The sequence below is a fragment of the Pleurodeles waltl genome, chromosome 3_1 (assembly GCF_031143425.1).
Source record: "Pleurodeles waltl isolate 20211129_DDA chromosome 3_1, aPleWal1.hap1.20221129, whole genome shotgun sequence".
Lineage (NCBI taxonomy): Eukaryota > Metazoa > Chordata > Amphibia > Caudata > Salamandridae > Pleurodeles > Pleurodeles waltl.
This window is the reverse complement of record NC_090440.1, coordinates 438,178,284-438,322,462: the sequence shown is the minus strand read 5'-3', so window position 1 is coordinate 438,322,462 and position 144,179 is coordinate 438,178,284. Positions and strand designations below refer to the sequence as shown.

The window sequence follows — 144,179 nt, the reverse complement described above, 5'->3', positions numbered from 1 at the left end:
ACCCGCGTCCAAAAGAAGCTGTAAGTAGACTCAGCCAAGGGTGAGAAGGGTTCCCAGCAGAAGAAGGGGGGACAAAGATAAAATTAAGAAGTTCTCAAAAGGGCCCCAAACTAGTTCCCAGGGTAATGATTTCGATCCCACTGTTGAGAAGAGTTGGTTCCTTTCATGAAAGCCTGCAGAGAAGGGACCACTAAAGTGTTTTACCTGTAATCAGGAAGGGCGTTTCAGGGTGAGTCCCAAGTGTCTCAGGCAGGCACAGCCCCCAACGGTAGGCAGACAATAGGGGTGGCCAGTGTAGTTCTCGTGGAGGAGTTGGCCCCAGTTAGTGGTGGGGAGCCAGCTGAATTAACCCTAGTCTCTCTGGGTGACGGAGAGGTAGTCCAGAGAACCCTTATGCCTGACAACACTAAGAAGTACTCGCAGTAGGTGGCCATCAATGGGAAGCGGGTGGAGGCTCTGAGAGAAATAGGCACTAATATGACAACTGTCCACTGTCATCTGGTGTCTGAGGAGCAGGTAATCCCTAATATGGCCCACCAGGTTGTAGCAGTAGACAACAGTTAGCGTCAATGTTTGGTAGCTCAAGTTCACTTTGAATGGGGGGTCTCAGGTTTCTTGAGGGTAGCTGTAAGTCCACCCAAGCTTGTTGATGGTCTGCTAGAGAATGACCTGGAGCATACTGCCTGGAAGGGGTGGAGCTCAGGTCGCACTTGGAGATGTTGGGGTTGCCTGAGTGGGTCTGTATGACCACACGGTCCATTGCTGCCACAGAGGGTGATCAGAAGGACCTGGAGCCTGAAACAGTGGACTAAGTACCTGCCAGGAAGAGAAGGGGATAGAGGTGTAGGAAACCCGCTCCTGAGATTCCCATAGTTCAGGGGGAGGTTAATCATGAGTGGGACGCCCCAGAACCTACAGGGGAGGAAGTGGCCAAACTGGGAGACCTACCTGAGCTGACCCATTGGCAGCGTGATGGAAGCCCCACCAGGGAGGAGTTCTACACAGTGTAGAAAGAGTGCCACACTCTTGAGGGTCTTTGGAAACAGGCTGAGGCCCAGGCAGCTTGTGACACCTCTGGATCTCACCTGGTCTATAGGGAAAATGATCTCCTCTATAGCAAGCCTAATGTTGCTGAGCCTAGGACAGCCTGTGTGCTGTGGGACCCCAGTGTTTCAGGACCTTCCAACAGGGTCTGGCTCATGATGTACCACTGGCAGGGCAGGACAAGATGTTTGACAGGATTGTCACCCACTTTTATTGGCCCCAGATGAGGAAGACCTCAGATGCATTCTGCAGGTGCTGTCAAACCTGCTAGGTGAGTAGCACATCTGGGAAGAGGTTTAGGCTCCTCTCCAACCATTTCCCTTCATGAGCACCCTTTTGAGCAGGTGGGCATTGACATTATGGGGCTTCTGGATCCCAGGACAGCCATAGGCAACAGGGTTATCCTGGTCTTGATTGACCATGCCACCCTGTATCTGGAAGCTATCCCTCTGAGGACAGTGATTGAGCCTACTATGGCCAGGGCATGTATGAGTATCTTTACCTGTGTGGGATTCCCCAAGGAGGTAGTATATGACCGGGCTACCAATTTCATGTTGTTGTACATGAAAGTCATGTGGAAGGCTTGTGGTGTTACATACAAGTTCACCACGCCTTACCTCCCCCAAAGCAATGGGTTGGTTGAAAGATTCTCCTGTACCCTGAAGGTTATGAGCATGAGTCTCTCAGAACCCATGAGGTTTAAGTGGGATGTCCTGTTACCATGCCTGTTGTTTGTCTACAGGGAGGTACAGCAGAAGGGAGTTGGATTTAGCCCCTTTCAGCTTCTGTATGGGCACCTCAGAGAGGGCTTCACAGTTTGGTGAAGGAGGGCCAGGAGCAAGCTCCTAAGATACCACCCCAGGATGTATTCAGTTACTTGCTGACCATCGGGAAGAAGACAGCCCGCTTCTGGAGACTCACTAAGGAGAACCTGGAAGCTAGCCAGGAGGATATGAAACGCTGGGATGACCAAAATACCACTTTCGTGGAGTTTCAGCCTGACCTGAAAGTGCCGGTGTTGGCCCCGGTAAAGCCGCTGGTCTGAGCTTATTGAGGTGAAGGAGCACAAGAATAATGTCACCTACCTGGTGGATATGCAGAATCATAGGGCCCCTTTGAGGGTCCTGCACGTGAGACACCTCAAGATGTCTGAGTTGACCATGCTCTTGGTTACAGATGATGGGGTGGAAGAGGAGAGTAAACCTCTCCCTAACCTCCTGTCTTTCAAAAAGCAGGATGGATCAGTGGAGGGTGTGAACACCTCCCCTACTCTGACCATAGAACAGCATATGTCTGACACTAGTTATTGGGGTAGTTTGCCCCCATCTTCTCGCTCATCCCTGGAGTCACCCAATGGTGTACCCACAACACTGACACTGGGGACAGCTTACCTGTTAAGCACAAGTCTTACAGGTTGACTGAGGAACAGCATCAAAGAGGAAGTTTCTAACATTCTGGAGTTAGGGGTGATTGAGCACTCCAACATTCCTTGGTACAGCCCAGTGGTTGTGGTACCCAAGGCTGCTTCACCCAGCGTCACTTGAACTGAGGTTCTGTGTTGACTACCGTGGGCTCAATACCATCACCAAGGCTGATGCGCACCCCATTGCCCAATGCTGATGAACTCATTGACCGGTTGGGAGCTACAAAGCTCCTCAGCATGTTTAATCTAACATCTGGATACCTGGCAGATTGCCTTGACAGATAGTGCAAAAGAGGTCGGCGTTATGAACGCCAGAGGGGCATTATCAGTTCCACGTTATGCCCTTTGGGTTGAAGAACACCCCTGCCCCATTTCAGAGGCTGGTCAACCAGGTCTTGGCTGGATTGGAGAACTTCAGTGCAGACTACCTAGATGACATTGCTGTCTTCAGCTCTAGCTGGGAGGACCACTTGCACCACGTCCATGACGTGTTGAGGGCCCTGCACAGTAAAGGCCTCACTATCAAGGCCAGTAAGTGCCAAATAGGACAGGGTCTGTGGTGTACTTGGGATACCAGGTAAGGAGCAGCCAGGTGGTGCCCTTACAAGCCAAGATTGACACCATTCTGGGCTGGGCACCCCCAAGACCCAGACATAGGTCAGAACCTTTTTAGATCTCACCAGGTACTACAGGAGATTCGTCAAGGAGTATAGCACCATTGCTACCCCTTTTACAAAGCGGAGTTGCAAGAAGCAGCCATGTCAGGTGATCTGGACTGAGGTGTGCCAGACTGCTTTTGACACCCTAAAGTAGGCCATGAACACAGCACCAGTGTTCCAGGCTTCTGACTTTTCCAAGGAATGTGTGGTGCAGACAGATGTCTCAGAGCATGGTGAGGGAGCCATGCTTTCACAACTAAACAAAGAGGGCCTAGATCAACATGTATCCTATATTAGTAGGAGGTTACTCCCCAGGGAACAGAGGAGGAGTGCAATAGAAAGGGAAGTTTTGCTGTGGTCTGGGTGCTGAAGAACTAAGACCCTACTTGTTTGGGACTCACTTCTGGGTTCAGACAGACCACAGGCCCCTTAGATGTTTGATGTAGGTAAGGGGTGAGAATCCTAAACTGTTGTGGTGCTCCATCTGCGTACAGGGAATGGACTTTATGGTGGTCCTGAAACAGAATACCGCCCTGGAACAGAACACCGCAATGCTGATGGCCTTTCCAGGTTCTTCTGTCTTAGTGATGAGAACTCCCAAGAGGTTAGGTAGTTCTCCCCACTTTTAGCTGTGGTGGAGAGCTCGTGTTAGACCTGTCAGCTCTTGGCATGGTTTCCCCAGTCTTTTTTGTTTCTGACCTCCTGTTTTTGATCCTGTGCTGAATTTCATTTTTGCTAGAAAGATATGAGGTTGGGGTCCCTGAACTCACAATTAAAAAATACATCTTTTGGTAAAGTTATTTTTTTGAATTGTAGGTATGAAAATGCCACTTTAAGAAAGTGAATAATAATACAAAACTACAATGGTCTATCCAGAGATTATTTCCCGTCAATAATGTACAATTAATGATTGATACAAGATAAAAAATATATTTTAACCATGCAGCATAATATAACAAAAACAATTTGAAAAAACGTAAATTACTCCATATACGAATATATACACTTTTAATTATCCTTTATATAATTCTAAAATTCCCACCACATCAAGACAGAAAAGAGGACAGAAAAAATGTGCAAAAGTAAGGTGCTTTTGACTAGAGAATGTAGGATTAAACAACCAATCCACAATATATCTACAAATATTTCAATTTACAAGGCCTGTTGGTTGACCATTTATACAGTTAAGTCAAACTCGTTTCTTCTGGGTGATGTTCCCATAATCTCTATTGTCCTCAACTTGACTTAATAAACCAATCCAGGCTAAAACATTATCGTCGACCTTCTCACTCTCATTAAAATATCAGCGGCGACAATTAACATTTTTTAGCAAATGCTCGTAAGAAAGTAAAATTATGTAATAATTCAATTCAGTTTTCATTTTTTTTTAAATGAAAGATAAAATTCAATACTGTCAAAAAACTGACTAAAGTGCAATATTCTGTTAAAAACAAATTCACTATTGTAATATAGAAAATGTCCAGCCTAGCTCAAAGGTTTGTAAAGACTCATTCAGGTTTAATCCATTTCATGTATGATAATGAATAAAGCATATAATATAAAATAATAACCTCCGGGTGCTTTGCTAACCCGGAGTCTCCTTTCTACATATAAGTCCCATCCTCGTCAGGAATTCTAAACAAAACTTGTTAAGGATTGTGAGGATGATCTAATTAAATCAGCCAGGTGAAAAATGTCTATAAATACATTGATCATAGTAAAACAGACTAGAAGAACATTCAGCAAGTTCAAATTGCAATCTTATTTAAGTTCTTTCTAACGGTGATTACAGAAGTTAAAAAGTTTGCTAAAGTGCACCATATTTCAATGGACAGAAGTGTCTGAAGATAAAGAAACGCAGGACGGCATTGGCGTATGTAAGAGGATCTTAAGAGGGGGATTATATATTGTTTTTCTGCGTGTCATACAGTTTGCAAAATAGCACAACATGCATTGTGCTTTGTGATGAAACGGAGTCGCAGAGACAGGTCTTTAATGTTGCGCTCCAGTCATTCATGATAGGAAAAGTTACCAGGCGATGAAACTTGTCTAATTGTAAACGAGTGAGAACAAATGGGTGCCTGGTTTTCATTACATACATTAGATAGGGCTGCATGTCGTCTACAGTCAACATAAGTTGGTTACTCATAACACTGTATTTTTGCACTACCACTGACCACCTCAAGTGCACAAACTCCTCTGATCTTTTCTGCTTACTGCAGCCAATAATTCTGGATTTTTTTAGTATTCTGAGTGTCACACATCTTTAAAGAAGTCCTTGATGTGCTTCAACCATGGCATTCTTAAAGAAAATCTAGAGGCCAAGCAATCCCGCAGAACAGCCCGGTTTAAGCCCACATGTTCTGAAATCCATATTTTCTGTTATAATAATATGGGCTGTATCATTATTAAATCAGTTAAGGATACCCCCAGTTCTGCATGATAGACCAATGAGGAAGTACCCTTTGGTACTGATAAAAGGAACCTCAGGAAGTCATTTTCCACGGTCTGAAGCATATTACATTTAGTGTGCCCCCAAACACCTGCCCCATATGTAACAGTAGGAATACATTTCGCTCTATAGACTTTTAGCATAATCTGTGGGGTAATCATCCCTAACCGTTTTGAAAGATTCTTCAGAGCCACGTTAGTCTAAATAAACTAGTTTTCTAGCATTTACACACCTTGACCATGTGCCTTCTTAACAAACAAGATTCCCAGATATAAGAATGTTGTTGTGGTGTCACTTTTTCCAACTTGTATGATAATATAGTGGCTCTTGAGTATCTTTCTACCACATTTCAGAATATAGGTTTTGGAACGATTAACTTTGAGGCCCAATTTGAACATATAGCTAACCCATGTTGTTAAGAGTCACTGGAGGGCTAATGGAGTCCATGCCATAAGGATGGCATCATCTGCATAAAGTAGGGTCAGAATTGGACGGTGTACAATTTGGGGGAGATCATTACACTTATTTACTAGTTCTAGCTCCAGCTTGTTTATATATAGCAAAAATTTGTAAAAGTGCTAATAGGCAACCTTGACCTGCTCCTCTGTGTATACCAAATGGTTTAGAACATTCTTCTCTTGCCCCGTATCTCACCTTAGCTCTACTTCCTGTGTACAGCTCCCTTATGAAATGAATAATTGTCTGATCTACCCCTAGGTCATTCAAAATGCTCCATAATGTATCTTGGACTACACAATCGAATGCTGAGGACAAATCTATAAAGGCCAAGTGTAAATTACCTTCCTTAATCTTAGTGTATTTCCCAACTATCACACTTAGATTCAGTCCCTGTTCCACCGTTAAAATCCCTGGACGGAATACATATTGTAATTCTGACAAGATATTATTTGTTTCCGCCCATTCTTGTAGTCTATTTAGAATAATTCAACCAGTTATTTTGGCCAATGAGTTGAGGAATGAAATTGGTCTATAGCATGCTGGATTAAGGCGGTGACCCTTTTTAAATATAGTGACAATAATGGACTCTGCCCAGGATGGTGTGAACCCTGAGATACAACAGGCCCTCAGAACCTGAGTCAACAGGGGGCCCCATAGCTGAATATTAGCCTTATACAGATCCACTGGCCCACCGTCAGGGCCTGGAGCTTTCACGGCTTTACTTGCATTGATGGTCCCTAGGACTTCCTCTAAGCTACACGGAGGTATTATGATCAAGCGGGCATCTTTTTGGGTTGTATCACCAGTCGAAGACTCATACGGGTCTGTCTCAAATACAGAGCTGTATGTCTCGGAAAAGTAACCAATCCAATCTCCCTCCATTATAGCAATCCCCATTCAGGATCCTCTCTTACCCCGGCGTTGGAGAATTTATTATCTTCCAGAACAGGATATCATCGTTTTTGAGACTTGCGTTTTGGAGTGATTCCCAAGTTTCTTCTTTTAGGCAATCTTTCCTTTTCTTAATTGCGGCCTTGTATTCGTGCCTAAGCATGCAAACTTCATTCAGACATCTGGTTGGAGTGCTTAAGGCCTTCTTTAAACTTTTATGTGCCTTAGTACAAACAGAATCGAACCAACCATTATTTTCCTGCTGCCCCGACTTCCCCGTATTATTGGTGAAAGCTCTTTTCACAACTCGAGTATCGAGGTAAAGGTGCTAATATATTTTGGTGGAGCTACGTCATCACTGAGGCATGCCCCGAAATCTGTGGTGTGATCACTAATTAGTTGTTTCAAGAGGCCTTGTGGTTCTATTTGGGTCCAGCGTAATGAATACCCATTACGTGAGGCTAGTTCAATATCATTAACCAAGTCAACATTATCCTTTTGACATTGTTTATCTAGTATTAAAGAGATCTGTTGGTTCTGTGGCTAGTGGTCACTGATTGTTATGTAATGAATTAAACAGTTAGACAGACTATGAGCCAAATCACTGGACATTAGTACGAAATCCATCACTCTATCAGGTCCTCTGCCATTAAAGGTGGGTTTAAATTGCAGCTCATTACAGTAAATCTCGTTTATAAAGGACAAATCAAATTTATACACCAATTCATTCATGATATCTCCTTGATGATTATATATAAAGTGTACTCGCAGCCCAATACCTTCTTCATTTAAGCAACATACCTTTTCTGAGGATTCCTTGCAAAGATGGATATTGAAGTCACCACCTCATAATATAAGCCTTTCTCTCCTTGGGTTTGCACAAGCTTTCTCTAAATCATCTCCCAACTCACCTAAGACAGTAAAAACCTCACAGATGGGGGCATTGTTATGAAAGTTAACAACCACTAGGTGGATCGACCTACCTAAATCACACACAATCATTTGATGGTATGGGTTAGAAAATAACATTCAGGTTTGTCAATGGGTGCTTATTTGAAAAGTAGTGCATAGACCCCCTTTAGGCCTTCCGTGTTTTGAGGGGACGGCTGGTGTATGATGTATTCTATATCCGTTAATATGGATAAGATCCAGAAGCCAAGTCTCCTGCAAGCATAAGAAGGGGAAGTATTCAATGAGATTCACCCATTTTGCAATGTTAAGCTTGCTACGTAGACCTGTCACGTTCCAAAATTGAAAGCCTATTTCGCTTATTGATAATCTCTGTTCCTGCAGATTAGAAATTGTTGTCCTTATGCTCCTACAAGCAGTGGCGGTTTATATCCTACGTGACTCATCATTCCTTTTCTGCCCCTCATGAGTATTTATCACAGGTGTCTCCTTATAGTACATCTCTATATTCTCATTACTCAGTCAATCTAAGTCTTCAAGGGCTGACAGGGCTTGAAATCTGTTATGAGTAGGGATGGAGTAAGGCTTAATTTTTTACCCTGAGTGACGTGTCCGGGATCTAAGGGAATTTTGCCCAGCATTAGTTTGATAAAAGTTACTCAATGGAAGTAGTGCAATAGCATGAGGGGTAACTTGCCCTGCGCCAAGCTTGCGAAATCCTGACGGTTTAAAAGAGAGAACCACACAGTTTCCCAGAAGTGATTTTCGGCTACTGCCTATCCATTTAACTCTCCTCACCATCTTTATATCGTCAAAAAAAAGAGTCCAGCCATACTAGCTTCCATTCCAGTTCTGATCCAGTTCAAGGACTTATTCCTCAGTGCGGTCTATTATTTCTGGTTTTGATTAGCCAGGACAGGGACATTGGCCAAAATCACTACATACGGTGTCCAGGGGGGAGATCCAAGAAATCACTTGGAAGGGAATGTGATTCCAATATTGGTTGTATTTTATGCTCCCACCCAGGGGGTTTTATGGTGGAACTAGGCACCCTGCCTGGGGAATCCTCTTTATTGAGAATTTCCGCCTGTAATTGCCTTATTAGAGCAGGTGGTGAAGATGGCTGTGTTCTATTTGTAGAAATTATGTTTAAATGAGACGTCAGTCACTTGTTCAGAGACGTTTGATCCCCCTGGCTGAAGAGACTTTATAAGGTCTAAACTGGTCTTGAGGTTATTCTCAACCTTTCTCAAGCAGTCCAAATGGGAATCCAATGATGACTTAACTAAAAGCTTCAGGGAATTAATTGTTTCATGGATGTTTGCAAGGAGTTTTAAGGTAGTTTCAGCTGTTTTTTTAAAGATTTTATTTGAACTTGCTTTCTTTAGTGTCTGCCTTCCTATTAGCTAAGCTGGATCGTTCTTCTCTTCAGACAGAGGTTTCCCATCATTAAAGACTTTGTCCTCCCTGTGTTCCAAAGGCTTTCTTGGGTGCTTGGGTGGAAGCAACGAGTCATTGGAGACTGATACTGTGCCTCTGTTGAATTGAACGCAACCGTTTTTTATCATTACAGTTACTCTGACTCTCAGTTACTACCATGTCACAGGTGCCTGGATCCATATTGGTGTGACCAATCTGTGTTGCAGGGACCACTAAAGGGTCCATTATGGTATCCCCGCATGACAGCAGTTTTTTTTTTTAACACATGAGATTTGCTTATCAGTCATTCCCATTGTGCCTGAGATTTATTTTAATATGGAAGTGTGGTCTTTTAAGGTGGGTGACAAGTTTGAAATTGCGTGATTTCTCTTGCCCATATTTCCAGGGGCTGAGTATATCCTTTTTGATGAGAGATGTTATGTATTCGATGATGTGCCTTCGCGCTTGTGCTAGTAGAGTGCGAGCAGGGTGATTTACGGGCTAGAGGATCTGGACAAGCTGCCCGTCCCAGGGATTCTTCCTAATTACTCTCATGATGAATTATCAATATGAAAAAATATACAGATAATGTAGAAAAAAAGTGTACCTTTAGTGACCCAAGGATTGTAGGTCCACTAAAGCTGTAAGAGACGGTCAGTCTTACCTGGGAGGGTTCTATGTGTGGAAGAGGAGCACACCCTCATTGAAGTGGCTCATAAGCCACACTTTGCTGGTCCTTTGTTCTATCTGCTGAGCTTAAAAAGGTGTCCCAGCCCAGCCTCCTCCAGGCTCCCGACGGGCGTGGAGAGGCCTGCCCTTGGCCCGGGCTTTGTCCGTGTGTGTCCCGCGCTGAGGTGGTCTTTAGTGCGCTTTATGGCACCCAGTGTTTTGCTCCTCCCCCTGCTGACTGCAGGGGCTTCTGGGTATTGTAGTCCCTTAGCTGGCCCACTCTCGATGTGTGCCTCCCACCCTGCAGTGTTCTTTAGTGCACTTCATGGCGCCCAGTGTTTGGCTCCTCCCCCTGCCGACTGCAGAGCCTTCTGGGTATTGTAGCCCCTTAGCTGACCCACTCTCAACGTGTGCATCTTGCGCTGCGATCGTCTTTAGTGCGCTTTATGGCGCCCAGTGTTTGGCTCCTCCCCCTGCCACCAACAGGGGCTTCTGGGTATTGTAGTCCCTTAGCTGGCGCACTCTCAATGTACGTGTCCTGCACTGCGGTGGTCTTTAGTGCGCTTTATGGTGCCCGGTGTTTGGCTCCTCCTCCTGCCAACTGCAGGGGCTTCTGGGTATTGTAATCCCTTAGCTTGCCCCACTCTCGATGTGCGCGTCCCGCATTGCAGTGGTCTTTAGTGCGCTTTATGACGACCAGTGTTTGGCTCCTCCCCCTGCCACCTACAGGGGCTTCTTGGTATTGTAGTCCCTTAGCTGTCCCAGTCTCAATGTGCGCGTCCCTGATGTAGAGTAATTTTGCAGTGTTTTCACTTTGTGTGTACAAGTACTCTACACACTGCCTCCGAGATAAGCCAGACTGCTTGTGCCAATCTACCAAGGGGGTGAGCAGGGGTTATCTTAGCTGTGTGACTCCCTTGCCCCGACTAAAGTAAGGGCCCCTACTAGGGTGCAAATCAATGCCAACTAGAGACCCCATTTAGAACACTCTGCTATTGCCGTTGCCTTCTTGGGGACTGGGTATGCACGTGCTGTTCTTGAATTCAGGGTTGCCACTCCTGAACACCTTCGCTTGCTCCGGGTGTGGTGATGTTTTATCATGGTTTATGGTGAACCCCAGGCATTATAGCTCGTTGATGATGGCTTGCATGCCTTTGTGACATTTTTGTTTCATGTTTGTCATTACAAGCCAATGAGCCACGTATTGGTAGGTGTGATACCCTGCCTTCTCTCTTGCCCTGCCATTGCCTCTAGGCATATCGTAGACACCCAAGTGTTGAGTTTGTATGAACTTGTTTAGATATCTGAAGTTTAGGATCAGTCTCTGCCAAATCTTATTTTGGTACTGTGGGAAAACAGGGCTGATTGCAGAGGCCCCCTAACTTTTTGCCCCCATTTTCCACTTTATGCTGGTGTTTTCCTGACTCTGATGGTGCCCTGGGTACTGCTAACCAGTCCCAGGGCCTGTGCTCTGTGTAAAATGGATATGCAAATTAGGCTAATTATAATTGGCTAAGTTAACCTACCTATAAGTCCCTAGTATATGGTAGGGCATGTAGGTTTAGGGACCACAGCATAGGTGGTGCACACCTAGGTGCATTGCCGAGGTGCCCAGTGTCATTTTAAAAGCAAGCCTGCCTTGCTGGCTGCTTTTAAATTAAAGTTATATGCAAATTCGACTTTGGAATTAAAGGTACTTCCAAAGTCTTAAACTACCTTATTTTTACATATAAGTCACCCCTAAGATGTGCCCTATGTGCCCCTAGGGCTGGGTGCCATGTAACTATAAGCAGGGACTTTATAAAAATAGATTTATAAGCCCTGGTGAGGTAAAAACAGCCAAATTCGTTTTTCCCTCATGGAAGTAAATGGCCTTCATAGGCTAGAATGGGCAGACTTTATTTTAAATTTTAAAGTCTCCTTAAATGTTACATACCAAGAATTTGGTATCAAATTGATTGTTGTAATAAATCCCACAACTTCCAGTTGTTGGATTTAATATAACTTGTCCAGGTAAAAAGTTTAGACTTTACCTAAAAAGTTGCCAATTTCAGCTCTGCATTGTTTTTGCTGCTGTGCTCTGATTGGCCAGCCTGCAGCTACTTCTGCCAGGCTGCCTTGATGAGGTGTGAAGTGGCCAGGCTTCACACAAAGGAATGTGCTTGGGGGAGAGAATCTCCCCTCAGCAGATGGTGAGGCAGGAAGGGGGAGGGCGGCCAAACTGGTCTTCAAAGGCAGAGAAGGACATTTGGAGCACCCAACAACACCCCCACATCCTGCAACCCCTGACAACTAGGTGCCCCCTTGATTAGATTAGGAGAGGGCAGGAGAGGGGTGTGTTTATGATTTTTAGCCACACCAGTGGGTGGGCTCAGCCAGATGTAACCTCCAAAAATCAGATTCAGCCATGTTGGATTTTTGGAGACTGTTGCCTTTTGGGATGGATTTTTGCCACACTTCCCAGGAAGTGGTCATCACAGGGGGACGACCCTGTACCTGATTGGAGGATCAGGACCCCCCTGCTTTTCACCCAGGAGCAAGGATAAAACTGGCAGACCTGACCCCACACCTCAGATCCCCTCCAGAATTCAACAAGAAAGGAACTAAAGAAGAAGAAGGACTGCCCTGCTGGACCCCTGGCCTGCACCTGGACCCTGCACTCAGAAGGACTGCACCAGCTGCACACTTGGGCTTCACCACAAGAAGGACTTTGCCTGGCTTCAACTGGTTCAAGGAGGGACTCCCTGTTTGCTACAGGTGAGAAATTGCTAAACCAGAGTCCCCTGCACCAACTCCTGAAGAAAGCGACCAGCTGACCACTGTCCAGTGGCCAAAAAGGAGTTTGTGCCAGGTGCATTCTGGGAGTTGAAGTCCGCACCCCCCAAGGACCATCACAGAACTTCTGGACCCTTGGGGTGAGCTGTGGACCCCAAAAGAACCTTAAAAGAACATCTGGGTGAAGCCCCAGAAGTTTGGAAAAGATTTGAGAATTTTTGGAAAAAAGCTCCAGAGAGGGACCGACCCGCCGCGGAAATTCTAGCTGGCTTGCCTCAACCGCGACCCGGCCTGACTTCGTGGTTCGTCCCGGTAAAAAAAAACATCCAAAAAAGAGACTAAGTCCGAACGTAAAAAGTTGACCGGGACCTCCCAGCCATCGTATCCGAGAAGGGCTCCATGGACGTCGGATCAAGATCCAGGTTTACCCCGGTCGAAGGATTTTCATCTCGAAAAAACGACTAAGTCCGAAGGTAAAAGTCTCCACCGAGGAAACCCACATCGCGTATCCGGACAAGGGCTCCAGGAGGTCGGATTCAACTGGCAGGTTCGTCCCGGTGAAGAAAAACTTCAAAATAAAGACTAAGTCAGAAGGTAACTTTTTAACCGCGGCCTCCCGCGACCTGTAGCCGAGCAGGGCTCCATCGCGGTCGGCCTGAAAGTTTGACTTTGCCCCGGTCGAGGTGCAACCAGATGACCCGATTGGCGCTTTTTGTTTCTAAGCGCTAGAAAAGTAATAATTCTTTAAAAATTCATATCTCCGGTTCCCCTGAACCGATTTTAATCGTTTTTGTGTCATTTTAAAGATAAAAATATAAACTATTTTTATAAATTGGTTTTGGATTTTTAAACTGTTTCCTGTGTTTTATTTAATTACTGTTTTGTGATATTTGAATGCTTTACACTTTGTCTCCTAAGTTAAGCCTTGACGCTCGTTGCCAAGCTACCAAGGGTTGAGCTGGGATTAATTTACTGAGACCTAACTGTACCTATGTGGAGGTTAGTGGCTTGTTGCTAGGTGTAGGTACCTACCTGCCCTACCAATAACCCATTTTCCAACAGGTACTATGGAGTACATTGAGTTGATGCCACAGATTGCTTCACTTGGAGGGATCCTCTCTATAGCTTGTTTTTTTAATAAGTACCTCGACCTCTTCTTACAACTGTGTGAGTTTCTGTTCTCTTTAGGTTTTTACTCTTCCAGGAACATGTGGCTGTGGTCTGGTGAGTTCTATGTAGTAATTGTATCTTACTATGTTTAACCCTTTGCGTGTGTCGGACGGGCAGGAGTCGTCTGACGCCACAGTGCGCATCAGTGTCTGAAGGCTCACGGCCATTCACACACATGAAATCCCCCTGGTGCGGGCACCAGAGGGATTCTATTTCAATATTTTTAGCCTTGGTTGCTGGGGAAGTGCTTCCCCAGCAACCAAGGCTAAAAATAAACGCTCCCTGTAATATTGATCGACACACCAACGTCATTACAAGCGAAAATGAAAGTAAACTGAGCCAATCTGCTCATTTGCTTTCACTTTCTTTGGTGCTCAAGGGACTATTTTAGCCCCCCGAGCACCGATTTCAACAGGGGAGGTATTTTTTGAAAGGGGAGATTCTTCCCTTTCCAAAGATACCTTTCTCTAGTGGATCCCTGCTTGGAGATCACCTCAGGAGGGTAATCACTCCACTAGGTCACCAGGTAAAGGGGAGCTAGCCCCGTGGGCAAGGGCTTTTGCTCCCCCTTCATTTTGTTTTTTTTATTCTGCCCCCCCCCCCCCCCTCGGGTGGCAATAGCCACTAATCTGTTCCACCAGACAGGGTAGATAGCCCACTAGCCACCAGGAACTTTTTTTTATTTAGTGAAGTGTGGGAGTTGCCCAGAATGGGCAAGGCAATGCTCCCACCCTTCCCCAAAAATAGGAACAGTCTTTCTGCCCCCTTGAAAGGTAAGAAAGGGGTTATTGCCCTCAATCGGCCGTCTGGGGGCAGAAAGCCCACTAGGCACTAGGGATTATTATTTTAGAGAGGTCTAGGAGTGGGGCTTCCCAGAACAGGCATGGCAATGCCCTGACCCCACTACAAATAGGCACAGTCACTCTGCACCCCTGGGGGGACAGACTAGGGGTTATTCCTCCATTCAGGGCAGAAAGTCCACTAGACCCCAGGGATTTATTTTTTTAAATAAAAGAGGGGTGGTGGCTGCCCACCATGGGCATGCCCCCCCCACACCATATAAATGTGTATCAAAGTAATTCTGCCCCCCTCAGGTACAGATAGGATAATTATACACTGATCTGCCACCTTGGCGGGGGGATGGAAGCCCACTATATGCCATGGATTGTTTTGTTTTTTAACTAAAAAGGGGTGGGACTGCCACCATGGACATGGCCATTGCTCCACCCCCAAATAAATGGGAACACATTCTTTAGATGAAGGCAATTACCCCCAATCAGCCCCCGGGTAAGCACACTAGATGCCAGGAAATAGAAAAAAAAAGAGGGGTGGGCAACAAAACTGAAGGGGGCAACAGTCTTTCTGTACCTCCCTCCCACCCGGCAGACTAAAGCATCTCCTCCCAATGGCACGCAAGAGAATGTTTGACTCTATTGAGTGTTGATTTTACAAATGGGCCAGGACAGCTTGGCTAACTCCCAATATTGCCCCACTTGCAATGGTGAGTAAAAAAACTGTAAACTTCACACTTGTATAGCGCACTACTCACCCGTTAGGGTCTCAAGGCGCTGTGTGCATACCGCTGTGGAACCCCTCCTAGCTTTTCCCTGTGAGACGCCCACTCCTGGACAGCCCCAGGGTAAGCCAGGCATCCAAGCGCTGTGAGGGCCTTTGTGGAAATTAAGCAAGCTATTGCCCAGAGTTACAGAGTGGGACCCATTAATTAGATTAGGCACCGAGGAAAGAATTATCTGGTCCAAGGGAATTGAGCCCAAGACCCAATGAGGTGGGAATTTAACCCTGGTCCCAGGCCAGATCTCTGCATCAGGGTCTTCCGCTCTAACCATTGTGCCACACCTCCACACTGCACTGAGTGGCTGCACTTTGTGGAATTGAGTATGTGCCACCTAAAAAAACCTACAAGACTCAGACATTTTTGGAAACTAAACATCTGGGCAGTCCAGGATGGTGTGCTTCACATGCATCCCACACTATTTTCTTACCCACAATGCCCTGCAATCCTCCAACATTTCCTGATATTGTGCATTTTCTCTACATTTCTGGAAAATCCAGGAAATTGTAGGAATCCACAAACTTCCTACCACCAAGCATTACCCCATCTGTACTAATAAAAGATAAAAATAAAAACTATTCCCCATCTGTGTGGATTCCCAAAGCAGAGTCAGCCTAAAAACACATGAAAAAAGAAACTGGCCTTTTGGACCTGCTTTGCTTCCTCCCCCCCCTCAATTTCTACATGTTTTTGGCCCTTCCCTGTCACAGGCGCTTGGCCCACAAGTGAGGTATTATTTCTATTGGGAGACCAAGGGGAATGCTGGATGGTAGGACATTTGTGGCTCCCCTCAGATTCCAGAACTTTCCATCACAGAAATATGAGGAAAATGTGTTTTTGACAAATTGTGAGGTTTGCAAGGGATTCTGAGTAACATAACCTGGTGAGAGCCACACACATCACCCCATCCTGAATGACCCTGGGTGTCTAATTTCCAAATATATACCCACAAATTCAGAGATGTGCAAATAACCACTGTTTCTAAATTCCATATATTGTGCCCATTTTGGAAATACATAGGTTTCCTTGATAGCTATTTTACACTCTTTATATTTTACCAAATGAACTGCTGTATACCCGGTACACAGTGAAATAAAAACACTGCAAGGTGCAGCTTGTTTATTGGCTTTGAGTAGCTTGGGTTCTTCATGAACCTATAAGCCCTATATATTTCCATAACCAGGAGGGTCAAGCGGACCTAGTGGTATATTGCGTTCGAACATCTCTCACAGTCAGAAAAAGTTAAGGATGAAAACGTAGATAGAAGTGGCTGTTTATTTCACCTCAATTTCAGCTGTTACTTTCTGTAGGAAAACCTTGAAGGATCTACACAAATGACCCCTTGCTGAATTCAGAATTGTGTATACTTTTCAGAAATATATAGCTTTATGGGATCAACCATTGGTTTCATACCCATTTGTGTCACTAACTGGAAGGAGGTTGGAAACACAAGAAATAGGAAAAATGGGGTTTGTCCCAGTAAAATGCTAGAAGTGTGCTGAAAAATCAGTTTTTCTGATTCTAGTCAGCTTGTTCCTAAAAGCTGGGAAGATGGTGATTTTAGCAGCCAAACCCTTCTTTGATTCTTTCTTCTGCAGCACTTTTTCCCATTTTAAACCCAAAAACCTGCATTTTAGCTGTATTTTGGCCAATTTCTAAGTCCCCACCTTTAGAATCCCAAGGCTGTGGGGGAAAAAAGGATTAAAATTTGGTGTGGATAGCTTAGGTGGACAAAACGTTATGGGGGGCCTAACTGTGAACTACCCCAAATAGCCAAAAACAAGGTTTAGCACAGGGGGAAGACTTAGCAGCGAAGGGGTTAAGGTCCAACTGTCTGAGGTGACTGGCCAACACTCCTGAAGGAAAGCTCCAATTATACCCACATTAGTGTTCTGTGGTGGGGCTGTGAGGCAAGGGAGTCATTTGTTTGTTGACCCCTCCACCCCCTCTTGGGGACTGCCCTCTCCGTCTTGTACTCTATCGAAAGGGCTGCCTTACTGGGTGTTGCCATTGCTGGTGTGTTGCTTGTTGTGTCACATGTTGGCTGAAGCTCTGTTGTTGTTGCTGGGAGACCTGGATGGCTGGTGAATAGATATTCCTGGTAGCTGTCCCTCCGCTTCTTAATGATCATCTGAGCTGCGGAGCCCCCAATTGTGTTAGCAGTATCATTATCTTTTTTGATTTGTTGCAGTGTTTCATACAGCGCCTGTCTGAAAAGGGCCTCGCCCTTCAGAAGCATATTGATGACTGATGCCTATACCTATGGTTTGAAGACTGAGACCCTCAGTCAGGCATGCCTCCTGCATGTGGTGTCTGTGCACATTTGTCTGCTGGGTGTGTCTTTTGTGTCCAATGCTGACTTAAGACAGGAGTTGGTGATGTTTCTTCCCTCCTGGACCACCACTTTGGCTCCTTTTGAGCTCCTCTGGGAGGTGTTGTAGCAGCCTCTCAATCTCATCCCACTGTTGTGGCCATAGTGGTTGATGAGGGCACTGGAGCTGGCAGTGTTCCATTGTGTGGCCCCTTCTCTCTCTATGTTCCTGACCACAGATCTAAGCTCTTACTCTCATTCTCTAGTGGTGGTCCATTAATATGGGGGTGTTGTTCCTCTTTATTGAGGTCACCACATTGATGGAGTCCGCAGGGATGTTACCTTTAATGTATGGGGGGCCTGTGTGGATTTTTTATATGTTTTCTTCACACTAGGTGTTATTGCCCTTGCTGTGGCTGGCTCTATGAAGGTTTCCCAGATAGTTACCATGCCCTCATTGTGGGACTGAACATTGTGATCGTGCCACGTGTTCTCAAAATGCCCATGTTTCTCACACGCTGCCAATTCACCATACTTGAACGCAAAGAACTCCTGTTCTTCCTGGCGTGGTTTCGAGTAGGAGGGCACCTCGATGTCCATCTGCTCAGCCTCTGTCTTGTCAATCCTGAAGGCCTTTCTGGGATGTGAAAATCCTTCAAGCGGTCAACCTCCTTTACTCTCTGAAGGAGGGCTCTTTGGTGTTAAATGTGGGAGGTGTCTGTTTTTGGCATCCATTCCATCCATCACTTTTATGTATATTTAATGTGTTACCCTAAGTGGGGCTGCTATGCCCAGACATGATTTTGGTACACACAGTCACTCGAACTAAGAGGTACCCAGTTGATGAGCCCATATTTAAGATTAAACCAGTCCTGGGTTTCTTGGGTTCAGGTTGAGGAAGGACCTGGTGTGGCAATTCAGGCCGGACTGTTCCCACTGGTGCAGGGTCAAGGTGGATTTGCATATAACTAGGTCCAAACTGAGATGGTAATTACTAGTGGCAGAGATAAATTCAAGCATTCCATCCACCACTTTTTTGTATACTTTGATATGTCTCCCCAAGTGAGATGCGTATGCCCAGACGTGGGTCCGACATTGGAACCAAGCTGTACCCAACTCTTAATTAGGGTAAAATCAGTCCTAGGCTGCTTATGTTCCAGTTCTGGGAGGACCTGGCTTGGCAGTTCAGGCGGCTGGACTGCTCCCATTGAGGCAGGGTCAAGGCAGATTTCCAAATCTGAAGAGGCATGGTGTGCAAAATAACAACAGATTGGGATGCAGACCTAAATAATTTCCAGTGGCTGAGAATAATTCTAGCATTTCATCTATCACTTTTGTGTATACATTGATGTCTTGCTCTAAGTGGGACTGGGATGCCCCGACGTTGGTCCCGTGCACACGGTCACTGAAAAGAAGCTGTACCCTACTGATGAGCCCATAATTAAGGCAAAACTGGTCCTCTGTTCCTTTTGCTGCGGTTCAGTGTGGACCTGACTTTGAAGTTTCCGCTGGACTGTTTCTAGTGAAGCAAGGTCAAGAGTGATTTGCATTTAGTTAGATACAAACTGAGGTGGCATAGTGTGCAAAATAACAATGGATTGTGATGAGCCCGAGTTTTTACTAGGGGCTGGGATTAATTTAAGCATTCGGTATTTCACTTTTTGGCCTCAGCAGTTCTTTCGCCTTCGGCTCCTTATCTTTTTTTTGGTCCCTCTTGAGCACCTACTTGCTTCACCTGTTTGCTTGAAGATTTTCTCCCATTGCTGTCCATTGGTCGGAACCCATGTAGCTCCTTATGCTTGGGCTGGCCTTGTCATTGGGTTCTTCGACGCAGAGTCAGCTTTCAAAGACTTAGATTCCGAGGACTTAAAGCCTGAGCCTTTCAGTGCCTCCTTTGTTACATTGTGCCTTCCAGATGACATCTATGCTATCTATGCTGCATGTCACCCTGCTGTAGAACTAAGCCTTCGTGTCCTCACGGAGTCTGACCTAGAGACCTCATTCCAAGGTAACAAGGGTTGGGGAGAGCTTCTTATGGACATGCTACTGGCAGATTAGGTTTATCATACCAAGCTCTCATTAGGTGAGGGATTAGGTTCTCTATGCTAGGGTATTTACATCTCGTTATTGCAAGATGGTGGGGGTCTTTGCATTCACGACTGTCATCCTCACAATTATGCTTCTTTTATTGTTCATTATCATAATCATTGCAGCTCTTACATTTTACCATAGTTTGCAGTCTTAACTAAACCTATTGAAAGCTCTCCTGCAGCTCCTTCATTGCATGTGTGTGACAGACTTATTACTAACGTGAGAAAAGGCTAACTTCCATTCCAACACGACTCCCCTGAGATTTCGTGCTCTAGAGGCCATGCGTAAGGCTGCCAGAAATCACCTTTTACTGCTTAAGTTTTGGGTGAGGTACTGCTTGTGAACCGGGAGGGGTGGGCCAACAGTTGTGACTTGATGTAGGAATGGCTTAAGTTGTCTACAAACGAAAATGCTGTCATCCCTAAACCAGCAGTCTCACCTAGGAGTGAGTCCAAATACGACATTGTACCACCAACAATGGCGCTTTAGGACTAATTTACAGATATCCTGATTATCTCTGTCTCACACATAACAGGTAGCCTAAGCACCATTATACGGAGACATCAGTGGTAGTGGTGATAATCCTCCTTGGCTGAAAAGGGAGCACCTAACTAGGCTGTCAGTTGTTCAAGCTTAAACTCTTAAAAGGACTTTCTCCCCATTTGATGTTCCTTCTCTGCACCTGTTACTCAACATGGCTAATGCCATAGACATTTCAGAAAATGTCAGACACGCATTAACATCTAGAAACCCATGGCTTAACAGATAAAGGGGGGATGTCACATTTATTGTTGACGCTCAGGATGCTTACCAAACAATGATTCTACTCTTGGATCACCTTTTCTGAAAAAAAGATGACAGACCACATACATTTCACACACATAAAATAGCAACTATACCGCAAGGGTACCAAGCTTATCGGTGATTAGAAATACTGCTTTCTATCAAGAACATTAAAATTAGGTCAATGGTACTCTACCACATGTAATACAATGTGTGAGATTAGGTCCCTTAAGCAATGACAGACCAACGTGGCCCATGTTTGCCACATACACATACTGGCGTACAGTTACTACAAATAGCTAATGCATGCGCACTTTCTAATGAGCTAGCATAACTATGCAGACGATTAGTACAATCGTCATGTGGACCTTGAACACGGCCTGCACAAGTGGTCACCAATTGGCCGTTACTGGGATTAACCCAAAAACAATATATTCTATCATGGACAAAGCTCATACGGAACATGAAAAGATTCTGTTCTGGATAGCACAAAAAACTAACCAGCTGGAAGCAGTGTTTTCCCATACCACAGCCCAAGATAAACATAGGATTCTCACAATGTGTTTGCCATTCGGAATGGTTCCTTCAGTGGACGACCACACCACATGGGGCTCAGTCTTCACTGCAATACACACTACCACACATGGCACCCGACACTTGCTAATTTACCGGAAGTGTTAAAACAATTACGAAATGAGCACGGACTGCTCCAGCACCTAGATATAGGGATGAAACTGATGGACAACATTAACACAGTCTCCTCAATAATACTAAGTAACATTAAAGGGGAAGTAATAGCATTGGCTATGCGCTAGCAGCTCTGGGAGATTCCACAACTGGAACAGTAGTGTCAACTACCGAAAATAATTTCCGTAGATAGTACGGGACGGGATAGTATAGGAAGGGATAGTTTGGGAGTCAGGCTGAAAAAGCCTGAAACACACAGAGTACCACCCCTAAGGAAGGTACTAAGCAACCGCAAGAGGATTCTAAAAAACACTGGGATAAACAAAAACTAAATAATGACAGAAAAAGTCAGAGAGCTGACTCTCCACACTGGGAGAGCTCTGAAAGGAGATATAATCTCAGGAGAAGAGAAGCTTTAAATGCTTCTGATAGATATACTGATTCAACTTCCTCTCGTTTCTTTCAGGACACACCAGAAAGACGCAGTGAGAGAGTGGGCCGGTCAGAGCAACGTCCTGACTATGAGAAACAAAAGAAAGATTTACAGTGGTATTCAGACAAGAAAGAAGAAAAATCCCCAAAATGACAGCCACAATTCAAAAAGAAAAAGTCGGCAGCAATTTCAATTACACATGCCAGCAAACTTAAGAACATTGCTGAAGAACAAGACGTGGGTAGTGACCCTGCTGGACAGCACGGCAGAAGTCACAATATGTCGCCACACTCTGAAAGATCATCTGGATACCACAGCTGCTAACAACTTTCTTACAGTCCAAACTGCGGACAGGTGCGTTCTCCCACCCAACAGGGTTCATGATTTAAATATCCAGATTGAGGGAGACATAGAGCACACCATTATTGTAATTTTCTGGGATGAACGTATGTGTGATAGCTTTTTGGCAGCAAGAGACAGGCCACCCCACATGGGGAAGATGTCATTTTGCCTTCTTTCCCAGATCTTGTTCCGGAAGCGGTAAAAGAAGCCTATGCTGTTGACTGGGCTTTGGCGCAGGCACCTGCGCTATACTGCAACCACGCAGGGTGGGATAGAAATTCCCCTTACCATGTAATACCTATTATGTCTGCACCCCAGCCTCACCCTTGTTGGACAGACAAAGGTTCATCAGGGATTCCTGTTTCTTTTGGGTGCTAGCCATGGCTTGGTGTACTAGTCTTTGTCAGATCCTTGCTTTGATAGTCTCTGGCCTCACACTCTTTGTCATTATGTTCCTTCAGACAGGCACAGAATGCAGACCTCGTGTGAATCCAACTGCACACACTTGTGGCAGTTAGGGCAGAACTTAAAGGGGGGGAGGGTTCATGATCCTTTGCTCTTCATTCTCTGGTGAAGTGGTTCTCCCCAGCAGGGGCTGCCATCCAGCAGAGAAAGCTCCTCTTCTCTATTCTACAGTTCTTCCTATGGACTCCAGTTTTCTTCTCTGATTTCCTGAGGACCACTGTTTTTCCTCAAGTTTTTCTCAAGATTCTTCAGAACTCCTCTGGGTGCCTGCAGACCCAATGGCAGACAAAGAAACTGAAGATGGTGTCCACCACACAGCAACATTCATAGTATTGTCTGAAATCACAGAGGGGGATGGATTTACCACCAAATGGCGGTCGACAATGCCCCAAAAAAAGAAAACAAAAAAAAAAGTAGGACAAAGCATGATTCCTGACCTAACGACTAAATGGCAGATTAGATGCACAAAATGACAGCATGTGACTCCAGAAAATAATTCATGTTGCAAAATTTACGATTTTTCTACATTAGTACTGTAGTGAATCCACATTAGCTTTTACTGGGACTCAGGAGGTTAGCTTAGCCTTTTGGCTTGAAGGCCTGTGCCTCCATCTCCAACTGATTCTTAATCTACTTAGCTTGCTCTGTATTAGCCCATTTATTTTATTATTTATTTTAAGATGGCTGCTATTGTTTATAGTTAGAGAAAAGTTTTGAGTTGCTTTATCAGTGCCACTCTGTGAAGGCGTCACTATCATCGTCATAATCAAGTGATGTACGTAAGTATTCACATCATGTCCCTTTCTCACTTACGTATGACAGGAACATAGTGTACACCTGATGGGGATTGTTTACTGTAGGAGGCTGGCCCTCTATGTAGTGTGCAAAGCTAGGCATACTGTGCAGGGGGTCCAGACAACCACACATTGATTTACCGAGGTAAAAACTAGATCACCCAATGCTCTAATTTTTAAGGTAGCTTGATCGAGCAGTTAGGCCAGGCTTGTTGAAGTGCAAAGCATTTGTTGTACTCACAGCATCAATCTTGCAACTCACACCCTCAAAGGAATAACTCAAGACCAATTAATAAAAATACTTCAATTTTTTTGTAATTTCTAAGACCAAGATTAATTAAAATTGGTTAAGTACTTTTCTTAGATATAAATTTTTGAAGTTTAATAAAAATAGTCTTTTTGGGCATAAATACGCACCATAGGAATCAATGGAGGATCACCTTTAAAATTACATATAAAAAACGCACAGTTGGTTTACTGAGTTCTTCTCTTGCAGGTTGGTCGAGGCCATCAGTGGGCGCACTGGGCCAGCTGGAGACGTTTGGACGGCTCCCGGTTCCGGTGGGAGCATTGTTGGAAGGTCTCTGGAGCTGGTGCAGGGCCACTGCGGGGGACCACTTGGAAAAGCACTGCACAGGTAAATTTAAAGATGGATCCTTGGGGTCCCCCTTAGAGTGTCAAGGTTCCAAGGGGTTGGGGGTCCCTTGGGGCACATCAGGTTCTTTGTTGCAGGGCACAGTCAGCCTGGGGCAGAGCAAATCTGTGAGCCAAGAGCTGTACGCAAGGATGTCCTCTGGAGCAGAAGGTAAGTTGGGTTGTTTGCAGGACAACAGGGGCACTCTGGCAGGATGTCCAGGATTTTCCTGAAGTTTCTTGACTGGGGCTTTGTCCTGGTCCTTTTTTTAGCCCCAGGCAGGCTGGTTTTCTTGGTGTCCGACATTAGCTGCCCAATACCTAGGTTAATGGTACAGTTTGATCATTGGAGGGCACAGTGCCGCCAAATTTGGCACACTTGCAGAGTTTGTCCTTGTGGTCATTGGTGTGTCGACTGGTCTAGCTGCGGCTTCCGGTTCGGGAGTTAGTTGCTGGTCAGTGAAGTGACCTTCACTGGCTTGCTGGTTACCTGCTGTTGTAGAGTGATACCTCCTCTCTGGAGTGAGTTCGTTGGTGATTTTCAAAGCCTGGAGGTTCTCTTGGGTTCTTTAGAGTTTTTCCAGTTGTCCAGCAGCTCCTCAACAGCGATTGTCGGGTCCCGGGTGCAGTAGGCAGGGTCTGGTTCATTTTCTTTGTGCAGCAGGTCCAGAGTTCTCGTGCCTTGGATCTTTTTGGTGCTGGTCTTCGTTGGTCCATCAAATCTGATTTCCTGGTCTAGGGGTGCCACTGTATTCAGTGGGAATTTTAGGGGTGAACCTGGTTGTGAACAATGGGCCATCTGCCTGAGGGTGGCTACATCCACTAAAGTGACCACTTTCTGTGGGAAGGGTCACTTCTCTATCCCTGATGGGCTATTTTCCTTCACTTTAAGATGAAGAAAAATGAAATGCAGAGCCCACCTCTCAGGCAACACCTTAGGGGTGGTGCATGCAGGGTGCGGCCACTCCTCCAACTTTTTTTTTTTTTAGTTTTCCCCACAAAAAGTGGGGGATTGCATGGGGGTTATCATCTGTGGCTAGCAGCAGGCCTGGGGGCTGAGTTTCGAAGGCAGTTAGTCCTTTGAAGGCCTCCGCCAGGGCAGTGCACGTTCCTGAGGGAGGGGGTGTTGACACCTCCACCCAAGAAGGGCTTTGTTCTACAAACCAGAGAGACAGATCTCTTCCCAAAAGTTAATAGATTGGGTGTCTGGAGGTGGCAGGCTGGATAGGACCAGTCAGCAACCATGCCGAGGTAGTTAGTTTTTGCACGGGACTCTTCTAAGGTGACATCTGGGTACTTTCAGGGATAAATCCAATACTGGTACCAGTTTGGATTTATCATTCTGAGTTGTTTGATACCAAACAATCCAGGGTTCAGAGTGCCCACCATGTGGGTGGGAAACTTATATTGACCAGCGTCCAGCACCTGTATTAAAATGGCTGCTCCATTCACTCACTATGCCCCTGTTTTGGTAAGTACACAGTGGGGGCATATTGCTCATGTAGCTATGCCCTCACATATAATATGGTGCACCCTGCCTTAGGCCTGGAAGGCCTGCCAGAGGGGTGTCTCATCCATAGTGTATGGGGCTCAGGCCACACAGGCAGTGAGCCATGTAGAGTTTGTAGTTAGGCTTGCACACCAGGACACCCAGTCTGCAATGGCAGTACTGGGTGCATCTGAATGCATGGCCCTAGAGGGTGGCACAATCAGTACTGCTGCCCTCAAGGTCCTACCCTTCCTTCCACATGCCCTTTGTGCCCAAGTACCCTTAACTAGGGACTCATAGTACTTATAGTGGTAGCTAAAGGTGTATCCAATTGTGCCAATGCATCAAACAGTTTTAGGGAAAGGGCTCTGGCTTCCTCGTTAGCAGGGGCAATTGGCACTACACTTTCTAGGCAACACTATACATCAGGCAAAAAGTGAAGGCTAACCATGTCAAAAAGAGGCCTTTTATCATAATAAAAGGCCACAAGTCTGCCTCCTTGTCTATTGTTTGGGAACATACATGCGTCAGGGGTCCTACAAGATCTGTATAAGTACATCTCACACAGACCAGGTTATCAGAGGGATTCCTTCCAGATGACATCTATGCTATTTATGTTGCATGTCACCCTTCTGCAGAACTCAGCCTTTGTGTCCCCACGGAGTCTGACCAAAAGACCTCATTCCAAGGTAACGAAGGTTGAGGTGGGGGGGCGTTTCTCATTGACATGGTACTGGAAGATTAGGTTTATCATACCACTCTCATTAGGTTAGGGATTAGGTTCTCTATGCTAGGGTTTTTACATCTCACGTAATTGCAAGATGGTGGGGGTCTTTGAATGCACAACTCTCATCCTCACAATTATGCTTTTTTATTGTTTGTTATCCTAATCATTGAAGCTCATAAATTTCACTGTAGATTGTAGTCTTTTCAATAAACCTATTGATAACTATACTGCATTTCCTTCATTGCCTGTGTGTGACTGAGACTTATAACTAATGTGAGAAAAGGGTAACTTCCGTTCCAGCACAACTCCCCTGCAATGTCTCACTCCAGAGTCTATGCGTAAGGCTGCTGGAAAACACATTTTACTGTTTGGGTTTTTAGTGAGGTACTGCTTGTGAGCCTGGAGGGTTGGGTCGACAGTTGCAACTTGTAGTAGGAATAGCTTAGTTGTCTACAAACTAAAGTACTGTCATCCCTAAACCAGCCCTCTCGCCTAGGAGCGAGTGTCCAACTATGACAGTATCCCAACCCCTCTATTCCCCTAGGTAACTAAAAAAGATCTATATATAACATTTGTAACTTATTTGAGTGATGAAAATGCATCTATTGCTGTAGAGGATGCTAGTGGAGTTCCTATCAAAGACAGGAAATTACAGGCCTGCCAAGTGGCTGCAAGCCACGTGTCACACTCTGATAGAACTCTGCCATCATTTGGTGTCTGACAAATATAATAAATCTGCGCTAATTAGATTCTAGAATCGTAAAAATATACGAATTACCTCCAGTTTATTGCCGATAGTAACACCATTCATATTAATGTGTATAAAATCTCAAACTATATATTTATAAGTAATTTTAGTGACAAAATAATGTATTCATAGAACCGGTACATGTTCAAGGAGTGGTAACTTAATTGCCAGGTTGTTTAAACACAGAAAGAACAGGCCACTGTAAGCACAACAATAATGTCATAAGATTTGGTTATACATTCGAGCCTACATTTTATATATGTCGTACAATTGGCTATACGATAAACCACTACTAGAGTCACACAATTGGTAATGGTAGAATTGTTACTTGGAACTGCATTTCAGGGTTCTGGGTTATAACCACTATAGGTCAAGCGGACATGTTGCTCCCACTGTAACATCTAAAACACCAGCTTATCTTTAACATTGGAAGAAAAACAGTAAGTGCCAACCTCCAGGAGTGGCTATTAATACTGCAGCAGGTGCAGTGTCCACAGGGTCCATTTTCTTCTGTTAACTCTGGTTTTCAAAACCGATTTTGGCCGAGACAGCACCGGACTGTTCAGGTTTTGTTAAAAGTACTGAACTGCTTTCATCCTTTTTCAATGACATAAAATGTGCATTCAGAAGACTTTAAGTAAACAAAAACTGTAGCGAGAGCTCATATGCCAGCCATTTTGCTAACGGTATAAGATATAGCATTTCCAATCTGTACGCTTTAAAAGAGGTTGCTCTACAGAGCTCAGCTATTAACAGAGTCGTCATGGATGCGTGGTAGTCAGTGGGTCCAGCTTTTTTAGGTCGGACGTTAGCAAATCCTATCGATTTTACTTACATTATACTTACAATATCCTTACCTTGGGGCTTTCAGTTAAATTTCGTCATGCATTGGCCTGTTACTGTGTCAGTCATATTATTCTCCCACCCACTACAGCATATAATACGGTGGGGCGGGTTAGTCCACTTCAGCCATTGGTAACTTCACTGTGAGTGACAGCTTTTTGCCCTTTTAAAAGGAACTCATTTACACACAGTATTTTTCTTTTGTGAAAGGTGTTACCATTTCAATGATTTTTACACCCCAAACCATTTAGGTTGGTTTCCTTATGGTTCGATTGCTGTGCAGTGAGTGAGCCATTTTCTCCTGTGTTCTCATCCTGTGTAGTCAGGGCAGCTTTGTAGGAAAGTACCTTCTTTCTTAGCATGGTTACCTCCTTTTTCTGCCTGATGTCAGTGTGCTTGACTGTGTTCACTAGAATCCTGCTAACCATGACCCCAGTGATTATGCTCTCTCTCCCAGTACTCTGTATTTCAGCCACAATTTGCACACTGGTTCCCCATTATAAGCCCCTAATATATGGTATATGGGTACCCACGCCACTGGGGTTCCAGGGGATCCCTATGGTCTGCAGCATATATTTGCCACCCATAGGGAGCCCAGGAAAAGGCTTCTGCAGGACTGCCATTGCAGCCTGCGTGAAAAGGTGCAAGCATCCCTGCCACTGCCATTTTTCACTACACCAGGTCACTTATAAGTCACCCCTATGGTAGGACCTCTAGCCCATTTTCCTGGTCACTACCTATGTCCAGCTACATAATGGTAACTCCAAACATAGGCATGTTTGGTATCAAACATGTTGGACCCATACCCCAAGGCTTTTGCAAGCATTAGTTGTTTGATTCCATGCATCCTCAGGTCTCCTTAGAGGACCCTAAGTATTGCCATTTCAACCTTCTGAGTGTTTCCAGGCAGCCCAAGCTGCTGCCACCTCCCAGACAGGTTTCTGCCCTCCTCTTGCTTGAGAAGCTCAAGCCCAATGTTGGAAAATGGCCCTTTTGCAAGTACCTCCAACTTTTTGCCTGATATTGGTGCTGACTTGCCTGTGTGTGTGTGCTTGGACCCTGCTAACCAGGCTCCAGCACCAGTGTTCTTTCACAAAAAAACGTACCATTGTTTCCACAATTGGCACACAGATAAGTCCCTTGTAAAAGGTACCATTGGTACCAAGGGCCCTGTGACCAGGGAAGGTCCCTAAGGGCTGCAGCATGTGTTGTGCCACCCTAAGGGACCCCTCACCTAACAAACCACACTGCCATTGTAGGTTGTGTTTGTTGTGGGGAGAAAAAGGCAAAGTCAACATGGCATCCCCCTCAAGATGCCATACACACAAAACACTGTCTGTGGCATAGGTAGTCACCCCTCTAGCAGGCCTTAAAGCCCTTAGGCAGGGCGCACTATACCACAGGTGAGGGCATAGCTGCATGAGCAATATGCCCCTACAGATTCTAAGTCTATTCTTGGACATTGTAAGTACAGTGTGGCCATATTAAGTATATAGTCTGGGAGTTTGTCAAAAGGAACTCTACAGTTCCATATTGGCTACACTAAATACTGGGAAGTTTGGTATCAAACGTCTCATAATAATAAACCCACACTGATGCCAGTTTTGGATTTATTAAAGAATGCACACAGAGGGCATCTTACAGATGCCCCCCGTATTTTACCCAATCCTTCACTGCAGGACTGACTGGTCTGTGCCAGCCTGCCACTGAGAGATGAATTGCTGACCCCATGGGGTGAGAGCCTTTGTGCTCTCTGGGGCCAGAAACAAAGCCTGCACTGGGTGGAGGTGCTTCACACACCCACCCTGCAGGAACTGTAACACCTAGCAATGAGCCTCAAAGGCTCTGGCTTCATGTTACAATGCGCCAGGGCACTCCAGCTAGTGAAGATGCAGAGCCTCTGGACAAAGCCCCACTTTGGCAGCAAGTCCAGAGGGATGATTAGGAAAAACAAGGAGGGGTCACCACCTCAACCAGGACCACTCCTAAGGTGTCCAGAGCTGAAGTGACCCCCCCTCCTTGCAGAATACTCTGTCTTGGTTTGGAGGGCAGGGACCAATAGGGTTAGGAATGTGCCCCCTCCCCAAATGGAATGAGCACATGAAGGGTGTAGCCACCCTCAGGGACAGTAGTCATTGGCTACTGCCCTTGGACCCCTAAAAACGTCCCTAAATCTTGTATTTAAGGGCTCCCTGAACCAAGCTAGTCAGATTCCTGATGACGTCACAAGAAGAAGAACTGCTTAGCTGAAACCCCAGCAGAGAAGAAAAGGAAACAACAACTGACTTGGCCCCAGCCCTACCGGCCTGTCTCCTGCTTCAAAGAACCAGCAGAAGAAAGGCAACGCGTCCTGCAGGTCCATCGACCTCTGAAAAGCCTCCATAGGACTGCCTCCATCATAGATGATCATGAACTCCTGTGGACAGTGGCACTGTCAAAAGAAGAACAGAAGAAGAAACCACCTCTGAAGGACTCCCACCCCAGAAGTGTGAGTCCTAACCACTCTGCACCCGATGAGTCCATGCGGCCCAACCGACCAGAGGACCCCCAGGTGTCAGCGACCAAGTGCCCACCCTGGGTTGACCTCTCCACCCCTGCACGACAACGCCTGCAGAGGGAATACCGAGGACCCCCCTGACAGAGATAACCAACGCCAAAGGACCCACTCCATCCGCAGCCCCCAGGTCTTGGAGAAATCGACACCCGGTGCAGCAACGATCAACGAGACACAGCCCCGGACCTCACCTACAGCACCTGAGTGACACCTGGATTCCCCTCGGAGTTTCATTAGAAACCTGATGCCCGGTTTGCACCCTGCACCTGGCCACCCTCTGAGGGTGTGGGATTGGTGCCTACTTGGGGCCCATCCAGTGCTCCTCTAATCCCCCCTGGTCTGCCCTCCAAGCACACAGGTAGTTACCTGCTGGCAGACCAAATTCAGAGTATCCCCTGTCTCCATAGAAGCCCAAGTTAAAATTGCTCAACTTTGACCTCTGCACCCCGTGTTGCTGGTGGTGGGTGTTTGGGGACTTGAATCCCCCAATGGTGGACTACCTATAACTTGGAGACTGGTACTGTAAGTTGTGTACTTACCTCCAAAACAGTACTTTATTTTCTTCCCCCAGGAACTATTCTGAAGATATACCGTGTCCACTTTTGCAATAGATATTCTCTGTTTACTTAAAAAAAAAATATTTGGCTAAAGTGAAACAAAGTTACACTGGTGTCTATGCTAAGTACTTACCTGTAACAGTATTTACTTCTGAACTGAGTCTTGCGGTGATAGTAATAAAATAACAAAAATATATTTTTCAAGATCAAATCCAATTGGTCTGGAGTTAAGTCATTGAGTGTGTGTTTCTTCTATTGCTTGTGTATATACAACAAGTGCTTAACACTACCCTCTGATAATCCTAACTGCTCGATCACACTACCACAAATAGAGCAGTAGTATTATTTATTATTGCTTCTGTCAAGCCTCTTGGGGAACCCCTGGACTCTGTGCACACTACATCTCATTTTGATATAGTATATGCAGAGCCACCTTCCTACACCCACAAAGGCAGAACAAAGGATTTCCTTTGGGAGAGGGGTGTTACACTGGCACTGCCACTGGGAATGCTTTGAAGGGCACATTTGGTGCCCACCTTTCATAAACCAGTCTTCACGTACTCAAGGACCCACAGTCCATGCTCTGGCGCGAAACTGAACAAAGGAAAGGGGTGCTCAGAGCTCCTCCTCCTCCAGAGGGTCCCTGGATTTTGCCATCTTAAATTCCAGGTTGGCAGGGAACTCTGGGAGCATCTGAGTGGCCAGTACCAGCAATTGACGTCAAAGCCCCCTCTTGATAGGGCTTTTCAGGGTCTCTCCTTTTGGTGGTTCATCAGATTTGGATTGTAAGATTCCAGCAGGAATCCCCTGCACCCTCCACTTTGACCTCTGACCAAGGAAACTGCATCTGGACTCTTCAGGACTCAACAAGCTGCAACAAAGAAGTAAGATGCCTCTGCAACATTGTATCTTCAGCTCCTTCCAGCAACTGCAACATTTTCCCCATTGTGACAGCCCGTCTTCAGTCTGCATCAGAAGAAAGAAGGACTCTCCCTTGGAGTGAAGGAGTCACTCCCCTGCTTCTGCAGGCACCAACTTAGATGACGACCAGCTGTCCTGACTGTCCCCTCTTCCAGCTGCCCACCTTTGGTGGAGGTAAGACCTTGCATCCCCAGGCTAAACAGTACCCCCGTGCACTGCATCATTTGAAGCTGCCAAGACTTGTTGCCATCCTTCCTCCAAGATCTTCATGCATCTTGAAGCTCCATCCCTCACCACTCTATCCTGCGATGCACAGCTCCTTGAGTGGTTCTCTGGTGGAATGGGAGTCTTTCTCATAGTGCTGAGTGGGCCTCTTCTGCAACTTTCGTGTCCCCGTCCTGTTAGACTCCTGTGTGCGCTGCCTGGTCTTCTCTGGGCTCTGTGTCGCTGAGGTCCATCTCTGTTTCCCACTCATGGGTCCAGTCCACCTGGTCCTTCCTGGTCCCTGGCAGCAGCATTTTCCGCTAACCGCAAGCTTTGCGTGTACCAAAGCTTGTTGGCGGACTCATGACGCAAACCCGACTGCAATCCTCCATCCAGTGTGGGACATCACCTGCACCCTCCAGGAACCCAACTTCGTCTTCCTAGGTGCAGTGCTGACTCTTCTTCCTCACCAGTAGTTCACTTCTTGCACCTTCATCCTGGTAGGTTGGGGCTCCTCTCCTTCCTGGACTCTTCTGTGCTTCTCGGACTTGGTCCCCTCTTTCCACAGGTCCTCTGGTCCAGGAATCCACTGTTGGTGTCTTGCAGTCTCTTCTGGGTTTTGCAATATTCTTCAGTTCTTCTTAGTGGGTGTTCTAGGAAACTTCCTGTGATTTACTTCTGCTTTCCTAGTCGCTGGGGTGGGTTGTGGTATTTACCTTTAGGCTTTCTAAGTACTCCCAGCTCCCCTCTACACACTACACTTGCCTAGGTGGGGGACAGACTTTCGCATTCCACTTTCTTAGTATACGGTTTGTGCTCCCCCTTTCTAACTGTTGTGATTTTCACTAATTGTGCTGTTTTCTGTTTTATGCCTATTTCTGCATACTAGTGTATGTAATTTGTGTATTACTTACCTCCAAATGGAGTATAGCCTCTATGGTAGTTTTGGTATTTGTGTCACCAAAATAAAGTACCTTCATTATTATAACACTGAGTGTTTTCTTTCATGTGTGTAAGTACTACATTTGACTACAGTGATATTGCATGACCTTTGTATGTCTCCTAGATAAGCCTTGACTGCTCATCCGCAGCTACCGGTAGAGAGCCTGGCGTCTAGACACTGCCTACACTTCACTAATAAGGGATAACTGGACCTGGTATAAGGTGTAAGTACCATAGGTGCCCACCACACACCAGGTCTGCCTCCTACAAGCTTTTACTAACTCCACCTTGCCATATTACACACACAGGTGAGATGAGGAAGATTTTTGAGTGGCTTAAGTTAAGGTAGCACTATAGAAATTTCTTAGCAGGTTTTGTAATGTCTCTCTCTCTCTTTATACTTTGATTTCAAAACAGACTATGTTCAACTTAGTGCCAAACAGCAACTTCCACCGGAGTTACTGCTTTGCCTCATTTTATATCCTCAATTCTGGTCGAGATCCCTTACTTGCAAAAAAGAGGGTGTATCTTTTCACCTCCACATGCGTATTTTCAAAAGTTTAAACAAGGACTCCAGCGCTCCTAATGATATGCACTGAATGGTGGTGCTTTCTCTAATGATTGTACTAGGGTTGACAATATGAGATATGATATTTGATTACTGGGCTTCGTAGGGGATTGCCCTGAAAACTTGGGTAACCATAGTTAGGTGGAGTTGAGAAACGTTTCATGGTGGATCTTGAACCCTGACATAGCATTGACATAGCTTGTTCTAAGCAAACTATGAGTTGTTATTCTAAGAAATACAGCAATATATAGAGCTTGGTCTTCACTATGTAAGTAACCAAAATATAATAATACAATGGAGTAAATTATAAAAGTGTGTGGTAACAATTTTGAAGCTAAATAATCATCACAAAATAATTACAGCATACCTGTTGAACACTAGAAGTTACAATCTAGGGAGTACAATGCGTGTTGCGGAATGTTTCACCAGTTAGATATGCATGGATCTCAAAGTAATTTTGGCCCCTTGAAGGCATGTTCATAACAGACCATACCCCAGTGGTTTTGTGCCATGTAGGCATTAGATTCTACAAATGTGGCTCTCAATTCAGTTCTTCCCTCTAAAATGATTGGGTTAAAGGAGAGATAGCTATAGCAACCACATCTCTATCATAAATCAGATAAGGTTAAGAATTTCCTACACCAGTAATTTGATTTCCTTAGAGCAGTAAAAGAATATATGCTGCTACTGAAATTACAGATTCGTACCCCTGCTATCCCATTTGAAGCATTCTGGTTTTACAAAAAACTATGCAGGATACACTACTTTGCTGGTTGCACCACTAGCACCCGACTATAGAATGGCAGCACCTCCGTTCAATGGTATAGTATTCACCATATTGCTTTGCAGATATCTGTGGCCTTGGAGAATTTTACAGTGGTGAATAAGTTTCTCATCTCCATTATTATTCAAATCTATATGAACAAATCTGCGCCTTTGTGTGGCCTAGGCAGAGTTAGCACTCAGCAGAGTGGCCAAAGATTCTGCTGCGCTGCACAGATTTATGCAAGTGGGTGGAGTTTCCCAACATGCCAGTTGATCTTGGCATTCAAAATAGCACGTGAACGACACCACGTGGTTCGCATGGGTGTGGCCATCTTGTTTTCTTACTCTGTTCATACTGCTGGGCCTGTTTTTGAAAACCTTCTTCATCATTTCAATCCTACACTCTCCTAATTAATCTACCCCTTATTTTTATTTATTGTACTAGTGTGTGTTTTTGTGTCTGTGCATTTTATGTTTTTTTCATGTTTGTTTTCAGACTTTTTATATTTTTGTTTATTTTTCCCTTTACTTTCTCATTTATTTCTTCCTTCTCTTGATTATTTTCTTTAACCATCGAGCGCCATGGTAGAACAGAGCAACCAGAGGAGTGGCGGCGCTAGGTCACTCTGAACAGACAGCAGCAGCAGCTGCTGCCCATTGTGCAGAAAGTGGTGCTGCCAAGAGGTGCCGCCCCAGGCAATATTTTGTGAGAGGGAGATGGCAGAACTGTTTTTTTTTTTGTGCAGCACCACCTCCCCTCCATGCTGGCAGCAGTGGATACCCCCTGCAGGTGCGTCAGCTGCATTGGGGGAGTGTGCAGATATCCTACACCGGAAGCAGGACCTGCTAGGAGTCTAGATTTCAGGGCTTGGTGAGCATTCATTTTTGTTGGTTTTTTTTTTCGAATAGCACACTACTCAAACTCAGAGGTAGGTATGTTTAGTTTACGTCAAGAATATTATGTGATCCAGTTTGAGCTAGGCAGGTGCTCGGTTTCTACATAATGGTACTCATTGCCGCTCGCTTTGGCTTATTATTTAGGAAGCTATTGCAGACTGCTCTGTCCTCAGGTCACCATCAGTGAGTTAGTGTTCTCTGTGACTTCCTTTATGTAGCTCGTACAGTCCCAAGCAACAATTTCACAGTGATGTGAAGTACTAGTCTGTAGCTATGCATTGCAGAAAAGGGAGACCGAGTTGGTCCATCAAGGGGGTTGAGAGATAGGATCAAAGATCATTTATTGCAATGCATTGATTCCAAACATAGTTTTTGCTAATGAAATTTGGAATATAGATTTTAGGATTAGTATAGCCAACTCGACAATAGTCGGACTAGTACCATAGGCGATCTGATTTAGATAGGTACAATGATACTGCATTTTGCTATTTAAATCTTTTTGTGGAGATTAACTGCACAACTAATCTGTTTTATCTTCTTTATTTTTTTACATCCGCACTCAACAGCAAGCAGACAGGTCTGACAGGAGCTGGGGAGGCATTGGCCACCAGCGCCACTGTTGAAGGCTCTGCTCATCCCAGTAAGTCTTATCAGTTATTTCCCTAACTTTTACCTCTGCCCACTACTACATTACTTTTAATTTTGCCTTGTTTATTTTTAATACTGTCACTTTTTTCCAACTCTCTTATCTAATGTTTGTTTAATTCCCATTATCCCTGCATTATCTTTTGTTTTTCCTGATTTCATGTTTTTTTTGGTCTGCACTAGTTTGTAGATTCTTCTACTTTGTTGCTAATCTTTCCCTCTCCCCTATATATCTTGTGGTACTGTAAGACTGAGAACAGGTTTTTGGTGCTCTGTGGTCTACTGTGAAGATTGCAGGCCCAAGTAAGCTAGTATTATAAATAATACTCACCATGCAAGTTTGTTGAGAAGGCTTTCTTTTTCTTGCTCATGATCTAACAGTTAACAAGAGAGTGGCCTGGTCATGTACCCCCCCCCAAACACAATGCTGTGCAATTAATTTATACAATATACCAGCAGTTCTCATGGCAGTGCAACATGGCTGGAAAATGAGGTCCCATTACATTTGCCAACCAACACCATATGTCTTTTATTGACCATTATTATGCCAAACCCTTCATTGCTCTTCAATGATTCAGATTCATCATCATCATAGGCTTTATCTTGGTTCCTCCATTGCAACCTTTTTTGGTTGGCTTTACTACCTGGCTTTTCTAACATGGTGAACCAACAAAATGGCCAGAGTGATATTTTTGAAAGAAGATACTGCAGTGCTAACCGAACTGTAGTGATGTATTGCACTTGTATTATTTTGATTACAAAAAAATAAAGGGGAGGCATATCTGTCAACTAAGAAAATAATATTTTTTTCTCGCCACACTGACCAACTCCAGCGCCACTGCAAGAGGTGAGTCAGTTGAAGGAGAAGGGGCAGCAGGGCAGATGCCGGTAAGTTACATTGCTTGCTTATTGACAATTACTATTATACTCACTAGCTACAATGGCGGCGGCGTGACTTGTGATCGTGAACCCACCGCTTTACCAGCTACAGCGGTGGTTGAGTTATGGTCTCTTCTATCTGCAACTCAGCAAAAGTTGACATAATGTACAGTAAAAAAGATGGCTTGATGGAAACGGGAAAGAACGGAAGGTTAAAAGAAACGATGGGTGAAATGAGTGAAAGGAAAGGATGTTTGGGTAGAAGTGTGTGTGGGTGAGTATTGGGTAAATGGATGGATGGGTGAGAGAATGACTGAAAGAAAGGGTGGCTACTGAATGGATGGATAATGGAATGGAAATGTTGGTGAAACACTGGATGAGAGAAAGTAAAGCTTAAATCATGGTGGCTATGGGTGAAATTAGAAGAAACAATTAAAGGATGACAGAGGTGGCCTCTGTTTGCATGCTTAGCCCCTACTGTTTGCCTGACGTTGATGTGTTCTACAAGTTGGTAGTGCCCAGGACCCCTGCTAAACTGGTTCCCTGGGCCAGCGCTTTTTCCCTAAACATGTTGTGATAATTGGTACAATTGGATACACTCTTAAATACCCCTGTAGGTCCCTAGTAAATTGGTACCCCAGTACCCAGGGCAAGAGATATTAAGAGTAGGCCCCTGGGGCCAGCAGCACTGACTGTGCCATTCCCAAGGGCCCTGCAGTCAGATGCACCCAGCACAGCCATTGCAGGCTGAGTGTTCTAGGGCAACCCTAAAAGGACAAACTCGACATGGCACACCCTATGTGTGCCCTGTCCCCCATACAATGCATATGTTATCGGTAAGTCACCCCTCTAGCAAGCCTTCCAGCCCTAAGGCAGGGTGCACCATCCTATATGTGAGGGCATAGCTGCATGAGCAATATGCCCCCCACTCTGTCTTTGCTAAACCTAGGACATAGTGAGTGAAGAGAGCTGCCATTTTAATGTATGTACTGGAAGCTGGTCAAACACGAGTTCCCCAGCTACATAATGGCCACTCTGCATCCTGGGTTGTTTGGTATCAAACAACTCACAATATTAAATACAAACTGATACCAGTATTGGATTTAACCCTAAATGTGCCTAGGGGCCACCTTAGAGGTGCCCCCTGGCAACCATTAACCCTAACTGGTTCCATCCAGCTGCCGCTCCAGACTGCCAACATACAAACCTGGGGGAGAGCCCTGGCTCTCTGGTTTGTAAGACAATGCCCTTCCTGGGTGGAGGAGTTAAGAACACCCCCCCTCAGGAATGTGCGACACCCTGGCAGTGAGCTTCAAAGGGCTACAGCCCCTGAAACTCGAGCCTCCTGGTCTGCTGCTAGCAGCAGAGGGCTTCCCCCCTTGCAAGCCCCCAATTTTGGCGGGAGCAAAGGCAGGAAACCAGACAAAGGGTAGGGGGAGTGGCCTCACCTAGCCTGCACCACCCCTAAGGGCTTGCATGCAAAGTAGACTCTCTGATTTGGTTTTCTCCATGTTGGAATGGAGGAAAACAGCCAATGAGGTTTAGGGAAGTGACCCTTCTCACAGGAAGTGGTCACTATAATGGATGTAGCCACCCAAGGGTAAAGTGTCCCATTGGACACTACCAGGTTCCCCTTAAACTGCCCACTAAATTCAGTATTTAGTGGACTCCCCTAGACCAAGATTTTAGATTTTGAAAAGGACCCCAAGATGAACAGAAGACCAGCACCAAAGGAATCACCAGGATGAGAACTGAGGACCTGTTGCAGCAGAAGAGGCGCCAAGACCCCTGCTTGCTGCACCAGAGTCCAGACAGTCGCGACAGCTGAGGAGCTGAAAACTGGACCGACCCCAAGAAACCCAGGGGACCTCCAGGCTTCAAGGATCACCCCAGATCTCCCTCCTGAGTGGAGGCACTACTCAAGAAAAGTAAGAAAACTGCAAAGGACAGAGAAGCCAGTGAAGGTTACTTCACTGAATCGCTGATACCACCGTGACCGAAAGTCACAGCCAGACCCAGCAACCTCCTGGAAGTGTCCCCCAACTGTACCAAGTTTGGTGGTGCCGAGAGAGAGGCCGAGAGAGAGGAATACCCTGGGTCCTGGTCTGCTGACATCGGACTAGGAGAAAACCAGCTCCCCACTGAGCTGAAAAAGGATCAGGAGGAAGCCCTAGTCGAGGGACTTCAGGAACACCCCAGACCTCCAACCGGAGTGCCCCCGTTGTTCTGTAAGCAGCCCTCAAAGATACTCACCTCCAGCTCTAATGGACTTCGTTGTGCACAGCATCCAAGACCCCCAAAACGCCCTGCACCTGGCCGCCCTAGGCCTTGCATCGCAGGATTTGCCTTAAAAAAAATTGAAAAGTCAATTTTTGGAATGTGCTACTTATGGATGGCCACGTGAGGTGATTCCAAAATATATTTCATGGTTTCCCATAATAGATTTATTTTTCGCCTGTTCAGACTTTTCCGTGTATGTTTTTGTCTATTACAGTGACTAGATAAGCCAAAGTTAGGTACATGAGCAATCAATGATCAGTGATACCCTTCTTTTCTATAGGAAAAGCTCCACCTAATCTCTCTACCTTATCCTGCAGTAGAGGGCCAAGTTTCCTTTCCTTACTGCCCAGCGAATGAATTTGTTGTAAATAATTTGAGGTGATGGGCGAGGACAGTGAGTAAAGGCGGACAAAGTGCCTGGTTTGATTTTAAGATTAGCATAAGGGCTACTCTGTGATAAATGTACCAAATACAATCTATATAGCCTGTTCCTTTCCCTGTAGTGCAGTGCATTGTTTTCCCCACCGTCTACTTACGGCAAACAGGATGATAATATCCACATTTTACATGTGATGTGTGTGATGCAGTATCTTATTTATTATTCATTTGCCTCTTTTATAGACAGGGTACAAAGTAAAAGGCATTTATAGAAGAGCGGGACCCTTGGAATTAAAGATAGATAATTGTCAACTACAGCTGCCCCAGCTACAGACAGTAGCGAAGTACCCAAAGCACTGGCTAGCATGTCTCCATTAATTTAGCACAACTTGTACTTCATAGTGCATAATGCCTTGCTCATAAATGAGTTTTATTTTTTTGTTCCCCACTCAAAGTGCCTGTTTAGTTACTAGAAAAACATCACAGTTCTTTTATTCTGGTGTTATTCTGCCTTAATTCTTTACTGCCAGTCAATGCTTTTTATGTGAAGTATGTGTGGGTAAAACATAAAATTGGCCCGTGACTCTCCTAATCATAATCACATCAAATTCAAATGCCACTCATTATGTCATTTTAAACAAGTGTTTTCACAGAGCATAGTTTACAATTTGTCTTTTTTCTTTTCGTTTTTCTCAATATATAGCTACTCCTGCTGGTCCACCAGCACAACCCATTAGGCAGGAGATTGTGGCCCGTCAGAAGTGGCAAAGGCTGGAGACCATCAAGGCTGAATACCAGTGGCTGGTGGCCCTGAAGGATGAAAAGGCAGAAATAGCTGCCTCTGACCCAAACCCCAGTTCAGCATGCCAGGCCCCAGCCTCTACATCGCCAGTGCACCACAGGATGTAAGGTGCCCAGACTAGACCCAAATCAACAATGCGCTTTTTAAATTTGTTTTGGGTAGGAGGGACTTGTTGGCGATGGAGAGGGCAGAAAGGGAGTTAGGACTGAGATTTTTTGCACTTTGGACCTCCGTTTCTTTTGTTGTGAACTTTCGATGGACTTTTGAGGATGGGCCATTTGTTTGGGAAGTGTGGTGGGCCTGTTGTGGGTGGGTTTTCCATTTGTAAAAAAATAAATAAAAAGGGATAATCTATTTTACTTCATTAATGCCTCAAATATTTATTTTTGTGTTTTAGTTTGCAGTGCTGTCTTTTAGTGTGTTCTGTTTTTTTAAACCCTGCTTAAAAAAGAAAGTGTATGTCATTTACTTACACCCTTGCTCTACTGCCCTCTGTAACTATACTGACAACTAGGAGATGATTGCCCAATTTGCCTACAGTAACCTTGATTCACACAAACACTTTCAGTAGAAGTTAATTACTAACTAAACAAGATTACTTCAATCCATAGTTTTCCTCTTACCTGAATAGATGAAGCGTGGGGGGATACCTCATTCTTCTTACTGCAAGGTTTTCCCAAGGTGCATCTTATTTAACAGGGTGTCAGAAGTAGTAGTAGGCTAGCGCACTAACAGGGACGATACGTGCCACTCCCAACTGCAGGATTAATCAAAAGGTTATCCATCACTGTCGACTACATTGGAAGAAAACACAGGGTTAGTGGGTCATATATTATAACATTAGGAAGACTTGTGACCAGACTACCACAATGACATTATTTGACACGCAACAAAGAAGACCTGATACAACAAGAAAAACTAGCAATATCAACTTCTTCTAAACAATGGGGAGCTAGTATTTAATGAAAACTAAACTTAAGAAATTAAATCCTTGATTCAGGAGAAGTGAGTTCAGAGTCTGGAGAGACTGGACAAGGTTAAGCATTAATGCAACACACAATGCAATGCCTTAATGATGATACTGCTGGTGTCACTTTCACTACATCTGCCTCAACAAGTGTGTGATCCATTTATGATGTTAAATTAAGTCACACCTCAATACATCACACAGCCCGGGGGAAGAGGGTTAGGGGCTCGATGAATGTATGGCAAAGGGGGTGTGGGGAAAGGTTTGACACAGAAACGCTACACAAAAAACCACAACGATATTCATTAGGGCGCTGAGCAGGACACCATCATCAATCTGTTGCAGAAGGAAACGATGAAGGGCCAGCTATGATGGTTCAGTTAACTGCACTGCAAACAGTCCTTCTACCCCAGAGAGACACAAGATAGTATCTTTCTAAATGTTATGGCTTCCAGGTTTGAGAAATACAAATTATGGAGGATTGAAGTTGACTCATCCAGTTATAAAAATTAGGATTGTTAAAAGGAAAATTATAATGTATTGCCAAATTGGGTGGTGCATCTCCATTCTTCTTGGAATGTTCATCACGCTTGAGTGCCTGGCTGAAACTGTCCGGTAGGTAAGCTGGAGGTTTGTGCCAGAGACGACGTGGAGAAGGCCTGCATATTAAAAAACAGTAACTATAGTATAGAGTAAAAGAGAGGGACAGAAGCTTCATGAAGAGCCAGGGGTGTACCAAGAAGCCTCACAGGCAGAGAAAGAACATAAAGAGGCGTTTCAAGTTTGAGCCAGTAATACAGAAAACACACATTCAGCAGCATTTCCCAAATCAACGCACCTCTCTCCAGTTTACAGAGCTGAGTATTAGGCCTCAGAGTCTTTGCCATCATCATGGTTTCTCTTTGAAGTCAATAACTTTCTCCTTCTAGCTGTTGAGGTAGCCCAAGACTGAGTTCTTTTCATCCTCCTCCTCCTCCTGATTCTGAGTAACTCCATCCCAGTCTCAACCCGAGCGAGATAGACCTGTGTAGCGCACTGCTGGTGAAGAACAAATAGAGAAACAGAATTGGAGTATTTTGTGTAAATTTGTTTTGGTAACTAAAGTGACTAGTCTGGTCTCCGAAGAAGTGGACCATGCAGGTCAACTTTGCTAAATTTGAAAGGCCAATCACTTTCAGTAAAAAAATATAACCCATCACATCCAAACATTGCAAATCATTAAAATCAAGTTTACAAATTCGTTAAACTCCCTCTCTATCAGCCACCACATACATCATCAATCATCACTCACAATCACTTACTATATCACCAATTATTGGTGCATTAGTAAGTAGCTATCTCTCTGAATTAAAGCACAGTGGCTGATGTAAAATATTATCTCCTCTTTGATGGCAGCAACACATTGGAATTTGGCATTGGCAGTCTTTTAATCAGTGATCTTCTGCGGTAGCCCTGTGATGTAAAGAAAAGAATAGGAATGGCATGTGAGGTTAGAAGGCATTGTCTTCAATTTCCTGAAGGGAATGTGGGACCAACTCCAATCCAGGCATATGTGTGACAACAAAAGGGTGGGGCAGCATAAATCGGACACAAACACGATGTTCCACTAACTACTCTTTTTTTTCTAATACAAAAAAATAAAAATAAAAGAATTTCAAGAAGAAATAATAAAATGTTCTATGGTGACACTGGCATACTCAGTCCGGGAAGTAGAGTTTGTCCTCAAACCCCAGACGTTGGTCCGCAAACACATTTGAATCCGACCAATCATCCTCTTCCTTCTCCTGTGGTTTTTCTGGAACAGTGTAATTAGGTGGTATAAAATGCTGGTTCTTTTCGATCACGGTTAATCCCTCAACATTTTAAGGCAAGAGACTGGTCCTTATCACTGGGAGCAACAGTACCAGCTGCACTGGACACACGTTCAACAGACACACTGGCTACAAAACAAGCAACATATTTTATTAGCAGCCTGCTGAGCTGTGGCCATTGGTGCACCTTCCCATACCAGTACACCAATGGGTTTTGATCCACAAACACCTTTTGGATCATTCAGATACTCCTGGAACATCCTCTTAAGTGTCTGTTTTGCTTCACTAATGACCAAACTGAAACACTCATACACTGACAAAAATCTCTGGAACACGCTTCTTAGTCCAAAGAAGACATTTATTATTTCACTACACAAGGTTCCTAAAAGGAGATTAGCATGCTGAAAGCACACGGTTAAAAAGAGTCCCAGCAATGAAATGAAAACATGTACAAATGATTCGCCACTGCACTATGCACGGCAAATATATGTATCTATATTATAATGCAAAGCAAATAATGAATTAAAAAATATGCATCACCATGAGGCAAGGGCAAAACTGCTTCATCTCCCTCCTATTCAGCATCAGATTGCCAGATCCCAGAATTGATCAAGGAGAGAGAGATAAATTATCCTCACGGGAAGGATGACACACTCCATCGTCCTGGATATGCCCGAGATCTGCAAACACTCTCTGTCCCCGGTCCATCTGGTCTTGGCCTCTTATACTTTGAACAAACAAGAGGAAAGATTTAGAACCTCCCTCTCCATGCAGAGGTGTATTTATTCAAATAAAATGCTGATTGCTTTAGGCCAGCTTTGAAAATAACATGTTGGGACTTGGCCACAATCCTAAGGTGCCAATTCAAAACAAGACCGTTCCTTGCCGTCTGAGTACATTCTTATCAGCCTAAGCCCTTGATGGGCAGAAACACGAAGAATAAATACATGTGCACATTGTACAATGTGGAAAACTACTTGCAGCTTTTAACGTGGTAGTGGCTAGTGCTAAAATTTAGTCAATAGTCAAAATTAAGCTGGTGGTCACTAATGTGACGGTGTGCTGCTAGGCTAAGTGCAACATGGAGTCAGAAAGCTCACAAGGCTCTCCACGACGCCAGACCTGCCTACCTCAACGAGCGTCTCAACTTCCACATCCCGACACGCCAGCTCCGCTCCGCCAACCTCGCCCTCGCCACCGTCCCCCGCTTCCACCGTACCACAACAGGCGGCAGATCCTTCTCCCACCTTGCCGCCAAATCCTGGAACTCCCTCCCCATCAACCTACGTATAACCCAGGACCTCGTGACTTTCAGGAAGCATCTCAAGACCTGGCTCTTCGAGCAGTAGCACCCCTTCCCCCAGCACCTTGAGAGCCCATCAGGTGAGTAGCGCGCTTAACAAATTACTGATTGATTGATTGAGTCAGAGGTCAAAACTCACATATAATTACAGTGTCATTGGTGCTGCCACTTGCCCAACCTCTTTTGCCTTCACCTCTGCACTGGACTGAATACCTGACACTTGAAACTAAGCCAATGCAGAGGTTGGGTCAGATACTTCTGATGCTGTTGTTGCAGGTGTTCTTGTTGCTGGTTTTGGCAGTTGTGAGACAAGACTGCCCTCTCTTGAAGGCGGCACCCCAGAACTGTAAGACCCGCGTTTCTAGGTTTTTGTTTACACCTCTGAGTGCTAACCTTTCAGACACCTTCTTGAGCATCTCCTTTACAGATGCAAGAATGTGATAGCTTGGCGTATCATACTGTCCTCCTTGCTAAATACCTGCATAAAAACTTAGAGAGAAGCAACTGTGTCAGGTACTTGACTAGGCTCCATTTGTCTGCATCCATGGTCATAGCTTTCCCAATTGCATCCCCTCGTCTTTGAATGACAGTCATTGATCTGTCTGTAAAGCTCAAACAGACTTTGCAACATATAACAGGTTGACTTCCAACGTGTTGGCACCTCCTTTATCAGGGCTTTAACTGGTACTCTATTAGCATGCTGAATAATCAGCAAATGCTTCCAGGCTTTAAAAGAATGGCTAAAATGAGTTCAGATTTGTCTGCAGGTGGTCAGTATGTTGCTATGTCTTATTTTTTGAGAAAGTCTTGCACAACCAGGTTGATGCAGTGCACCAAACAAAGGACCCTGAAATAGCCATCGTCTGGCATGGCCTTGACTATGTTACTGCCATTGTTCATGGCAACAAATCCAATTCGAAGACCTCTAGGTTGCAGCCATTCAGACACATTGCTATTAAATTCGTCCAAGATGTATGCAGCTGTATGTATTGATATGAACATGGCTACTGTTGCATGTTGCCTAAATTTCTTAAATATTTCTTCTGGGCCAAGACCTGTAGATAGCTTTTGCTTTACCCCCGGCAAGAGAGATCCACATGTAATCAGTAGCCTGACAACTGGTCCACATGCCTGTCATCAAGTGACTATTGTGGCCAACACTTTGCTGCAAAGCCAAGTGCAGCACATTTTAATGCAGCGCTGGAAGAACAACTCAGGCAAAATAGGTCTGACTTGGAACCTTTCATTTCAGACAGGTGGCTGCCACAAATTCTAAGAATTGCACTCCTTCCGCAACAGAAAAAGGGAGGAGGTCCAGCGCTAACATTTTTGCCAGCTTCCCATTGTACAAACATGCCATTCGGTGGCTGCAGTCGTAGGCCCCATCTTGCCTAAACATTTCTGTGATAGTAGCTTGGATTTTAATCTTTTCTTGGGCCACTGGAACAGGCAACTTTTAAGAAGAAGGTAGTGGTAGACTCAATGTGCACCGTGGTGAGGTCACCATATGCTGTGGTGTCTCCAACTAACCCAGTCTTCCTGTGCCACTGTGAGGTCGTTGAGGTGGGTAATTCTGGCACACTGCAGGGGGACAGGGCTGCTTTGCGTGAGGATGTTGCCATCTTCTTCCTCACCTTCCACCATGATTGGACCAGTTGTAGCAGATGTTTCCTGGTTCTCCTCATCTTCACCACTGCAACCACGATCAGCATTTTTTTTAAGGTGCTCCTCTAATCAGATTTAGATTTTTTTTTTTTTTTATAAAGGCCGTCTGGTCTCCAGCACCATAATGTAAACAAGGATTACCTTGACAAACACTTGCGTGGTAAATGGAGCATATTGCAATGTTCTACTGTATGCGATCATAAACAAGTCCCAAACTGTGGAAAAGTACTTTCTTACTGGGCCACTGCCAATGCCTGAAGAACTACATGTAGGTTGGTGTGCTGATTGCCTCTGCAGTGCATACGTCTACTGAAGCAGGGGTTGGTGGAGGTCTCTGCTGGGGCCTTACAAATATAGTGGTGGTGCTACCTGTGCCACATCCCTCAGAGCAGGTTGGATAGTAATGTTGGACTCGTCTGTGCCAGCTTTCACAATGACTGGCTTGTCATCATCATCCTCCTCACCATCATCCCCTTCCATGAGTCTTTCTGGAACTTTTCCTTTTCCCTTGCATCTCCTGGATTCCTCCAGGGTCCACTTCATGTCCCTATCATCATCAGAAGTGGTGTTTGGAGAAGGTGGTGGAGTAGTACCCTTCCTTTTTCTTGCTGGAGATCTGGGAGCCATTGGTTCTAAAAGATGAGAGTGTTGGTAGGTAGGAAGTTCGCCTTCCTGCTTTGCTCCAACTTCGGAAAGAGCTACTGTTGCTGGCTGCAACTGCTGTCCACTTTTCTCTTTTTTTCCTTAAAAGACAGGGTACTACTTAGCAAAAGGGACAGTTAAATTCAGCGTCACTGCTCGTTGGTGTCGCCATGATTGCAGTGGCTGACTCACTGATGGACAATGGTCTTAAGTTAGGGTAGTGCTGTAGATGTGGGAGTGCTGCTCCCAGGTTCCTCTCCAGAGACATGTGTGGCAGGCACATGTCTCCTGAAAAAGGTTGAGGTGGGCACACCACTGGTGGAAAGCTGCTTCTTCTCAGTGGCCAATATCTTCGCAAAACTTTTTTTGGGGCAGTCTTAAAGCTCTCAGTTGGCAGTGGCACTAAGCTGCACACACGGAAGAGACTGGAGGTCTGAAATAACCGCACAGGCCTTCTCTTTGGCAGTACTGCAGGTGATGTGACGTCTCTTCTCTTGCACACATAAAAGCAAGAAAAACATGTAGTTAGTGAAACGTGGCATTGTTGGAGGTTGAAATAGTACAGACAAATGAAATATTAGTATGGTTCCTTACTTATGTAATAAATACCGATTTAATCAAACATTGTTAAGTCAAACCACACAACTGTTAGACCTGGCACACTTGTCATGGTTTCCCATCTTTTTGCCTCTTCTTCCTGTATTTTGACTGCATGCTGGACTTTGTTTTTGCTGTTTTTGGTACTCTGGGAGCTTTACCATTGCTAAAGTGCAAGTGTTACCGGTGTTAATTGTGATTATGACTGGTTATCACTGATTGACATATTTGATTTACAAGCAAGTCCCTAGTAAAGTGCACTAGAGGTGCCCAGGGCCTGTAAATCAAAATGCTATTAGTGGGCCTGCAACACTGACTGTGCCACCCACATGAGTAGCCCTGTAAACAAGCAAATGCAGTATCTGTGTGTGCAGTTTTGCATGGCAAATTCGACCTGGCAAGTGTGCCAACTTGCCAGGCCCGAACTGCTCTTTTTTCTATATGCAAGTCACCCCTAAGTTAGGCCCTCAGTAGCCCCATGGGTAGATCACATGTCCCCATATTGAATTACTGCCAAATTTGTTTTCTACTATTGCAAGGCCTACCTTTGCCATAGGTTAACAGAGAGATTGCCTTTAAATACCTTTTAAGTGCAGTGTTCCATTGGGAATAGATCGAGATATGGAGCTTGTGGTCGCTGAACTCACAATTTAAAAATACATCTTTTGGTAAAGTTGTTTTTTTAGATTGTCTGTTTAAAAAATGCCACTTTTAGAAAGTTGGCATTTTCTCGTGCCTCTGCCTGCCTGTGGAATCCACGTCTGAGTCACACTGAAAGTTGGGCAGTTTGTGAATTCACTCTAGACAGTGACACAAAGGAAACTGAGGTGTGTCCTGCATATCCTGATGGGTTTTCCTGGGCTTGAGTGGGAGGGAGGAGCTGACACCTGCACCTTAAAGTGCGGTGTCTGTCTTCACACAATGCAGTCTCCAAGCCCCTGGAGTGTGTCTGGAGCCAGGCCTGGGCAGGCAGGATCTTGTGAACAACAGAGACTTTCCTTTTAAAGTTTTACTACTTTAAAGGCAGAAATGAGTGTAAGTATTGGACTGTTGACCCCACAATTTAAGAACACTTCTGGATCAAGAGAAACCTCTGCCAACGAGAAGAGCTGGGGGAGGCGTACTGCCCCTTTGCTGTGTGTGCTTTGGTGGCTTGGCCTGCAGTTGCTGCTTCTGCCTTAAAATGGACAAAGACTGGACTTTGGTATGTATCTGGCTTGTGAAGTTTCTCCAAGGACTTGGACTGAGCTTGCCTCCTGGTAAGAAGTCTCAGGGACATCAAAGACTTCACCTACCAGCCTTTGGGTTTGTTTGCTGTGGACCCTAACTCACTAGGTGGTGCCTATTCCAGTTTCTGGACCCTTGGAAGTGAAAGCTAGCCTAAAAACAAGAACCAGGTGCAACTACTCAAGATGACTCCAGGACCGATGCTGCTGCCCAACTCCGCAACTCTACCTGCACCCGAAGTTTTGGTACCCACTGGAGTGCAATGACCATGACTGATGCTGCAGGCCCGACGCCGCCGCAGTCCTGCTGAAGTCCTGTGGCACCGGGAGTCTCAAGTGCTCTGTGACTTATGTCCGTGACACCCGACTCCATCACAGCGCTTGTAGCCTTTGGCGTGACCCCAAGAAGTCACCAGTCGTGTCTTGACCAGCCAGATTCACTGACCCTGCCGGATCCTCAGAAACCAACGTCTTGCACCAACACCACATTACCTCCCCTGCTCTGCAGTAAGGAACCAATGCCGCACCGGATCCAATGACGGCTCACCTCCCCGACTCCATGCATAGGTTTGGTTCCTTGTTACCAAAGGTATTGCACCTGGGGGTCCATATGACTTTGTGACTGGCGCCACCCTCCTCGACGCTGTGATAGCGCAAGTTGGAGCTATTATGTTCCTAAGCGCTCTATTGAAGTTTAATCTTTGAAAATTGGTTCTTTGCTTGTGTATGTTGGATTTTCGTCTTTCTGTGTTCAGTGTTTTTGTTGTGTTTTCACTTTGTTACTGTGTGTGTTGGTACAAATTATTTTACACACTGCCTCTGAGATAAGCCGGACTGCTTGTGCCAAGCTTTCTGGGGGGGATCAGGGGTTATCTGAGCTGTGCATCTCCTCTACCCTGGCAAGAGTGGGGGTCCCTAGTTAGACAGGTGCACACTGACTACCAACTAGAGACCCAATTTCTAACACACACCATAAAATTGAATTTCAAATCAGACAACACAACATGCAGATAGAGCTCTTTGCTTTATCTCCATCTGTTTTAAAGGGGACATCTTTGGTAATAAGAGAGGTGCATGGGTAAATGGAATAATCCTTAAAAAAGTATGGGGGCAAGGTGGTCCAGGGGAAATTGAATAATCATTAAAAAGTGAATTATGCTGCTGATGTGTCTGCAGTACACCACAGCCATGGTGTCGAGGAGGAAATGGAATTAATTATACACCTAAGGGAAGCCAATGCTGTAGTCAGGCTGTGTTCTTTTGATGGGAGGGATGGATCAAGGAAAAATGCAGAATTGAATAAACTGAAATAATAAGAAATTTAAAAAACAAACAATTTCAAAAACGTAACATATAAAAACAAAAATGTAAATAAAAAAAATAAAATATAAACTTAAATTAACCAAATGATCAATAATAGCCGGTGTTTGTATGCAAGCCTACGGTAAATGCACAAAATGGCCGCCAGCCACACGGTCAAACACCAGAAAGGAGGCATTGGGAACAAAGAACACATGCAAGCCTATGGCAAAGACACATTGCTGGGTCCACAAAATGGCTGCCAGTTGCTCAACAACAAGGAGCAAGGACAACAAAGACGACATGTAGGCCTATGGCAAAGACACTGGCTGGATGTACGAAATGGCTGCCAGACACATGGTCAAACAGCAAGACGAAAAAACACATGAAATCCCATAGCAAAGACACCATGGCTGGATGCACAAAATAACTGCCAGCCACACGGTCAAACAACAACTGCAAACAAGGAGGCATGGAGAACAAAGAACACATGCAAGCCTATGGACACAGACTACGCAAAATGGTCCCTGGCCACACAGCAAGTACAACAAAGACAAATGGTAGACGATGAGATAGACAGACAGACAGACACACACACACACAATATGGGGGCATGGTGAGAACATTGAAGAAAACACCAGCATTAATTCAGCAATACTAAAAGCAAAAATAAACTGTGCTATAAAAATTTCACAACACATATTCTCCTATGCCATCAAATATGACCCCACAACATATATACGTTTGGCCAAAAGAAATGAAATGCAAACTATAGCCAACATTTAATAATCCAATGGTATCCCTGTCCAAAATTAAGTGTTAAAAACATATACCACTGAAAAATGTATTTTTTGCATTGACTACTACTAGTACTGGGCCTACTGGATAGACGGCCCTAAGGAAATCTAGGCCACATAGTAAAATATTATTTCAAATGTTACAAACATGTAGAAAAGGTACTGGGCTGTGCAACAATTTTCCCTCACAAAAGATGAAAAATCAATGAAATGCAAAATAAATAACTAAACGCATAACTAAACTCCAGGCCACCCACCACTATAACATTTTAAAATCAAATGAAGGTACAAAGAAACAATGGTGCATGCTCAAGCACACCAATAACACTCTTATATAATCGTTTTTCTTTTTAAACTTATTTTTGTGATATTTCAAAACCAAAGTCCTTAAACATAAACGTATAAGCAGGAGACAAAGAGTGATGTTTCCTACTTGAAATCCAAGTGAAAAGTGATTAGGAGATGTAAACTGGGAGAGGCTTATGTACACAAACAGAAACTTATTCTGCATAGCACAAGGGTCCCGAAGTCCGTAAACTCCACCAGCAGAGTGGAGTTTACCCCCAGGCCTACTTTTCATATGGAGGGCAGTCAGGTGGCCACTAGTTTGTTTGTTTCCACGAACACAATGGAAAAACGTTTCCTTTACATTTGGTACCTGTCACCAGTGCACCTGTTCAGATGTTGAGTATTCCTGTCTGGTGCTGTCTCACAAGATCTCTTTCTGTTCATATTTCTTCAATTAGAAAGAGGACAAAGTTGAAAGACCTTTAATGGTATAGGTGCCAAATACAGAGAGACAGTGGCCACCCAGCCCTGATTCTAACTTCTGCATCATACAGATGGTGTTCAACCACTTATTTAATTACCTATTTTTAAGTCTGTCTTTTGAGATCAATTTGACTATTGTTTTCTCCAAACAATATATACATGGAATACATACATAGAGAAGCTTTTTGACTGAAAGCTTCAACCCTTGGTTAAATTGTCATTCACATTTTGCTTTTACCCACCAGAGATTCTCATATATGGCACTTTATCCACCAGCTCCTCTCACTTGGTGCAGCTGCACAAAGCCTACAAGCATTGCTTATATCCACCAAAAAGTTATTTTCTTCTGTGACAAAGTTTGAATAAAGTATGCTGTTACTTATTTTACCTGCATTTTGGGTGCCCATTGTCCAGCTAAATGATTCATTTCTATGTCCATTTTATAAGGTTTATAAAGAACACTGTTGCAGCCTGCAATTTGAGTGCATGCTTATGTGAGGATTTAATATCGCCTTCACAAATAATGCTGAAGCTAATGATAGCGATAATAACATTAAAGATACTGATAACAACAACAATAATAAAAACGTGCTACAACTCAATGGCTTCTTATTTACAAACATTGTTAGTATACCAGCCACAGTAGTTTTTTTCCTAGATTTAAACATTTTAATATAGGCACATGGTGGCTATGTCTGGGAGGCCACATTTGTCTACTTCTGTAGTATATGCTTGCAATAAAAAAAAAAGACCCATTGTAAAGGCTGCCAAGGCCAGATCCATTGGCTTTGCCATTGATTTGTCATCTCTGAAGAAGTGCTGGGACTGGGAGTTCACAGATGGAGACCAAGGAAGTCCAGCTTGCCAGCAGAGAGAATACATCGTGAGTGCACATTTCTGAGAGGACCCATTCCAGCTATGTATGTCCTCAAGGGTACAAGAGGATCTTGAACTTGCCAAGCCTCTGATTCGACCCAGGCTTGAGATTTCATCGGCCTGTCCACCTCCGGTTTTCAAATATTTAATTTTTGCCATTAATTGAGCAAAATCAGTGTCTGGTCAGGGAATAACTGGGACTTGGTCACAAATAGCAAAGTCCAAATTTGTGAATGAAAGGATATAAACCTCAAACGTCAGTGAATACATTATAAAAAGAGAAAATAAGGGTGTCTATGCACTACACACAAGCTTCCTTTACCTGGGACGAGTATCAGCCCATTTATGGGCTGGTGGCTTCGCGCCAGACCATGGACATATGTACTAGGAAAGGATGCAGCCATCTAAATCAAGCTGATGACAAATATGAACTGGCACCCTGAAATTTTTCAGATACGTAGAACCTAGAAAATTGAAAATGTTACTTACTGGTAAAAAACGGTTTTCAGTATAGAGTGCTTTATTCATAATCTTTCCACTCTTTTGCAATATAGTGTTGGTTCGGATTCTTACAAGCTGTTTCCTTTGAAGGGGAGGTTGAGGTTTCGCTGGGACTTGTGACGCCTCCCGCCTAAAGGATCAAAACACCAGGACACAGCCTGTATCTTAGATTATTTTTGTTTCTCTATCTGGTTCAGACATGTCCTTGATAGCTCCATTCAGCTGTGCACCACTGAAACAGACAACATTTCGTATTGGTGGACCAGGAAATATTAACCTCAGAAATGCTCCATGGCAGTATGCAGATCTTAAGAGGGAGGTTCAGGACAACACACCTGTAGAATAGGGGAAAGCGAGCAGAGTATGTACCTAAAGAAGGAAAAACTTTGGCCAAGTTAGGTGGACGGCATGGATTCCCTTGCGGATCTGAACTTGCAATTTGAATTGGTAAATCCCAGAGAGGAATCAAGACCTTCTGGCTTTACGTTAGTACATGTATAAGATATATGGGACTCAAATTATTCTGCTGAATTTTAGTGAGGCCACTGACTATTCGTATCTGAATCGAGGTAATCTAACAGCTATATGATGATGGCCCAGGAATCTGGTGTTTTGAATACTCACTAAAGATTGTCTGCATATGACCACTGATAGCCCAGTCCCTGTACACCACAAGATAATACTATTAGGAATCAGGGCGATATACTAACATCCAGTGGGATTATGGCTTGATTGTAGCACGGAGAGAAATACCTTACCGTACCATACAGTTATATATGAAACAAAACAGATTGTTTAAAAAAAAAAAAAACTTGTGAATGGACAGCCAATCAACGATTTCACAGCATATGAATCTGTACAAAGTTTCTGATAACTTACCAAACTTCTCAAAAACTTGGGCTGAATTGCAAGATCAAATGCAAGAACACTGCAAAGACGATACCATTCTTAGGGTTCACTCACTTCAAAATTATGGGGTTAGGAATGACAGTGGGGTCAACTGACAGTGGTTTTTCACCAAGTACATGCTGATGTCGACTACACTTAATCCTGCAACATGAAAGAATCCATTCATAGGCACTATAACACAGAGGACAAATCAAATTAAAAACAAAGATGGACCTAACAGCATATCATAAAAACAAATAATTAATCACACCTTTTGGAAATTACAATTTAATTTTATGTGCAGGGATTGAAAGTAATTGACTTAGAGGAATACTATCTAACAAACAGAAAAGACAAAGAAAGTGGTGTGTTTGTTAAAACTAATTTCCTAAGACAAAATCTCTCATTATCAGGATTCCGTTTTCAACCCTTAATGAAATGAAGTAATTGAGACTTCACCAAAACATACCGATGCACTTATTTCCTGGTTTTTAGATTGATCTATGAAGTGGTAAAAATTGAAGATAAATATGATGAATACTATTTTTTACTGCTCATAACTTTCTGCAGATTACAATAAAGGGTTGAAAAAATGAAAAATGCAATCTGAAAGCATGTGACTTATACCCCACTGGCTAGGAAAATTTATAACGCATAAATATTTTAGCTGTTTAGGCAACATGTGAATCTGGTAAGAAAGTAGAATTAGTCTAAATAATGAAAACAACCTATCTGCTCATTAAATAAGTAGCTCTTTAGAGTTGGGACACAGAGAAAACGAGTCATCTTATCCCTTGTCAACACCAGAGCAGTATGCGCTCTATTGGCGACAAAAATGCAAAAACCCAGCACTCTCAAAAAACAAAGTAATTTATGCATTGTGCATTGTGGTTTAACCTTTTGCATTGCAGAGTTCAATCCTGAAAACGTATTTTTAATATGGTTACAAATACTGTTCCTTTGCAATGTATTGCTGCAGGTTTTCAGAGTGTTAGGGTCCGGCCCCTTTCCAGGGCCTTCGAGACTTTCCCTGCAACATGCCTGGGCGTGGTTCTGGGCTGGGCCAAGACTCTATAAGAGAGCCAGCCCAACTCCCAGTGCTCACTATTCAGAGGTCCCGGTGCAGAACAGCAGCTTCTTCCTGAGCTCCTGTCCCGGCGGCCTATTTGGATCTTCCAGTCTTCTGCCCTTCATCCTTCATTGGTGATCATTGTTCCAGGTGGTAGGACGGTGGTTGGACGTTCCCGACACCGTTATTGAGAATTTTCATATTCTTGGTTTAATTCTTAAATGAGTAACAGATTACTTGCGTGCTACCATTTCTTGACATTTATATGGTAGTTTACAAATAGGCAAGACGTGCGATTTGTTTAATAAATGTTTGACTTTGTTATTCATTGCGTGCTACCATTTCTTGACATTGGCATGGTGGCTTAAGAATAGGCAAGACGCGCTATTCGTTTTATGGTGTTTAAACATTGTTGTCCATTGTGCGCTACTATTTCTTGACATTTACATGATGTTTTACGAATTGGTAAAATGCGCAACTCGTTTCATGAGGATTTAACTTTGTTGTTCATTGCGTGCTACCATTTCTTGACATTTACATGGTGGCTTAAGAATCGGCAAAAGAAGCGCGATTCGTTTCATTGTACTTTGATCTTGTTATTTATTGTGAGCGGTTATTTCTTGACATTTACATCGTGTTTTACGAATCGGCAAGACGCGTGATTCGATTAATGATGATTTGACTTTGATATTCATTGCGTGCTACCATTTCTTGGTATTTTACATGGTAACACTCGAATCGGCAAGACGCACGATTCTCTCCTCGAGTTTATTTCATGTTGTTTATTGTATGCCACTATTCAAAGATATTTATTATGTAATATTCGAGTTGACAAGTTATGTGATTTGTTTCCTGAATCCATATTGTGTTATTCATGGTGAACAATCCTTTTATGGTTTTTACTATATATATATATATATATCTATATATATATATATCTATATATATATATATATATCTGCAATATGCGCAATTTGTGTTGAAACATTTTAAGAGTACACAGAAGGCCAGAGTTTCTAGATGCAATATTGTATGGTCCTAGTATACATTCTCAAAACAGGATTTATATGACTGGTTTAAAATTTAGTCAGAATATTTTTCTGATTCTCATGTAAAGGAAAGTACTTGAATAAGAAAGTTTTCATTTAATTCATCTTGATTCCCCTACAGGTATACGGCCAACTTAAAACTCAGTAATTTTAAACTTAACTCTTAGATTGTTCATGTTTTCAGATTGACTAGGCTTAGAATCATAGTCTAGTATTGATTTCAGGAGATATAATTTTCATATTGTGTGTTCTAACCTTTTTCTTACTACAGGTCTCCTTCCCAGCTGTTCCCTTCCTAATCCTCTCTTCCCCTCTTGAACTCTCTCAGTCTCTGTGATTTGTCTATCAGAGTCTTGGAGCTGTTCAGTGGTGGACGTGTTGGGAACATGCACAGACCCCGAGGATCTGGTGACTCTGACATCCCTATGGTTTCCCATATGCTTTCAGACGTCTACTTGGTTGGACCTCTGAAAGAAAATAGGTAAATCCTTACTGTTCATCAGCTGGACTGCAAACTCTAACTTCCTCATAGCCCAACTTTTCCCAATAATTTTTTCAGATGCAATTGGGGAAATAATTTTTCAGATGTGAATAAAAGTGAATTAAATAAATCTTTGTGAATATTACCAGTTACTCCAGGTATAATTTTAACATTTGTATTTCTCTCAAATGTTGAGCATGGCATCTAGAATGGCAAAGTGGTATTGCTACAGAACATACATGATAATCAAAATGTGTTTAGTTTGTTGATTGGTACCAGCACTTTCCGTAGCAATAGCCTGATGTAACGTTTATTTAATTCTTCATTTTTGTTTTCCATTTCTTTTTCAACGTATCAGGGACCTCTAGACAGGTTTTGTGACCACCCCCTATTGAGGCAGGAACTCACTGGCAGAGAAGTACTCATCAACCCCTACCCTTATCATTCCTGCTAAAATCTATAACTGAAAGGGATAATACGCTGATTAAAGACCAAACAGCTAATTTAACAAGCACAATTTATTTTACAAATTTCAGAGTATATTTTGTAGAAGAGCAATACCAAGGACTTCAATAATTTACCTATATTTATTTTTACATAGGAGCAAGTGTATACTTTCTTAATACTGACTGAGGTAACTGCCCACTGAAGACCTTACTTTCAGAAAGGAGAAAACAAATGAAGGTTGGAACTAAAGGTATGAGAGTATTAGCAATTGTGGCATGCTAACCTTGTGCAGTGTCATGATTTTTTTTTTCACAACTAGATATTGTCTGTTCGATAAAATTAAAATAACATGCAAAAAATTAAACCGTATGGCAACAATCTGGTAAGAAGTGGGATACCAATCTGTTTTAAGTATAAAGATTTATTATATAGCCATTTATACAGATATAGTATATAAATAAATCCTTTGCATTTACAGGCTTTGCTCAAAATTGCTTTAGAAATGTAGAGCTAAGTGTCGTGTGCAGTTTGGATTTTAACAATGCTCTTAAATAAAGGCAATAGTGAAACAAATGTACACAATTAGCAGCACTTTTTACACCTGGCACCAACTTAGAGATAATGCACATAACAATGAAAGAATTAACATCTTTAATTGCCCAGTTCTGAAACTTATTTGAAATTCAAAATAATATATTCAATGTTTTTACCATGTAAACATTGTACAGCATCATACTGAAAATACATTTGATAGGGTAGGCTGGACTACAATAGCATGCATGGTGTACAATGTAAGCTATGTACGCACAACGCAAAATGAAACTGAAGGCCTTAACAACAACATTCCATAAAAAAAAATTAACTGGAGTTAGTTTGGTTAGCCACATTTAACTGAGTATTTGTAAAGACTCACCCACATTGAAATAGAGATAACAATGCAGGCCACATGAGTTTAAGTTCTAAGTAAATTTATCTTCTTCTGTGGCCAACACATTTTCAATATGGGTACAACAAATTAAACTGTAGTGAGACAGTATCCCAGTAGATGTTTGGCACTCTAGAACATAGTAAAAAAGTTGAAACATTTTTGCACTTTTTCCCGTATAGTTTTTCTGTATCTTTCCGATTTGAAATTTAAGATATTTTCTAGAAATAGGGTAGTCATCTAATAAAAATCACGTTATTGGCCGAATTTTGAAATTGACGGATATTGGATTTTATGGTCTGTTTGTAGTCCATAAATGGGGTTTGTGAAATACGTTCAGAATGGAAGTTCCTTACGCAGAAACATCACAATGAGTAAACATTAAGTAAACATGCAGCATGCCACTAAAAACAGCTTTGTATACTACCATTGAGATTGAGCGGAATTGCTATATTGCGAGCAGGCACATTACACTGCTAACACAGTCAACCATATTTTTTTTTTCAGAATTAAAAATAATGCCATATTTCCTTTTGTGTGTTGTTAAAGTGGGGAAACAACCATTTTAGACTTTTTGCCAAACAGACTGGCATTTAAAAATTTGACTTTCTAATTTAATACTAGCACCCTTTTACAGAAGCGATTTTGAGGATAATGTTAAAGCAATAGTGACAATCATCCATACATAGTTGGAACCACATCCCTGTCACACAATATTAATGGGTGTCGAGGTTAAGAATATAAATGCCATTAGTTACTATTGTAAATGAAAGAGTTGAGGGAACATTTCAAATAAATATATTAAATATAAGAGCTGTTACATAAAGCCGTTCAAAAAAAAAAAAGCTGTTCAAAACAAAAAACAACAGATGCAAACCACACGATGTGTCAAGTAGAATTATGTATGACTAACGTATCAAATAAAATGTATCAATAATATTCCTGCAAGTAAATAGTATGATCTAGCGATTGGTTGTGAAAGGGCTGGTTTAAGATTCATAAATCCCACCCACCACACAGTGATCTAGCTTGTGCTGTGCTACAGTGTGCCTTTAATGAACGAAGAATGGTTGGCAATGTCTTTATGTATTACACAAGCAGCATTCATAAAAAGAAAGGTAAAGCAAGGTAAAGCTGTTCCCAGCAATGAAGCATTGGCTTTACATATGAAGCATACTAATATATAAGGTGTTTAGTAAATAGATTGTGCTAACAAATGTTTAAAATGTAAACAAAACATCAAAGCAGTATGTAAAACGCTTCATGACAACAGCATCCTACAATATGCTATCAACCAGTGGCACATTACATTTTTTGTTATGTATAGCTGATATTGCTGTGTCTTCTCTTTTTGATGATAAGGTAGACTCCCTCAGAAAACATTATTTTTGAAGAAGTACTCCAATAATGGGGAAAATGTGAGAAATATTATTAAACATGCCTTTCCTTCTTTAATTGAATATTATATCCGACTGTGTAAAGCACCCTCTACAGACTTTTTTCTGAATGACAGTTGGTGTACTTATTAAAAATGTAATGATCAGTTAGACTGGTATGCTATGCATGGAAGTGCAAGTGAGTGGGTTTGATTTTGTACACAAGCAGCTGCCAATTTCACGGTCTAATGTAAGGTGGCCGATGACCACCACTCATTCTAGAGTTCTATACATTTTCACACATATCTATTTACCCTTATATTTAAAAAGTGCAAGGGAACGGGGCATACTCTTTTTTTATATAAATGAAGAGTGATGCAAGAGGACTCACACCAGCTGGCCTGTAAAGAAAAGATGGTATTTCATGTTGAGCAGTAAAAAAGCAACATTACCTGTTTTTGGAATTCCCTACCACAAACAGTGTCTTACAATGTGTTTTCAAAGACCACTTTACATAGCTCCTCCGTGCTTTAAATTTTAACTAACTCTATGTTAGAAGACCATTTACAAAAAGGCATAAAGCAGAATACCAAATTTCTTTTGGTGGTGTTATGGTTTTCAGAGTTCTCAATTTGTTTACCAAAGACCACTTGTTATTTAAGTTTTTTTTTCTTATTTCCTTAAGTTGTTGGACACCTTGTTTTAGAGATTTTTGTGATTCGTTCACTAGTCTTCAACACGCCATTACACTTCTATTATAATCTGGAATGAAAATGCTAATTTGTATTTTCTGATAAATTACAGCAGTTCATCCGTGACCAAAAAATTACAAAAGCAAGAGATTGTTGAATATCAAATTATACTTCAGAAAGTTACGGGCATATAGGGAACAACATGCAGTACGTATTTGCTTCCTTACAAATCTGAAAGCAATGCTCTCGCAAATTACAAATATATGCAAGAGAGGAATCAAGTTAAATACAAAGATGTAATATCAATGCCCATACCATACAAAAACACAATGACCTTCGTGTGTAATGTGATTCATGAAACTTATTGACATAAGATTGCTTATAATGTTGCAAAATTTGTGAACTTGTACTTATCGATCTGCAGACACAAGGCAAGCGCGTTAAGTAGTAACCCATTTAACAAAGTGATATTCTCTAGTAAAAGTAGCAGCATTTTTTGGGGTTAGTGGTTACAGAATCAGTTTTTTTTTCTTTGTAAGAACTCAATAACACAAAAACTGGTTTGTGTCCACATTTCAAATAACCTGAACATTGCAACGAAGATCTTCCAACTTTGCGTGCAATAATCTCTAGGTGCAGTTTTCACTGAACTCTTCTGGCCAGTACTTGTCGTCCATGAACTGTTCATTATCCGAGGCATTTCCTGTTGTCTGGAAAGGTGGATTGGGACACAGACTAGTACTGAGCTCTTGCTCCCACTCATCTTGCACAAGCCGGTATAGCTCCATCGCAGTGAAAGCATCTTCTACTGAGGAATGCCCCTCTACACCAAGCTGAGAGCAAAAACATAGTTTTATTTACGTACATGCAATGCATACTATTACAGTTTTAATCACTTTTCACGCACACAAGATTTTCACTTCCCAGTATCTTACCTGCTGTTTTAGGCGTAGAATGTATAAAGAAAAAAAGACAGAATGAGAGAAAGACGAGGAGAAAAAGGTCAGAGAGAGTAACAAAAGTCCCTCTCAAAACATCCACCCAGAAAACAGATTTTGGACACAGCAATATGCTCATGATCAGAGGCGTTCGCTTGCACATGATCTCAGAATTAGTTTTGCATGGAGGCTAATTTTCAGCAATGCTAAAAATTATCTGCGGCCAGACGGCAAGACTGAAAAACTGACTCCTTCAGAAAGTCAGAAGAAACATAGCAAAGAGCAGGAGAATTTGCTAGTCTCCAGCATGAGACTGCCAGGAAGTGATTAGTCAGAGGGACGATAGAGGGCATCAACTCTGGAAAAGGAGCTGATATTATGGGGCAGAATATGCGGATATTGATGAGAGTCTGTGCCCTAACTGTTCTTGGTCACTCTATTATTGCAGGCCTACAAAAATAATCTGTGGGTGTTTTAGAATCTGGGAGGGGGGTTACGACAAGAAATGGCTTTTTATGATCTAGGTATAAATATGGAGGTTCAACTATATACACTTGGCAGGGGAGTATAAAGGCAAGTTTAGAGAAGCTGTTACACTAGTTTATCTGGCCTCTTAAAGACTCATACGCTAAAAAGGAATAAATGCTGCAGAGAAGGGATTTAGGGTGGGAAATGCTATGCCATTTTAACAGTTCAGGCTGGAAGTGGAGGACAGTTCTTTACAATTTGGCAACTCCTCAGGCCTTTGTAATCTGTTATTAACTGAATAATACTAATCGTCATTTTCTCCTATCTTATATCCAGAAAGCCACATGTTCTGTGGAGACACCTCAGTCCATGGAGTTGTATACTACTATCATAGTTTTATGTGCCAGAGTCCAAATTATATGGCAAGAGAAAACAAAGGGATACATATAAGATGGATTCCACAGAATCATTCAGAAATTAAATGTCTTCTTGCCTTACACTTTGGATAGGTCTCAAGATTAATTCCCTGGCCACATTGTTTAAGGCTGCAAAAGAAAATATAGATTGAGATTCATACAATCCTAAGTGTGATATTCTGAGAGGGCACAGTGTAGTGTCCCATTTTCTGCACGCTAATGTAAAGCAAAGTTGACCTGAGTTACTGGAATATCAAGTTGGTGGCCTCATATTTTAATTCAGCAAAAAGCTAAGCATGGGGTGATCATCCTTTATTTTAACAGTTGAACTCGGAAGCAGTGACCCTGAATGAGTAATACGTTTAGATTTAGCTAAGAGGACGAATTGGGTATCTAGTATTTTATAGCCATTTATCGGTTTAGTAAAAAGCATCTAGTGCACATCCATCTGGCCAGAACACACAGCTGGATTCACCAACTTAAGCATCAACTTCACTAGTAGAGTCATTGGCACTTTGAATTCCCAAAGCTACTCTCCAATTAAAGCCAGTTTTTCTAGATTAACACGGTTACACAACAGAACTTGTGGCTGTACAAAATACATTTCCTTTATTGAATTTTATCCTTGATGTAAGTAAAGTCATCTGGAAAAGAAAATCTGTATTGACTAGTGTTTAAGTGAAATGAAATTTTCCCAATGAGTCAGAAAGCCACAGTGTACAGACTTTAAACAATTTCATATGAAGTCCCTTAATTTGCTTTCTTGCCACTTGGAACGAAACTATTGTAGGTTTAAAATACACAGTCCCTCATGAAAGGACATCTAATGAATGTTTGTCTTAGTGGTGGAGGACACATCTTTACTAATTAATTCAAGGACTGGCAGGCAATACTATAAGGGCTAGCATTGCATTGGATGCGTATCTTCTTTTACCTGGGAACTGGAATATTGTGCTAATAAATGGAGAGATTAAATAGGTGACAAATGAACAGATTGAAGAAGCCACAGAGCTCCCAACAATGTACTTGTGTTGGCACTTAAGATACAGATGACAGAGGATGTCCCCCATTCACCACTCAAATGCCAAAAGGACACAGCAGACAAGAGAGATGACAAGTGCTCCCAAAGGGAGATTAGCATTGGCTTTAGAGGGACCTCGAAAGTGTAGAACGCATTAACCTTTTGTGAAAAAATCATGACGATGTGAGCAGAGATCTCAGGCGTTGTGATGGGGTTAATGGTCAACATCAAGACTGTTTTGGCTTCACATGCAACACCTGTTTTGTTGTATGTGGCAAGGCTTTCCTGGTAATACATATGTCACATACAAGTCAGACCTGATTGCATGACAACAGTGGCACGCTAATCCAGTAAAGTATGTGTACATCAGGTTTAAGGCCTAGAAAATGGTTTTGAATGGTTATTGTTAGAATGGTAAGGCTAATACATGTGAGCAGAATTGCAATGTTTTTATTTCTGAAACCTCATTTTGATAGCGTTCACATTAACAAGATGTGAAACAGAATTCTACGTCTCTCTGAGCTGCTTGCGGTGCTTGCAACCACAAGACCATCTTTCCTTGTACAGACGAAGCTTGGAAGGAAGCAGAATTGTTACATCATTGCCATCCGTGCACTTTTCTGCATTTTTTCTGTACAGAAGCAGGGACAAATATACTGGACAGGAGTGCCCTGCCCTCCCAAAAGGAAATCATTGGAAGCTAAGCCATGAAGAGATGCCAAAAAACTAAAGGGCTAGACATAGAGACCACATGCTAAGGAGGACATGCAGAAAGATTTTATTCCAACTCCAGAGCCAGCAATGAAGGTAGGCATGTGAAGAACTAACATGACTTGACATACTGTACACTAGTTAGGCGACACAGCCAAGTAATGATATGACTGAAGATACTTTTGAAAGAAAGATAAGGATTTTAGACTAACAGAAATAGTTAAGTGTGACAACAGATGTTTAGAGCTTTGCATGGGTCAGCTCTGGCTTTAGTAATGAATGCTGACACTTAACTAAAAATTACCTTAATCATGATACATGCTTTAAAGATTATTTCTACATAATTATATAACCTTTCTTAGTAAAATATCAACAGCTGCGTCTGTATGGCCTGTTTCAAGGCGCCAAGGCGAGGGTCTGTGCATAAGTGCATTTTGTGAGTATAGTTCCCCTTGCATATAAGAGTTTCTCTGGCAAGATTGTTTGACTTATAACACTCCGAATCTTAACACTTAGCAGGCACGTTTACTTAAAGATCATGCAACGCAAGGCAGCAAGCACAGTTGCCACACTGCACGATTTAGCGAGCGCAAATAGCCACTTGTGTGGCTTTGGAAATCCCATTAAAGGAATTGCGACAAGGATAACTCAAGTCCTTAATAAATCTGGGTCTTAGAGCCTACATTTTCATAGAAAAGAGCAAGAGGAATTTGCCCATTCTCTTTTTATTCTGAAGGGGTGCAACATGCATTATGCTCTTGAGCCTCAGGAGATCTAACCGGGTTTATCTCCTCTCCCAAACTGGAAGGTTCAAAACAGTTTGATATATGGCATTCACACTTAATTGTTTTGATGGCAAAGAAAAAAAGCAAACCAGTGTGCACCAGTGTACTGATCCAAGAAGGAATGGTATGCAGCGCTTAACGTAGCCGTATACAGGGCCACATGCCTTGCTGTTTCCTGGCTAGGCAGCGGAGGACTTCATGAAGATTTTTCTTTTTTACTCTATACATATCTATGAATAGTTTAATCGCTCTTTCTGAGATAGTCAGAACAGGTTTCTTGTATTATTGAAGTCCTAAAAATAGTATGTTAACTGCATAGGCAAAACAAGTTAGAAGTGACCTTCAATGACTTTAAAGGTTTTCGGGTAGGATCAAACTTGCATCTCTTTCACTAAGATACCGAAGTAGAAAATACATTTTCTAGAAAAAAAAAGCAGAAAAGCACGAGAAAACTACTTCCATTAAAAATAATCCAAGCAACTTAAAGGAAATCTGTGCACATTTAAATGACAGAAAGAGGGTACAAGGTACAAAACTAAAAACGTACAGAAAAACGCAAAATTCGGCCTCATAAGAGGTATAGAAAAGGAAAGATAACGTGAATACCTGACCAAACATTGGGAATAGAGGACCCATGCTTGTGAATTTACTAAATCAAAAGAATGAATTACTGATATACCAACGTCAAGTGTAATCCATGGTAGAGGTCAATAACGAGTGTTCTGTCACTCCATTAAAATATCATGGCATGGTTTAGATGATACCAGCCTCGGAAAAGTATTTGCAACATACAACACTGCCCACACTGTTGCTTCGTGCTCCAATCAGCAGTGGACTGGTACTTAGAAAAAACAGGCCAACGTTTCAGGCATCGTTACATATTTTAAACCAACAATGATCTATCACTCAGCAATATTCCACTTATTATGTAAAACCAACACAGATCAGGTACTCAAATACTCTTTGATTACATAAACAAGCAGAAGTCTTTCAAGAAACAGTGAGAAGTGTGGCTCAATGGTTAGGGCGGCAGACCCTGATGCAGAAATCTGGCCCAAGACCAGGGTTCAATTCCCGCCTCGGTGGGTCTTGGGCTCAATTTCCTCAGACCTGATAATTCTCGCATTGGTGCCTAATCTAATTTATGGGTCCCACTCTGTAACTCTGGGCAATAGCTTGCTTAATCTCCACAACGGCCCCAACAGCGCTGGGATGCCTGGCTTCACCTTGGAGGTTGTCCAGGAGTGGGCACCTCACAGGGAAAAGCCATGAGGGGTTCCACAGCTGTATGCGTACAGCGCCTTGAGGCCCTGACAGGTGAGTAGTGCGCTATACAAGTATGAAGTTTACAGTTTACAGTGAAGAACAAGTAAAGAAATGAGAGGGTGAAAGCACTGTACCAACAGAAATAGCCCTGCAATATCTTATCAACTGCATTTCAATTATTTGCCTTAGGTAAATGATGAAAGTACATTCTACAGCCAAATATCCCTCTATATCGACAATTAAAAGCAGTAGCCTAGCACAAAGCACAGCAAAAGCCTTTACGAAAACATCTTAAAGAATTCACTAACCTGAATTTCCTTGTGGAGGAGTTGCCAGGCAAGTGTTTTCAGGGAAGGTGTAGCTTTTACAGGAAATCCAGCTTTCTTGGTCAGTAAAGAAATCTTACTGGTGTCCCTAGTTTGTTCCCAGGGATGGAAGTATTGCAAAACTAGGAAATCATGATGGAGTGCGTGTCCTATCACAAGCTTGTCTTTCAGTATTGCTATAATCTGAAATACATAAATTAAATATTAGCTTTTATTACTGAAATGGTATAACGAAATGCTATAAACAAATGTTAATATTATTGAGCTCAGTAAAATCCATTTTAATTGACTTCCTTAGGCTTAAAGGACATGTTGGCAAATTAAGTTTCAAACCTGCGATTAGGAAATGTGATAATGAATCCCTACAGCAACAATTAATTCAATAAGCTATCCTGTGGGCAACTGAATACATTAACTACATACAACCCTTGCATTAAGAAATAAGAAATTTAAAAAAAGACTTGTGTATAGAACAAGGGTCTCCAACGTTTTCTATAATAAAAGCTACTTGGGTTCAATGAAAATCATCCTGAGCTACTAATATTATTAGTGCTGTAACAGTGATGACATTATACAAGATTACAGTAGTGGCCACCATATGCAAACCGTGACCATCTTAGTGTATCAGGCAGGGCTGACAGCAGAATTGTAAAACAGGCTTTGTCTGTTTGGAATGCCTCTGCATGGGAAATGCAGAACAGCCATAACTGCGCTGTCTGGCACCTACCTAATAAGTATAGTAATGTTTCACAAATGCCACATGATTTAGTACTCAAAGAACAACTTTTGAACATCAGTTTATGAGTTCTGAAAAAATCACACACTGTATTGAATACAGGGTCTGATTTTGGTATACATATATTAATACAGCCAAACAAAACCTTCAAATTTGGTAGGCTGGGCTGACCACAAGTAGCAAGAGAGTTACAAGTAGCTCATGAGCTACTTGTTGGGGAAGTCTCGGGTAGAATTATAGTGGTTCACTGTAAATGAACCCCTTACCCACAGCAGACGTAATGGTTACGCCTGTTGCAGTGGCGCTGAGGCACCACGGACATAACTATTACGTCCTGGTACCAGCACTCGGGAGAAACGCTAGCACTCCTCTCGAGGGTCACCTCCCCACTCCCCCACGGCATGGCTGGAAGGGGGAATAGATTCCCCTTCCACCTCCAACCCCCACCCCCACCCAGTGACGTCTGATGACACCAGCACGCAATCACGTGCTGACCTCATCAGAGGTCACCTCCCATCGCGCTGGAAACATGCTTCCAGCACGATGCAGAAGAGAAATGCTCAGAATCTCTCTTCCGCTCGGGAGGAGGGAGCAGGGAGAGACATCAAAAGAAAGGAAAGCCTTTTCCTTTCTTTTGACGTCATTCTGAGCATTTCTGCAGCCCGATCGCACTGCAGCAATGCCCACTGGACACTAGGGATTTTTAATATTTTTTTATTTATGTGATAAGGGGAGCGGCCCGTTAGGCAAGGGTTGCTCCCCTGGGGGGCGATAATTTTATTAGGCCTATTCTGCCCCCCGGGGGCAGAAACCACCAGACAATAAGGAAGTTCTTTTTTTTTGTTTTTTGTTTTTATACTTATACATGATGGGAGCAGCCCCTTGGGCAAGGGCCGCTCCCCTGGGGCAATCATTTTATTAGGCCTATTCTGCCCCCCCGGGGCAGAAACCACCAGACAACAGGGATTTTTTTAATTTTATTTTATACATATGCATAAGAGGGGGCAAAATATTTTTAGGCCTTTACTGCCCCCCCTGGGGGGAGATCGGCCTATTATAATTAGGTCGATCTGCCTCCTCTAGACACCAGGGTGTATATATATATATTTTTATTTACTTTATGTTTTTATGTATGGGGAGCGAACCCTTAGGCAAGGGTCGCTTCCCTGGGGGGCAAATTGTATTTAGGCCATTTCTATTTCTATTAGGCCGATCAGCCCCCGCGGAGGGCAGAAACCACTTAGGCACCGGGGATTAGTGTGTGTGTGTGTTTTGTTTGGGGGGGGCAGCCCCTTGGGCAAGGGTCGCTTCCCATATGGGCACATTACTGTTGGCCATATCTGCCCCCCCCCCCAGCGGCAGATCTGCCTATTTTTTAGAAGGCCCATCTGCCCCCAAGGGGGCCGAAAGCCCACCAGAGTAGATGGTGGGGGATGGCAATACCCCCACCCCAAATAAATGGGGACAAAGTTGTTCTGCCCACCAGTTGCCAGATTAGGCAATTACCCCCGATCCGGGGCATAAAGTTTACTAGATGCTAGGGAATTCCCCCCCAAAAAAAAAGTAGTGGGGGGAGGGGTGGCTACCAACCAGTATGGGCCTGGTTATGCCCCCACCCCAACTGAAGGGGGTAACAGTCTTTCAGCTCTCCCCCGCACACTAAAACATCTTATCCCACAGCAAGCAAGAGGACATTTAATTATTTTGGGGTTTTGGTTTCACATTTGGCCATGAGAGCTTGGCTAACTCTCAATATTGTCCCACTTGGAATGGTGAGCGCTGCACTTTTTGGACTTTGGGACGCTGCCATGTAGAAAAATCCACAAGACCTAGACACATCTCAAAACTAAACATCTGGGTGATTCCAGGGTAGTGTGCTCCACATGCACCCACACCGTTTTCTTACCCACAATGCCCTGCAAACCTCCAACTTTGCTGGAAATCACACATTTTTCCCACATTTGTGACGGAACCTTCCAGAATCTGCAGGAATCCACAAAATTCCTACCACCGAGCATTGTCTCATCTATACCGATAAAAATTCGGCTACACTTGTCAGCCTAAAAATTTATTTTTTTCAAACTGCCCTTTTGGACTCGCTTTAGTCCCCCCTCAATTTCGACATGTTTTTGGCTCTTCCCTGTCACAGGCACCTGGCCTACCTACACAAGTGAGGTATGATTTTTACTGGGAGACTGAGGGGGAACGTTGAGGGGTAGGAAATTTGTTCCTGTGCGGTGATCCCACACAGTAATGTGGGAAATTTGTTTTTTTGCTAATTTTTACATTTGCTGAGGATTCTGGGTAAGAAAACTTTGGGGTATCCAAGCAAGTCACACCTCCCTGTACTCCCTTGGTTGTCTAGTTTTCAGAAATGTCTGGGTTTGGTCTGCTGAATCCAGGACCAAATATACAGGTGCCCACTGCAAAAACAGGTAGTTTTGTATTGATCCTTTTGATGTGTCCAGGTAGTATTTTGGGGCATTTCCTTTCACAGGCACTAGGCCTACCCACACAAGTGAGGTACCATTTTTATCGGGAGACTTCAGGGAACGCTGGGTGGAAGGAAATTTGTGGCTCCTCTCAGATTCCAGAACTATGTGTCACCGAAATATGAGTAAAACGTGTTTTTTTTGGCCACATTTTGAGGTTTGCAAAGGATTCTGGGAAACAAGTCACCGCATCTTGGATTCCCCTAGGTGTCTAGGTTTTCAAAAATGCGCATGTTTGGTAGGTTTCCCTAGGTGTCGGCTGAGCTAGAGGCCACAATCCACAGCTAGGTACTTTGCAAAAAAACAGCTCTGTTTTCTTTTGGAAAATGTGATGTGTCCACGTTGTGTTTTGGGGCATTTCCTGTCACGGGCGCTAGACCTACCCACACAAGTAAGATACCAGTTTTATCAAGAGACTTGAGGAAAGGCTGGGTGGAAGGAAATTTGGGGCTACCTATTTTTTACTCTTTATATTTGAGCAAATGAATTGCGGTATACCAGGTATAGATTGAAAGCCCATTGCAAGGTGCAGCTCATTTATTGGCTCTGGGACCCTAGGGTTCTTGATGAACCTACAATCCCTACATATCCCCGCAACCAGAAGAGTCCAGCAGACGTAACGGTATATTGCTTTCAATAATCTGACTGCAGGAAAAAGTTACAGAGTAAAACGTGGAGAAAAAAAGGCTGGTTTTTTCACCTCAATTTCAAATTGTTTTAGCTATTATTTTCTGTAGAAAACCCTTGTAGGATCTACACAAATTACCACTTGCTGAATTCAGATTGTTGTCTACTTTTCAGAAATGTTTAGCTTTCCGGGATCCAGCACTGGTTTCACAGCCATTTCTGTCACTAACTGGAAGGAGGGTGAAAGCACAAAAAATAAAAATAAATAGTAAAAACGGGATATGTCCCAATAAAATGCCAAAATTGTGATGAAAAATTGGGTTTTCTGATTCAAGTCTGCCTGTTCCTAAAAGCTGGAAAGACAGTGATTATAGCACCTCAAACCCTTTGTTGATGCCATTTTCAGAGAAAAAAACACAAGCCTTCTTCTGCAGCCCTTTTTTCCCATTCTTTTGAAACAACCGGAATTTTCGCTGCATTTTGGCTAATTTCTTGGTCTTCTTCAGGAGAACCCACAAAGTCTGGGTACCTCTATAATCCATAGGATGTTGAGAAAAAAAAAAAAAAAACACAAATTTGCCGTGGGTAGCTTATGTGGACAAAAGGTGGCGAGGGCCTAAGCGCAAACTGCCACAAACAGCCAAAACAAAAGCTTGGCGCCTGAGGGGGAGAAAAGGTCTGGCAGCGAAGGGGTTAAGAGATTAGTTTCTAAAGAGAGATTCCAGGTGACATCAGATCGACAACAAGAGCGTACGTCAAGAAGTTTAAAGTGACACATTACTGACAGATAACTATTTACAATGTTTTATTATGTATGTATATTCCCATCCTTAATCCTCTAATTCTTCTTTTCAGAGGATCCAACGGATCAGTTGCCCAGCCCTCTACTCACTGACCTCTGCCAGCCGTAACGCACACAAAATGAATAAAAAATTAATCCTACCACTCTACAGTCACAATATATATACAAAAATAAATACCTGCCACTCTCCGTACCAACCTTCCCAAATGCCTTGAAACTGTGATCTTGCATTGAAAGCAAAAAGCCAGCACCTTGCTGAGAGCAGCTCTGTGAGTATAGCTTTTACTCCTACCCTCATTCTTCAATCTCTGCAAATTCTTAGGTGTGGGAGACCTGGAGAAAGTTGCAAGTCAACACTCACAGAAGGGATTGTCATAGGTTAATTTTAGAGGTTAGATTGGTCTCCTTTAATTTAGCTCCAGGCCTGCGGCCTGTCTGTCTTTTACCTATATGCACATTTTATTTGTTTATTCATTTTATTGTATTTTAGCACTATTTGTTTTTCAGCAAGGTTGGTTTTGTATTTTAATCAGTTGCTTTTCTGCGAAAGCATTGTCAGTTCCTTTGCAATACATTTTACTCTGTGCCCTGCTCAAGGCTGTTACTGAACACTATAGCTTACTCAGTATTGCCGATCAAAGAGTTACGGATTCAACCTTCTCACCATAGACATATTATCACATCTGGCCTGTTCTCAGAACACAACTCGTTTTGTTATATAAATATCACACAGGTTGAAGAAGGCTGGAGGGGACATTCCCTAAAGCCATCTTACGCTGTGCTGTGTGCTGCTTCAACAGATTCACTGATCTTGGCCTTGTCATTCCAGCCAAACGGGAGGACTGCCAGCAGAACAACAGGCAGACCCTTGCCTTTTCCAAGTATGGGTTGGGGGCTCCTTCCATAGAATAGTACGGGCAGAAAGGCTAACACTGCTATGCTCTCATGTCAGATGCTAAAGTGTAGGTAGGGATTCTTAGACTCATGATTATATCAAGATGTTGGGACTGTTTATATGTTTTACTCTAATGGTCAGAATCATCACTGTGTTACATTTCACCCACCTAATAATCACAGTTCATGCCTTTTATCATAGAATGCAGTTGTTTCAATAAATGCATTGAAACCTAGCCTGCATTTCTTTCGTCTGCCTCTTCATGCGTCAGACCTTGTGCGAATGAGTGAAAGGGATAAGATCTGTTACACCACAACTTCAGAGGGCGAGTGTCATGTTTTTAGACTGCCACAAATCACCTTTACTTTCTAGGTTTGGGTAAGGTGCCGCTCACTTGCCAAGAAGGTGAGGCCGACAGCTTCCACTCGGTGTGGAATTGACTCAGTCACCTACACGCGGTGGTGCTGCTCCCTAAACCATGCAGTCTTACTGTAGGAAGTTGGCTCTGTATGCACTATTTCAAAGTAAGGAATAGTATGCACAGAGTCCAAGGGTTCCCCTTAGAGGTAAGATAGTGGCAAAAAGAGATAATACTAATGCTCTATTTTGTGGTAGTGTGGTCGAGCAGTAGGCTTATCAAAGGAGTAGTGTTAAGCATTTGTTGTACATACACACAGGCAATAAATGAGGAACACACACTCAGAGACAATTCCAGGCCAATAGGTTTTTGTTATAGAAAAATATATTTTCTTACTTTATTTTAAGAACCACAGATTGAGATTCTACATGTAATATCTCATTTGAAAGGTATTGCAGGTAAGTACTTTAGGAACTTTGAATAATCACAATAGCATATATACTTTTTACATAAAAACACATATAGCTATTTTAAAAGTGGACACAGTGCAATTTTCACAGTTCCTGAGGGAGGTAAATTAATGTTAGTTTTTGCAGGTAAGTAAACCACCTACGGGGTTCAAATTGGGGTCCAAGGTAGCCCACCGTTGGGGGTTCAGAGCAACCCCAAAGTCACCACACCAGCAGCTCAGGGCCGGTCAGGTGCAGAGTTCAAAGTGGTGCCCAAAACGCATAGGCTTCAATGGAGAAGGGGGTGCCCCGGTTCCAGTCTGCCAGCAGGTAAGTACCCGCGTCTTCGGAGGGCAGACCAGGGGGGTTCTGTAGGGCACCGGGGGGGGGGAACGACACAAGTCCACACAGAAAGTGCACCCTCAGCAGCGCGGGGGCGGCCGGGTGCAGTGTGCAAACAAGCGTCGGGTTTGTAATAGGAATCAATGGGAGACCAAGGGTTTTTTTCAGCGGTGCAGGCAGGCAAGGGGGGGATCCTCGGGGTAGCCACCACCTGGGCAAGGGAGAGGGCCTCCTGGGGGTCACTCCTGCACTGGAGTTCCGATCCTTCAGGTCCTGGGGGCTGCGGGTGCAGGGTCTTTTCCAGGCGTCGGGATCTGGGAATCAGACAGTCGCGGTCAGGGGAAGCCTCAGGATTCCCTCTGCAGGCGTCGCTGTGAGGGCTCAGGGGGGACTACTTTGGTTACTCACAGTCTTGGAGTCGCCTGGGGGTCCTCCCTGTAGCGTTGGTTCTTCACCAGTCGAGTCGGGGTCGCCGGGTGCAGGGTTGCAAGTCTCACGCTTCTGGCGGGAATTGCAGGGGTCTTTAAAGCTGCTCCTCTGGAAACAAAGTTGCAGTCTTTGTTGAACAGGGCCGCTGTTCTCTGGAGTTTCTTCGTCCTTTTAGAACAGGGCAGTCCTCTGAGGATTCAGAGGTCGCTGGTCCTGGGGAAAGCGTCGCTGGAGCAGTTTTCTTCCGAAGGGGGGAGACAGGCCGGTAGAGCTGGGGCCAAGGCAGTTGGTGTCTCCGTCTTCTCTGCAGGGTTTTTCAGCTCAGCAGTCCTCTTCTTCTTAGGTTGCAGGAATCTGCGTTCCTAGGTTCAGGGGAGCCCTTAAATATAAAATTTAAGGGTGTGTTTAGGTCAGGGGGGTTAGTAGCCAATGGCTACTAGCCCTGAGGGTGGGTACACCCTCTTTGTGCCTCCTCCCAAGGAGAGGGGGGCACATTCCTATCCCTATTGGGGGAATCCTCCGTCTGCAAGATGGAGGATTTCTAAAAGTTAGAGTCACCTCAGCTCAGGACAACTTAGGGGCTGTCCTGACTGGCCAGTGACTTCTCCTTGTTATTCTCATTATTTCCTCCGGCCTTGCCGTCAAAAGTGGGGCCGTGGCCGGAGGGGGCGGGCAACTCCACTAGCTGGAGTGCCCTGTGGTGCTGGAACAAAGGGGGTGAGCCTTTGAGGTTCACCGCCAGGTGTTACAGCTCCTGCCTGGGGGAGGTGATAGCATCTCCACCCAGTGCAGGCTTTGTTACTAGCCACAGAGTGACAAAGGCACTCTCCCCATGTGGCCAGCAACATGTCTCGAGTGTGGCAGGCTGCTAAAACCAGTCAGCCTACACGGGTAGTTGGTTAAGGTTTCAGGGGGCACCTCTAAGGTGCCCTCTGGGGTGTATTTTACAATAAAATTTACACAGGCATCAGTGTGCATTTATTGTGCTGAGAAGTTTGATACCAAACTTCCCAGTTATCAGTGTAGCCATTATGGTGCTGTGGAGTCCGTGTTTGACAGACTCCCAGACCATATACTCTTATGGCTACCCTGCACTTACAATGTCTAAGGTTTTGCTTAGACACTGTAGGGGCACAGTGCTCATGCACTGGTGCCCTCACCTATGGTATAGTGCACCCTGCCTTAGGGCTGTAAGGCCTGCTAGAGGGGTGACTTATCTATACTGCGTAGGCAGTGTGAGGTTGGCATGGCACCCTGAGGGGAGTGCCATGTCGACTTACTCGTTTTGTCCTCACCAGCGCACACAAGCTGACAAGCAGTGTGTCTGTGCTGAGTGAGGGGTCCCCAGGGTGGCATAAGATATGCTGCAGCCCTTAGAGACCTTCCCTGGCATCAGGGCCCTTGGTACCAGGGGTACCAGTTACAAGGGACTTACCTGGATGCCAGGGTGTGCCAATTGTGAAAACAAAAGTACAGGTTAGGGAAAGAACACTGGTGCTGGGGCCTGGTTAGCAGGCCTCAGCACACTTTCAATTCAAAACTTAGCATCAGCAAAAGGCAAAAAGTCAGGGGGTAACCATGCCAAGGAGGCATTTCCTTACACTTACCTTCTATGGTACAAGTCCTATAAAAGGTTGCCTGTAAAGCCCAGAGCTTCACTGCTCTAACTTGATCAACAATTTTTAATAATGCAGAGATAGAAATGTAAAATGACCTACATCCCTAGAACAGTTTAGCCTCTTGCTGCATGAGAGATTCCTTGCATCTGAAGCACTAAGGTTCAAATTAAGGTACGGTATAGTTGATACTCCAACCAAGATGGCCTCCTGCGATTTAGCTCCTGTCCCACGGTGGCACAATTTACTTATTCTGCTATGAGGAATACCTGAAGTGCTCAGACACTGCATTCTACAATGGAACTGACTTCAGTGGGCCAAAATATGCCTGCGCAACATGAACTGTGGGGATAGTCGGCAGATGCAGACAAGAAGGTTCAACAGCCCCCCCAAAACTGATGACGCAGACAAGTGTTTGTGGCGGCATACAATCTGGATCCAATATGGTGCCTTGCCTCCGGATACTCCCAACTCTTGGTAGGCAATGCAGCTGTGTTGGCATCCATGCAGCTCCACAGTGCTCCACCCAGAAGGAAGTGGCAGTCATTTGGAAAGTTGCTTGTAGGGCCCAGGCAGTCACCCACTTGCGGAGCGACATTAATCCTTGAATCTGGGGCCTTGAGGGCCAACAATAAATCCTATCCTTGGACAATTTGGCAGAATCACACTGTTAGAGGGAATAAGGCTTGCCCAAATTTATATGCCACAATCATTCCTTAAACATATCTGCTATAAACCTGTATATGCCAAAAAACTGCCTCGATTATGACAATGATTATTGCTCCACTTTCCCTGCTATTGAGTTGTATATCCTCACAAGTATGTGGTGGATGTAGGAGGCTTGCCTGGTGTGTGGTGGGTACCTATGGTACTTACACCTTATACCAAGTCCAGGTATCCCTTATTAGTGTAGTGTAGTTAGTGTCCAGAAGCCAGGATCTCTAGAGGTAGCTTTGGAGGAGCAGCCAAAGTTTATCTAGGAGACAAGCAAAGCTCATGCAATACCACTGTTACAAAAATAAAGGTACTTTATTTTGGTGACACAAATACCATAGTATAGTGTAGTATATACTCTTAGGAGTTAAGTAATACACACATTATATACACATAAGGCAGAAATAGGCATAAAAACTGTTATGAACAGTGTAATTCACAATAGAGAGAAATGGCCCTAGGGGGAGCACAAACCATATACTAAAAAAAAATGGAATGCGAAGGTTGGTTCCCCACTAGGAAAGCCCAAAGGTAAGTACCACAACCCACCCCAGCGACTAGGAAAGCAGGAGTAAATCACTGTAAATTCCCCAGAACACCCACTTGGAAGGAAAGAAGAGTAATGCAAAACCCAGAAGATGCTGCAAGACACCAATAGTGGATTCCTGGACAAGAAGACCTGTGGAAGGAGGGGGCCAAGTCCAAGAAGCAAAGCAGAGTCCAGGAATGGCAGGAGCTCCTGCTCACCAGACTGAAGGTGAAAGAAGTGAGTCGACGGTGAAGGAGGAGAGCCAGCACTGCACCCCAGAAGACGAAGTCGAGTTCCTGAAGGGTGCAGGTGATGTCTCACCCCAGGAGGAGGATTGCAATTGGTTTGCGTCTTCAGATACCACCAACGAGCCTTGGCACATGCAAAGCTTGCGGTTGCGTAAAATGGCGCTGCCGGTGACCAGGAAGGACCAGGTGGACTCTACCCAGGGCGGGCAGTCAGAGGGGGCCCTCAGCAACACACACAGTCCACAGAAGAGCAGGCAGCGCCCATAGGACGGGGACACAAAAGTCTCAGAAGAAGCCCACGCACCACTACAAAAAAGGCTCCCACACCGCCGGAGAACCACTCAGGGATCTGTGCGTCGTAGGATGGAGTGCTGGGGGCTGGAGCTTCTGGATGCCCGAAGATTTAGTGGAAAAGATGCCAACAAGCCTTGGCAGCTGCAAAGGACATGGTGCATGAGGGTACTGTCCTGCGTGGGCAGGCAAGGGCTTACCTCCACTCAAGTTGGACAGCAGGAAGAGAGGACCTTCAGGACCACTTCAGTCCACCACCCATGATGCAGGATCTACGCAGCTCGGCAGGAGAGGGGATCCACGCAGCCAGTCGTCGATGCAGTTGGTGCCTGCAGGTGGAGGGGAGTGACTCCTTCACCCCAAGGGAGATTCCTTCTTTCTTATGATGCAGGCTGAAGATGGGCTGTCCTCAAAGGATGCACGACCGTAGAAATGTTGCAGTTGCTGGAAGGAGCCGGAGATACAAAGTTGCAGAAGGTGTCTTGTTTCTTTGTTGCAGTTTGTAGGGTCTTGAAGAGTCCAGATGCAGTTTCTTCAGTCAGAAGTCGCAGTGGAGGATGCACAGGATTCCTGCTGGTGTCTTGCAATCCAAATCTGAGAAACCACCCAAGAAAGAAACCCTAAATAGCCCTGAAAGGGAGATTGGTCACCTAGCTGGGTGACCACCTATTGTGACGGGGCTCTGACGTCACCTGCTGGCACTGGCCACTCAGATGCTCTCAGATTTACCTGCCAACCTTGAATCCAAGATGGCAAAACCCAGGGACCCTCCGAGTACCACCCCTGGTGTGGTGATGGACAGGGGAGTGGTGACACCCCTTTCCTTTGCCCAGTTTTGCACTAGAGCAGGGACTAGGGATCCCTGAAGGGGTGTAGACTGGTTTATGCAAGGAGGGCACCAAATGTGCCCTTCAAAGCATTGCCAGTGGCCTGGGGAGCCTACCCCTCCCAACCCTCTAACACCTATTTCCAAAGGGAGAGGGGGTGCAAAACCCATTTCCCAAAGGAAATCCTTTGTTCTGCCTTCCTGAGCTCGAGCTTCTCAAGCAACAGGAGGGCAGAAACCTGTCTGGGAGGAGGCAGCAGCTTGGGCTGCCTGGAAACCTTCAGAAGGCTATAATGCAATACTGGGGTCCTCTAAAGAGCCCCCAGAAGGCATGGAATCATACAACCAATGTTTGCAAAAGCATTGGGGTATGGTTCCAACATGATGGATATCAAACATGCCTATGTTCGGAGTTACCATTATGTAGCTGGACATAGGTCTATACCTATGTCCAATACATGCATAAAAGGGCGTCCCCGCACTCACGAATTCCGGAAAATGTACCTGGAGTTTGTGGGGGCACCTCTGCTAGTGTAGGGGTGCCTCACAAACCGGTACTTTTCACCCTGCCCTCTGGGCTAGAAGGCCTGCCACAGGGGTGACTTATAAGTGACCTGGTGCAGTGTAAAGTGGCAGTGCAAGGGTGCTTGCACCTTTTTACGCATGCTGCAATGGCAGTCACGCAGAACCCTTTGCTTGGGCTCCCTATGGGTGGCAAAATATATGCTGCAGCCCGTAGGGATCCACTGGAACCCCAATGTCCTAGGTACCATATACTAGGGACTTATAATGGAGCACCAGTGTGCCAATTGTCAGAGAAATACAGACTTTTGGGAGAGGGAGGATAATCACTGGGGTCCTGGTTAGCAGGATCTCAGTAAGCACAGTCAAACACACGGACATCAGGCAGAAAAAAGGGGGTAACCATACCAAGAAAGAGGGTACTATCCTACAGTGGACAACAGGCCGGATATGCATATTAAGCCATAAGTCAGTACATGTGTGCTAAATCGGGGCCACTGGTCGTCGGCCGTGGATGACAACATCCCTGGAATACATGAAAGGGAAATTAGCAGACCTAAAAAATAATCTCAAAATTGCTGACAAAATAACAAGATCAGAAGATAGAGTGACAGTGAAAGCCCCTTGCTAGGCAAACAAACATACTTGATAACACAGAAAAACGTACATCAGATCTTGAAAATTGTCTTTTGATAGCCAACTTACTCAACTCGCAAAAAATAATTTGAGACAAATGTCCAAGTGAGTATCTCCAAGCCTGCTAAAGGAGCAACAATACTTGCGTTTTGGGGGTGCTGAAAGCACTGCATTTAGGAAACCTGAGACAATTGTGGAGTCTCTACTATCAGACATTTTCGGTGAATTTACATTTTTACAATACTTTGCCACAGAGAGGGCACGCGGGTCCGTTTGCTCCAGGACCGCAATTAGGTGCTACAGCACGCCCAATCATTGCCAAGACTTTTAAACTTCAGAAATGTAGTAATGCGGCTGGCAGGAGATTGCAGCAGTATAGAACAACAGGAAACTAAAATCTCATTCTTTCTAGATTTCACAGCTGCAGTTCACAAAACCAGAGGCTCATTCACAAATGTCAAACGGATCCTGCAAAAGAGTCAAACTTCGGATCTTCTCGGAAAGTCTTCCAATTTGCTTTACCAATCAGACGAGTCACTTCGTGCCTGTTAATAATCTTGCAGAACTTGCCTTCGAAAATCCCCTCCTTTGAAGGACACCACTAGAGCACAACTGGGCAATTTGGAATGACTTGTCCTTATATGATTCCTCGTCTCCTGAGAGATAAGCCAGCTGATTTACTCCCATGATAAGTTGGCTCAGAGTGTCATTGGTTGCCATCGTGGAGTCTGCTAAGAAACATATATCATATGTAAAGTCTTGACAATAAGTTGCACGGCTCCTGCTTCAACTCATGAAATACTCTTCTATAACGATACAGCTTTGTAGATCTAACAAGGTGTCTGGGACAGCAACACCTCTGTGTATCACACAAACATAACATTTGTATTTGGGTGGGATTTATATGTTTAGGCCAGCTACACTGTAAAGTGGAGTTCTCAGTGTGAGCAGGGGCTGCGGGGAGTTTGAGGAATAGGGCATGAACTGACAAAGGTGAATGTGTTCTAATCCAAAATATTATAGCCAGGAAGCAGTACGAGAGGTAGGAAAATAATTATTACAGTCTTTTTTCAACCCTAGCGAGTTTAAGTGGCCTTCCATTATGTGTATTACATGTTGGAGTGTAGTTTTTCTGGTTTTCTGGGGACCTCTTCTGGTTCTCCAGTGAAAAATGGTAAAAGAATTAAGGAGTTGTTGTACGCTATTCAGTTACCTCTGGAAATTGCCGTGGTGAAATGCAATGCTCATGTTAAGTCGCAAGACTATGTGTCAATGGGAAATGGATATGCAGATCAAGTCGCAAGGTTTTGTGCATTGAACTGTATATCATTCAAAGATCAGTGGGAATTGTTATCGGAAACTGAAAATGAGACATGCGCAGGATATGCATTAAGGGTGGTTGACACAATGGAAGAGTTAAAATTGTTGCAGGGACGTGCCAGCAAAGAAGAAAAACACAATTGGCTCAAATTGCAATGTGTACAAAGACCTGATGATTTGTGGGTTTCAGATGAGGGGAAAATGGTTTTGCCAAACAGTCTCTTGTAACAGTTTGCGAGGTTTTACCATGGACAGGCACATATTGGGAGAGATGCCATGATTAGGTTGTTCAAAATTGACTGGTTTAACCCGAAGTTCAGACAAGCTGCAGAAGTAATTTATCACAGGTGCATCATCTGTCGGCAGATGAATATGGGGAAAGGGACTGTGGTGAATTTGTGCCACATTGGGAGAGCAGGAGGTCCATTTAGCAGGATGCAGATGGATTTTATTGAGATGCCTGTGTGTGGATGTTTGAGGTACGTGTTGGTGATTGTGTGCATATTCAGTCACTGGATTGAAGCTTACCCTACACGTAGGAATGACAGTCTCACAGTAGCGAAGGTGCTGCTTAGGGAATTGATACCACGTTTCGGGTTTCCGATCTCTTTAGAATCAGATAGGGGAAGTCACTTCAACGACGAGGTGGTTAAGCCGCACTGAACATTGAACAGAAGTTGCATTGCAGTTACTGCCCTGAAGCATCAGGACTAGTGGAACAGATGAATGGTACCTTGAAGTCGAGAATGGCAAAAATGTGTGCAGCTACGAATTTGAAATGGCCAGATGCATTGCCTCTAGTGCTAATGTCAATGAGAAATACGCCCAACAAGAAAACAGGACTGTCCCCGCATGAAATTCTCATGGGCCGAGCTAGGAGGTTGCCCGCAGTGCCTGCAAATGCTCTTGTGAATATCACGGATGATATGGTGTTGGACTACTGCAAGGGTCTGCCTGACATGGTCCGCTCTCTCTCTCACCAGGTGGAAGCAACCACACTGCCACCGATAAATGGTCCAGGTCACACTCTGAAAGCCGGTTACTGGGTTGTTGTCAAGAAACACGTGAGGAAGTCGTGTTTGGAGCCACGTTGGAAGGGGCAGTATCAAGTGATACTGACAACTACTACTGCTGTGAAATGTGCTGTGAGTTCCAAACTGGGTTCATGCCAGTCACACAAAGAAGGTGACTTGTCCAACTGATGAGGAACTGGAGTTGTCAAGATTAACAGCTACAGAAAAGGAAGTCTCAGGGCCGGAGAGTAATCAAAGGGGAACTGAGACTGAAGGAGAGCCCGTTGAGGACAGCCTGGTCACTCAAACTGCAAACCAAATCCAGAGGGGAGACGGCGAGCCTATCTCAACTGAGGCGCCAGGGGAACCGACTTGCAGAGAGGTTCTCCCAGAAGCAGACGGATACAGGTTTGAAGTTGAGCCCCTGACAGACCCAGAAGGCGAAGGAGGTGAAAGAGAGGAAAGTCCAAGAGTTCAGACTCCTCCTGAGCCGCCTGCAGAGCCATCAAGAGAAAACACCATAGCACAAGAGGAGGGCATTGAACTGCAACCTGAAAAGCCAAAAAGCAAAAGGTCGCTTAAAGGAGATAAATGGCCCGAGCCACAAGCTGCAAAGGAGAAAGTGGTTGTTGACGAAACAATAGAGGAAGACGTTGATACCACAAGAAGGGAAGATCTGAGTGAAGGGGAAGAGCTTTTAAACCTTCCTCAGTTGATTGTTGCTTTATATTGTTCTGCTTTCTGATTCTATACAGATCATGATTAATCCTAGAAATGACAATAATAGGAGTAGGATTTGTAGATGGCCGAGTATTGTTCTGGGTGCTGTGAGTGCGATATTAATAATAGCTGTGATTGTGGGAATGCCATTGGAGGATAAGAGTGGGACTAACAATGCTTTAATTCCTGAGACTGCTACACTAACACCATGGGAGAAATTTGAGCAGGATACAAAATATTAGCATGAGGGAACTAACACTAAAAGGGAACTATCTACTAATGTTTTCTATCGCTTGTTGAATGAGTATGTTGAAACAATGGATGCGAAGAATTGTTATGTGTGCACAAAAATTCCTTTGTCAGTACAAGAAGGGGTTACTTATCATAGTTTGCCACTAACCTACGGGATAAGTTGTGGTTTGTTATTAACAAGGCTTTATGATCAAGAATATATTCAATACTTCTATTCCAATCTAGATGTGGTGTTTTCTTTTGTGCCTATAAAGAATATTGGAGTAAGATAGCTAGAGATCATAGTATAAAAATAGTTAGGGGTTTCTTTGAGCCCACACTGACATTTGGCACAGATTATGCGCATCGCAATAATCTAACTTGCTTACTAACGCCTGTAGAAAAGAGCTTTTTAGATCACACTGATGATAGAAGAAAAGCGTTAAAGGAAAAGCTAGAAAAGGGATTAGAGAAACTAACGTTTGCAAATGATTATGCTTATAGTGCAATAAAGACACAGGGCAAATTAGCTATAGATGCATTACACGTAGGAAAGCTTTGCATATATAGGCCAAAATCTGACCATGATACTTTGTTTGTGGGAACAAGTGAGTGCAGACGTGTTTTTGTTTCAGAGTAAGTGGACGTTCATGTTAAATGGACAGGATCCAGCGATCCCCGGGATCTATTACATATGTGGACTTAATGCTTATTACCGTCTTCCAAAGGGACGGTATAGGACATGTTATTTGGGAATAGTTTTCCCAAAGATTTACCAATTTGATGACTTAAGGCAGTTTTCTAAAGTGTCGGAATTACATCATACTAGACAGAGAAGAGAGACAGCGGCTGCTGTCGTGGGTGATATATTTGGAGCAATAATTCCTTCAGTGGGAGTTATCTTAAACTCCATAAAGATTCGAAAGTGGTCTACTATTGTGGATAACATAATGACAAACTTCACAGGGGCTATACTCCTGATGGATACTGAACTTGCTGCAGAGAGGGCTATGACTCTTCAAAACCAGCTTGCTTTAGACATTCTTTTAGCGAAAAGTGGCAGAGTCTGTAGGATGCTTAATGAGCGCCACGGTTGTGCATTTATACCAAATAATAGTAATAAGATTAGAAGTATGCTTACTAACCTAAACGAGAGATAGTACAGATTTAAAGGAGCTGAAAGAACCTGGAGTTTGGGAAAAGGTTGGAAAGGGACTGGCTAAAGTGGGAAGTTGGTTTGGTAGTATTTGGAATGGGATACTTGCAAAAATAATACAGGGAATATGGATTGTCTTAACCTGTTTATTCGGACTATGGTTATCATGTAAAATTAGTAAAAGAATTAAAGAAAGATTGGCAAAACGCAATAAGAGGAGGGAAGAAAAGAAAAGGGAGAAAATATTCAAAGCAAAATATGATAAGTCGAAAAGGGGGGAAGAAATTGAATTGCAGGAACTCAAAGTGAAAAGAAAAGTAAAGAGTGGATTTGTGTGTTGACAAGTGTCATCAGAGGAGGGCTTGTTGGAGTTTAGTTTTTATAATACATGAAATGTTTATGAACTAATACATAATAATGCCGCATAGAAAATGTATTTTACCAAACGTGAGTCCGAAATGTGCCCACGGGGAGTGGCCACCATTGTATACGATGATTAATGAAATTGACTAATAATGAAATATTAATGCACTAATGTATGATTTTATACCAGTATTAAGAGTTATATGTTAAGGTTTTGCTAATTAATTCACTAGGCCTTAGTTAGCATGAGTTGGGGCCTAGCTGCCCGGTTTCATATTAAACGTGCAGTGTGCTGACTTGCTGAAGGACATGTAGTTGTACTTTTCCAGAAGCTAGAAGCCGAGTGTAACCGTAGTAGATTCATTCTCATGAAGACTCGACTTGCTCAAGGAGACATTCTTGCTGAATGCAACAGTGTAAACTTGCAACAGGTACAAGGTCGCATAAACTGGTATAGACAATGGAACTACTGACTGGGTCTGTGAGATGACCATGAGAACATGAAATCATACCGGACATTTTACCCACTGGAGACGTCAATCACAGGAGCCAATAAACTATGCGAGAACTGTTATGAGGTGACAATTTTGATGGGGCGATCAGTAAACTATTGGATGGAGATGATGGTGTGCCAAAACTAGCCCAGCTGGAAATTAGGGGACTGTACCACGAGAATGATATAAAATTCATGGACACGAGGAGAAATAAGCTATTAGATGCCATTCCGAGCCATTACAAGCTATTACAAGCCATTTTGCCATTGCATGCTGTCACTTTGTTACTCTGCCCGAAGTCTTTGCTGTTTGATTCCTCAAACCATTCTTACCTTGCCTTGCCCTATTCTATACTTTTCCTCCTTATGAGGGAAGTATTCCCTTTTGCCCGGTCTTGCTGAACTTTGCTGTGTTTCCTGGCTGATGTTGAATCAACTGCTGTCCTGAGGACGAAGACTGACTGTATGCTGACCCATTACAGAGGGTAACTATATGATGATTAAATTGAATTGTCTATTTGCCTTTCCTTTCTAGGTACCAACTGCTTCTTTTGACAGAGACCATAGATAGATGTTTTCTCAATTTGTGTTGCCAAAATTGTTTTGCATGAAGCCTAACATGCCAATGCTAATTCGAAGTTAGTTAAGGGGTTCACTAAACAGACGCAAATAGAAAAATTACCTAATCTACGCTCTGTTGAACAATGCGTTAATAATACTCTGCTAAAGGTAACCCATGTTGACGTCGTGCTATGTTCTAATGTTTATGATCTTTGCTTTGATGAAATCTTATTCGAGTTGCCATATTATGACAATGTTGATGTGCTTTTTGGTTTTGAGACTAATAAACTTGCTAGTAGAATTGTAATCAATAGGGAATAAATATCATAAAAGTGTACTAAACTGGTGTGGTTATTCATGACTGAAAGGTCATGGTGGTGTTCGAGTCCTATTAATGTCATTGATTAATTTGATTGAATTGCTACTGTGATTATTGATGAGGTTATTGATTATTGACATGTTGACTAGTTATCTCGTCTTAAGGAGACTTCAATCAGGGTCAAAAGATTCATCGGCCTAAAACGAGTCCCAGAGTGAATAAATGATCTAGATTGGGACGCTTTAGCAGCCAGCTACACTGTAAGGTGGAGTTCTCAGTGTGAGCAGGGGGCTGCGGGGAGTTTGAGGAATAGGGCATGAACTGACAAAGGTGAATGTGTTCTAATCCAAAATATTATAGCCAGGAAGCAGTATGAGAGGTAGGAAAATAATTATTATAGTCTTTTTTCAACCCTAGCGAATTTAAGTGGCCTGCCATTATGTGTATTACATTATTACCTAGAATATAAGGGGACTTAACAGCTCGACAAATGATTTTTTTTTTTTACAGGAAACTCACCTGGATCCCTCGAGACAACAGACTCTTACCGTGAAACGGAGACAATGTAGATACTTTTCATTTAGCTCCTACTGATGTGGAGCTGCAATTCTCATTACAAAATCTGTTCTATTTATCCTAGAAATTATATATTTCGATCCAGAAGGCAGATGCTCGTTTGTTACTGGCTAATTTTGTGAACAACATTCCATATATATCCTTCAATGTGGAGGGCAGACAGATAATCAATAACATCAAGGTACTGTTACACAAATCTGGGCACTTTATCTGCAGTGGTCATTTTAATTTGGCTACAGAAAACACACTTGAAAGAACAGGGCCATTCATGATGGGACATGCAAGAATGGTTAGACCCCTTCTCCACACACCTTCAGAAATAAATTAACCTGTTAGACACTTGGAGGTTTAAACAGAGTAGTGAAAATGTGCTCTACTTATACTGTTCTCTCCATGGCAGTTATTCAAGAAAATACTTTTGGTTTCTCCCTGATGAGACTGCACACTGGACAGCAGAGGTGAGCTATGATCCGCATTCACTTGGACATTCTCCAGTGATACTGGAGCTTGAGGTACCGATTACTTATACGTCTTTTCTCAGCTCGAGATTCCTCTCCAGAGACTTCTACTACAAAGTGTTTTGTGAAGGATTGTAAAAACTGATTTTTTAAATAGTTTGACAAAAACTAGGCTTCATTGATTTCTCTGCAACTTTGAGGGACTTTCAAGATGTGTGTGAGGGGAAATACAACTGGTACACACTCTGGGGCTACTGTTATAAACAGAATAAAGAACTGCTGGCTCCTCGTCTATTACAGGTCTACCAGGGTCAGATGGGCTTACTTAGAATGTTATTAACAGTATAAAAAAAACTGCTGGCTCCTCGTCTATTAGAGATATACGAGACACTTGAAAAGGGTTGATTGCCCCTGTCCTGCACAAAATAAATAATCACAGTTCTCCTTAAACCCAGTAAAGATGCCTCGACGTGTCAATCATTACAGATGCTTGTTTTCTTGCTCAATATAGGTAATAAAGTATTAGCTAATGTATTTTCCACCAGACTTGCTCCATACATGAGTAAGTTGCCCAACCATCCACTCTATTTCAGAGCACTCTCCTCTTCTTGAATTCCACAAGAAGCTGAAAACTTGGCTTTTCCAATAACCCATCCGCCCTAGGCAGGGCTAGGCACACACATGTGCTCAAAAGCAGGATACCCTTGCGGGTGATAGTGCGCTTTACAAATACACATAACATAAGAGGAAGGACCCCTCTGCTGGTGCAGAATGTAGACGCTGCTTCTGGGATGGGGCCGACGTCATGACCTGGACTGTGAACAGACTGGCATGGCCTTATTTTGGGACAAGATTAAATGATTGAAGATATAATTTAAATCCAATGGCACTTCTGAGATACGCAGTGGATACTACACCATCTATCATAAGGCTTGTCGTGCTGCTACTATTAATGGCAAAACTGGGAGCAATGATGGCATGGTTTAAATGCCACCACCAAAAAATGATTCCTCCTCCACCCCCCAGTAGCGATACTATTCTCCTATTACGCAGCAGATAGCTCCGCTCTGGTTTAATCCATCCTGAATTAGCCTGAAGACATATGGGGCCCCTTTTCAAAGATATTCAGTGTGACAGTCACAGTATATGGACTTTACACTGAGGGTGTTGTGACTGTAATGCTATAAATTTGATTGAAAGCCCTGGTTACTTACATTGGACGGCGGTGTCCCTATTTCTTACGTCACAGATAGAGAGCAATGATATTAATGAATGGCCCTTGTAGGACCTAAATTTATCACATGCTGGTAATTTGCTATCCAATCTAGGCGACGGACCCAGCTTATTAATGTTATTTGATTTCACTCACGTACATGTTTAACACAGGTAATACCTTAATTGGCTTAAAAATATGAATTGATGTATGTATTATTGTTGCATGAATTTCAAGTAAAGTTTAAAAACAAATGAAACTGAAACATACAGCTCAATATGAGGCAGGGCACTTGGCGAGTCTTCAAATAACAACGTTACTTAAAAAGAAAATGACAAGTAAACGGAAAAGACTGAAAAATTCTGAACATGACTTGTTGAGTAATATAAACTATGTGTTACAACGGCAAATACATACCTCTTTCTGTGCAACCTTGAAGGGAATTGCATTTGTTAAATGTTGCTGTGTAATGCCACTCCAGCGTGTTCTGTAGTCGAAAACTGGTTGCTCTGGCTTTATATATTTGTCATATATGACATCACCTACATAGTTTACTACACTGCATCGAGCCAGTTCACTAACTTTACCCCCTGGGCCAGTACCAACCATCTCACAGTCAATTGCTACACACTTTCCTGGTGATGTCCACAGTGGGCATGGAGAAGAAGGCCTGTTGGAAATTAAGCTGCTTGGCATAGATAACCCACTATCATATCCATGTATAGATGGGCACTGCACATCTGGTCTATTACAAAAGACAGGCAGAGAATCAGACAAAGTCTTCTTGAGTTTGTTAAGCTTCAGATGTTGCTTGTCAACAGACAGATTTGATGGCCTGGAAACATTAGGTCGCCTACAGTTACATTGACTGCACCTATTATTTTGCTCCATTGTGACAAATGTGCTGGTCTCTGCTACAAATACAGACTGAATGATTCCTCCAACCTCCCCTTTTAGCTTGGACTGTCTACTTTGTTCCAAAAGAGCTCTGCGACCCAAAACTCGTAAATGTTTTCGAGTCTTTCTTTTTTTCCGTTTCGGACTGGCAATAATATCCGGAAAAATCATGTTGGCATATTCATTAGAATTCTGGAATAATGAAGGGCTACTACGGCCATTAGAGCGTTTGCAAGACCCTTCCTTTCCCAACTTGCAACCAAACGTCAGACTTGCTTGCATGGTGATGAAATCTGATGGCATCTTGCTGACGACAGAATCAAATCGCATTCCAAAAACCTGTAAAAGCGATAAGATAATATTAACAATTAAAAGAACCAGATAAAAGTTGCCCATACTATTGGTTTGCATTTGATTTCATACGAATATTTCAGGCGGTGAAAGGTTAAAATACCAAACAAAACAGTTCGAGGAAATCTTGAGGGAATATTTTAGTTGCCCTAGTTGTCGTAAGGTCAAGGAAATATAGCCAATTACAATAAAATTTCCCTTGACGCATAGTATACAGTGTGCCGTAAATGTCAAGCAAAAACAAAAAAATGGAAGGCTAAATGGTTAAGGGCCTCGCTAACTACAGAACAGGTTTCCCTCCATGGGAACATGCAATAAGCATGCAAATGGCCAACACAAGAGGAGGCAGGACTCGTTAGAAACTGTCGTTTTTGCATTCTCTTCTATTATTTGCAGGCTTATCAGTCTGGGAGCACACAGGGTTCACAACGGTCCACAAAGGTTCCCGACTGCCTAAAGAATTGTGGGCTGGATCGCGGCACGACAGGTCAAACCAGAGTGCAGATGGGACAGGTCAAACAACAGTGCAGATGGGTGAGAGTGCCAGGCTGACATCAACATTTGACATGCGCTTGCATCAGGTGATTTCTCGGGCAGGCCAACTCGTCTTGGGGCAAGGGGTTCAGAGGGCTCTCTAGATGTTTGCAAACATCTGCATACGCAGAGATTACAGTCCTGTAGTGAGCGATACAGCAAGCTCAAACTCGTAGGTTTCTGTAGGTTAGCTAGTGGCATTAATGAAATTCAAGCTCAGCAGCAAACGGTCTTCACACTGCATGGACTTCAGAAGAAAAGGTTCACCCTGACCCAAGCCGTCAAGCTCAGAATATCATCAGTGAACGGCAGGGTTACGAGCTTCTTCACTGTAGTCACCAGGCAGCAGTGCAGATGCCTATTACCAATAAGTGATCAGTACGTCCATCCATTTAGAGGTCAACCCAACCAGGCAGGTTCAGTATTGCCCTCCTTAGATAGGATTTAGTTCTAAAAAGCAGGGAGGGGGGGTGTCATCTATGAGCAAAACGTATCCATCTTGCAAACGACACATCATCATAAACGTCTGTGAACATTTAAGGGCAATCCTTATATCTGGTACAATGCCAATATCCGTGGAGCCATTATTCATCTTCCAAACACGTTAATGTCCGCACAGAGTTCCAACACAGAAGACTGCCAGGAATCCATGCAAAAAGTTGGCAACGAACGAGGGCGTCCAAGCACCCCTAAAACTTGAAAACAGCTGCAAAGAGCCAAGGATCAGTCTGAGGGGGGCTACATAATTCCAGCTGCATAAATGTCAGGGATGTTTCCCTTACAATAATGGCTTTAAGAGGAGTGTGGGCCTATTTTCAAGGAATGAAGATGAGAGAGCGTAGTTTAAATATTACATATGCTAAACATGAAATGCTTATATCAATGATCAATAATGCTGCATAGAAAACGATAATAATTAGAGTAATGCTTAAACGCGCATCTGAAATTCGACTATAATGTATGAGGTTACCAATATAAGTGAACTAACAATGATAAGTAAAACTGTTCATGATATGGTTTATATTAACATTTATGATATTGCATTGTATGGAAAAATCTCTTAGCCCTTAAGTTAGCGTGAGTTGAAGATTTAGCTGCCTAGCTCTCATATTAAAGCATATTTTTCTGTTTTTCAGTGTGCTGACTCGCAAAAGGGCCATGACCCTGCATTTGTTCTTTTCCTTCGTTTTATGTAACAAATTCTATCCTGTTCCCATCTGCATGCTAGCTGCTTTAGTATGAGTTTTATACAAATTTTGAAACAAAAGTAAATGAAAGAATGTACAAGGACACTTGACCATGGACAAAGGAACTCATGACCCAAGAAACGTGCCAAGTGGTGATGAAAACCCACCGGATGCGCCACCTTCGAAGACGTCAATTAAGAAGACCAATCAAAGTGTTATAAATTATCGTGGGGTGACAATTGGGATTACCTAATGTATAATTTGATAGGTTAAAGATAGTGGGGTATAGTGGATATCCAATCGAATTTTGGGGGAAGGTATTACGGAAAAGGGATAAAAACTCATGTCACAGAAGGGACGTTAGAACTAGGTAGGGAATACTGTTGATTTATCCAGAAACTCTGTCACTCTGTTTGGTGACTTTGAAACTTAATAAACCATCCTCACCCATAGATTGCCCCTTTACGCTTCTCCTCCTTATGAGGGAAATGTCCCCTGTCCTTTAGACGAGGTTAGACTGATGACGATTCGACTGATGTCCTGAAGACGAAGACTGATCCTGTGTGCTGACTTAATCCTTGGAGGGTAATTATGACAATGCAATTGTAATTTGTCTGTTTGCTTTTCCTTTCTAGGTACCAACTGCTCATTTTTTAATTTAGAGGCCATAGTTAGATGTTTTCTAAATTGGTGTTCTAAATTATTTTGCATGAAGCCCAACATGCTGATGTTAATTAGTAGTTAGGATAGGTGATCACTCTGATTGACGCAAATAGACAAAGACTGACCTTGCTCTATGCTGAACTGAGACTTACGTGATATTCTTTGTATTCTGATCTATGTACACGCCGTGCTATGTTCTTATGTTTGTGATTCTCGCATTAATGGAATCTTATCACAGTTGCCATATTGTGACTATGCTCTTATGTTTCCTGGTATTGAGATTAACTCTTCTGCTCGTAGATTGTAATCAATAGGGAATAAAATCATAAAATTCTATTAACAGGTGTGGTTATTCATGGCTGAAAGGTCATGGTTGCGTCGACAGTTTGATTAATGTCTTTATCTAAAGTAAAGTGCATTGTGGTGATAAATGTTGGTGACATCATTGATATATTGCTTGACATATTGATCAGTTATCTCGTCCTACGGTGTCTCACCACTGGGTCAAAAGATTCATTGGCCTAAAACGAGTCCTAATGTGTATAAATTGACATAAAGGGACGCGTTAACAAAGACATACAGTTCACGAATCACAACAAAAATGTGGAACATGGGCAAGACATGAAGTTCAGGTAGGTAGTTGTTTTCTCAGATAAATGTTTACTGAACTGTCCAACAAATGAACATTTGTCATTTTAATTAAAGTTAACAACAAAGTTCCAAGATATCACATTTGAATTATAACTGACATGGTTATATTTTAAGGTACTTATCCAAGTAACATTGCTATGTTCTTTACCAGACGGTACGTGGGAATAAGGGGGAGATATAGCATAATGTGAGAGACAAACGCTTTATACAGCAGATGGTCCCGCAATACAGAAAAAAAAACTCTCACAGTATCACAGAAAAGGACATGCTGGGCTGCGAACAGCCTAGTCCATGTGCTGTTTAATGAGTTTTAGTATTGTAGATGAAGGCTAAATGAACCTCAGAGTTTATCTAACTTCTGCCTCGCAGGAAGTATTTCCATACGTCAGGCCGGTTGTTCAGGTACTTTTAGTTTTAACCTTGATAAATGTTTTTTCGTATCTATCACTATCCTCCAACTACTCAACCCATCCTCCCAGGACATCCAAGGGAATGGCAGTGAGGTCCATGATATCTTCCTTATAGAGCATGAATGAGGCTATAGCTAGTAGCCTTGCATTCCACGCCCCCAAACCTATCCCTCACTCCATTCTCCTCTTCCAAGCCCTAATTAACAGTCTACCCACAAGCTAGTTTGGTTCTTAGGTTACTTACTACAAAAAATGCTGCACATTTTCAAATAAAGGAGGACACCAGAGATTTCAGCATTTATTGTTCCCTTTAACCCCTTAACTGCTGAAACTTTTCCCACCCTTTTTATGTTCAAATTTCTTTATTGGATTGCAAACAAAGACAAAACATTCCCTTAACTCTCCCCGGAGACCTACAGTGCTTAAGAGTGTAATAGGGTAGCTCACCGTCTCTAGTGTGGCAAACTAGTTAGCGCCCTCATGATTGGCATCAACAGGAGCCTCCATCAAGTGAAGGAGCCAAAAGGAGTCTTATGGGGCAGGTGAGTTCACGAAATTCTGAGGATAGTATAGCTATAAAAGGAAGATGGCCTGGTGTGTGGTGAGCACCTATGGTGTTATCACCTTATACCAGGTATCTCTATTAGTGAGGTATAGACTATGTCAAGGAAGCCAGGGCTCTCTAGAGGTAGCTGTGGATGAGCAGCCAAGACTCAAGGAGACATGCAAAGCTTGTGCAATACCACTACAGTCACATCACACAGCACTTACACACATGAAAGAACCACACAGTGTTACAAAAATAATGGTACATTATTATGGTAACACAAATACTAAAATACTGTATAGGCAATACTTCTCTAAGAGGTGAGTAAACATACTAATGTATACACATTAGAAGTCAGTGATAAGCATAGAAAGCAATAGCAAATAGTAAAACAATACAAAATAGTGAAGGCCCTAGGGGAGACCAAACTACGTAAGTGGAATGCAGTCCTTCACCAAATGAAGTGGAATCTGTGGGGACGAGCTGGAGGAACTAGGAACCCCAAAAAGTAAGTACCGGAGTGCCCCACAGAGGCCAGGAGAGAAGAGGAAAGTACCTGTTTTTTTCCCAAACCCACAGGTAAACTTTGGAAAAGGACTGTGCAAGACCCATGCAAGACTGGAAGAAACCAAAGGTAGATCCTGACAGAAGAGGACCTGCAAAAGAAGGGGACCACGTCCAGTTTGAGTTAAAGTGTCCGGTGGGGGCAGGAGCCACTGCCCACCCTTCTGGAGATTCAGGACCAGGTGGACGGTGGAGACAAAGAGTCAGCTGTACAGCACTGGAGCAGGAGAAGAATCCCAGAAGTGATGCAGGCGATGTTCGATGACAGAAGAAGAGTTGCAGTCAGTCAGTGGTGTTAGAGAACCAACAACAAGCCTTGGCAAAAGTCACAGTTCAAGAGTAGCAGAGCTGCCGGGGACCAGCAAGGTCCAGGTACTCAACCCAAGGAGGGGAGTCCTAGGTGACCCTCAGCAGTGAGGGGACCTGGAAGATAAGGAGGCAGCCCCCAAAGGCAACTCATAGGCAGCAGGCACATGAGTTGCAGTGAGGCCCACTGGAGAGGAGTCTCACGTCGCTGGAATAGCAGGCAGGAGACTGTGCTTTGCAGGGAAGTGTGCTGGAGGCTGGGGCTAAACGAAGCCCAAAGATCCCCTGGAGGAGGAACAAACAAGCCTTGGTAGCTGCAAGAGTCGCTGTGCACAGGGGTACTGTCCTGCAGGGAGAGGCAAAGGCCTACTGTCTCCCAAGTTGGACAACTGGTAGGGAGGACCGAGCAGACCACTCCAGACCACCACCTGTGTTACAGGATCCATGCAGTTTTACAGAAGACAAGATCCACGCAGCCTGACGTCTTTGCAGTAGGTGCCTGTGGATGCAGAGGAGTGTGACTCCTTCACTCCATGGGAGATTCCTTCTTGTGCAGGCTGAAGACTCATCGCCACTAGTGGATGCACAACTAGAGAAATGTTCCAGTTGCTGGAAGGAGACGAAGAAACAATGTTGCAGAGCGGATTGCAGATTGTCAGTTCCTGGAGAGTTCAGTTGCAGTCCCAGTGGCCAGAAGATGAAGTAACCGATGTAGAGGAGTCCTGCAAGTCAAATCTGAAGACCCCACCCTGGAGGGAGACCCTAAATAGCCCAGGAAGAACTGGTCAACTAGCTGGGTGTTCACCTATCTGGAGGGGGCTGTGACATCACCTGCCTGACCTGGCCACTCAGATGCTCCCAGGGGCCTCTGCCCACTTTGGATTCAAGACAGCAGAATCAGGTGGCCACCTCGAGAAGCTCTTGAGCACCACCCCTGGGATGGTGATGGATGGAGAGTGGTTACTCCCCTTTCCATTTTCACACGAGAGCAGGTATCGGGGGCCCCTGGACTGATGCAAATCGGTTTGTGCAAAGAGGGCACCAAATGTGCCCTTCAAACCAAACCGGTGGCTTGGGGAGGCTACCCCTCCTAAGCCTTATAACACCTCTTTCCAAATGGAGAGGGTGTTGCCTCCCTCTCCCAAAGGAAATCCTTTGTTCTGCCTTTCTCTGCTTGAGCAGGCTAAGCAGCAGGAGGGCAGAAACCTGACTGTGGGATGGAAGAGGCCCAGAATGTCCTGAAAACCCCAGAAGACTGGTAGGAGCAATGCTGGTGGTCCTCTAAGGATCCCCCCACCCCCAGAGTGCATGAAATCATACAACTAATACTGGCAACATGTTTGATACCAAACATATCCAGGTTCGGAGTTACCATTATGACCTGTGCCCAGCACACATGTAAATTGGCTTCTCCGCACTCACGAAGTCCAGAAAAATTGAGCTGGAGTTCGTAGGGGCACCTTTGCTCTTGCAGAGGTGTCCTCACACATAGGTACTTGTACCCTGCCCTCTGGGCAAAGAGGGCCTGCCATAGGGGTGACTTACAGTGACCTGTAGTGAGAGGCATGGAGCAAAGACATATTTTGCATGGGCTTCCATGGGTGGCATAATACATGATGTAGCCTATGGGGAACCCCTGGTGCCCCAATGCCCTGGGTACCTAGGCACCATATACTCAGGATTTACATGGGGGCACTAGTATGCCAATTGTGGGGTGAGTAAAGTCCCAAGCAACCAAATTTAGAGGGAGAGGACCCAGTCACTGGGGACCTGGTTCGCAGGATCCCAGTGAACACAGTTAAAACACACTGACAGCAGGCAAAAATTGGGGGTAACCATGTCAAAAAAAGAGGGTACTTTCCAACAAGGATGCCAAATCTCCAAGTATGAAGTACTTTGTGCAGAGAGAGTGAGAGTAATCTTTCCATTCCCAGGATATACTAAAGGCGGTGAAACCATCCTGGTAGGTAGGGAGCTGCCTTGTGCCCCAGTGCTTCAGATTATTTTGCAAGACCGCTCCCACAGCAAAACCAATGTGCCATTCCGGGTGGGATTTGAGCAGGAAAATTTGTGCATTAGGTAATCCCAGAATGATATAGGCAGAAAAGCGGGGGAGCTGGGTTATAAGGTGGGTAGCGATAGTGTAAAGCAGTTGAGTCCAATAAGAAGTGACTTTCTGACATTCCCATAACAGATATAACAACGTGCTAGGAGAGCCACTTGCCGCTCCAACATTTGGGTTTGCAAGTGGGGCTCCCTTGGTGCTGGAGTGAGGTACCAGTATGTGACGATCTTGGTAGCCATCTCAATACTGGCCGTGTTACGGGCTGTTTGTCGTGCACAGTAAAAAATGTCCCCCCATTCTTTCTGGGTCAGTGAGTGGCCAAGTTCAGATTCCCAACCTCATTGGCTTGTTGTCTTCACCGGTGTTGGGGCAGGACAGTGGAGGCCATTGAGTTCAGAGATAAGGCATCTGTCTGATGTTTTGGTAACCAGCCATTTTTCAAAAGTGGTAAGAAGCGTTGTGCCCCTGGGCGAACAGATGAATGCATTAACCAGTGTCTAATCTGCAGATAATGCCATCGCTCTTCTTCAACTAGTACATGATCCAATAAGAGTTGCTCGAAGGAGATGGGACCCTCCTCCTCAAACAAGTGACCTATGGACCGGCATCCAGCTTTGTGCCAGCGATGGAAGCTAATTGTATTGAGAGCTGGGGTAAAGTCTGGGTTACCAACTATGGGAGTCAGTGGGGACAGGAAGGAGGTCAGACCAACTCTCTCTGCCACCCGGTCCCACACAGCCAGGGTAGCCTTGGTAACAGGGGATAAGTAACGGCTTCGTGGTCCAGCAGGTCTATGTAGAAAGGGGATCTTCCAGAGATGCTGCCCCGCCACTGCTGAGATGAAAAGCCAATGCTTTTCAGACTACTCAAGACCACTCAAGGAGGAATTTAAGTTGGGCTGCCTGATAGTAGCGCAGCAGAATCAGGATTCCAAGGCCACCCTCGTGCATCAGTAGCTCAACTGTTTCCACACACAAGACCGACCATCCGCCCATACAATGTAATGAGATCTTGCTTTAAGGCCCGGATGTTACAAGTAGAAGGCACCACAGGCAAAGCCTCAAAGAGGAATAATATTTTAGATAGGCTCGACATCTTCAGCTGCCACACAGCCCAGCCAGGAATGGCCTCCATGTATTTAGGTCCGCCTTAATTTTCTGACGCAGGATCTGGTAGTTGAGGGACGCAGTCGTCTGGGCTGAAGAAGACAGTTGTATAACGTGTGTAAGGGATGGCGGATGTCGCCCATTGAATTGGGTGGTTACAAGCAAGGGCCTTTTGAGTGTCAGGCGTGAGAGACAAATTAAGGGCCTGGGATTTATGCACATTCACCGGAAACCCTGCTGCCTGTCCAAAAGCCTCCAGTTAAGACAGGAGGGCTGGAAGGGAGGTGGAAGGTTCCTACAGGGCCACCAAGACATCGCCTGCATAGACCCTGATGGTATGCTCCTCTCCTCCAAAAGGAATCCCCTTGATGACCGGAATGTCGCGGATGCATGTGGCCAATGGCTCAATACATAGCACAAACAGCAGGGGTGAAAGAGAGCAACCCTGGCAAGTGCCTCTATAGATGAGAAATGTGGTTGACATCTGCCTATTCACCTGAATGGTCGCGATCAGATGGCCGTAGCTACTAAGGATCTAGGAACAAAAGCGTTTGCCCATTTCAAAATGCTTTAGAGTAAACTCCAGGTATGGCCAGTGAACCCGGTCAAACACCTCCTCGGTGTCCACTGGCAATATCATGTGGTCCGGCCACAAGCCGCAAGCTTTATTGATTAAATGCATAATCCACTTAGGATGTCAGTGAATAGCATAAGATCAACGTTGAGAAGTGATACTGGCCAATAAAACACGCAGTCGCTTATCCTTGCCCGGCTTTGGGATAACAATGATGGAGGCTGCGAGCATAGAAGGCGGGATTGAGGCTGAGTCTATGATAGCATTAAATAATCTAGTGAGAAGGGGAGCCAAGGTCATGCAGACTGTTTTATAGAAAAGTGTCGGAAACCTATCTGGTCTCAGCAGCTTAAGAGGAGACTGTGTGGCAATGATCGCTATGACTTCCTTGACCCGAATCGGGTGATCAAGGTGAGATGCCTGTTCCAATGTTAACTTCAGTGTGCAGGGACCTTGAAGTTAAAGGCCTGGTGCATCCGTTGCAAGTCCTGTTTTGCGTATAACTCCGTGCAGAAGTCCTGGAAGGCCGCAGCAATCTCGGGATCATCAGTGTGTTCCAAACCATTGGGGTCCAGAATAGCCTGGACCCCAGCGGCCTCTCTCTGCACCCGTAATCTGTTGGCCAAGAGGCAGCCACACTTGTCCGCGCCAATATAATAAGAATGGTAAAGCCGGAGGGCAGAGTATTCCACCCTGTCCAAATAAATTCCCACTGATTGTGTCCAGGCGACCTCCTCTAGTTGCTGCCATACCCGGGAGGCACCAGTGCACTTGTGGATCTGCTCAAGTTCCTGAACCTGTTGGGACAGGTGCTCCCCATGTCCTTGTGGATCTTACTGTATGGTTCAGAAATCACTATTAGCTCGCCCTGGACCACTGCCTTTAGCAGTTTCCACAACGTGGAAATAGAAAGATCTGCAATATTGTTGAGTGCGAGGAAGTCCTTTAGGACTTTATCTGTTTAACAACTGTGGCCAATTTACGAGTGTTTCTCTTAGGTGCCAGGACGCAGCTATAAGCGACACTGGCGCAAAGTCAGGGTAACGGAAACCGCCGCAAGATCAGACAGAGAACGGGGTTCTATTTACAAAGTCGAGACCATAGACTGGATGCTGAGGGTGCCTAAGAAGTGATCTATTCAGGCATACGTCTTATGTGCGTGTGAGCAGAATGTATAGTGCCGTGTTTGGAGGCGTAGCTTGCACCAAGGTCACCTAGACACATTGCCCCCAGCCAGAGGGTGCCTTCCTCAGAGATTTCCCGTTTGACCACAGCTTTGGGAAGATCTGTCCAAGTCATTATCAAAAAACAAGTTGAAGTCTCCTATCTCCCCATAGCACCAATCAGTCCTGTGTTCTCATCACCTCAGCCACTGAACCACATATAAAGTGCTCCTGACCCTCATTAGGAGTGTAGATAGTCCCTAACGTAAATTTGTGTGAGTCCACAGACAGCATTAGCTCAAATCTACCTCTGATTTTAGTCCGTTTCGGGCTTATTTTCCCTAGGAAAGAACTGGATACCAGAATTACCATGCCTGCGTTTTTTGTGGAGTTGGAAGAAAATAATTGATGTGGCAAGGCTTTGGAGCATAATCTATGCCAATCAGCGGCCAACAGGTGGGTTTCTTGGAGTAAGCAAATATCGGCTCCCGAGTGCACAAGATAGGAGAGCACAGCTTGGTCTTTGGTAGGGTTGTTGAGGCCCTTCACATTGAGAATCTGTACATTAAATGGCAGAGGACGGAGGGGAGCAAGGTGCTGTGAAGTTGCTACGTTCTAAGAAAGGAGCAGGGGTGTGGAATTCCTATAGCCCGACGCCCGGGACATATTGTTTGGGGTCAAGGGCAACAAGTTTTCATGTTTATTTTTTCCCCTGGGACAAGAAGACCCAACCTCCTGCAGCACAAACCTTTGATTGCCAGTTTACAATACCACATTATGGATCAGGGAAGGGCTTCTGCAGTTAATGTAACATTTGTGTCCATATGTTAATGCTGCTCAACCATGTATTTATGGTTCACTAATGCAAAGTCTTTATTATCAGGGTAAGCACTCTAAGGAAATGTTGTAAGCTCTGACTGCACTACTGACAGTGGTTCCAGTATAAAAATGTGTGCACACATTTGCAAACTTTAACAATATGTGCCTATGTATTATGCTCCCAGAATGTTCTCTGGTTTGAGGCAAATAGTTGAAGAAGCTTGAAAGGTTGGAGATTCTTTGCTTTCCGAATAAAAATGTTCACAAAAAATGCAAGTAGGGAAAAATAATATGGCTAAACTACTGTGAAATTTAGGTACCATTTCTTTAAAGCATCATTAGTAAAATGTGTTGAAGAATTCTAGTATTTCCCAAAAAAAGTAGTAAAAATTGAAAAATTAGTGTAACCAGTTCCAATAAGGTTATTGGAAACATGAAGAAAAACAAGCATTGACAAAGCCAATAGGTTTGATATTGATGGTCAGTTTTTTGGTTTTGTCAATGTGTGTCTTGTTTTGACATGGTTTTTGTAAAACTATATTGTTGCGGCAGCTGCCAGACCCTCACTATCATAACAAACATTGGCAAAAAGCAAAAATGTTGTTGATCTCAAAAAGCACACCTTGCTACTGTAGTTCAGGAGACTGAACAAAACTACTTTATGTGCCAATATGTGGCTTGTCAAAGAGTAGAATGCTGTCACTCACAGTGAAGCCAACCGATAAACAGAGAGATAGCCTTATTACAAACAAAAGGTCTGGGATAACCAATTAGGGGCCCAATTCTTAAAATCACACAAGTGCACACAAAGTATATGTAGATTTATGGCTTTCATGAATTCACAATTTACAGAACTGAGCCAGGAAATCGTAGTCCTAGAAAATATTTGTATACTGTATTTTAGCATGAGCAAATACGCATGTGTAGATTTGCTGATGCGAAAATCTGTTGAGCGTTTACAAGTTCACTTTCCCTCCATCCACTTTTTCACAACCATGGAGGAAGTTTTACTTCTGCCCTTGTTAGGTGTAAATTTCCAACCTTTCTCTGTATGGGGGAAAAATTAGAGAAGAGCTGCTGAAAACCTCTAAAACATGCAAGTTAGTAGGTTTGCTTGGACTCAAAAGTGCATTCCAACCCTAGAATTATTGCTTACCCCCTATCTCCAGCCTCAGGATGTAGATCTGCTGAAAATGCCAAAATAAGGAAACTGCTAGTATTCAAATCCTACCATTTTATGAGCCCTAGCATAATCAGTAAGTCGTATCAGAGCTCTTATATAATGAAATTGCAGCCATAATTTGTCGCAGGATTACATGGCACCAAGGGGACCCGTGGATTTTTTTACAGGACAAGTCAGTTTATGAAGCAACCTGTCCCATAGACAAGTAGATATTATTTTAAATTCCGCACCCCTGAGGAGGCCCAGGTATGCGTTGCGAGACACTCTGGTGCACCTTTGTCTGGAACACTTGCGAGACCCTCCTTAATACTGGTCATCCCAGGGCGACTCTGTGACAGCCTTAATGGCCAGCAGCCGACAGGTCTCCTCAAGGGATCAAATCTGGTGGTGTTTTCCTTTCAGCTGAAAAACAATCCGGAACGGGTGTCCCCACGAATATGATATACCTGCAGATTAGAGATGAGCAGTAACCGGGCAGAAGTGCCTGCGTTTCTGTAAAGTAGAGGCAGCCAGGCCTGAGTAAAGCACCCTGAGAATCCTGGAACTTGAGTGGGTGGTGGTCCAAAGTCGCATGGAGGACGCACTCCTTAAGGGTAAAGTCGTGGATGCATGTCAGAATGTCTGTAAAAAGGGGGGTGGTTTAGGAGTCTTGTCTCTTAGGGACAAACTCTATGTGCTCTGTCCAGGTTTTATACGTCTCGGAAGCTAACCCCAGAATCGAGAGGAAGAGCTCAATGACATATTGAGTTATGTCGGCCCCCTCTGCCTCAGTAGGTACACCTTTGATGCAGATGTGATTGTGCCACGATTTGTTCTGCAAATCTTAAGCGTGCGAGTGGAGGAGCAGCAGCTGATCCTGGAACCGCAGGACCGCCAGCTGCAACTGTTGAATCTCTTCATCGCTACTGGTTTTATGGTCCTCCAGCTATGAGACTGTCACCCAAGCCATCGATGCCTGGGTGAACCTCCTTGAGATCATTTGAGAGGTATTTTCTGAGAGTCTGGGGGTCAACCCGGAGGGAAGCGAAGAAGGCCTCTAGGAATGGGTGTGTTACCGGGGCGTCTATTCCTTCGGCGTCCAACATGCCATCCGACCCCTGAGACGAGGGTCCCCCAGAGAGCAAGCTGGTGGGCTTGACGAGCATGTCCTTCAGTGTACGATCCTTTTTTCCCCTCGTTCGGTAGCCGTAGCCCCACTGCCCCTACTACACCCTTGTGTCAGGGCTCTCAAAGCAGTAGGGCACAGGTTCACCCAGGAGGTGTGAAACTTTGTGGCCTCCACGGCTATGGAATTGCTTGTTCAATGGGATTAGCAGAGTGAGAATCTGTCAAGGACCGTTATGACTCCGAGGAAGCTGGCCTACCTGCGATGGTGCTAGTGTCGAACTGGTGCAGCCTCAAAGCCATCTGCACATCTCCACACAGGTGCTCACCTCTCCTGTGGGGCCAGGAGGGCACAAGAACACCCAAGGGAGTCCAATCAATGTTAGCATCAGCCGGTCCTAGAGGTACAGGCCCCAACCATGCACCCACACCAGATAAACGCACAGGGCGGTGCTGCTGGGAGGAGACACGCAGTTGCCAGCCTTCAAGTCCCGGCCCGGAACCCCCGATGTTTAATGGTGTTGGGTGATGGCATATCTGTAACCTGGTTCCCAGTCTAGTCCCGGGGGTAATGGGCAGGACCAAGCTCAGGTCCAGGGAGCACCACTTATGATCCACACCCTGCCAGGAGGACGCAACAGCGGGGCTAGTTTCTGCGAGACCCTCAAATCTCACCTCAGTGTAACTCCTCCAAGGGGAGCCTCTAGGCAGTCTCCCTCATGGCGGGCAGCAGGGACAGCTCACCAGAACTATGGACACCCATGAGAATCCAGGGTGGTATGACTTGCATGAATCTCACAAAGTTTTCTTACGCAGAATGCCCTACAAACCCCAAACACTGGCTACGGTCATGAATTTCTGTGAAGGAAAGTTCCTGAATCAGCAGAGAAACTTACAATGTTGATTATCTTGCTATTCCCACTTGTCTGCCAATAAAAACAGTACCCCAAAAATGTGGCAGGGCTGTTTGCCTGTGACAGGAATTGATAGAAATTGTGACCACAAGAAGTCAATGGGGTTTTCAAATGGTCGCTGGTTTGGCTCATTTACACCACAGGTAAAAGGCCCCGGCACACAACTGATAACATTTAAAAGAAGTGTGGCAATGCTGGGTGTTAGGAATTGTGTAGATCCCTGCAGATTCCAGAACTTTCCATCACAGAAATGTGAGGAAATGCATTATTGTAGACAAAATATCTCACACCAACCTAGATTCTCCTGGATTTCTAGATTTCAAAAATTCTCAGGGCTCATCAGGTTCCATGCTGACTAGGAATCTGAACAGTGTGGCAATCATCATGGTAAGCAAGAGGAAACTGGATTTACCCTCTTCTCTGTAGTGTCAAAACTGAACCCAGAGATCAAAAAATTACTCTTGCTTGCCACAGAGATGCTCATTGGCCTTGCAGGGTGGGGGAACTGCAGAGGGTTGTGGGGTGGGTGTGCAACTTTAGGGTACAATGGGAAAGCCCCTACTTTTTTTTTTTAGTTTATTCCTGGCATCTATTGGGTTTTCTTTCCGTTCTGGGGAAAGACTGGAGGTAAATCCTCCACCGTGGTAGTGGGGATTGAAAGACTGTTGGGGATTCAGGGGTGGCGGTATGTCCCAATGCAGGACAGTCCCTGCCCCAGTTTTGTTTGGAAAACACCTGTGCTCGTGTCATTTATTTTTTATAGGGTGTCCGACTGGAGAGAAAGTAGCACATGATAGCGAGCAACAAAGGGAGCGGCAGAGAAGCATACAAGTGAGAAAGCAAGCAAAACCTAGCACTGCAGAAGCAACAAGTCTGGTGGGGGAGAAGCACATGAGAGAGATCTTGAAACACGAGGGGGGACGCCACATGGAATGTGAGGGTTGGTATTTGGAACACGAGGAGCAGGCAAGAGCTGGAAAACAAATGCAATCTCATAACGTTCTTAAGCAAAATTTAACAAGCACGAGCAAAGCCAAATAATCTCCCCCTTGGTACCCACTGGCTTTGTCAACTCATTTTGGCAATGCTGTACAGCAACGTCAAAATGCTTAGCAGCATGACCAAAAGCAAATAACAAATGCAAAAAAAGGGCACAATGACACATCCTACATGAATACCAATGCTTTTGGTTTTATCTGTGTTGGCAGGGTCCATCCAGAGCTCTGTATCAAAAAGCATTCATACCGCAGTTGTCCACGTTACTTTACAGAGCTTTTTGCAAACTTTGTTGTCATTACCCTCCTCCTATCAGTTGATAATTTTAAATAACTAGTTTAAAACATAGATGTCATTCCACCTCATATTGTAGTTAATATAGTTACAGAACCAGTTTAAGACTTTGCTTGCCATCCACCTCCGCCATTTTCAGTATGAGCACATCATTCAGATTTAGATCATAAACAGATAGGGCATAGTCATAACCTTGAAGACAGGTCTAACTACCCTGTCCAAATAGACAACCTGTCAACTGCCCTAGCCTAAGATTGCCCCCTCAGTCTGTATCGAAGGCACTGGGCTTCTGGTCATCGTTTTCTGTATCACAAATTATCAGCTGTTACTAATTGAGCAGATGCAAGACCATACCTTCCAGAAGGACCAAACAGACGTGGAACCTTCATTTGCCCAAAGACATCGGAATCCACATCAGAAAACGAGGTCGCAAAGAGGGTGTCTGACAATAGCCTTTATTGAAACCACATCGCAAAGATACAACTACTAACTTCACAGTCTAGCATTAGTGATTATCCCGCCTTCGATGGCTTTCTCAGACTGGACACGCCGGTGTAATGCCAATTGGCAACTCCTCGATTAAAATACAAACATAATAGTCAAGATAGCACATCCCTGTGTCGGATTACGCTACCGATTACTTAGCCACAGAGAGTAGCATCCGGTATACCAATCGTTCCGCACTTACTGAACTATAAAACTGAGCCGTATAAAAAACTATCACCGTCCGGGGTTTCTCCCCTTGTTCTAAAGCCTATAACAGAATCCTTCTGCCAAGAAACCTCGTCTTACCGTTTCACCCGGTGACACAGATATCCCCCTCTGTCTTCCACGTGCTCTCTAGTTGGCAAACTACTTAACTACAAGTGATTGAATCCTGTGCCGCAGAGCCTGCTTCCTGAAAATCTGCACGCCATCTTGGAGCCATTCTTTTTGAGCTGATTGCGGTACATCTCGCCACAAACACCAAGTCTGTTTATACAGTCAATAGTAAAAGCAAGTGTATTTTATATAATCCAAATGTTATTCAATCATCAAACAAATATGGGGGTATAATAAGCATACTAAGTAAATAACTGGTTGCAATACTATGGTTCAACAACTAAAATGTATGCCCTATTTTTTTTTCTTATTATACGAAATTAACCCAGTTTTACATTATTACGGTTTCGTTTTGATTAACTAATACACAAGTACGACGATGATATATTTTAAAGATGGCTGCAACTCTGCAAATAAAGCCGGAGCCAAAATGAAAAAGTGCTCCTCCGAAAGCCTGCTCATTTGATCGAACAAGTCCGGGCTTGTCCCGTATAGAAATAGAATTGATTAACACTAGGCAATATAAAGATTTGCTTCCGAGACTGCGTGGCGGTCGTGTTACCGTTAATCAAAGTGCCGTACAGCAGTCGATCAAAAAAGAGAAACAAGCATTTGCAAAGCAATGGGTCTAGGATTTGTTTGATTTAGAGCCACGTTGAAAAGTGCTAACCCGACTTTTCTTGCCACATAAATTGAAAATGAAAAGTAATTCAGTTTTACAGCTCCACAGCATGAGCGTGAAGGAGCACACAAAAGGAAACAGAAGTTTGCTGCACTCAAACTATCGGGAGTTATGCAATTAACTGTGTAACATGGTAGATGTCATGCAAAGTGCTCAACTGCTGCCCAGCGAGATCGCACTGCGTAGGAAATAAAAAGAAGAAGTAGTCCAAAAGCCATGCGGAAAACATGGAGCCTTGTATGTTTTCAGTAGTTACCGGTGCTCTTGAGGAGGGCTAAACACCGTAAAAGGCATGACGTATGTATGCCTTTCACAAATGACGATGGAGGTCACAGCATGTTAAAGTGTTTTAAAGCAATAAAATCCACCTTGTGCAATAGAGATGGAACACCCAACAAACAGTTTGTGCTCATAATGAAGACCCGTTCATTGCGGTTCATCTCAGTAACTATGGGCCAGATGTAGCAACCGGTTTGCATGTCGCAAACTGCGAAAAACGCAGTTTGCGACATGCAAAACGGCCATCGCGATGCAGAGTCACATTTTGCGAGTCGGTACCGACTCGCAAAATGTGATTCCGACTCGCAAATAGGAAGGGGTGTTCCCTTCCTATTTGTGACCGCATCGCCATGCTGAGTTGCTTTGTGACCGCGAAAGCAGTCGCAAACCAACTCGCAGTTACCACCCACTTGAAGTGGGTGTCAACGCATTCGCAAACGGGAAGGGGTCCCCATGGGACCCCTTCCCCTTTGTGAATGTCGCTGAAAATATTTTTTCACAGCAGGCAGTGGTCCAATGGACCACTGCCTACTCTGAAAAAATTAAACCAAATGGTTTCATTATTTTTTTGAATTGCAACTCGTTTTCCTTTAAGGAAAACGGGCTGCAATTAAAAAAAAAAAACGGCTTTATTAAAAAAAGCAGTCACAGACATGGAGGTCTGCTGTCTCCCGCAGGCCACCATCCCTGTGAGTGCAGGGACTCGCTATGGGGTCGCAATTTGCGACCCACCTCATAAATATTCATGAGGTGGGTCTTTGCGACCCCATAGCGAGTCGCAGAAGGTGTCTGAGACACCTTTCTGCATGCACTTTTGCGATTTGCAATTTGCGAGTCAGTATGACTCGCAAATTGCAAGTCGCAAATTTATTTGTACCTACATCTGGCCCTATGATTCTAAAGTTTCTGGGTCAGTGGTACTTCACCATCTGGTCCCAGTGATTGTACTTTCCCTGTTTATTTAACCATTGTAATACCCTCATCAGTTTCATGGGTAGTGATCAAATCATCATCTGTTACTCTACCAGTAATTATGCTGACATCAGTTGCTGAGCTGTTACTCGTACCATTAAATAGACTGCCAATCTCCATTCTCCCATCAAATAATATGTAATTATGTCCACATAATGACTGCCTTCCACCCAGTAATGATCTCCATCCAGGTGCTAACATCCAAGCAAGCAAGCCCCCATCGACTTTTTAGCCATCATCGTTTTTTTACCTCGTGATTATGCCAGTGATAGGGTCCTATCATTTATTGTGCTGGTAATAATGCTGCAGTGATTATTGCACTGGTCCTAATGCAACCAAGGTTATTGAGCCAGCAATCCTCTCTGACCTACTTGAAGTGTCAGAACATTGTTGTGTTATCTTGTACAAGTAAAGACCACTAAACAAGTAATTCGTGTTTATATTTACCAATGTTACATGAAACCTAAGAGGCTTGTCCATAATCACTTTTGTTTTTAAGAAACTTAAATAAGGAAGCCTGTGACTAACACCTGTCACAAAACTGAAAAGTGAAAACCTTTTGCAATTTTCTAAAAAACTAATGGCAAAGGATGATCTAGTTGAACACGGCATGCGCCTAATTTAAATAACTTTACATTTTTCATCTTCATTGGATTTCGGTGCATATCTGAGGCGTTTATTGGCTACATCTTATGTGTCAGGTCCTGAAGGAAAGCGAATGGGGAAATGACATTTATATACCACGGGGAGCAAGCAAAATTAAAAAAACAGAATGGTGAGTGTGTTCACCTGATATTGCATGTGTGGACTGCTTCAAAGGCAGACTGAGGAGGAAAATCAATAAAAGACTAGATGAGAGAGCACTTCAGTCGGGAAGCCACATAAGACACTGTGGAGAAAGAAAAGAGGAGAAAAGACACAGTTCAATAAAATGACAAGACTGAAGAGAGGAGAAAGAAAGAAGAGATAGAGAAAGAAAGAGGGAGAGAGGGGCAACGTCAATTTTAAGGCAGAAGGGCTGAATGGCCTATTTTTAAACCAATAAATAAGGTAGCCCTCCCTCAGAACCACTCTGATTTACACCAATAATCTGCAGGCTACATGCAGACACCACTCTCAAGTTTAAGAATTCCTTGCAAAAGTAGGACAACCAGTCAATGTTTTTTTTTTATTCTTTGAACTCTGGTTCCTGTAGCCATGTGTCTATAATGCCCGTAGTTAATTCACCTTACCAATTGCTAAAATACAGACTAAAGTTATCAAAGACTTGAGTACGGATCAAAATCCCTTCAACAGACTAGTTGCAGAATTCCATACTTTTTCCCCAAAACTTGATAAAAGTCCAATCTGTTCTTAGTCGTGAATATATCCTATTGCATTGAACCCAGTTTTGAGAGCTTATTAATTCAGTCCTCATATTTAACATGATTCCTATTCTCTCCTTTCGTAAGAATTACCGTTTTAGCTGTAATCACCTTATAAACCTGTGAATTCGATTCAAAGGTTTCATCCCTGATCCAAACATGGCTTCTTGGCTCAGCCTAACATCTGTTCCTGTGGTCAGGTGAACTTTTCCAGACTTTCCTCTCTAACTGTCTTGTAGACTGTTACTTGTCAGTAGCATCTGTATAAATGCCCACTTCATTTTTGGCATTCCCAGCATGCATCTAGTTGAAGTAACTTTTAATATTTCATCTTCATTGGGTTCCGGCGCATATCTGAGGCAGTTTATGAGCTAAACCGCATGTGGCAGGTCCTGATGTAATGCGAATGAGGAAATGCCCCTGAATTTAGAAAGTCTTTAGAAGTGAATCTAACATGACCGTCTAGGTAAATGTTAGAGACAACACTCCCAGGGAACAGACAGCATATGAGAGTGCCCTTTTTTAAACAGTGTTGGAAAAAAAACGTATTTACAGTCGACAAATAAAATAAACTTTTGTTTTGCAGATCATGATTTATAGCGAGAGAAGCCCAGAAAAAGGATATCTAAACAGAAATGGGCAATTGGTAGGCCAAGGAAGATACAGGTTGTGCTGACAGGTGAGGTAATACATAGTATAATCGACTTAAAGCGCATTGTGTTCGCTTTCGGGTTGGTAATTTCGCTGAGCATTTCCATCTCCTCCCCTCCATAATTTAAAACCCATGGTTCGTTGTTCCATGCTGTAGTGGTGTAACAACTGCTGAGAAGCATTTGCAATACAATGGGTCTCGCATTTGTTTAACTTAGAGCTATTAACGTTGTAAAGTCCTAACTGGATTTTTCTTGCCACATAACTTGAAAGTGAAAAAGTTTTACATAAGCGAGCCAATTTAAAGTGCCACGCCATGAGTGTGAAGAGCACACAAAAGAAAACAGAAGGTCGTTCACAGTCAAACGTAAAGGCAGTTATGCAATTATCTATGTAACAGGGTCAATGTCATGCAAAGCGCCCGACTACTGCCCAGCAAAATCGCACTGTGTAGGAAATAAACAGAAAAAGTGGTAAAGAAGCCATGCGGAAAACATGGAGCCTTGTATGTTTTCAGTAAGTTACCGGTGCTCTCGAGTAAGTCTTAACACCAGAAAAGACATGAAGTATGCATGCCTTTCACAAATGAAATTAAGCAAATTTTAAAAGGCAAGCCCATGAACCAATGAAACTGATGGGTGTGACATGGGTGTGATTAAAAGCCCACAGAGAGATTACAACAGGGGCCGGCACGCATGCCCTTGTGTAATGTAAATGGCGCTCATGTAAACCGCTCCAATACCTTGGGATCGCTAAATAAACTCAAAAAGATAATAATAAGTTGGTTGTTGTGTACCCTATCTGTGACCTACGGATTCTTCTTATAGAAAAAGCAGCATTGCAATCAATTGAACCAAATGCTAGAGTTTTTTGTGCTGCACACTTCCAAAACTCTGGGGGTTATTCTAACTTTGGAGGAGTGTTAATCCGTCCCAAAAGTGACAGTAAAGTGACGGATATACCACCAGACGTATTACGAGTTCCATAGGATATAATGGACTCGTAATACGGCTGGTGGTAAATCCGTCACTTTTCCGTCACTTTTGGGACGGATTAACACCTCCTCCAAAGTTAGAATAACCCCCTCTGTGTTTAAAGGTACTTTTATTTGATAATGAAGAAAAAGGCGGTTTAATGGAATAACATGTTTGCCCAGGTTCACACAGTTTGGTCAAGCAGAGAAGCCAGGATTAATTCCAAATTTTCTCGTTTCACATTGTGTAATTCAGATAACAGATGCGTATCTCTTGTTCTTGCACGCTTTACATCAAAGGTCACTGCTTGATAGTTAATTTTTGGTGCAGGAGGTTAGCACCAAATGTGGTGGAAGGTAGAAGTCACAAAAAAGCTCACGTGTGTTGAGCCCAAAAGTCTATTAGGACCTAGCTGAGTCATCCCAGGTCAAACAGGATTACTTTAGAAGCCATCCCAGTCACTGGATGATCATCCCATTATCTTAGAAGTCATTTTCACATCATCTGACATCATGAAGCTCTTGAAGTTAGCAGCAGAAACTCTATCTGATGATTTCAGGATGATTTACAAATGCATCTCTGATTACTTCTCAATGTGTGATTGTTCCTGATGACTTCAGGATGTTTGGTGGATTACTGCTGAGCACTACTGTTTTGTAATGCATGTTAAATGATTTGTGATGGTTTTATAATGATTTGCTAATATTGTCACATTTATACACCACGTTTTCTGTCAGCAACTTAAATCTATAGTGGATTTCTGAATTAATTGCAGAATATTTTCATCAGCCCCTTGTTACATTTATATGCTGTTTCTATTATTCAAAAACAAAGATTAAGTGTCATTGTTACTAAAAAAAAGGAGCATAAATAACCAGTGTCACATTTCTATACTTCTAAAGCAATCACAATCAAACCCACAAAATTTTTCCAAAAGACAGCGCTTCTCTATTCTTATAAATCATTTTGAAGATATAATGTACATTTTTAGGGTCGAGCCTACGTGGCATGCGCTAGCGCATGCGTTTCGCTAAGCGAGACGCTTTAGTAATTAAAAAGGGCTCAGAGCCCTGTCCACGTCATGTCAGTGTCTGTCATTGGCTTGTGGGTTTGCCTGTTAGAATGTGCTTGATTTCATTAGTGGAAGGCATGCACATGTCATGCCTTTTCCGGTGGATAGCCCTCCTCGAGCGCATCCACCAAGTACAGAAAACATGCGAGGCACGCTGTTTTCTGTCCGGCTCGTGGACTACTTTTTCTCTATTTTCCCAGCTCGATCTCGCTTGGCAGAAGTCGAGCGCTTTACATAATATCGGCCCTGTTACACAGTTAATTGCACTTTTTCAGGTTACGTACATAAATGCACTTTTGCCAATAGGTTTCATTACCAGTAAAACGTCGGGTTAGGGGTTTACAAACGCTATCAGCTCTAACACGAGCAAACGCGAGACCCATTGCATTGCAAATGCTTGTTAGATATTGTTACATTTATTTTTGTGGGACTTACAATATCTTATCTGATATTGTTACTTAGGTCGTGACTACTCTCTTCACCATGTTCTCATTTCCAGCATGCACAGGTGGTTTATTACACAGACGCTGCAGCAAACCAAACAACTGAATTAATGTGTACAAGATTCAAATTAAGCTATTTTTTTCATAAATGGACTTGACTAGTGTTTTCAAGGCCAGCATTCAGGTCCTGGCATCGAAAAAGATGAGAGAGGAAGCAGTACAGTAATGTATTAAAACGATATGTTCCAAAACTGTTAGTGACCTTATACAACACTATGAGCCTGAGAGACTCATTGCAGTGACCAGATGTGCTATGGGAACCCAATGTGCACAATACCTTACCTCATATTGCATCATGACTAACAATAATTGTTGTGGCTTTTGTGAAGGGATTTCTGAGATTACTCAGTCCAAACATGAAACTACATGTCCCAGAATGCAACATGCTTGGCTAACAGCCATGGGACCGGCTGCATTGGTAGAACTTGACATGGAAATGACTCGACTTTGTATGCGTCCAACTGACATACATCCACATATTTTGTATTTTGCTTTCCTCCATTTTGAGTTTTGCCTGCTTCCTGCACCAGACTCAAAGTTGCTGTTTTATTAAAACATAGTACACAGCCACCTCTTTTTCCTGTGTACATCCTATTACAGTAGTGAAATGCAAATGGTATGTTCCAAGCATCATATACGCACTTCCGGAAGCGCTAGATGTCGTATCATCGGTGCTCAATGCATCAGCATGCATGTCGAAGCTACAGTGAAGGGAGATCTAGGTCATCTGAAAAGAAGCATGGCACTCCCTATTTATTTGCTATTCTTCTGAATGCTGAATTCCTACTAATAAATATTCACATATTTGAATTATGAATCTGCATAGAATTTGACTTAATATAGAAAAATTATGTAAAACTTGGAAAATGTGCCTACTTGAGAGGCCATCAGTATCACAAAGTGTCCTTATTAATTGCTTATTAAAATGACTTGATGGGCTTATGTTAAAATGAATGCAGTAGTATGTTATATTAATAATTACATATTAGGTACTTGCTTTATTAATTATAGGCCTTCAAGTTAGTGAGGTCTTGGGCCTACTTTGCACAGCCTCATGTTAAACTGCATCGTTAAGATAGCGCTGTGAGAAAATGTTTGCTTGAATAAATTAATACGCAAATTGTTCTTTTCCACTGAGTTGACCAAACGCTAGTAGATGGATTATTTTCCCATGAGAACTTCTTGCTAGAATATGCTGTATTAGTTATTGTTACAATGTAAAGTTCTGTATGTGAGAAAGCGACGTCCCAGAAGCTAACAATGGATGCACTGACTGGAGTGATACAAAATTGATACCTGACAAACCTGACGAGTGGAACAGGAGAAAAGGAGCCAATCATCGACATGTGAAAGACAGTTTAGGTATATCTTAGATTTGAAGTTCTACCTTCATTGGACTAAATGTAAACATATGATCCTTTGACTAATGGCGACGTGGGAAGAGTTTTAGGAGATCTTAACTTAGCCCGACTGCACAGAGAGAGAAGGGCTAATTTCATTTTTAGTTTTCTGCCGAAGAGGCGTTCTCATTCTTAATTTTGATTCTCCTACTTAGAGAATTCTATCTTTAACTTTATTGCTTAAACTTCTGATGCTGAATGCTGATCCTTAGACTTTACTTTCAAATGGTTCAGTTACCATTCCCTTCCATGGTCCGTTGCTGATCGAACAGATGTCCAATTGACGAAGATAGTTGCTGCTTGCTGATCCATACCGAGGAAAGGTATAATAAAATGTTACTCTTTTGTTGTATTTTGTCTTTTGTTTCCAGATTCCAACCGCTAATTTTGATAGAGCCATAGCTAGATGTTGTCAAAATTAATGTTGACAAACTGTTTTACATGAAGTCCAAACATGCTATTCTAATTAGAAGGTTAGTAGAGGAAATCCTAAAATGCGAATAAGTTGCTATAAATAAATAATTGATGTTACTCAGTTGCTGAATCTAGATGTATGTGATTTCTATTGCGCAGTTATTCTTGCAATTAATTTGTTCTGTATTTCCAGAGTGCCTAGCCATCCATGCTTTGGTTAGATTGAGATTCTTTAGAAGATTTGGTCCACCAGAGTTGTTTTTGTATGCATATCATTTGATTTTGAGACTAAGTTACGTGATATTAGCATTGTTAATATAGGGAAATAAACATTCTAATTTTTACATAAAAGTGTGGTTATTCATGGCCTAAGGGGTCATGGTGTGTGAGATTACTGACTCGAAAGGTTTTTGATACTGCTGATTGATATTGTTAATGATTTGGATTGAAATTGAGTCCTGTGGTGGGATTTACTCTAAGTGTAGTCCAAAGGTCCATCAAACCTCTAACGCATCCTCTTTTGAATTAATGATAAAAACCCAAATAAGGTCAGACGTACTCACAGAAATGGTAGCAGAGTATGATGGTTTGTCTCCTTAAGAGCCCATCATAAAGGCCCGGTACATGGTATGTCTCTTTAAGAGCCCATCATAAAGTTTAGAGATAGGCATAAGAATAACAAGGTTACGTCTTAAGAGGCCACAATAAAAGTTTTCCTTGAGAAATAGCTGGCCTTCCCAGAGATATAGTGGGGTAATGGTTAGTCTCCTAAAAGAGAGCAAAATAATTCACAGAGTTGGTTAGAGAAATTGGTAAAGGTTAAGTTTTCAGATTCAATGATACAAAGTGGAGAGAAAAGGTGTCCCTAAAGAACTTAGAATGACTTTCCAGGATCCTTGGAGCCTGCCAATGATTGTTTGAGGATGTTCTCAGAGCTCTAGTGACAGTGTGAATGGAATAGGTTTTGCACTTGCACAGCCTAAGCAAACCGCAGGTGAATTGTGATGTTTGAGAGAGTTAAGGGAGTCTGCATACTCCAAATGAAGTTGTTGAATGTGTTTGCATACTCTGAATACAGTGGTTCAAGGAGTTTGCGTACTCCAAAGTGTGAGAGTAGGCAAGGCGTCGAGATTCACGTTGTGTGGCGCTTTGTGCTAAAAAATTGTCCATGTGGTTGTTGGTATACGGACCCTGTGATGTCTGAAACCCGGAGTATATTGAAAAGTATATGGGACACTTGGTTTTGTTTTAATTTGCCTGGTTTAATAGGTCAATCAGGCGTGGTTGACAAACCCGAGAACTGCGTGCTAAAGTGAGTGAAAGGTTTTTCGACTGAGATCTGGCGTGTCATAAGTGCGCCAGGACAGACCCACTGATCAGTTGAGAGTAAAATATATGGGTCGAATTTTACTTGCGAATGAGGGAAACTGAGGAAGAAAGAGTAGCTGCTAGAGCGAAAGGCTGTCATTGAAAAATCCATAAGGTTTCTGAAGCGATTGTGTTACACTACCTGTAGTAAATTGACAAAATGGGTTTTTGATTTCGTTTAGTGCTCGCAGTAATTTTGAATTGGTTTGCGTGAGTTCGAGTTTAGGAGGACAAGCTGATAGACTTTGTCAGCTGTTATACACGTGAGTGTGACGTAATTGGAGCCTCGCTGGGATAGGCCGGTTAGTGAGAAGGGTCGTGTACGGATTGGCGGACAACCGTGAAGCGTCATTGGTTGAGAAGGTCGGGTAAAAGGATTTTGGGATTGAAAGTCACTTCCTGATTTGATTTAAATTAGCATAAAAATTACAAAGCTGACATTCTTCAAAGCCTTAAAGAGTGCCCGAAGGGGAGATATGTATATTCCAACGAGTAGAGGAGAAATTACACCGCCAGAAGGTACACCCGCCTAAATTGTATTCGAAGAGCAGGGTGCTGTGCCATGTCTTTGGCTGAAACAGTGGTGTAAAGTGACAGAGAAAGATGAGTGCTTAGCGTTTCCTGCCCATGGAACATTTAATTTGAGGAGCTTAGAGAATTTGAGGAGAGTATTGTATGATTTGAAACCTCCTCCAAAACCAGCACAGTTCAAAGCTTTAGCAATTTGGGAACTAGTGGCTAGACAGCAACAGCAACTGAAATTCGAGAGAAGAATGAGGAAGGCTGAAAGACACTAGTATAAGATAGATGGGATAATGATCAGAAATTTTGGAGAACTGAGAATTAAGTTGTTTCCTGCAATTAAACAAGAAAATGAGAACGAAGCTAGAAAGAGCTCTAATGGCAAGGAGTGGAAATCCACAGGATCTAGGATGTCTTTGACACTTGATGAAGAATCAGATGACGATGAATTCATTTTACAGTTATTGAGAAATCGTCCCCCGCCATATGCAGCACATGAGAGAAGCTCAAACACCAGTCTAGATCCTACAGCTCCGATATCAGTTGAATCAGCCCAGAGCCAGATACAGGTTAGCCGTAGTGTTCCAGTTACTTCGGCAATTCAAAGGCCTTTGCTGCAGATGAATATTCTCAGAATTTACCCAGATGTTCCTATCGTAGATACTGCAACAAACTTGATTGGACAGGTTTACCAGAAGCAGAGTTTGGTTCTGACACAAACTATCCCGAGATACACCCCCATAGCAGGATCACAGATGGAAATGTCTGCATTAATAAGTCAGACTATAGGAATAGCATACCTGAGAGACTCAAATGTCAGACCAAGTCCAGATGGAGTGTCAGTACCAGTTACCATAGGTCCAGTCATAGCATTGTTCGCCCAGGGAAATAACAAGAACAGCGTGCCGAAAACTCTGAACCCGAGAGTAGAAAGGTTGCGATATAATGCGAATGCAAGAATGACAACTCCCATGAGACTGACTTTTGACGGAAAAGGTCTGTTAATTGATTTAAGACTTTTCAGGACTCCTCCAAATAATAAGGTGAGATAATAAATAGGTCCAAATCCAAGCATGGTGCACCAGAAACCCCAAATTTAACATTACAGCAAGTGCCAGTTGTAAGTCACAACAATGTTACATTGCAATGTTTGACAGCTCAGGAGTTAACTGAATGGTTAGAGAAGTTGAGTAGTACACAAGGAGATCCTAGCGGAGGAAGTGCCCTGAATTTGACCAGGCTCAGGCTAGAGGCAGAAGACCTAATTGAGGGAACAATGGGGTTAGACAGGATTGACACATTCAAGGAAGACGAGTTGCATTACTTGTGCAAACTGATTACTAACAAAGCAGGAATAGTGCATTAGAAATGAGCAGACCTAGCAAAGAAATATGACATAGAGGTTGAGAAAACAAAGCACTCAAAGAGGAGTTACAGATTGGATTTTGATTCAAAGGATTTTGAAAACATGAGAATCCAGGAATGAAAATTTACCTTAGGGAATTAATTCAGAGCATTCACACATGTCGAGCATTAGACAAATGGGAAGGCAGATAGGTGAAGAAAAGAGACAAGAAGAAAAGGGATTCTGCAAATCTCACTGCAGATGTGCAGCAGGTTGAGGACCCAGTGAAAATTCTACCAATGAGAGAGATTCCAGGAGGAAATTCTGTCCATATCCCTTAAAGCAGATGTGACATTCTGTCATTTCCAATTAATGTACCAGGTTGAGAGAGAAGCCAATAGAATGGTACCAGCAGACAGACATGTTTGTGAAGCTCGCAAAATGCCTGTGGGAGGATTTGAACACCCTTTTAGAGATAGTAGTTCCAGTAGACGTATGGGTTGAATGCAAAAGGAATGTAGATTGGCTGACAAGATAACCTCAGAGAGATCCAGCAAGAGGTGCACCATCTCCTGACATAAAGAAGTATTACTATAAGGTGATTGAATTTTTTAAAACAAAAATTTCACTCAAGAATATTGACTGGCAGAGACTAGACAGGACTGCACAGGAAGCGAAAGAGTCGATACATGCCTATTACGAGAGATTGTTGCAGGCATTCAAGCATTACAGTGGTACAGAAACAATTGAGCTAAAAGACATGATTCATTTTGTGTTCAGATTTATTGAAGGATTGAGACCTGAAAGTGGCCAGATGATTAAAAGTCATTTGATTTGCTGGAAAGCAAAGCTGATTGATGAAGTATTGCAATATGCAAAGTACTGTAGTGACGAGATTGAATTAAAGCCGAGAAAGATGAAAGAAAAGGCAATGGTGATGCAGATTAAAGCAGCACAAACGGGAATGCAGGGAAGTTTTCTGCAACAGCAGCAACAGGGAAACGTGGTGTTTCAGATTCAAGCAAGAGGTAGAGGTCGTGGAAGGATTGGAAATGTGAATCATAGTCCTGATTTGAATACTGTGGTCGTAATGATGTGCATGAAATTAAGAAAGTGTTGCCATGTCATGCTTGTGTAGGGCTGGGACATTGGAAACAGGAGTGTCCGATGTTGATACAGGAAGGTGTTGTTCAGCAAATGAGTGATATCAATTCTTTTCAAAACATGTGAGGACCGCGTATGAGAGGTCACTATCTAAATTCTCAAAGTAATGTGAATCAGATGCAAGGTTTTCAGCCCATGCAACAGATGCAAATGCCGCGCTTGCAGATGCCCCAGTCGCAGTAAATGCAACCTCAAGTTCAAATGGTACCTAGACAGCAAATTCAAATACCTCAAGCCCCAATGGAGCAGCAGCATGTGATGCTTCCTCAGGAGGTCACAGGTCAAAGGTTTAATCAAAGTAATAACACAGTACACCAATTCCCATTACACAGTGAGGATGGAATAAACGATGATTGGGAGAGCGAGAGTTCAGATGAAGAGGAATGTGTGTTAGCAGCACCCCTAGAAGTAGATAAGGAAGGTCCATATGTAAAGGGGAAAGTAATGGGTCCCAAAGTTTATTCTTGGTTGACAAAGGAGATACACGCTCTACAGTAAGAACTGCAGAAGTTCCAAACTTGCCCCTTTCAGGGAAAACAGTCCAGATCATAGGAGTAGTGAATCAGTATTTAACAAACCCAATTACAGAACCAGTTCAGGTTGAAATTGGCAACTGTAAAGGATTACACAAATTTGTAGTTTGTGACTTGAGTCCGGTATCGTTACTAGGAAGGTACTTGTTGTGCAAAACAAGATGTTCAATTACTTGCTCAAATGATGGAATTGAAATTCAGACAAACAGGATTGATGATGAAGGCATGCCTAGTAAAGTCATGTGTAGAACGGCTGCGTGGTTGTAGCATACCACCCCCCACCGTAAAAACACAACTACCCCAATCCCACCACCCACCCTAAAAACACTATCAGAACCCCCACCCCAACCTTCCCCGACACCCCCACCCACTCTAAAAACAACTGCCCCCACCCACCGTAAAATTAAAACTACTCTGACTCCCATCCCGCCACTAAAAAAATCCTACCGACCCTCCACCCCACCCTAAAAACAAAACTACCCCAACCCCCCCACCCTGCCCCTGAAAAAAACTCTCGCGCGCCTAAAAACAAAACTACCCCAGCCCCCGCCACCCTACCCCTAAAAAGAAAACTACTCAGATACCCCACCCATCCTGAGCCCTAAAACCTTCCCAGACCCCCTCCCGCCCTAAAAACAACAGAGCCCACCTCAAAAATAAAACTATCCCCACCCCTAACAAAACTACCCCGCCCCCACCCGCCCCTAAAAACAAAACTACCCCGACCCCCCCAACCTGCCCCTAAATACAAAACGACCCCACCCACCCTAAAAAACCCAACTACCCTGACCCCCACCCCTGCCCTAAGAAACAAACTACCCCACCTCACCCCTAAAAACAACTACCCCAATACTCCCCACCCACACTGAGCCCTAAAACCTAGCCCACCCCCGAAAATAAAACTACCCCCCACCCAACCCTTAAAAACTAAAAAATTACCCCGAACCCTGCCCTAAAAATGAAACTACCCCAAATCTCCACCACACACCTAAAAACAAAATTACCCCGATCCCACCCCTTAAAAATAAATAAATAACCCAACATCCCCCACGCCTAAAAACTATCCCCCAGGCCTGCCCCAGCCCCACTTACCTGACCACGTCCACTCCTGATGCACTATCCCTTTTTCACTGCCTTAACCATGCATGTGCATTGCTCAGCACATGCATGGTTAAGGCAGAGAAAAAGGGAGTCTTTGTTAACACAAGCATGGTTCTGCTTGCGTTAATAACGTAATCTTTGTTCCGGAGTCATAGTTATGGATGTTTCCCCTTCGGGTTCATCAGTCAGAAATGGTGAGAGAACTCATGAATTGTTACAAGCTATTCAAATACCTGAGAAGAGTGCTGTGGTGAAATGCAGTGCACACCTGAAATCACAAGATTTTGTGTCAATGGGGAATGGATATGTGGATCAAGTAGCAAGGTTTTGCACATTGAACTGTATATCGTTCAAAGATAAATGGGAAATGTTACCGGAGGAAGAGGAAAATTGTACTAGTTATGCCTTGCATGTAGTTGATACTTTGGAAGAATTGAGAGCGTTGCAGGATAATGTTGACAAAGATGAGAAAAATACATTTTCAAATTGAAATGTGTTCAACGTGAGGATGAACTGTGGGTTTCAGAAGAGGGACAAATGGTTTTGCCAAATAGTTTGTTGACTCAATGACAAGGTTTTACCATGGTCAAGCACATCTTGGGAGGGATGCTATGATTCGTACTTTTAAGCAAGTCTGGTTCAATCAAAAATTTAGACAGGTTGCCAAAGCAATTTGCCTCAGCTGTGTCATCTGCCAGCAGACGAAAGTGGGTAAGAAGACTGTGGTCAAGTTGAGCCACATTGGAAGAGCAGGAGGTCCATTCAGAAGAATGCTGATGGATTTAAATGAGATGCCTGTAAGTGGAGGATTGAGATATGTGTTGGTGATTGTTTGCATCTTTAGTCATTGGATTGAAGCTTACCCTACACGAAGAAAAGATAGCCTTACAGTAGTAAAGTCACTGATACCACGTTTTGGGTTTCTGATCTCAGAATCAGATAGAAGAAGTCACTTCAACAATGAAGTAGTTAAATTACTATGTTCAGCTTTAAACATTGAGCAGAAGTTGCATTGTAGTTACTGCCCTGAAGCCTCAGGACTTGTGGAGGAGATGAATGGTACCTTGAAATCAAGAATCACGAAAATGTGTACATCCACAAATTTGAAATGGCCTGACGCACTGCTGTTAGTTCTAATGACAATGAGAAACACACCCAACAGGAAAACAGGACTGTCACTGCATGAGATTCTCATGGGCAGAGCAATGAGGTTGCCAGTGGCTCCTGCCAATGCTCTTGTGAACATAACAGATGATTTGGTGTTGGACTACTGCAATGGTCTGGCTGATGTGGTTCGCTCTTTCTCTCATTAGGTGTAAGCCATCACACTCTGCAACTGTCTCAATACCAAGGACACAACCTGAGAACAGGTGATTGGGTTGTGATCAGAAAGCATGTGAGGAAGACATGTTTGGAGTCTTGGTGGAAGGGTCCTTACCAAGTTGTGCTGATCACTACTACAACTGTGAAGTGCGCTGGAGTTCCAAACTGGATCCACGCAAGCCATACAAGGAAAGTGGCATGTCTGTTAGGAAATGAAGAGGAGTTGTTGAGAGTACCAACAACGCCCAGACCAACTCCAGAATTGGAGACAGGAGAAGGAAAAACAGAGACCAAATCTGAGAAAACTGAAAGCGGTTCAGCCAGTCCTATGAGAGAAAAAGGAGAAAACCCACAGGAGAGTGAAAGTGAACCAACCTCAACTGAGATAACAGGAGAGTCTAGTCAGAGGAAGGTTTTCCCAGAAGCAGACAGTCTTGAAAGACAAACAGAGCAAACAACAGACCCCGAGTGGTAAGGAGTTGAGGCGGATCAAAGCCAATGTGGTCTGATTCCTCCTGAACAAGTCACAGGTACGTCAAGAGAAAATCCTGCAGAACAAAGAGAACTTACAAATCCGACCCTGAAAAGAGCATTAACGAAAAGACCACTGAAAGGAGATAAAGGCCAAAGACACAGGCAAAGAGAAAAGAAGCAATTACAGTGACAACAGTTGAGGAAGAAGTAGACACAACAAGGGGAGAAGATTTGAATGATGGAGAATTAAATGGAGATCTCAAATTGAAAAGGAAGAGAATTGCAAGTCGAAGGTACGCTGGTCCTGAATGGGCATATGCAACAACAAGTGAATGGCAGAGTGAATTTTTGTCTTTTTGTTTTGATCGAGACATTCCAGGTCAATATTTTGGCATTTGAAGGAAATCAATGAATTGGACTGTTGGAAACTGTTAACTGTGAAAGTACCAGAGAAAGAGACTATTAAAAAGTAACCAGAAAATATTTTTTGATAACCTGATTTGACAAGTTGCTAAACCAATTTTTGAAAAAAGATCCTGGAAGAAAGATTGAAAGCTGTAAATAACTGCTTAAGAAAAATCAAAGATTTTTGTTTTTGATTTTTGCTGCATAGTTATAAATTTTCTCTTTTTCTTTCTGATTCTTCATAGATCATGAATAACCTTAGCCAACAGGGTAGGAAGTGATAACGCGTCCTTTTATGTTAATTTATACACATTAGGACTCGTTTTAGGCCAATGAATCTAGTGACCAAGTGGTGAGACACCGTAGGACGAGATAACTGATCAAGATGTAAAGCAATATATCAATAATGTCATCAACATTCACCACCACGATGCACTTTACCTTGGTTATAGACATTAATCAAATTGTCGACGCAACCATGACTTTCAGCCATGAATAACCACACCTTTTGATAGAATTTTATGAATTTTATTCCCTATTGATTACAATCTACTAGCAGAAGTATCAATCTCAAAACCAATAAGCATAAGAGCATAGTCACAATATGGCAACTGTGATAAGATTTCATTAATGCAAAAATCACAAACATAGCACGGCGTGAACATAGATCAGAATACAATGAATATCACGTAAGTCTCAGTTCAGCATAGCGCAACGTCAGTCTTTGTCTATTTGCGTCACTCAGAGTGATCACCTGTCCTAACCACTAATTAGCATCAGCATGTTGGGCTTCATGCAAAATAATTTAGAACACCAATTTAGAAAACATCTAGCTATGGTCCCTATCAAAATTGAGCAGTTGGTACCTAGAAAGGAAAAGCAAACAGACAAATTACAAATTGCATTGTCATAATTACCCTCCAAGGATTAGGTCAGCACACAGGATCAGTCTTCGTCTTCAGGCCATCAGACAATCGCCACCAGTCTAACTTTGTCTAAAGGACAAGGGACACTTCCCTCATAAGGAGGAGAAGTGTAAAGGGCAGTCTATGGGTGAGGATGGTTTATTAAGTCTCAAAGTCTCCAAACAGAGTGACAGAGTTTCTGGATAAAATCAACAGCATTCCCTACTTAGTTCCCTCAACCCTTCTGTGACATGGGTTTTTATCCCTTTTTCGTAATACCTTCCCCCAAAATTCTATTGGACACTTAAAATACCCCACTATCTTTAACCTATCAAATTAAGCATTAGGTAATTCCAATTGTCACCCCCTGATAATCCATAACATTTTGATTGGTCTTCATAATTGACGCCTTCAGAGGTGGCACATCCGGGTTTACTTCACCATTTGGCACGTCTTCTCGGGTCATGATTATCCTTTGTCCATGGTTAAACGTCCTTGTACATTACATTAATCTACTTTTATTTCAACTTTGTATTTGAATTCATACTAAACAACGAGCATGCGGGTGAGAACAGAATCTGGGTTGATACATGAAATGAAGAAAAGGAACAAATACAGGGTCATGGCCCTTTACGAGTCAGCATACTGAAAAACAGAGAAAATGCTTTAATATGAGAGCTAGGCAGCTAAATCTACAACTCACGCTAACTTAAGGCCTATGAAATTTTTAATACAAATGCGATATCGTAAATGTTAATATAAACCATAGCATAAACAGTTTTACTCATCATTATTAGTTCACGTATATATATTGGTGGCCACACACATTATAGTCGTAATTCAGATGCGTGTTTAAGCAAAACACTAATTATTGTCGTTTTCTATGCAGCATCATTAAGCATTGATATAAGCATTTCACTTTTAGTATATGTAATATTTAAACTACGCTCTCTCAGTCCCTCCTCTGATGACGCTCGTCATCACACCAACCTTTCCCTTTGACCTTTCACTTTTAATTTTTCACCTTGCGCAAATGTGCATTTCAACATCTTGCCCTTTATGTGAACTTTCCCAAATTTCATTGAACATTTTCTCTCTTTCACTTTCTTTGTTTCTTCTGGTTCTTTTAGTCCAATTTTTCTTGATTTTGCCATTAATTTTGCATGCCCCCCACAATCCTAATCGACAGGCCAAAACAATTAATAGACCCATTAGTATTTTTGCAAGCACCCCATTCCAATGGTAAACCAGCTCCCAACTCTGGCAATTCCTTTTCCAAATTTTTCCCAGACACCAAGTTCCTTCAAATCCTTCGAATCTGTACTATCTCTAGTAAGGTTAGTAAGCATATTTCTAATCTTTTTACTATTGTCCAGAATGAACAAGAACAATGACGCTCGTTGAGCATCTTGCAGACCCCTCCACTCTTTGCTAAAAGAATGTCTAAAGCAAGCCGATTTTGAAGGGTCAAAGCTCTTTCTGCAGCAAGTTCAGTATCCATCAGGAGTATAGCCCCTGTGAAATTTGTCAGCATGTTATCCACAATAGTAGACAACTTTTGAATTTTCATGGAATTCAAGATAACCCCCACTGAAGGGATTATAGCTCGGAATATATCACCAAAGACAGCAGCCACTGATTCTCGTTTTTGTCTAGGATGTTGTAATTCAGACGTTTTAGGTATTTGTTTTAAGTCATCAATCTTGTAAATCTTTGGGAAAACTATTCCCAAATAACATGTCCCATACCATCCCCTAGGGAGACGGTAATAAGCATTTAGCCCACAGATGTAATAGATCCCAGGGATCGCTGGATCCTGTCCATTCAACATAAATGTCCATTTACTCTGAAACAAAAACACATGTCTGCATTCACTCGTTCCCACAAATAAATTGTCTTTGCTCAGATTTTGGCCTATATATACAAAGCTTACCTACATGTAATGCATCTATAGCTAGTTTGCCTTGTGTTTTGATTGCAGTGTAAGCATAATCATTTGCATACGTGCGTTTTTCTAACCCTTTTTCTAATCTCTCCTTCAATGCTTTGCGTCTATAATCAGTGTGATCTAAAAAGCTTTTCTCTACAGGTGATAGCAAGCAAGTCAAATTATTGCGATGTGCGTAAGCAGTTCCAAATGTAAGCGTTGGCTCAAAGAATCCTCTAAATATTTTTATATCATGTTCCTTAGCTAACTTGTTCAAAAATTCAATCACAGGCACAAAAGAAAACACAACATCCAGATTTGAATAAAAATATTGCACATGCTCTTGATTATAGAACCTTGTTAGTAGCAAGCTGCAACTAATCCCGTAAGTTAGAGGGAGGCTATGATAAGTAACTCCCTCCTGCACAGATGAAGGAATCTTAGTACACACATAACAATCTTTCACATCCATGGTTTCCACATACTCATTTAGCAAGCGATAGAAGACATTAGTAGAAAGTTCCCCTTTTGAATTAGTTCCCTCATGCAAGTGTCTTGCATCCTGCTCAAATCTTTCCCACGGTGTAAGTGTTGTAGTTTCAGGTTTTGAAGTAGCATTGATAGTCTCTTTCTCTATCCATGGCATTCCCACAATCACTCCCACAATTATTATTGCACACACGACACTTATTATGAGTCCTAGCCAACCACACACCTTACTTCCCTTGTTACTACTTCTATTATAAGCCATGTCTGTATAGAATCAGATAGTAGATCAACAATCAACTTGAGGATGATTTAGAATATTCTCTTGCTTTCTGCGTGTATTTACAGCGTCTCCACTCACTCCAGGACCCCCTTTGTCAAATCAGGTTAGCAGCTTGTCATAATCAGGTTTCTTAAAAGTCATTCCGGTTCTAGTGTCACTTTCGGTAATTTATAAAGTCTCTCTTTCAGTTTTCAGATTTTCAATTTTAACCAAGTTTTCTTTGGAGTCGTTCAGGTACCGTAGTATTGGCCTGGTACTTCTCGATCAAAACAGAATGCTAGGAATTCTTGTTGCCATTCAGATGTTGTAGCATACGTCCATTCAGGACCTGTATATCTTCTGTTTGTGACTCTCTTTCTCTTCAGCCTTCATTCACCTTGTTGTTCTCCTTCACTTAGGTCTTCCACTCGGGATGTATCATTCTCCTCTGTTATTGTTTCACTTGATGTGTCTCTTATCTTGAAGAGTGGTTTTTCTGGCCAGTTATCACCTATATGCGTCTTCTTTCGATGTGTCTTTTCAGGACGCTGGATAGTACCCTCCTCTTGTGATATGGCGTTTTCACTTGATGGACCTGCAGCTGGCTCAGGAGACTCCGGCGCGCTCTGATTTCTCTCTACAATTTCTCCTTCTTCTTCTTCTTCTTCTCCTTCTTTGTCTGGGTCTGTGCCGGGTTCAAGTTCTTACCCGTATCTGTTTACTTCTGGGAGAACCTCTCCTTGATTTAGTTCTCCTGCTGCCTCTACTGAGATAGGCTCTCTGTCACCTCTCTCGAACTCATTCACTGTTTGAGGGACGAGGCTGTTCTCAGTGGGCCCTCCGGCAGTCTCAGTTCCTTCTTGACTGTTTTCAGGCCCTGAGACTTCTCTTCCTGAAGCTGTTGTGCCGGAAACTTCAAGTTCCTCTTCAGCAGGACACGTTACCTTTTTTGTGTGACTGGCATGTATCCAGTTTGGAACTCCGGCACACTTTACAGCAGTAGTAGTTGTCAAGATTACTTGATATGGCCCTTTCCAACGTGGCTCCAGACACGAATTTCTCACGGGCTTCTTGACAACCACCCAGTCACCAGCTTGTAGAGAGTGGCAATGTGTTAGCTTCCACCTGATGATAGAAAGAGCGAATCACATCAGCCAAACCCTTGCAGTAGTCCAACACCATATTATCTGTAATATTCACTAGAGCATTTGCAGGTACTGCTGGTAATCTCATAGCTCTACCCATGAGGATTTCATGGGGGTACAGTCCTGTTTTCTTGTCAGGGGTGTTCCTCATTGACATCAGCACTAATGGCAATGCATCTGGCCCTTTCATATTGGTAGCTGCGCACATTTTTGCCATTCTTGATTTCAAAGTACCGTTCATTTGCTCTACTAGTCCTGATGCTTCGGGCGGTAACTACAATGCAGCTTTTGTTCGATGTCAAGTGTGGCACACAGGAGTTTAATCACCTCATTGTCAAAGTGTCTGCCCCTATCTGACTCTATAGAGACCGGAAACCCGAACTTTGGTATCAGTTCCCTAAGTAGTAATTTTGCAACTGTAAGACTGTCATTCCTACGTGTGGGGTATGCCTCAATCCAGTGACTGAAAACACACACAATCACCAACATGTACTTTAATCCTCCACAGACAGGCATTTCAATGAAGTCCATTTGCATTTTGCTGAATGGACCGCCAGCTCTCCCAATGTGGCTCAAAGTTACCACAGTTCCTTTTCCGGCATTCATCTGTTGACAGATGATGCACCTGTGACAAATGACCTCGGCAGCATGTCTGAATTTTGGATTAAACCAGTCGATTTTAAATGACCTGATCATTGCATCCCTCCCAAGGTGAGCCTGTCCATGATACAGTCTGGCAAACTGAGATAGAAGACTGTTTGGCAAGACTAGTTTTCCTTCCTCTGAGACCCACAAATCATCAGCCCTTTGTACACATTGCATTCTTTGCCAAGAGCGTTTTTCCTCTTTGCTTGCACGACTCTGTAATGTTTTTAACTCATCTAACGTGTCAACCACCCGTAATGCAAGGTTCAGACATGTGTCATTTTCAGTTTGCGGTAACAATTCCCACTGCTCTTTGAACGATATACAGTTCAATGCGCAAAACCTTGCGACTTGATCTGCATAACCGTTTCCCATGGACACAAAGTCTTGTGATCTAATATGAGCACTGCATTTCACCACGGCAATTTCAAGAGGTAACTGAATTGCATGTAACAAATCCTTTATTTGTTCACCATTTTTCACGGGAGAACCAGAAGAGGTCATGAAACCTCTCTGTGACCAAAGTTGGCCAAAATCATGTACGATTCCAAATCCGTATCTGCTATCGGTATAGATAGTGACCCTTAGATTCACAGCTGCGTGGCATTCTTTAGTAAGGGCAATTAATTCTGCCACTTGAGCGGAAAACACTCTCTCGAGCAAGGAGGCTTCAATGATACCAGCTATGGTGCATACCGCATAGCCAGCTCTCAGTGTTCCAGCAGAATCTCTTAGACAGGACCCATCAACAAACATGATACAGTCATTTTCCTTCAACTGTGTGTCCTGAATGTCTGGACGAGGTTTGGTACATAGCTCAGTTACCTCAAGACAGTCATGTTCAAATTTTTCCTCATTGTTGATTTCAGTGTTTTCAACAGGAAGTAAAGTTGCCGGGTTCAATACAGTACACCGCTTGAGTGAGACATTTGGTGACCCCAATATGATTGTCTTATACCTAGTGAGACGAGCATTTGTCATGTGCTGAGTTTTAGTTTGAATCAACAGAATTTCAACTGAATGCGGAACCATTACTGTTAGGGGGTATCCCATGACTATGCCTTCACATTGTGTAAGGCTCTGACCAACTGCTGCAACTGCGCGCAAACGACCCGGTAAGGCTGCTGCGACGGGGTCCAAGGTAGCTGAAAAATATGCTACAGGGCGATTTGCATCTCCATGGACCTGTGTTAAGACAGACAAAGAACAAGCATCACGTTCGTGACAGAACAACAGAAAAGGTTTCGTATAATCAGGCATTCCTAACGCTGGTGCACTGCACATGCATTCTCTTAACTCCATAAATGACTCAAGTTCTTCCTTAGACAAAGCTATGGTATATGGCTCATCCTTGATCTCTTTGCCTGTCAGTTTTATCAAAGGTTTTGAAATGATCGAGAAGTTGGGTATCCAGTGGCGACAGTAGCCCACCATTCCCCAAAACATCCTGACATCTCTTTTTGTCGTTGGAGGGTTCATTTGCAAGATGGCTGTTATTCTTTCCTTTGATATTCTCCTGGAACCCTTTTTAATCAATGCCCTAAGTATTTCACCTCTTTCTGACAGTATTGTAGCTTCCTGGGTGACACCTTATGTCCATTTTTCAATCGGCTTTGGTTGCCAGCAAATCAAATGATTCTTAATCATCTGGCTAACTTCTGGTCTCAATCCTTCGACGAACCTAAATACAAGATGATTCATGTCCTTCGGTTCAATTGTCTCAGTACCACTATAGTGTTTGAATGCCTTTAGCAGTCTCTCATAGTAAGCATGTTTTGATTCCTTAACCTCTTGAGAGGTCCGGTCAATTTTCTGCCAATCAGTCACCTTCGGCGACACCTTTTGCTTCAAAAACTCAATCACCTTATGATAATAATTCATCACCTCTTCAGAGGGTGCCCCGGTCACCTTATCTCTTGCCGGCTCCTTCGTCGGCCAATCTACCCCTCTCATGCACTCGAGCCACAAATCAGGCGGAACAATGATCTCAAACAAGGTATTCAAGTCTTCCCAGAGTCACTTCGCAAGTTTCACAAACCTATCTGTTTGTTGATACCACTCGATCGGTTTCTCTCTTAATCTGGGATGATCGTTAGTAAAAGATAGGATGTCTCCTCTGGACCACAGTACATGGACTAAGACACCACCAGCTGTCTCTCTCATAGGTAATAACTGACAACTGACCTATCTCAGCGCGGCACCACTGACGTCACACTCACACACACTGCAGCTGACAAAGTCTTGCGGCTCGTCTGCTCCCCACTGAATTCACACAAACTAATGCAAATTATTGCAAGCATCTTAAATGACAACACAAATCTGCCGGTTTACTACAGGAAGGGTAACTCATTCGCTTCAGAACTTTACAGAGATTTAACTTGAAGCCTCGGCCGCTACTTTCTCCTTGTCAGCTCCCGCATATGCAAGCAGAATTCGACCCGCAAATTCTACTCTCGACTTGTCAATGGCTCATCCTAGTGCACTTTAGAACTTGCCAAATCTCCATCGAAGGTTTCACACATACATTTCAATTCAAACTCGACTTGTCAACCACGCCCGATTGACCTATTAAACCGCACAGATTACAACATAAACCCAAGTGTCTCCCACACTTGTCAATATACTCCGGAGTCTTGGACCACGACAGGTCCGTACATAAACAACCAACCACGTGGATAATTTTGAGCACCAAGCGCCACGCTCATATGAAATACGCCGACTTCCCTACTCTCATACTGCGGAGTACGCCTACTTCTACTAAACAACACATATTTGGCCTAAATACACACAGATCTCGCAATCACCTGCAAAAAGGCATAAGCTAGCAAGCGCAAAACCCTAAACCACACACATTATGGCGCCGAGAACATTCCCAACTCACTTAGGCAGGCTCCGATATCCCGGGAAAGTCATGGTGAACTTAGAAACTCATCATATCTCCAATTTGCATTATTACAGAAAAACAAATTAAACAATGGTTCTCCGTCCCAGGGCCCCCAAGGGCCAAAACCGTCGTTCTGTTACCAGAACTGATAACGCGTCCTTTTATGTTAATTTATACACATTAGGACTCATTTTAGGCCAATGAATCTTGTGACCCAGTGGTGAGACACCGTAGGACGAGATAACTGATCAAGATGTCAAGCAATATATCAATAATGTCATCAATATTCACCATCACGATGCACTTTACCTTGGTTATAGACATTAATCAAATTGTCGACGCAACCATGACCTTTCAGCCATGAATAACCACACCTTTTGATAGAATTTTATTCCCTATTGATTACAATCTACTAGCAGAAGTGTCAATCTCAAAACCAAGAAGCATAAGAGCATAGTCACAATATGGCAACTGTGATAAGATTTAATTAATGCAAAAATCACAAACATAGCACGGCGTGAACATAGATCAGAATACAATGAATATCACGTAAGTCTCAGTTCAGCATAGCGCAATGTCAGTCTTTGTCTATTTGCGTCAGTCAGAGTGATCACCTGTCCTAACCACTAATTAGCATCAGCATGTTGGGCTTCATGCAAAATAATTTACAACACCAATTTAGAAAACATCTAGCTATGGTCCCTATCAAAATTGAGCAGTTGGTACCTAGAAAGGGAAAGCAAACAGACAAATTACAAATTGCGTTGTCATAATTACCCTCCAAGGATTAGGTCAGCACACAGGATCAGTCTTCGTCTTCAGGCCATCAGACAATCGCCATCAGTCTAACTTTGTCTAAAGGACAGGGGACACTTCCCTCATAAGGAGGAGAAGTGTAAAGGGCAGTCTATGGGTGAGGATGGTTTATTAAGTCTCAAAGTCTCCAAACAGAGTGACAGAGTTTCTGGATAAAATCAACAGCATTCCCTACCTATTTCCCTCGACCCTTCTGTGACATGGGTTTTTATCCCTTTTTCGTAATACCTTCCCCCAAAATTCTATTGGGCATTTACTATACCCCACTATCTTTAACCTATCAAATTAAGCATTAGGGGCCAGATGTAGCAATAGTGCAAATTGCGACTTGCAATTTGCGAGTCCATCCGATTCGCAAATTGCAAGTCGCAATTTGCAATGCAGTACGGTGTCTCAGACACCGACTGCGACTCGCTATGGGGACGCAATGACCCACCTCATAAATATTCATGAGGTGGGTCGCAAATTGCGGCCCCATAGCGAGTATAGGCACTCACAAACATGGAGGCCTGCTGTCGTCAGCAGACCTCCATGTTCGTGACTGCTTTAAATAAAGCAGTTTTTTTTTTTTTAAGTGTAGCCCGTTTTCCTTAAAGGAAAACGAGCTGCACTTAAAAAAAAAAACGAAACCTTTAGTTTCGATATTTTTTCAGGGCAGGGAGTGGTCCATTGGACCACTCCCTGCCCTGAAAAAATATTTTTGGGTCCATTCACAAAGTGGAAGGGGTCCCATGGGGACCCCTTCCAATTTGCGAGTGGGTTACCATCCACTTCAAGTGGATGGTAACTGCGACTCCATTTGCGACCGCGTACGCGGTCGCAAATGGAATTGCATCCCACTGCGAGTCGCAAATAGGAAGGGAACACCCCTTCCTATTTGCGAGTCGGAAATGCATTTTGCGAGTCGGTTCCGACTCGCAAAATGCATTTCTGCATAGGAAACTCCGGTTTGCGACTCGTAAACGGCAATTTTTGCCGTTTGCGAGTTGCAAACTGTTTCCTACATCTGGCCCCAGGTCATTCCAAATGTCACCCCATGATAATCCATAAAATTTTGATTGGTCTTCATAATTGACACCTTCGGAGGTGGCACATCCGGGTTTACTTCACCATTTGGCACGTCTTCTCGGTCATGAGTTTCCTTTGTCCATGGTTAAACGTCCTTGTACATTACATTAATCTACTTTTGTTTCAACTTTGTATTTGAATTCATACTAAACAACGAGCATGCGGGTGAGAACAGAATCTGGGTTGATACATGAAATGAAGAAAAGGAACAAATGCAGGGTCATGGCCCTTTACGAGTCAGCATACTGAAAACAGAGAAAATGCTTTAATATGAGAGCAAGGCAGCTAAATCTACAACTGACGCTAACTTAAGGCCTATGAAATTTTTAATACAAATGCGATATCGTAAATGTTAATATAAACCATAGCATAAACAGTTTTACTCATCATTATTAGTTCACGTATATATATTACATTATAGTCGTAATTCAGATGCGTGTTTAAGCAAAACACTAATTATTGTCGTTTTCTATGCAGCATCATTAAGCATTGATATAAGCATTTCACTTTTAGTATATGTAATATTTAAACTACGCTCTCTCAGAAGAATAGGTGCTGTAAATACATGGGTATTGGTTTGGTGATTGTATGCATGATATTGTGTTTGGTGTTGATTATGAGTATGACTCTTCTTGATAAGAGTGTGCCCATCCATACCGCAGCATAAGAGATAACTACTGCACTCACAGAAGTAGAGAAGTTTAGGTTAGATGAGAAATATTTTCCCATAGATAGCACCCAAGGAGAACTTTCTTCTAATGTTTTCTATCGCTTATTGAGTGAGTAAGTTAAGACGATGGATGCGAGAAATTGTAATGTCTGTACGCAGATTCCTTCATCAGTCGAGGAAGGAGTTACTTATCAGAGTTTGCCTATTACTTATGGGATACGTTGTAGTCTGTTACTAACAAGATTCTGTAACCAGAAGTACATTCAGTATGCCTATTCCAATTATGATGTATTTTTTCGTTTGTCCCTATAATTAAATATTTGAATAGAGTAACTAAGGAAAATGCCATAGAATTAGTGAGAGGATTCTTTGAACCTATGTTGACATTTGGTACAGCTTACACACACCACCACAATTTAACATGCTTGCTTCCACCCATAGAAAAGAGCTTCTTTGATCAGACAGATGATAGAAGAAAGGCATTAAAGGAGAAATTAGAAAAGGGCTTAGAGAAAAGGACATTTAGAAATGATTATGCATTTAGTGAAATAGAGACACAAGGGAGGTTAGCTTTAGATACACAACACGTAGGAAAGCCATGTGTATATAGGCCTATATCTAGAACTGATATGTTGTTTGTGGGAACGAGTGAACGAAGACATGTGTTTTTGTTTCAGAGTAAATGGACGTTCATGTTGAATGGGCAGGATCAGGCAATTCCAGGAGTTTTTACAACTGTGGACCAAATGTGTATTACTGCCTTCCAAGAGGATGGTATGGAACATGTTACTTGGGGATAGTCTTCCCAAAGATATTTCAACTTCAGGATTTGAATACGTTACTGAAAATGACTGAATTACATCACGTCAGACAAAAGAGAGAAGCCCTCAATATGAACTTGGCGGCAATCACCACCAACTGCCGTGCTGGTGGTGAACAAAAGACCGCCTGTATCAGTGAACTGCACACCGCCGTATAATGATGCCAAAAAGACAAACCTCCAAAAATCCTGCAACCTCCACCCATCGCCAAGGCCAATGATGGCGGAAAGGCAGTACACCTCACCCGCCACTGCCATGCAGACAAATCCCCGCCCACCAAATAATGATGCACAAATCAGCTTGGCGGAGAGTGAATGTCAAACGACCATTGGCGGTACAGACCGCTGTGAGAAAGTAGCCTCTTTCTAGCCTTGTTACCCCCACTTTTGGCCTGTTTGTGAGTGTATGTCAGGGTGTTTTCACTGTCTCACTGGGATCCTGCTAGCCAGGGCCCAGTGCTCATAGTGAAAACCCTATGTTTTCAGTATGTTTGTTATGTGTCACTGGGACCCTGCTAGTCAGGACCCCAGTGCTCATAAGTTTGTGACCTATAGGTATGTGTTCCCTGTGTGATGCCTAACTGTTTCACTGAGGCTCTGCTAACTAGAACCTGAGTGGTTATGCTCTCTCTTTACAAATTGTCACTAACAGGCTAGTGACCAATTTTACCAATTTACATTGGCATACTGGAACACCCTTATAATTCCCTAGTATATGGTACTGAGGTACCCAGGGTATTGGGGTTCCAGGAGATCCCTATGGGCTGCAGCATTTCTTTTGCCACCCATAGGGAGCTCTGACAATTCTTACACAGGTCTGCCACTGCAGCCTGAGTGAAATAATGTCCACGTTATTTCACAGCCATTTTACACTGCACTTAAGTAACTTATAAGTCACCTATATGTCTAACCTTTACCTGGTAAAGGTTGGGTGCTAAGTTACTTAGTGTGTGGGCACCCTGGCACTAGCCAAGGTGCCCCCACATTGTTCAGGGCCAATTCCCCGGACTTTGTGAGTGCGGGGACACCATTACACGCGTGCACTACATATAGGTCACTACCTATATGTAGCTTCACAATGGTAACTCCGAATATGGCCATGTAACATGTCTATGATCATGGAATTGCCCCCTCTATACCATCCTGGCATAGTTGGCACAATCCCATGATCCCAGTGGTCTGTAGCACAGACCCTGGTACTGCCAAACTGCCTTTCCCGGGGTTTCACTGCAGCTGCTGCTGCTGCCAGCCCCTCAAACAGGCTTCTGCCCTCCTGGGGTCCAGCCAGGCCTGGCCCAGGATGGCAGAACAAAGGACTTCCTCTGAGAGAGGGTGTTACACCCTCTCCCTTTGGAAAATGGTGTGAAGGCAGGGGAGGAGTAGCCTCCCCCAGCCTCTGGAAATGCTTTCATGGGCACACATGGTGCCCATTTCTGCATAAGCCAGTCTACACCGGTTCAGGGACCCCTTAGCCCTGCTCTGGCGCGAAACTGGACAAAGGAAAGGGGAGTGACCACTCCCCTGACCTGTACCTCCCCTGGGAGGTGCCCAGAGCTCCTCCAGTGTGCTCCAGACCTCTGCCATCTTGGAAACAGAGGTGCTGCTGGCACACTGGACTGCTCTGAGTGGCCAGTGCCATCAGGTGACGTCAGAGACTCCTTCTGATAGGTTCCTTCAGGTGTTGCTAGCCTATCCTCTCTCCTAGGTAGCCAAACCCTCTTTTCTGGCTATTTAGGGTCTCTGTCTTTTGGGATTCCTTAGATAACGAATGCAAGAGCTCATCCGAGTTCCTCTGCATCTCTCTCTTCACCTTCTGCCAAGGAATCGACTGCTGACCGCGCTGGAAGCCTGCAAAACTGCAACAAAGTAGCGAAGACGACTACTGCAACTCTGTAACGCTGATCCTGCCGCCTTCTCGACTGTTTTCCTGGTGGTGCATGCTGTGGGGGTAGTCTGCCTCCTCTCTGCACTAGAAGCTCTGAAGAAATCTCCCGTGGGTCGACGGAATCGTCCCCCTGCAACCGCAGGCACCAAAGAACTGCATCATCGGTACCCTGGGTCTCCTCTCAGCATGACGAGCGAGGTCCCTTGAATCCAGCAACTCTGTCCAAGTGACTCCCACAGTCCAGTGACTCTTCAGCCCAAGTTTGGTGGAGGTAAGTCCTTGCCTCCCCACGCCAGACTGCATTGCTGTGAACCGTGACTTTTGCAGCTACTCCGGCCTCCGTGCACTTCCGGCGGAAATCCTTTGTGCACAGTCCAGCCTGGGTCCACGGCACTCTAACCTGCATTGCACGACCTCCTAAGTTGTCCTCCGGCGACGTGGGACTCCTTTGTGCGACTTCGGGTGAGCACCGTTTCACTCCACTTCGTAGTGCCTGTTCCAGCACTTCTGCATGTGTTGCCTGCTTCTGAGAGAGCTCCTTGTCTTGCTCGATGCACCCTCTGTCCCCAGACGCAATTGGCGACATCCTGGTCCCTCCTGGGCCACAGCAGCATCCAAAAACCCTAACCGCACGACTTGCAGCTAGCAAAGCTTGCTTGCGGTCTTTCTTCAGGAAAACACTTCTGCACGACTCTCCACGGCGTGAGGGATCCGTCCTCCAAAGGGGAAGATCCTAGCCTTAGTCGTTCCTGCAGAATCTTCAGCTTCTACTGTCCAGTAGCAGCTTCTTTGCACCCACAGCTGGCATTTCCTGGGCATTTGCCCATCTCCGACTTGCTTGTGACTTTTGGACTTGGTCCCCTTGTTCCACAGGTACCCTAGACTGGAAATCCATCGTTGTTGCATTGCTGATTTGTGTCTTTCCTGCAGAATTCCCCTATCACGACTTCTATGTCCTTTGGGGAACTTTAGTGCACTTTGCACTCACTTTTCAGGGTCTTGGGGTGGGCTATTTTTCTAACCCTTACTGTTTTCTAATAGTCCCAGCGACGCTCTACAAGGTCACATAGGTTTGGGGTCCATTCGTGGTTCGCATTCCACTTTTGGAGTATATGGTTTGTGTTGCCCCTATCCCTATTTGTCCCCATTGCATCCTATTGTAACTATACATTGTTTGCACTGTTTTCTAATACTATTACTGCATATTTTGGTATTGTGTACATATATCTTGTGTATATTTGCTATCCTCATACTGAGGGTACTCACTGAGATACTTTTGGCATATTGTCATAAAAATAAAGTACCTTTATTTTTAGTATATCTGTGTATTGTGTTTTCTTATGATATTGTGCATATGGCACTAGTGGTACTGTAGGAGCTTCACTTGTCTCCTAGTTCAGCCTAAGCTGCTCTGCTAAGCTTCCATTATCTATCAGCCTATGCTGCTAGACACCCTATACACTAATAAGGGATAACTGGGCCTGGTGCAAGGTGAAAGTACCCCTAGGTACTCACTACAAGCCAGTCCAGCCTCCTACAACCGCCACAGCCAGCAATGGGACCCGCCAACAACAAATGTACACATTGGCAAGTTTGAAAACCACACACCTGACACACATCCACAACACTATAAAACACACACATACACACCCCACAATCCTTTGCAACGCCAATAGCACAATAGATATTGCCAACACAACACACATACACTGAACTAATCATCACACACGTCACACATACAAATGAATCACCAAAACACAAACATTGCTCAACCACCATCACAAGCCACACCCAACCACACAACAGCACCCTCACCAATACACCTACAACACACCACCCACAACACACACCATGGCACCCCTCAGCACCTCCGCATCACAGACAGGGAGCTAAGGACCATGGTGGACGAAATACTCAGGGTCATCCCACACCTATTCGGGTCACAGGTGCAGCAGACACCTGTGGCCAGGAAGATGGAGCTATGGCAGACTATTGTCAACAAAGTCAACGCAGTGGGAAACCATCCACGCACAAGTGAGGACATCAGGAATAGATGGAACGACCTGCGTGGGAAGGTTCGGTCCATGGCATCCAGGCACAACATCGCCATACAGAAGACTGGTGGTGGTCCCCCACCTCCTCCCCCCGAATACACCGACTGGGAGGAGAAGGCCCTGGCTATCCTGCACCCGGAGGGCCTCAGCAGACTCACTGGAGGACTGGACTCGGGTAAGTCAACTACAGTACCTTAACAATCACCACACCTATAATGCATGTATCACCCCATCCCCTCACTATCACCAGGACCTCTTCCCCTACCCAGACCACAACACCCACACACCCACATCCACGTCCCCTGCATGCCCACAATCCCTCAAACAAATCACCATCCAGACCCCTGTGCACAGTTACCTACCCCTGCATGGAATCCCAGTGGCACTACAGCACCCACAATGCACCTTCACCCCCCTCAAAAAATGCACCTAAATGTACACAAAGGGACCTTGCATGTCACCACATGGGAATTTAACCATCAATTAGTGCTGACCAGTGCTGCAATTGACAAAAAAGTACAGGACACCCACAACTCTATTCTCTCACACACAAGCACCACCACCCATGTCACCCAGACGGAGACGTCAAGGAGTGCCAGTCCTCCACGTGAAGACGAAGGCCCCACTCAGGAAAGTGCAGAGGGATGTCTGGACACAGATGAAATCCCTGGCCCAACCCACACCCCTGGACAGTCACCCTCCAGAAGCCCCACCCAGGACACCACTGACACCCCTACCACTCAGCCACCAGCATTAGCTCTGGCCAAATGACCCCACACCAGTATAACTAGGCCACGGACTAGCTGCCCACATGTACAGAGGCCAGAGTCTCCAACCACCAACAGGCAGGATGATGAAGGGCCAACTTGCAAGAGGGACTGCCAGACCTATGCAGAGGACACAGGCACAGGGGGCTAGGGCCAGTGGGAGGGCATCAGTGGCCCAGGGGGGTGGTCAAAGGATGGATGCAGCAGCACAGGAGGTAATACCTGAGGTCCTGAGAGCATACCACCATGCCCAGGACAGGATGGGCCAGATCCTGGCCACCTTGGAGCAGAATCAGAGGCTGCAGATAGCACACCACTAGGAGGCCATGGAGCAATGGAAACAGCTCAATGCCACCATGGCCTCCATTGCAGGAGTGGTGCAGCACCAGTACCACAGTCAGCCTTAGTACTCCACCCACCTGCAGGCCCCTACCACTAGCCAGGACACTGCTCTGCCATCTACATCTGCAGCAGGCACTGGACTGGTGGCATTGCCAGAGGACTCACAGGACATCAGCACCTCTATCCATGCATCCCAGCTGCACCTTTGCAAACGTGCCCTCAGACCCAGATATCCCACTGAAACACCAGCCAAGGCCAAGTCCAGTGCCAGGAAGATACTCTGCCCTGAACTGTCTCCCTTGTGTGCCACTGAGCTACCGCATCGACATGCCACTGCCATCTCACCATCTTCCAATGGCCCCATGGACAATACTCCTGTGCAACCAACAGCTGATCAAAATTACCTGAGTATGTTGTTCACCATGTGCCCACTCCCTTTCACTGTCCCAACACTCATGTATATTTTGACATTGAATAAATACACCTGTGCACTCAAAATATATATCATTAATCAATATGAGAGATCAATTGTGAATGTGAATGCATTAGCCAGTTACCATCAGAATGGCACTTTTATTTCAGGAGAGGATCCAATACACTGTAGTGTCTGAAGTATGTCACACTGTACATACCATTGCGTGCACTGGCATCTGCCACTTCAGTCATGATTTTGCATTGTCACTGGCAAAGGACACCATAGTACTTATTACATGAGTCAGACTGAAACAATTCAGTGAAGACATCAGCATAATAGAACAGTACCTGAGAGTCACTGGAAGTATATATGGATTAGCTGGGACCTGGAGTTCATATCTTCCCCCTCTTCTTCCTCACCATCACTCTCATACCTCCTCTGAGGTTGCAGGACTGGTTGGACAGCACCCTCTTCTTCCAGAAGTGGGATAGCTTTCCTCACAGCCAAGTTGTGCAGCATGCAGCAGGCCACCGTTATCCCACATACCTTGTCAGGGATATAGCACAGGGATCCTCCAGAGAGATGGAAGCAACAAAATCTTGCTTTCAGGAGTGCGCTCTATCACCCTCCTAGTACGACCATGGTACTTGAGTCGGAAATCCAGCCGCACGATGATCCGAAAACCCCCAGCACGGGTTGTGATCTCCAGTCTCCGTCAGCGATGCTGCACATCGTTTCTCCTCCTCCGTGCGTCGATTTTCCGGTCGCGTTTCCTGCGAGCATCGTTTCTCAGCTGCGGAGCCAGCGGCGTGTCGTTTCTTCAGCCGCAGATTGGAGTCACGCTGACCTTTTCCCCGCACAGTGCTCTGTGCGTGGATTTCCTTGTCTTTAGGCAGCCAGGTTCTCCTTTCAGGGTCCCAGGAACTGGATGGGCACCACAGGGCAGAGTAGGAGTCTCTCCAGAGACTCCAGGTGCTGGCAGAGAGAAGTCTTTGCTGTCCCTGAGACTTCAAACAACAGTAGGCAAGCTCTAAATCAAGCCTTGGAGATTTCATCTCAAGATGGAAGGTGCACAAAGTCCAGTCTTTGCCCTCTTACTCTGGGAGAAGCAGCAACTGCAGGATAGCTCCACAAAGCACAGTCACAGGCAGGGCAGCTCTTCTTCCTCAGCTCTTCAGCCCTTCTCCAGGCAGAGGTTCCTCTTGTTTCCAGAAGGTTTTTCTAAAGACTGTGTTTTTGGGTGCCCTTCTTATACTCAATTTCTCCAATGATCAAGGAGCAAGTGTGTTCCATAGCCCCAGTGTCAACCAAGGCGGCATCCCGTGGAGTGCCCATTGATGAGTTGTTGGCAACTTCCTCCATGAAGGGTAACTCATAATTAGCTTCACGTAGCAAACGCAACCTCAGTGCACATGTCTGGTAATGAACCCTCAGCGAGAACATCAACAGATCAGCATCTACTGCTGGGGGGCACTGCTGTGAAAGACAAACTTCCAGTGCATGTTTGAAAGAGCACCAGAGGCATCGAAACATGGGCTGCACACAATACAGAACCGGTCTGAATGACAAAGACCAGTCACACTCCAATTGCTCCAGGAGTGTTGCTCCAAAATGCTGCATCATACGCTCACGACACAGCTGCGCTGATGGGAGCGCCGTCATTTCTCCTCGTTGCGGCGGAACAGCCATTGTGCATAAACAACAGCAACAGCAGGATGCCAGCTAATAAAGCCAAAGTTATTGGAAATCCCCTAAAAATGCTACCGAAAATTGAGTGGATAGCTGAAGGTATCAAACCGAATATGGAGGAGAAGGTGTGAATGAAACCAGAACCAACAGCTTTGAGAAAATGTGCGATTCCAGTCATGCTGGACGCATTAAATATTCGTCCCATGAGTTCACCAAAGTGTCTCGGAAAGTTTGTATTTAAAAGGGACTGTATTTCTGCTGATGACCTTGCCACTTAAGTGCGTAGGTCTCGCGTGCAGATGTAAGGGTCACATGCTTTTGAATCAGTAAAGCCTTGAGTCTACTCAACTTGTCAAAATTCATGTTTGAAGTAGCAATGTAAGGCCAAATATCAGCTACCTCCTTAAATTTAGTGGAGGGAAACAATACGTTCCTGCAGCATGTAACGACCTTAGAGACCGAAACAACGTAAACTATTCCGGCCCGCATGCTTTCACTATTGAGAAGGACGTAGCTGCCGTTTGAAAGCACCTGGAACGTAGGTGTAATCAAAGGGACTGGGACTCCCTTAAGATAACAAGCCAAGTTTGCAGCCGAGGCGTTACACGCCCCGTGCAAGGGCAGCTGTTTACAAATCATCAAATGGCTGACTGAAGTCTCGCATTCACTGCCGCTAAGAAAGACCTCTTTCATGCCATTGAAGCATTTGTACGAGAAGGGAAGCTCCCACACCTCATGGATGTAACTATCTCCCAGCTTTTCATATCTGCCTACTGGAATGTGTTTCAAACAGGAGGTGAATTGTAGTGTGGAAATAGGCAGATTAATAACCCCATGTATTAACCACTCAGCCGATGGTATTTCGGCCACGGTAAAAGGCAACTTTTCTAATTTCTCGATGTCGAGCATGACATAAATCACTTCCTTTTTAGCCATTAGTTGTTGTTGTCGCGTTAGATTAAAAGACGAACATATCTCCCTTGCACTGACATGCTACCATGGAACGTGACCCGCCTTCAATGTTTGAAACGTCCAACCCAACTGCATAATGGACCTGATCTGACTCTGTCCATGGTATAAAGAAGACATATCGGATTGTATAATGTCTATAGCAGAAGAAACAATGTTGTTAATTGTATATGTCCGGTCGGACAAAGTGTTAATCCCATTATCCACAACAGCGAATGCCTTTTTTAGATTTTCCTGATCTATTTGCCTTAACTGGGCAGCAGCATCTTGTTGGGAAAGTTTCCCTATTTCATTGTATACTGCATATAAGAAATGCTTCCTAAGTGGTGTTCTGGGGCCTGACAAGAAATCTTCTAAGTCAGTGGAGTTAGACAGGAGGTTGAGGTGTTCTCTAACCGCGTTCGGTGAGGATGATTTTAGCCACTGTTGGCATAATTTTCCCACACTATGGGGGTCATTCAGACCCCGGCAGGCGGCGAGAGCCGCCCGCCTGCCGGGAACCGCCGAATGACCGCACCGCGGTCAAAAGACCGCGGCGGCCATTCTGTGTTTCCCGCTGGGCTGGCGGGCGCTCGCCAGAAGGCCGCCCGCCAGCCCAGCGGGAAACCCCTTCCCATGAGGAAGCCGGCTCCGAATGGAGCCGGCGGAGTGGGAAGGGTGCGACGGGTGCAGTAGCACCCGTCGCGAATTTCAGTGTCTGCTATGCAGACACTGAAATTCAAAGTGGGGCCCGCTTACGGGGGCCCCTGCAGTGCCCATGCCATTGGCATGGGCACTGCAGGGGCCCCCAGGGGCCCCACGACACCCCTCACCGCCATCCTGTTCCTGGCGGTCGGAACCGCCAGGAACAGGATGGCGGTGAGGGGGTCGGAATCCCCCATGGCGGCGCAGCAAGCTGCGCCGCCATGGGGGATTCCTCAGGGCAGCGGAAAACCAGCGGGACACCGCCGGTTTTCCTGTTCTGACCGCGGCCAAACCGCCGCGGTCAGAATGCCCTGCGGAGCACCGCCAGCCTGTTGGCGGTGCTCCCGCCGACCCCGGCCCCGGCGGTCAATGACCGCCGGGGTCGGAATGACCCCCTATATGTTGTAATTATATCTGCATGCTCTGGTGATATATAGCGAGGGATTGGCCTACTCGTCCTAAAACCCCCGAGGAGTTAATAAAAAGTTGATGACAGCCATTGGTATCTATTGGCCATAATGACCACCCGCCAGGACGTGTCAGTGAAGCATTAAATGTACCATTCTGGACCCACTCATCGAGCTCATCTTCAGTGGCATTCGTATATTTTTGCCATTTGTAAAATTTTGCAGGGGCAGGTATAATGGGCATGTTTAATTCCCTGATTGTTGCTAAGCCTGGACAACTCGTTTCTTGCACTGTTTCATTCAAAAAAATCATTTGAACAGGAATAAGACATGCTCTAAACAATGGTTCTTTTCCCTTAATTTGCCAATTTTTTGTTCCCCAGACACTTTTCAGATCAATTAATTTGGACCAATATTCATAGCCTTCTATCGATAGCCGGGAAACAAAGGATTCCGAATATATACATTTCGTATTGGTCAATAACATGTGTATGTCCCTAGAAGGTGGTACCTTAAAATAATATGACTCAGCATTCTTTTGATTGTGCCCAGAAAAATATGCAAACTTTTCAGAATATGTTTTTGAACTCCCTTGCGGTGGAGTTGGGCAATGTTCCCATTGCGTGTAATTAAATACAGTTTTGGGACTGCTCGCTCTATGTATGAAATGGTGCCCATAGTAATTATAGCAAAACATATCACCATAATTTTCTTTAAATTGGTAAACATCTTCATTTTCAAAGACAGTATAATATTGCAATTCACTCATCATAGAATCAACTGTTTTCACTTCCCAATCATCAGAAACAATGCCTGGTATCACTATATCATTCATTGATAATTTGAACACATACGGTATTTGAATATCTTCTCTGGGACCATATATATCAAACATTACTTTGTCCCAAACAATCCCATCAGGAATTGGCACTGCGGAAATGTTCACAAAGGATAAATCTCTTCGGACTTTATGTGATGAAAAATGTGGTTTCAAAACCTCCTCCACCAGTTCAACTGTTGATCTTTCAGGAAGAAAATGACCATGTGTTAATAAGAAAAAGGTAATGACAAAACCAATCCAAAGTAGAAAGGCTAGGACAGTCAAAGAGAGCCATAGATAGTTCCATGGAAAAATAAAATACGCTTCTTTAAGCCAGTTTGTTAGCTTACGTGTACTTGACAAATCAGCTGTCGAAGAGGCGAATGAGTCTGAGAAATCATTGTTGAAGTCAGCAAAATAACCAGAGGCAGTTCATGCAAATGGCAGAGCCGTTGTCAGTGGTGGAGTTGGTGTTTTCTGCGGTGGTACACTATAGACAGCACCATCCGGTTGGCTTGAAGTCGAGTTGACTTGGTCAAATGTTTCTAAGTTAGTTGACGTTAGTGGAACTAATGCAAGATCATCTTCCAACCTCCCCAAGCTCGGAGAGGTGTCGGTGTTGGTGTAAACAACTTGTAGAGGAACTTCTTCGCCAGTAGTGAGAGGGATTCGGGAACTACTAGACGTTCCTCTTGGTTGGCTGTGCAGGATCAGCCACATGGTGTAGTTTGACATTGTCAATAGAGACAAAACGATTTTCTTTGGCACCCGCCAACAGTGGTAGAATGACAGTTCTAGTACCGTGTATCCCTAGTACACGGACTGGTGCTCGATAAGAAGGGCCAAATTCCTTTTCACTGCATCTTTTTCACGTTCAAGATCCCCAACTCTGGGAATCTAGCCGGTGGATGTTACAGGCACATCCTCCATTCCTGTGGAGGCAGCACTTTTGGAAGAATTATCATCACAGAACTGTTGCAATTCCTGTAAGACAGTGACACATTCATTTATGTCAAAAGGTGTTTCTGCTGCCTCCACGCCAGGACCATCAAGATCCGGAACGTACATTCGAGTTCCGAACAGGCATTCATATGAAGTACGACACCCCAGGGACCTTCTAGGCAGATTATATAGTGCTCTCTGGACTCCATACAGGTGATTAAGCCAACTACGACCCGTTCCTAAGACTCTGGCTGTTAAGGATTGCTTTAAATCATGGTTTAATCGCTCCACGACACTATTTCCCTCTGGATGAAATGGAGACGAGTACTGGAGTTGGACCCCCAATGAAGCCATGGTGTCCCTGAATGCCCTTGAGGCGAAAGCAGGGCCCTGGTCTGAATGGAAAGCCGCATCAGCGTATGTACCGAGAACAATTTGCAAATCTTTAATGCCAGTCCGAGCGTCAGCCGAGCGTTGTGGCCACACCCATACAAATCTGGAGCATGAATCCACAGCGACTAAGATATATTTGTATGCACTATCAAGTGTTAAGGAACCACAATGGTCCAAGTACACACTTTGTAACGGTTTGTTTGAAATTAAGATGGGTGTCTGCGGCGGGTGCTTGGAGGTGGAAACCTTGATTTGTTGACAGATGTCACAGCAAAAGTCATACTGCTTATTCTCTTTGTAGAGACCTGGCCACCAATAGCGGGCCTGCAAGATCGAAATTGTAGCCGCCACACCAGCATGGGCAGATGCCACCCCCTCATGCGCTGCTTTAATCAATTGTGATCTTATGTCTTTGTTAGGGATGTCTCGTACACCTACGCCTGTTATCTTAACTTCAGCGTTCAGCATACTTCCCATATGATAATGATATTCAGTGGGAAATCCTTTAGGATGAGGCTTACCATCAGCCGTAGCTTTCACGGCAGCCCAAATGTCTGCTTCCGGTTTGGAACTCGAGCGAGTTACTGCAGCTACAGTGGCTACTGCCACTGATGACTTTGCGGCTTCATCAGCCAGTGTATTTCCAGCAACGTGTATTCTAACGCGCTGGTGTCCAAGTGTGTGTACAACATGGACATTCGGTAGCGTCTCTTTCAGGTCAGCTACTTTCCCCCACAGTAGTTTGTGTTTAATGGTGTTGCCTTTAGAATCTCTGAACCCATTCTGGCGCCAATAATGCAGGTATTCATTAAAGGACTGGACACAGTAATAGGAATCACAAACAATCAGCGTAAACTGTGCAGGGTCCGTGTGTTCAAGTGCCATCAGCAGAACGTTTAGCTCAGCCAATTGTGCTGTACAATCCCCTAGGGTCTGTGTAAAGGTATGTAGAGGACAAAATGTACCTCCCTCCATATAGCCACTTGTGACTGCGCAAGCAGCAGAATATTGATGTTTAGTTCCAATTGCATGTTGTGCAGAGCCATCGGTGTACATGAC

General features: G+C 43.8%; 1 protein-coding gene across 1 annotated transcript; it reads right to left on the bottom strand.

The window, feature by feature from the left end:
• Positions 1 to 56,975: 56,975 nt before the first annotated feature.
• Positions 56,976 to 103,687, bottom strand: AEN (apoptosis enhancing nuclease). Its single transcript, XM_069222716.1, has 4 exons — positions 103,550 to 103,687; positions 86,847 to 87,665; positions 65,477 to 65,677; positions 56,976 to 60,396 (listed from the first exon to the last, which is right to left on the bottom strand). The coding sequence occupies exons 2-4, from the start codon at positions 87,654 to 87,656 to the stop codon at positions 60,193 to 60,195; spliced, it is 1,215 nt and encodes a 404-aa protein (XP_069078817.1). The 5' UTR covers positions 87,657 to 87,665; positions 103,550 to 103,687; the 3' UTR covers positions 56,976 to 60,192.
• Positions 103,688 to 144,179: the final 40,492 nt, after the last annotated feature.

Excerpts from the sequence above, each read along its gene's own strand:
- AEN (XM_069222716.1), bottom strand. The coding sequence starts at position 87,656 with ATGCGATTTGATTCTGTCGTCAGCAAGATGCCATCAGATTTCATCACC. Across the intron at positions 65,678-86,846 it reads TCAAGGTTGCACAGAAAGAG|ATTATAGCAATACTGAAAGA; the intron begins GTATGTATTTGC and ends TATGTATTTCAG. Across the intron at positions 60,397-65,476 it reads TCCTCCACAAGGAAATTCAG|CTTGGTGTAGAGGGGCATTC; the intron begins GTTAGTGAATTC and ends TTTTGCTCTCAG.